At 41.0% G+C, this 113,483-nt stretch overlaps 2 protein-coding genes across 3 annotated transcripts in view; one reads left to right on the top strand and one right to left on the bottom strand.

Annotated features, from left to right (window-relative positions):
- Positions 1–3,023: 3,023 nt before the first annotated feature.
- Positions 3,024–70,179, bottom strand: znf236 (zinc finger protein 236; the record flags this gene model as incomplete). The annotated part of the gene is made up of 32 exons (XM_083917956.1): positions 3,024–4,074; positions 6,597–6,770; positions 10,559–10,688; positions 17,360–17,551; positions 17,947–18,066; positions 18,557–18,714; positions 24,002–24,160; positions 25,221–25,412; positions 25,503–25,734; positions 27,341–27,486; positions 30,304–30,741; positions 31,165–31,268; positions 33,256–33,559; positions 34,707–34,883; positions 36,872–37,023; positions 40,616–40,719; positions 41,436–41,578; positions 43,978–44,079; positions 44,389–44,621; positions 44,792–45,052; positions 46,390–46,522; positions 46,651–46,854; positions 47,757–48,029; positions 48,423–48,600; positions 49,193–49,366; positions 50,102–50,224; positions 61,891–62,063; positions 63,413–63,543; positions 65,430–65,608; positions 65,726–65,890; positions 68,432–68,571; positions 70,128–70,179. The coding sequence occupies 32 exons, from the start codon at positions 70,177–70,179 to the stop codon at positions 3,953–3,955; spliced, it is 5,568 nt and encodes a 1,855-aa protein (XP_083774082.1). The 3' UTR covers positions 3,024–3,952.
- A 29,479-nt stretch (positions 70,180–99,658) lies between these two features.
- Positions 99,659–113,483, top strand: part of LOC310950774 (zinc finger protein 516-like) — a 48,135-nt gene continuing 34,310 nt past the window's right edge. The window contains exon 1 of one of the 2 annotated variants that reach the window (XM_083918766.1): positions 99,659–99,685. The gene's annotated coding sequence lies outside the window, so the exon portion shown is untranslated. Of the gene's footprint in view, positions 99,686–103,160; positions 103,282–113,483 lie in introns of those variants that run through there. The other variant, XM_083918765.1, reaches the window with a different exon arrangement.

The following is a 113,483-nucleotide window of genomic DNA, read 5'->3' as shown; positions in this document are numbered from 1 at the left end:
GAAACCGGAGAACCCGGAGAAAACCCACACAGACACGGGGAGAACATGCAAACTCCACACAGAAGGGCCCCAGCCGGGATTCGAACCGACAGTGCTAACCACCACACCTCTTGCAAATGACAAAAAAAAATGATGAGGGGCGATGTTACTGGGTCAGATCTCAGCATCACTGCAGACAAAGGTACGACATAGTTTCTTTCATCATGACTCATGTATTCATCATTCATGTAGAGCTTTCCAAGCTGCTCATGACTGGAGCAGCTTGAGCACCATTCAGGCTCAAACACAATCACACAGAGTATGTTGCATGCGTAATGATGAAGGTCCAAGGGCTGGCTGTGAATCCAACACACACAAAGGGAGTTACTTTTGTTTTGTTCATTCCCTTTAAATAAACATGCTTTCCCACGTAACAATTTTCATACAGATTCATGAACCATGAATCACAGGGAATACTCTAAACTGACAATACGCCACTGTTAAATAAGCTTCTAAATATTGTTATTACATTAAATCAGATTTATGACCCTGGGAAGTTATCACAGCTGTAATTACTTTATCTTTGGCCACTGTCTTGCCTGTGTCCTCTGGTACCCCTTTTCGACCAACCCAGACCTGGTTCTAGTGCTGGACTGGTGCTGGTTCACTGTTGGTTCAACTCGGGAACCTTCTCAGAACCTGTTTGGTTTTCCACAGGCTAGAGAGCCCAGAGAACCACGTCATTACGTTACTGTATACGCCGGAGGTTTCCCCACAAATGCTAACGCCCACTTCAAGCACAACAACAACAACAACAACAACAACAATAACGGTGGACTACAACACACTTGTACTGCTTGTCTCGAATACTATGGATGGAGATTTTGTTTGAGAAGAAAGGTAAATATCAAACCCTTTTTGATTCTTGTTAACACTGAATGTAAGATGTTCATTCTACATTCATTTGATATTCAGAATAAAACACTATTATGCATTTAAACCATTTCATTGAATTATGTCAAACCACTTTTGCAACATAAAGACTAGTATTCCTCATGTATCACAAGGCTTATTTTTGAATAATATATTTTTTTTTTACAAAACTTAAATCTATTAAGCTTCCTTGTCCTTTGACCTGGAGATGTCCAACCACTCTGGCTTTAGCCAAAGTAGTAGGGTCCACAACTATATGTGTTGTTTGCTCAACATTTACGTTTTTTCATTTTTTCCTGTATTCACTTTTTCTTTTCTTTAAGTCACAGTGAAACCGGGGACAGGTCACTGAAAACGGGGACATCTGGTCACCCTATGATGTTAGCCATTGTTGGAAGCTAACATTAGCCAGCCTTACCTAGCACAGATTACCTGCAATTGATCACACTGCAGTTAAAATGAATGACCCATTTATGTCTTTACGACTTATGTCTGCAACATCAGACTCAAATGACTGAAGCTGGAGCTCTGTTCAATGAAAACTGCTGTTACACCAGACGTGTAATCATTGTGCATAACTGAATAAACATTTTTTTAAAACATAATTTAAACTGTGTTCTATATTAATTAAACATACTAAAGTAGATATGTCTCTTAGAAAAGTTGTTAATTTTGAAAAAAAAAAGTAACAATAAAAAATACACAAATTCTAAAATCACAAACATTTTTTAAAGCCTGCAAAAGGTGGTGCCGGTTCTAGACAAGCAAAGAGTTGGTGCCACTCTGGAACCATTTTTCCTGGCCGAGAGCCGGTTCTTTGGCTGTCGAAACAGGAAGAACCGGTTCAAGATTGTGAACCGGCTGAGAACCGGCCCTCACAATGTCTTGGTGGAAAAGGGGTAAGTGGGAGGTACAGTGCTGTAGTGGTTAATAGGGGTTCTGGTTTCGAACCCAGGCTGGGGCCCTTCTGTGTGGAGTTTGCATGTTCTTCGTGTGTCTGCATGGGTTCTCTCCTGGTTCTCTAGCTTCTTCCCACAGTCCACAGACATGCAGTTGTTAAGTTAATTGGGGACTTTAAATTGCCCGTTGGTGTAAATGTGAGCGTCTCTATAATCGTGTTTCCACTAGCCCTATAGTGTGGCCGCTCGGAAAGTTTCAGGGCACGCCCTCTCAAAAGGCCGTTCACTCGCCGTGTTTCCATTACAAAAAAAAGTCTCGAGAGGGATTTACGAGACTCCAGAGGTGACGTATCACTCTGAATGTGTTTCGTTCGCCGGTGATCCGCTGATCAGTGATACAGCGGTGTGTTCTTCCTCAAGAGAAATACAGAATAGTTTGATTTAAGGTGGCCCGTATGATTCACAATGTCAACTTATGTATAAATAACTTGAAAGAAAACACTCCACCTTAAAGATTGGAGCTCGCTTGCAGTACTAACATTACGATGTGTGTGTAAATGGAAAGAGAGAGGGAGCACGCAGCAAAGTGCCGTGCCAGTGCACGCCCAGATCATTTTCTGTGCTGTGTTCTTCTACACCACTGGATAAAAGTGTGGTGTCTGTACTACCACATGTCACATCCCGCTTAGCGTTATCCAGTCAGCAACCAGGTGAACCTCGGGGGACAGTACAGGCCCTGCTCTCGGACGGGGCCATTTACTACCCAGTCAAACGACCTCCTGAGCGACTTGCCTGCAAATTAGGGGTGTTTTTGGCGAGATAGACCCGCCTCATTCCGGGTTGTAGACCATAGTGGAAACGCACCTTTTGCGTAAGCTCTGTAACGGTCTGGTGTTTTGTCCAGGGAATACCCCGCCTCATGCCCAATGTCAGCCGGATTGGCTCCAGCCCCCCACAACCCCGACTGGGATGAGCGGTTGCAGATGGATGGATGGAGTCCTCTGTGCTGGCTGCTCATTGTTAACATCCATGTTTGCACAGACATGAGTTTTTTTTCAGTATCTATCGTCTCATCTACCTAAGTAAATAAGCCCATTTTCAAATATATGATACTATTCCTTTATTTGGGGGGACTTAAAGATACAATAAAAGAAAACGCAAGTTCAAATTAGTGGAAAAATTACTTTAATCTTCTTAATTTATTATGGACATTAGAAAATACAACTTCAAAAAACGAAAGAGGGAAAAAAGCTTATTGTCTGTACATTGGCTTTGCCTCATTACAAATGCAACATTATGTTCAAATGACATATTCCCAACCAATCCATGTTGTGGTGGTTCATCAGAAAATATATGCACTCTAGCTACACTATTTACAGAATGAACAACAGTGAAAGAAATATGCTGATGCTGCGAGTTTAGATGAAATAACAATAGGAAACACAACGTTCAGTCAAAAACCTCGTATAGCATCAAACCCAGGGAACAGGTGTGCTCTCAGCTCACTGCTGCTCTTCACTAGCACGTTTGGTACAACACTTTGGGCACTGTTTGCTAACTAAAACAAACACGTAACAAACTGCAAATGACATGTCACTTCAATATGAAATATATACAGTAAAGATGCATTAAAAAAAAAAAAGTGACCCATGAAAAAAGCTTTCCGTTATTGTTTCCTAAGCCATGACAACAGTACAGCTGATCGCAGCCATGTGAATGTCTCTGTGAGCGCAATAATGAAGAAACAAGACAGTAGTCTCTGGAGAGTTTCCTCTATTTCCAAACAGGTCAGCATGAGAGGGACCTGCATCTCTTGAATTCTCTGGGATGCCTGCGTTTATTGAGCCAAACCTCTCCGGAGGTTATCATATTGATGACAATCAGACAGTAGCAAAACAGATAAAAGTCATTAAGCGAATCACAGGGAACCAGACTCCCCTTACTTCACTGCTAATCTGGATAAACAGCAGAGGGCTGGCTGCTGGGGTAAAAGCCCTCGCTGCACAGTGGAGCAAATCTATGAAGTCTTAAATCTTTTTCTAACCAAATAAGCCTTTTGAGCAGATGAAAATGTTTGGCTTAATCAGTGCTCAGTACACTGTGCAGCGCTTTCTGACTCGGGGGACTCGTGTGGGTCGTGGTCAGGGGAAGACATTGTGCCAGTCTCCGGAGGATTCAGGAACCACTTCCAGGTCGAGTTCAGGTGTTACCTCAACCTGGGGGGCTGATTCATCTTGGCTCATGGACACGTCGTGGATCTGACCTGCAGGGAGAAAGGGGACGAAATGAAGAATGAGGAATGTGGTAAACACTCGCTCACACTGAGATAGATGATAGCAGAGCTTCGTGAAGCAGAAGGAAGGCCCATTAAAATGCATTTACAGAGCAGCTCCGATTCTGTATTCAATTTGCCAGTGGCTGTCATGCAAACGAGACCATTAGTCAAAAAGCAATAATCTTCCTCCTCCAACATTTATTTTAATATCTCACATCCTCTCTTGCGCCTCCAAAAACAGCATGTCTATTACACAGCCACTGTATAATAAGACTTGACGGATGTGGATATGCTTGTTGTGAGTTGTAAATATGATATGAGCCATGTGTCATAGTACATTCATCTTAAAATAACTTGAGCACAAAACAACACTACGTCACTTTGGCACAGGCTGAGAGGTTCAGACATGCTTTTTCTTCCGCCGGAGGCCATGCAATGAATTGACTCTTACAGTGGGAGTCATTTAATTATCTCCCTCTATGTTCACTCGCTATATCTGAAACACTTGAAGCACATGTTCCTTAGGTAGCAAGAGGATGAGTGTCTTGAATCCTCCAAAAGTTTAATAACTGTATGACAGAGTCTTCCAGATGTACAAATGTGGAAAGATGAAGCAAATGTCAAGCATTCATTTCAACACTTAAAAACTATTTCAACATGCTTATGACCCCATGCAAACATGGACGGAATATTTGGAATTCAGATCCTGATATTTCCTAGGAATTATTGTCAAAACATAGTTCCATTCCCCAAAGAAAAACACCTTCAGATTCTTGGATTTTAAGCATGTGTGTGCTTGGGTGCATTCATTCTTCAGAAGAATATTGAGTGTACTGAAAAACTAATACTACTACTACTTTCTTCCAATAATGCTTGGTACTAAAATTGATGCTTACAGTTCAGCTGTGTGGAAGAAGATTTTTTTAAGATTCAGTGAACGAAGAGTATAAAATCTGTGAACATAAACTGCAGACAGTTCAGTTGCTGCTGTTCCTCGAACCACCAAAACGACATGCCTAAATGGCTGCGATATCCTGCGACAGAACAGAGGCCAATGTCTCAGAAAATGACTACAGCTGTGATCACACCGCATGCGATAGATGCAATAGATGCAGGAAAAGCGAGAAATGCGCTGTTGGATCATAGTTGGACCATTGCGTCAATCGCAGGTTTGGAGCGTCATGGCAGTTATGTTGCGATCACAACGCACGCGATAGACACAACAGAAGCAATAGAAGCAGCGCGAATACATACAAAGTCAATCTACAGACGCAATTTGAACATGGGCGGCGCGGTAGCCACAACGGGATAGACGCAAACATCAATCGATATCCGCGTCCAACGTGTAAGTTGAAAATAATGAACTTTTCAGCTGAATCGTGTGATGCTGTGGCGCGTCAGCCAATCAGCATTGAGATTGCGGTAAGCGGAACATCTGGGGATTTCCACAGCCGCTATTGTTGCAGTTCTTGACTACATCAAGGAAACTGGACTGTTCCTGTGGATATAATATAATAGTCTGCCAGAAATCCAGAAGAAGACGAAAGCAGTCATTGCAGAGTGAAGCCTATCGCATGAGCGTATCCCGGTCTGATCTCACGGGATAGGCTTCACTCTGCAGTGACTAGCAGACTCTCTTTCTTTCTCTCTTTAGATGCCTGAAAGCACGTTGCCGCTATCCATTCCATTGGCTGACGAGCCACAGCCCCACGCGATTCAGCTGAAAAGTTCAATATTTTCAACTCGCAAGTCGGAGGTGTTGGACGTGAATATCCATCGATTTTTCGCGGGCAACAAACAAATCGCGTCTGTAGATTGACTTGTATGTAATCACGCTTCTTCTATTGCGTGCGATGTGATTGCAGCATAAGTGATCTGCCCCGTGTGTGAGTGGAAGATAGTGTGGAAGTGTTGAGTAAGTAGAACAGATTATATCAGCATTGTTCTCATCCTCAGGTTGGTCATCAATAGGTGCCTGCCAGGCTCCAAGGTGGGGTGCGTGTATGTGTGTGTGTGTGTGTGTGTGTGTGTGTAGGTTGCAAGTTTAACCAACAGGGAGCCACATCCTAAAACTTATCCAAGGCTGCCAGGGAGATAACTTAACACTCAGGACTTGAAGCTGCTGATATCAAAGAAGAATCAGTTCAGACAGCAGTATCACAGTGTGTGAGACGGGGATGTGTGTGTGAGACGGGGGTGTGTGTGTGCATGCACATTAGCGGTGAGTGTGTGGGTGACTCGTTGGCATGAGGCTCATTCTCAGCAGATATTGAAAATGATCAAGTGAAAAGCAACAGAAACAGAACTTGAGTGTGAGACGTGGTTAATGTTCCCACAGGGGTAGATCAACACCGCCTGTCAGCAGTCTGAAGTTCCCAGGGACACTCTTTAATGCGCTCATGGACTGCGTGTGATGGCCATGAGAGACATAAACGCGCGCGCACACACACGCGCACGCACGCACGCACGCACACACGCACGCACGCACGCACTGCACCGGTGTTGCTCACCGTAGCCGTGGGATCTCTTCATGTGGTGTTTCATGTTGCTCTTCTGGGTGAACCTGATGCTGCACACCTCACACTTGAAGGGCTTCTTTCCAGTGTGTTTGACCATGTGGACCTGCAGAGCGCTCTTCTGATTGAACGCCTTGTCGCACTGATTGCACTTGAAGGGGCGCTCGCCTGCAGGAAAAACACAGAGGCACATGTATTTTATAGTTCATTGTTGTCGTGTTTTCATGCATTATGATAGGGCCGTCACATCAATCCTAATATTCAGTGATGTATTTTGGTGTAATTAGTGCAAATGAATGAAACCATGGCTTGAGTTTAGGTCATTGGAATCTATAATATATACAATATAAAATGCAATGTGACAGAGAAAGAATTAACTCAAACAATTACACTATTTAACCCGTACATTCTATGAGCACCAAATAATGGGCCAATGAAACTATTTTGCTGTTATTTTTTTCAAATACACTTCAGTGGCCTCCCTCATATTCCCACATACACATGCACAAATATTCTATTATGTCTCAGTTTAGTTACAGTAGAGGGTACAAATTAGTTTTTGTAGCCAATTTTTTCTGTCTAGAAGAACCTTGAAGTAGATTATTATATTATCAATGACATCATGACAGAAAAGCAAGCAAAGATAACAAGCTTTACTGGTTTCTCCTCAAAATAGAGCTGCCACCAACAATTATGTTCATCAAAGGATAATTTGATGTTTGTTTTCTTCAATAATTGATGGATTGTTTTGTCAAAAAAGTGTCATAAAATAGTAATAACTGTCTATCACAACTTCTTAGAGTCCAGAGTGATGTCTTAAAAGGTTTGTTTTGTCAGACTCAAAGACGTTAAATATCCTTTCAAAGGAAAACCATTAAATATTGACATTCTTGAAGATGGAACCAGGTTAATTTTTGGCATTTCTGATTAAAAAATTATGTGTCTGTCTTAGATATATATGAAGTTGAGTGACTAATTGAAAATATAAAAATGTTTCAGCTTTACCTCAAATCTGTCTACCATTATTGTTACCGGTTTTTAAATATTATACTGCCAACCTAACTAATAAAAACTTAAGTTGTTGGATGTCATTGTAGTAATATTTTGCTCTTTTCTTTATAAAACTTATTTTAGTCCCAGAAGACAGAGGCACTCACACAGAGCAGAGATCTTTTCTAACTTCTAATGCAACCATTATCACTACTCTTTGCACTAAAATGCTTTAGATAAACAACCTAGGCAAGGGTACTTATTCAAAAAGGTACCTTTAGCTAATCTAAATAAATGTCAAGCAAAAGCTCAGAACAGAAGGGGATGTAAGGTTTTTGTCCTTGTAACTTTTTTAAGCTGCTTGCAAATCACTCTATCAGCCAAGGGCATGAAGCAACCGATGGTAGATCGGTACTGCACGGCCAAGCCACAGCTAGCTTTGGTTTTGTTAAGCTAACATACATAAGCAAGCTGATGGATTAATTAGCTGACATTATCCCCGAATAAGAATTTGCAGCGTCAGTTAGCCAGCAATTTGACCACATTAGCAAGAGTGCTAACATTACCCAACTAAAACCACAATATATTTAATTTGTCAGTGTTTCCTCTAGGATTTTTATCAGCACTGGGAGTATAGGGTTTTGTTGTACCACCACAACATGTTGGGCCTCAGCTACACACACTCTGCAGCAGTCGTCAGCACTGGGGGTCTGATCCCAGACCGAAAACTAGTTGCTGTCATTACAACACACACACACACACACACACACACACACACACACACACACACACACACACACACACACACACACACACACACACACACACACACACACACACACACACACACACACACACACACACACACACACACACACACACACACACACACACACACACACACACACACACACACACACACACACACACACACACACACACACACACACACACACACACACACACACACACACACACACACACACACACGTTCCTATCACACTTCTGTCCTTACTACAAGCATGACACAGTAGTTGGAAGTTCCTGATTTCCGACGACAAGTGAACGTAGCATAACCTTGAGTGACAATCTGGGCCAGCAGACCAACAACTGTCAGCAGCGTCACTAACATGGCGGCCTATATACATCTAGGGAAAATCCTCACAGACACATATATTGTAATACTCGACAAAAAAGTAGAAGTGCTTTCATTATTGGGTCATATGATTAATCACCATCGTTTTAACACACTCTTTGATAGATAGGAACTTAACAACAATTAAATAGATGAAAATCCTAAGGAGTACAACTTTAAGTTATTCAACAATACATTATGAAGAAATCTTTAAAACTCAACCGCATTATTTGGAAATGTTATTTCACCAATTTTCAAAATAAAATTTGAAAGTTTTATTGGAGATATTTTATTTTTTCTCAGTGGCACCTTTATTTTATGTCACATTTTATTTAAAAATGTCACTTGACAGTGCTGTCAGCAGTCACTGTCACTTGACAGCGCTGTCAGCAGTCACTGTCCCCTTACATTTCAGTTATTCATATAACCCCAGTCTCTCTTAAGCAAGGGAACCCAACACACTCCCATGGTAGGAAGTTAGCTCCTAGTAGCTAGAGCAACAATGCCAAAGTAATTCACAACCAAGCTAGCCGTTGCTGTAAATAAACAGTGCACAAACAAAGTAAACAACTTCACCTTTTGTTCAACTTAACTAGGCTACACATGCCATTCATCCAGCAGGCTATCGAGCTAGGCTGTCAGCTTGGACTATAACTCTGCATTTAAGAGCTATTGATAGCAGTGTTAGCTAGCTTCAATTGACTTTAGGGTTCACAAAAGACTCATTGCTCTTCATAGAGTTGTGCCATTTGATCTGATCTTTAAAATCAGAACACAGCTAAGTTAGCTCTCAAGTCAATCTGCTAGCTGCTGCTAACACTGGCCTAGTTATAATCCATGCTCACAATCCTACCTAGCTAGTTAGCCAGCTAGGTAGGTTGCATATGCAAGTTCAGCTCAAGAAAAGGATAGGTTAGTTGTTGTGTCTGTGGACTGTATTTGTTTACATGAGAAGTTGGTTGGTTGATTTGGAATTACTTTGGCCTTATAGTTGCCTTAGATTAACGGGAGCTAAATGGCTACATTTGGTTGACCTTACTTGCTGGCACCGTGAACAGTCTTGCAGAATAAGTATTTTCACATTATGTTAGGCACTAATGTGCATATTTTTGATGTCATAACTATTTACATAGATACAAGATTATGTATATACATTAAAACGTTTTGCTAAATTTGTCCCTATGTGTGTTTAGTGTGAAAAAAAATTTGCCAAATCTAGAAATAAATAGCTGGGGGCTGGTCAGATTGCTTGGCCTCGGTTATTGCTGCTTGCAGCTTTCTTGAGAACTGCTCATCCAAACAGCTTCAACACTGTGCTTTGAGTTTGCTACAATGTAACATCTCCAGCCCCTCAGGTCTCTCTTTCTTCATATATGATATGTTCTTGAATGCACCGTAGTGAGCAATGGAGAATGAGCTGTACCCAGCATGTCGTTTGGCAGTGTAACATGCAGGGAAGAAGAACTCCAGGAGCAGGATTGGACAGTGTGTCCATAACTCAATACTTAAAAATATTTCCTGTAGATCTAGAACTCAACACAGCACTCCATTTGGTTCTCAGCAATACACCCTTTAAGTGGGAAGTGGATCAGATGACCAGTTGCGGAGAAAATCAGAGGAAAGACATGCTGTACATATACATACAGCCAGACAGACAGAGACTGCTTTCATTTAAGTTACATAAAATAAAAATGTAAAATGAAACCAAAACTTTGGGGCTCCATAGATGTGTTAGATAATTAAAAAGATAAAATACATTTTAATATCCATGACAATGTTGTGATTTTAGCTATGACATGCACTGCGCAAACGTGCTTCATTATTCCCTTACCAGTGTGTGTTCGGTTGTGTCTCTCCAGCTGGCTGCGCTTGGCGAAGGCCTTCACACAGGAGGAGCAATTAAAGACTCTGGGTTTCTGGGAGCTGGGTGATGGGCCCGGCTGGTGCACTCGTTCATGTTCCTGTAGACAGATCCACAAATTAATTTTACCTTTTACTGTTTACTTGCACACAAAGTCCCTCTACTTTTTTAGATCTAAGGTAATTTAATGATGTGCTCTGTTGGAGAAATCTTATTAACCTTTATTTTACCTCGAAACCATCTGTGCTCGATGATGTTACATAACCTTCATTATTATGTACGTTCTTTTTGATGACAGATTCATACATTTTAGTGAGTTAACATATTTCATAGGTTAGAGGCAAAATATGGTAATTGCAAAATCTAGCCATTAATTTACCCATTATGCCTCCACATAATCTTTTAAGTGCACTGAATGGCTAAATAGCACATTTTATAAGGGTGCACAGGGCATGCAAACACAAAACCAACAACCCTGAGCCTTGGTAAGTGCTGCAATCATAAAAGTGAACACGGTGAAACAGCAGTAAAACTGAGAGTGAGTGGATTTACTTTTCAATCTGGGTAGTGAGAAACAGAGGTTGGTTGTTGGTTTTTGAAAGGAGACGACGACGACAACAGCGATGGGTTGCAGTTCTGCAGGTCCTGCAATTCTGTGTGTCCTGTTACACTGAGGAGGCCGTTTATTGTATCACAGAGTACGCTCGTAAAAGACTGTGTCAAGTACAAAGCAGTTTTTCAGCTGCAACAACACCTGTGTTTCAAGTGTTTTAACTTCCGTCATACTGTATGTTTGGTCCGGGAAAAATCCCTGGTAACCAATAAAAACACAGATAGAGAACAACAAGGGAGACTGGTTAACTGGTGTGTTTCATGGTTTTTGGTCTACTACTGCTTCCAGCCGTGGCACTGCATGAACGGCGTTGGGAAACATCGAATTCATCACCTTCATGACAGTTATATAATAAAAAACAACTTCTCATCTGTAAAATGTTATTCTATATTGTTTAGTTTTTGCAGAACATCTAAAAGCAGCTCACAAGTCTGTTTTTTACTTTGAGTCTTTACATAAAGTCTATGGTCAAGGGGGTCTTAACCCTGTCCCAAGATTCTGGTGGCTGAGATGCAGCTCACAAGCCTGGATACGGATTTTACATATATACATATTTGTGCATCAAATTGGGCCCCCTCCAATTTAAACTGTACACAGTCCTTTTTAAATAAACTAAAGGCAAGCTAGTATGCTCTTCCTTATTTTCTGTCATACATACAATGTTGAATTCTGTTCATAATAATTGTGGTCAAAGCTTGAAAAAAAAAACGAGTAATAAATGTAAAAGGAATCCCTGTGAACAAAATGCTCAGATTTTCAGACCATCCTGAACGCTCCGTTTCCAACAGTGTTTCTACTCTCATTACATTGCTACATGTAGCTACATGCTAACGTCAGGGAAATTTGTTGGAGATTTTTCACTGTAGATATACTAGATATACTATACTAGATATACTATACTTCATTACAGTCAGTACCCGGCTGACTGTACAGTGCAGAGACAGTGAGAGTGGAGCGGAGTCCTGGAAACACCAATCAGAACAGATTGGGTTTTGTCAGCAAGGGGCTTTAAAGAGACATGTGCACCAACAGAGCATCTCAGGTGCAGCGGCCATGGGCAATAAGAGAAAAGCTTATAATTGTGTTCTACTAGAAACACAAAATACAAGTACGAACCTGAAAATTAGAATTAGTCCCCTTAAAACAGTTTAAAAAGGGTAAAACTGCTATACTCTGTGGTACAGTTTCCTGAAATGGAAACGACATTTGATTAGCTGATCGACAGAAAATGAATATGGTACTATTTTAATCATTGTTTGTCATTTTTTCAAGCAAAAATGATGAATATTCTGAATACTCTGTATTATAGTTAACTCTGGTCTTTGGGCTGATTATTGAAAACTAGCTATTTCAAAACAACTTTCAAACATTTTCTGACATTTTGTGCCCCCTAAAAATATTAATTGAGAAAGTAATGAATAGATAAATCAATATTGAAATACCGGTTACAAACGTGCCTACCATGTATAGCTCCATCGATACTAGATTTTTGACACTGAGACACAGTAGATAGATATCAATATATTATTAGGTTCAAGCAGTCAGCTACCATTGGGGTGGCCTGTCTAAAGTAAAACAGGTTAAAGAGGGGAATCTCTAAACTATACGTTAGACGCTGGCTAGCATACTACTACTACTGGGCCTTTTTAATAAGAAAAGCATTCTGATACAATAAAACCTTGGTTCACAATGTTCAGGTTCAGGATCATGAAAGTAATGAAAGAGCAGTGACATCTACTCAGAATACTGCTGATAACTGCTGGCAACACAAAGCCGATTAGCACACAGCAAGGTCAATGGAAAAGTATGATAATAATTGTGAAAGGGAAAAGCACAAATTATTATGCTGTAACTGCATCAAGTTTATTATACTATTTATTAAGCCGATGATGAACAGCCTTAAGTAAGTTTGAGAGAACATTTGAACTTTTATAATGAATAAATTGATTAAAAACTTTCAAAAACAAAAACAGCTTCCGTTACCCAGTACCTCTGTGTTCCATTCACCATGCTCACAATAAAATATGTATGTGAGGGTACCCACTTTAACTTCTTAACGATCTGACATCGGGCCGGCAAACTTGTCTTTCAGAGACAAAGTATAAGCTGGAGATGATGCGATCCATCAAAGTGGTCCGATGGGTCCCTTTCATGTACAGTATCTGCCTGTCAAGCCCATGTAAGAAACAATATTCAGATTACCTCCTTTAGTGAGTCTACTTATTTCCCCAACCCATCTAGCATTGCAGAAATGCCTTTAATTACATAAACTTCATGATTTATATAGCCATGGTTTTTGGTAGTACAGCTATAATTAAATGGCAAAATTATTATCCACAGGCCAACAAAATGAAAAATGAAAAATTACATAATTACTGATTTATCTTTCTCACCACTGGGCCTTTTTAAAAATCTAAAATCAGCATCCGAGTTCTCGTTGCAATCTAATTAGTAGCCTGGGGACCTAGAGAGGGTGAAGCTCGGTCACTTTCACTGCGACACCCACCTAATCTCAGCGTCATGACTTTTCTGAAAGTCAATTACTGCTCAGCATGCTGTGGCCCATTAACTTCTTAATGTCCAGACAGCTTGACAACTGACCCGACGACTTTTTCTTCCTTTAAGGTGCTGTAGTGGGCTCAGTTATAAAGCCAGAGTGAAGATGTTGGAAACTAGAGAAAACTGGCAAGGCCGTTTTCAAAAGGGCCCTTGACGTCTCAACTCAAGATATCTGAATGAAAATGGGTTCTATGGGTACCCACAAGTGTCCTCTTTACCGACATGCCCACTTTACAGGGGCAGATCTACAGGGGGGCAAGGGGGTGCAGCTGCCCCCCCCCCTACTACAGAGCCTTGTTCACCTAGCTGCCTCCCTAACTTTTGGGTTATAAAAACTGTACTTTTAAAAACAAACAGCCACTATGTCCACAAGCCTTTCAAACCTATGAAACAAAAAATAAATTGGCCAAAAGTGAATAATTGTAAATATAATCTTTGCTGACCCACTCAGCTACGGCCCTGCATCAGAGGTGCAGCGTGGCATTCACAGTCTGGCTCACACAGTGAGTGTGCTGCAGTGGAAGTTAAAGTTACATTTATAATGAATGTCATGATTGCTAAAGGTGATTCAGCATCAGCAATAACAGTGTGTGCGTTATTTAGCCCAACGTGAAATCACTCGCTCGTGATTGTAAGAGCATATTGTCCTTTGATTAGTTTTGGTTTTAGTAAAGACAAGAACTGCTTCATACAAAATATTAAAACCTGTTTCAATCCATAACGTTTACAGAGGGCGGCTGTTTTGCGGACGTTACGTTAAGACACACTACATTGTGCTAGCTAGGAGATCAGTCATTTTGATTTGATAATAGTACTAGTACTAAAAAATAATCAGCTAATCAGTACTATTTAACCACTTACTGTCACATATCACAGCAATGACGCTGCACAAATGAAACCAGGTGTCACCCTTTACTGTCAAACCGGGAAAATAACTAATACAATAGCATTAATAAGTCTTAACATAACTGTTGTGTGCGTGTGATACATCTTTTCTGATCTTTTTATATTTGTTATACTTATTTGCTACAGTGTAACATTATATGAGGATAACCGCTACATCTTGACTATTGCAGGCGAGAGTAGCTGGAGAGAGCATAACAATGAAAAGGTTTTTTAGTACGAAAGGTGCACAGCAGGAAGAGAAGGAGGGAAATGAGGGAGAAGGTAGAAGGTCAACTGGAGAGACCAGGAGGGTCAGAGCAGGAGAAGGCCAGAAAATGGCTATTCTTACTGGAAGAAGGCCACTTCCAAAGACAGTGGGTTCAGTTTACACGCCAAATCAGACCCATATTTGAAAGTCGTGATGGCATGGAGTGAGTACAAAAGAATGGGCAAGCAAAATATATCTGTCTTGGGAATGATGGGAGATGAAAATAAAAAACAAGTAATCGAAAATCAAAAGTACAAAACAGCCTTAAGCTAACTTAATAGACCTATATTCAATTGAATACAATACCAAGACAAGGTATTTAATTTTCAAACAAGGATTGCAAAATTCTGTGAATTTTCAAAGTTAGAACCTTTCTATGTCGTATATGTAGGAAGAATGAGAAAGAAGCTTCTACAGTTAGCGTCCTCAGTTCCCAAACGCTTATTGAATGTTGTGAAAAGGCAAAGGTATGAACCACAGTGGTAAACATGCCCCTGTCCCAGCTTTTTTGGAATGTGTTGCAGGAATCAAATTCAAAATGAGTGATTATTTGCAAAAAACAATAAAGTTTATCAGTTTGAACATTAGATATCTTGTCTTTGTAGTGTATTCAACTGAATCTAGATTGAAAAGGATTTGGGAATCATTGTATGTATCTGTTTTTATTTACGTTTTACACAACACCCAAACTTCATTGGAATTGGGTCTGACTGGAAAAGCTAGTGGAGACAATTGTGGACTCATTCATGAAATGAACCAATTTCAACTTGGGGATCAAAAAAGTATTTATATTCTATTCAATTTCATGTGTTAGTCTCCATAGCAGCCATTTCATTGTAGTGAGATATTTTTCTTTACTTGAGCTCAGTGCAGAAACTGAGCTGTTGTGACCTCCAGAATAATCAGAGCCTCATGAAACATTACAACCACAAATAGAGAACTAGGACATCGAGAGCATGGATGGCTTTCCTATGTACACGGAAAATAAAGGGGTTTCTGAGCAGTTTCCAGAACAGAAGTGCTGTCCATGCAATAACAAAAAATAGCAATTCTTGTTTTTGATACGAAAGCACAGCCTGTATTTTATTTGATTGATTTTTTCGGCCATTATTTACCAATTCTTGTTGGATTTTTTTTTAATTTAGCACCAAATCTATGTTACAAATGGTATCAGCTCAAAAATTGCTGCAAGAACTTATGAGACATAATAGAGCATGAGAATGTGTATTATACACTACTATCACAATATTTTAAGCCCTTAAACACTTACAGTATATAAACTTTCAACATTTCAATACCTAACAAACATTTATTACAGATTTTTGACTAGAATAACTTGACCTTTTTATATAGCCCTGAACATCGCCTGTTCCTCAACCCCCACCCCTCTAAAAAAAGAGGCGGAATGTAAAGAGGTTAACAAAAGTAAACAACACACATTGTGGGGAAAGAACTTGTGTATAAAGCATAGATTGTATAAAAAATGGACGTAGCATCTCTGTAGAGGTCTGTTCTCTGAACTTGATCCAATCGTACTCGCCTACGGGGGTCGCCATCTTGTCAGACTTTGACTCCGCCCCATTTCCTCTTACCAAAAAAGGCCATTGATGTGATGTTGGGGGGAGGGATATAAGTCCATCGCACTGACATATACCTCCGAGGAGAAGTAAGGTTCAGCAGCTAGCCATCACTCAAGAGGCCACGCCCCTAATTATTAATAAACTTTAACCTCCAATAAAATAAAAACTACTCTGGTACAAAAGAATTCACCCCCTCACTGTAAACATAAAGACTAGAATGTTTTTTTGTACCAGGTCTTAAATAGATTTAACGATGCTGTGAAAAACAGCCTGTATAACATGGGAATAATTGAGAAATTGATCTATTATGAAACCTGCCCCTAGTGGACACTTGGAGAACTGCAATTTTAGGCACTTCCTTATTGGATCAAACAGGAAGTTGCTGTGGTGGGGGCTTGGTATAAAGCTGTATCTTCATTCTCCTCTTACCTCCTGATTTGAGAGCTCAGGTAATTATGGGCTTGAGTGTCGCATCCACATGAAGAGGATCGCTGGAAAAGAGAAGCACACATGCTCCACTTCCTAAGTCGGCTGCAAAGCACCACTCGGTTTAAGTGTTTTGTTTTGTTGTCGAGGGTGACAGTAAGAGTCTATCTGAAATGCTACTTGATGAATTACTCTTATTTTTGCTTCAAATAGTGAGATGGCATTCATTTTCCAGCCTGAGGTGGATTTGTAAGATTTGTGTTGAGTTGATTTGTTTTTATAAAGCCTGTAGCGATTGATTCATGCAATGCTACAACAAGTGGCCACTTTATTCATAGAGAGAAAGCATCAGCTGGATGGATCATCAAAGTATGTATCAGTCAGCCACTGAAATTAAAAGCACGATCATCTGAGTCTACTGGTCTTACGTGAGTTCTTACCTTCAGGTGTGTAGCTCTCTTAAAGGCCTTGTGACATAGACTGCAGACATGACAACGGTCCTTGCCGTGAGCTTGTCTGCAGTGCCGTCGCAGTGTGTTGGCATTTTGGCACAGCTGATTACAGTAGTAACACTGGTTCCGATTATCAACCTCCGTCTGGCCATCCTTCCCACCCTGGACATCGTCAGTAATCTGGATCCCACACAAAGATTAGTGAGTCACATATTTAAATATCTAATCAGATTTTCTAGTTTTTAAAATAGAGTATGTATGCTTATAATACACAATGGCAGTTTCATGCAGTTTCATGAGCCTGGTCTAGTCTCAAAAATGTTTTTTTTTAATTTGATGAATGTGTTTTACATCTTCCAGGCAGCCACTGATTCACATTCATCTAAATCATAAAAAAAAATCTGGTAGACAATTATTTGCTTTAGATAGGCAATCCATCACAGTGGATTACTGTGTTGCCATTTTAAGCGTTTGCTCAATCCATCAAAGTAAAACCTACTTCCACCTTTGCTTTGACAGTTCCTTCACTGGATATCTTAAAGAGCATACTACACATACAAGACAAACACACTCACATCGTATCCATTGCCAGACACTCCGTTTGTGGATTGGGAATGGTGGCTGACCAGTATGACCTGCTGGCCTGAGCTGGCTGGCTGCCCTGGGTCATTCAGCACTCCAGGGAATGTCTGGCCCTAAAGATCAAAAGATTCTCTGGTAAGGCAGCCGACAAACTACATACTATCAGGTTTTCATCCAACATGGATAATGACATTACAGATTTTTAAATGTTGTCTGAATGTCGGAAAGCGTTGAGAAATTCATTTTAATCAGTCATGATAATGTCAGTAGATTACAGTAGGGCTGCAACTAAGAATCATTTTCATTCGCTTCTTGATTAATAGAGTAGTTGTTAGGTGAATAAAATGACAGAAGATGGTGAAAAAATGTTGATCAGTAATTCCCAAAGCCCAAGATGACGTCTTTAAAGATTAAAACTTTACATTAACAGAGGAGTAAAGGAACCAAACAAATTCATATTAAAGAAACTACAATTGTGACTTTGATTACCAATATAGTTGTTGATAAATTTAATAGCTAACAACTAATCAATTGACTAATCTTTGCAGCTCTACAATAGATGTAATCGTGTCTTTCTGTGCAGTATTCATCTGTCTTTTTTACCTGCGTATTGAGGTTTAGGGTGACACCATCCAGCATACCCTGAGCATCTGCCAACGTCAGTGTAACACTGTCATCGCTGGCCACGCCTCCTGGTGACATCACTAGGCTCTGGGACACAGCAGTATGTGATAGGGTGGTGCTAGGTGGCAGGCTGGAGACTGACAGGTGAGAGACAGGCAGAAAGGTTAGATGACTTTTTAACACCCAATTCCACAACTAGTTTATGACACCACTTTCGACAACAGCTAGAACCATATCGCTTTTGTGGCAAATGTAGTAGCGTGTATTCAACCTGTATTTGAATGGGACCGTTATGTTCTTTACCACAACTGTAATACAGTTCAAATTGCCTAGCTATGCATTAGGGAGTCATAGCAAATGTGTACTGCTGCTGCTTCACATTCAAATCATTCAGCAGGTGAAACCTGGGGTGGCTGGTATTGTGAAGCAGCGCTGCATTTCTGACAGAATTAAATATTGCAGGGAGGACTGAACTGAAGGGAAAATGGAAATAAAGGAGCAGCCACAGTAAGGTCAGAAGTTGAGTGCAATTTCACATCATGGTGACTCATGGCACGATGGAAAAAAAAAACTGTATATTCACTGATTTCTTTCTTAAAACCATTTAAGAATGTTCAGCTTGACTGTAAACAGACATATGCCAGTTGCCCTTCTGCTGTATTTCTTGAAAAATAACTGATCATAAACCGATCAAATAACTGTCTTTGTTGCCCCCAGAATTTTGCCATGAAATATTTATTTGCTATTAAGCAAACACAGATTCAACCTAAATTTGTAATTCCTAATTTTATTTGCAGTTCAGTGTTTTAACCCTATGATTTTCTTCTTCTTCTACTTCTCAAAAACAGCAATAAGACCATTATTTGACACTTAAACTCTCCATTTGCAGCCTTTTTCAAATGAAACCAATTAAAAGCTTCTCAGAATGAAGTATAGGTTTTATTCTGATTCATACAAATTTGTTGAATTCAGTCCTGGAATGGTTTCTATGGTTACAGGCCTCAATGTGAGTTGAACAGTGGACCAGTGGTTGTAGGGACTGTTGTGGCAACCGCAAAATATGTACATACGTTTATTAAAGTGATTGTAACCAACCGGCTAACAAAGCCCTTTTGGTGCTTTGCTCTATGACTAAAAATAAAAATGACAATTAGTTTTGTTCAGGGAGGAACCTCCATTATATTAGCAGCGACTATCACCAGACAATAATTGATTTTATTAGAAATATGGGCCCCGTACGGTACAGTTTATCAGTCAAAGTGCAGGTTGGGCCTTATTAACATACAGAGTGACTGGAATGCTACAGTCTAATAAACTAAAGCAGAGATGCTCTCTGTGTCTCTGTGAAGCGGTGGGAATGTTTTCCACTTGAGTTGAGAGGGGAGGGTAATGAAGAGAGAGAGATGAGACTGAAAATTTGATTAGGCTTCTAGGTGACAAACAAGCCAGTAAACAGAACAATCAGGAAGCCATCTATGACAATAAAAAATTATATTTTATCACTTCACAGCACACAAACTGTTTACTTTCTTATCATGCATTTGGTCTGCTCAACTATTATTATTCAGATGGAGTTCTAAAAATCAAATGTACATCCTCTTGCATATATATACTGTATATATAGGCATGCAAAGTATATGTACGTTGGCTCTTCTGTAAAGATTAATTTTACAGCCAACACAGATCATTGGTCAGATTAGAACCAAGGACATGAAGGTTGGGTGTGTCACTTTGAGGCTTCTATGCCCACAAGATACTATTAATCGTTCTTCATGTGCTAAAACCGCTAATCCAAGCGCCTTGAGCCTGGCTTAACTTAGTCTGGTCCGTTACTCAGTACACAAGAAACAACCATGTGTGTGTGTGTGTGTGTGTGTGTGTGTGTGTGTGTGTGTGTGTGTGTGTGTGTGTGTGTGTGTGTGTGTGTGTGTGTGTGTGTGTGTGTGTGTGTGTGTATGTATGTGTGTGTGTGTGTGTCCAAAGGTAAAATTGAAACAGCAAAAGTTTTAGGAATCGATTAAAGGGATATTGTGGGTAATTTGAAGTGGGGTGGTTGCCATCAGACAGCACTTAGTTAATCGGTGAAAATATTCTAATTAAGGCGTACACTTACACTGATATAGATTATCAATGGTCGCTGGCTAGAAATGAGAGGCCTGCCTTTATTCGCTTTACTGTGATAAATAGAGTACATACTATAGTACAACAGTACTATATGACTTTTTTCATTTTTTCTGTGAGATGTGTGGACCATGACAGGCCTTAACCAGCTATGAAAGTATATCTGGAAGCTATTTTAGCTTTCCACACTTTGATGACTCCATGGTGGGGGGCCGTGCAGTTTCATGAAAAAGGGGCATTGGTCGAGAGACTGTTTGAACCTCTCCATTAATGCTTTAGTTTTATCCTGGTATAAGGAGACCAGATTTCTGAGACAAAGTCTAGGGACATTTTCGGTTCAGAGGCGTAAAAACCTCCAAAACATGTAGTGTTTTTATCTTTGAAAAACTAAAACGGGACACTGCCCTTACCATTCATAAAGTAGTTTTTCTCACCCCATTTCTCCTAAATTGCAAAGGAATTGATTAACAATGAGTTTTTTTGCTCTGATCAAAGAAGCTGAGATCAAGAACATCCATAGAATCAGCTGGAATAAACAGGTATCAGCCAGACACTTCACCCAGACTAAGGCCTCCTCTATGGAAGTAAACCTTTGTAATAAAAGCCATTGAATTGAATTTCTAGCACTGAATATTTATGCATTGAAAATATGTATCTGAATGTTTTGACTCTTTATTTTTCATAAAATTCAATTTGAAAAAATTCAACGTTACAGATACCAGATACAGATGAAAAATACAATGTATTCAATTCAATGATAATTAAAGAATTCAGCATTAAAAAAAAATCAACAGCCCAAATTCAGCTGCAAAATTCAGTGTGTAAAATTTAGTGTTGACATCCAGGGAACCAAGGAATAGAATCGATTCCAGATACTACTCACAGAGCTGTGACAAGAGTGGCTGCTAGTTGGCCAATTCCACCACAAACTATGGATATATAAACGTTATAATCTATTATTCATCATGCTTTTATGCTATACTGGTTAGTTTCTGTTTCAAAGTGAAATTTAAAGTCGGAGTCAGTCACACTGAAGTCGGTCTGGGGACCGGGGGAAGTGAGCCGGCAGAGGAAGAAACACACGTAGCCAGACGCTCACAGCTGCCCGGGTACTGTCATCAGTGGGAGCCGTTATACCCCTACTAACAGCAGAAGCTGAGCTCAGCCTCTCTCGTCAGATTCACAAACATCTTACAAATGATTTTTCAAGCAGCAACTCATATCTACTGTGGCGGATATGACTGTATAAGCGTGCATATAAAAAAAACCTGATGTGTCTGTGCAGGGCATTGAACAGCAGAGGATAGAAGATGCCCTACAGACGATACTACGATCCCTCTGCTTTGGCAGATCTTCAACATGTTCTAATCCTTCACGATCTAATATTGTCATATCACCCAACCCTAGTTCGTCACATTTATAGAGAGCTCAGTCCTTGTGCCAGTGTGATGCATTGTTTTGTTTTTTTGTTTAAACCAGCAAGAAGTGAGACTCGGTCTAGTGTCTCCTTCTTTAATGTGTTGGGAGCAAATGCAAGTGCAGTATGCACAAGGACCTCCCACTCGGTGTGCATGCTCATCCATCAAATGGTTGGCAATTTAATCAGTTCTGCTCAAGTGGGTTATTGTGGTGATATTTGTGCAACAGCCAGCTGGGTATCTCCTAGTTTTTTGCTGTGTTATTGGCTTAAAGTGGTGGCCTTGGGTCAAGTAGTATTATGAGTGGGTGGAGCAAGTCACTGATAATGGCGTGATGCAAGTCAAAGATGCTTTTTATGTTCATTTGTAAAACTCAGAGTCCAGCTGTGTGGAACAAAATTGACTAAAGCCCCTTTCACACATGGACTGCAAACCTGCAATTATCTGGACATTAACCCGCAGGGCTGTACATGTGAACGCAAATAACCAATTCAGTCGGACTGGACATCAAACAGATTTTACCCTGCCATTCCCATGTACAAAGGCCGGATAATCTCAGGGTGCGCTCGTGTGAACACAGCCGCTTATTCTCCGGTGTATCAACGGAGATGAATGGGATGACTTGATGACATTTATACCATGCGTCGGTTAACAGCTGAGCAAAACAAATCTCAACCAGTGAAGAAGAAGGGTGATTTACACAAAGACCGAAATGAAAATGTCTAACTGGAGAGTTGAAGAGATTCGGGAACTTCTGTCAGTAAGGACAGACTCTGGACCCCCTTACCCCGGACTCTGGACTATCTCCAGACCTTTTCGCCCGACATTGTCCGGGGCTTTAAAGAGAGAGGCTGGTTTCTTTATAACCAAGACTTTCTCGGATGCCTTTCAAAGCCATATTGTCTTATCACAAAACTAAATGAAATTCTAACTTTATTATGTACCCCTGTGGAGTAGCAGGGAACTCAGCCAGGTACATTTCATCCCCAAGTCATTTCAGTTAGTAAGGGAGTGAGATGTATTTCTTGCTATCACACAGATCCCATCTTGTTCACTTATCATAGAGTCCGATCTAATTCCAAGTGAGCCTGGCTCAACTTAGTTTGGTCCGTTACTCAGTACACAAGAAACAACCAGGTTTTTTGTTTTTTTTGTAGTATTTCCAAAGGTAACATCACAACAGCAAAAGTTTTAGGAATCGATTAAAGGGATATAAGTTTATCTTGAAGCTATTTTAGCTTCCCACACTTTGATGACTCTATACTGGTAGATAGGTAGACACCTCATCCAAACTAAGGCCTCCTCTATGGAAGCATGCACCTACACTGATATAGATTATCTTATATTTTTTTGCGGCTGCCCCCATATAAACCAGTACATTGTTTAGCTTCTATGCTGGGACTCCTGTCTGCTTTTCCAAACTGAGGGCTGTCTGTCATCTACTGGAGGTAATATACTGACTATTGATAAATACCTCACACAACAACCACTTCAAAATTCTCCTTTTAGTGTGCTTGGCGTCTCTAAATTAATATCGTCTAAATTTAACAGCATACGTTAGCATGCCTGGCTAACTAGCTTAAGACAGTACAGTAGTAATCTAGTGTTTCTTCCAAAGAAAAGAACATACGCTGACTTTTTCCCTGGTACTTGTAGCTTTACCCCCTGTCTTAAAGTATTTATATAATTTATGTAGCTAGCACATCTAGTATATATTTAAGACCCTATTACAGGGTTCCTAATAAAGAGGTTCAGCAGAAAACTTTAAGCTAACTACAGAGATGCAGGTTGTAAGTTAAGTCACAGAGACAGCGTTATAGGGAGTGAGATATATTTGCTTGCTATCACACATAGATGTAAATGACATATCTATTCCAATCCTAACCTGTCATTCCAGTGTTGGCGGGGCTCTGAGGTAGGAGGTGGTCATTGGTGATAGTCAGGGTTGCATTGGTGGGCTGGCCGTTGAGTGGTGATGCCAGCCTGATGCTGCCGTTCATCTCAGCACCATTAGGGTGGCTATGTTGGGGGAGCAGATCCTGACCTGCAAAAGTATGGAGAAAAGCAATTTTTAACTTCAATTGTTTTTTTATTGAGCCAAAGAAAATTATACATGTTATATCTTGTGTCAATGCTTTTACAATTATATTGAATAATTATGAAATTATATCAACACTGATTCGCGGATATAAGGCAGATGAGACAAAAGATATAGGGCTGTGCTTTGAGAATTAAGTGTCATAAATAAGCAAATAAAAAAAAACTTTAATAATGTAAAACAAATTGAAAAAAAGACAGTGTGTACATATGAAAACACTCTTTGAACATGATGTCTTGCGTATCCTCCTAAATCTCTTGTATTTCACTATCCCCAATCCTCCCCAAGTCATTCACACCGCAAATCTTATTTTTATATCAGGGTTGGAAAGATGGGCAAAATGTGGATTAAATGGCGACTGAACATGACTTCAGACATTTTAGCTTGGAACCTATGCACTGTGATCCATCTCCAATGCTTCTAGTTCAAGAGAAACAATAAATATTTGCAGAAAAAGTGATGCACTGAATGTCTCGGTGTAGCTTCAAGAGAAAGAAAAAGAAAAAAAATCCAATCTAATATCTAACAACAGAGTCCTATTGCCTTAGTCTAAGGGTAGGCTTGAGCAGTGACCAGAGGAAATACTTTGACTGCTCCAGTCATGCAGGAAAGGAATGATCTACCTTGACTCGAGGGGGCTCAGAAAAAGCAGCCACCACTCAACACTGTGACTACAATATATATTCCCAGCTGATATACAATGAGCTGGCTTTGTGTTGGAGATGATGTCTGAGAAGAAACTGGTTCATGGAGAGGGTGCATCATTCATAACTTCGAATACTGTGGTTTAATCTTGATTTGTGAAATGGACAATGTGAATCAACTCTTCTTTTTTTCCTGCCTGAAAATGCCCTACAGATCCTTGAGGCGTTCTTTATTTCATCTGTTGGTTTGTTATGAGTTTCTGCACATGTGCAAAGAAAAGGTCACTGTATAAAGTATGTAGCTATGTATCTGCTGTGGGGTTTTTTTGTTTGATGAACCAGCATTGTAAAGTTGTCCATACCTGATATGGTGAGGGTGATCTCCTGAGGGTTTCCTGCTGCATTGCCGGAACCAGAAGCTGAGGCCTGAGCCTGAACCTGGGCCAGGGCTTGAGTCAGGCTGGAATTGTTGATGGTCAGTGTGATCTCCTGACCGTTGGCGCCTCCGGTTACAAGCCCAGAGCTGCCTATAACATGGCTTAGGTCCTGAGAACCTGCAGAATCCCCAGGAAAGCATAGATGAGTTATTCAGCTTATAACAGAGCGTGCCATGTCTTTTTCTCCCCTCAGGCCAGTACACATACCTGTAGCATCCTGCTCAGAGAGGCTGGCCATTGTGACCTGAGCAGATGTGATGGTGGAGGGCTGCAGGGCCAGGCTGGTCAGTGGGTGGATGACGACATTTGCGGACACCGAGTGGTCAGTGGTGGACATGAGCTGGCCGCCAGAGTGGGACACAAGGCCAGTGTCAACACTCAGGGGTTGAGAGAGGAGGCCGCCCTGTTGTAAGGTCTGCTGGAGGAGGGTGTGGTCAATCTGAAAGAGAAAGCACTCAGATGAAAAAGGAAGGGGGATGTAGGGGAGATGTCTACAAGTGAGATTTGTTGGCCCACGTGCTTGTTTTTAAAAAAACGCTTTACATGTCATCGAGGAAAATTCTACCCGTTGATACTTTTACTGATTGACAACTAAAATCTGTTATTTAAAATACATTCCAAAAGATCAGAGGAAAATTTGTAATATATTAGTTGATATCATATTTTCTATGTCCTAATCTATATGCTAGCACTGTGTGATGTATAGAGTTTCATAAAAGCAAACTGATTTGAGTTTGGAGGGAGGATATTACAGTTAAAAGCAGCTCAATGATAGTTCCTCCTACACATTATTGCTGTACATTTAGTGAATACAAAAACCCCCCACCGTTTTGTCTTGATTACAATCCAATCTCCAAGTCCGTATTACTGATTGATTAGACAATGTTGACAGGGTGGTTTCACATTTTAGTTGTTGAATTTAAATGTACGAGCCCTTTATTAAAAACTACTCTAAAAACTACTCCAAAATAAAGCTGATGATAAATCAACACTTCTAAAAACCACAAACTAATCGAGTCAAAAGCAACTGGACTTGGTTGTTTGTCTTGGAAGACGTTTCACCTCTCATCCAAGAGGCTTCATCACCAGTCCCAGCCTGGTCAGATGCGTACATGAACTGATGAAGCCTCTTGCATGAGAGGTCAAACGTCTTCCTAGACAAATAACCAAGTCCAGTTGCTTTTGACTGAAATATCTTTGGGGATAACCATGACCTGGACAAATGAAAACATTCACAGGCTCACAAACTAATCGGTTTAAATAACTGTGAAATGTTTCGGACAAAATGATATGCACTCTAGTTAACTGCTTAAATTATCTTCTGCTCAATTAAATGATGAAAAGGCCTTAGAAAGGCCTGCAATTTAAGGAGATTTAGCACTCAAAGTTAAAGCAAATAAGTACATCCAAATATTTGATGAATTAAAGACAACAGTAACAATACTTTGGCAAGATGTATTCACATTATATTAATATACTCAAAAATATTGACTCATAAACTCTTTCATTATAAATTTTGTATAAGTATAAACCACTTTTCAACAATTTATTTTCATAAACAGAGTGCATGTACTTTGGAAATAAACAGGAACCTGTTTTATTTAACAGGTTAAGCATAATCATACATTATGTTTGATAATGTTAATATTATGGTTTTAAACAAAAAAAAACACATTATACACTGGAGTATGTGTCTCTGTAAATGAGGATCACTCTGTTGTCATGAGCCTGTGAACAGCATTGCAGTAAACTATAACGGTTCTAATTTCTAACATATCGATGCTAATTTTAGGTTGGTAGCGCTGTCATGGGTTTGTATGGGTTTCACTCTCATATGTGAAGGTTTGGGTGATCAGACTTGAGTCATTTGGGAAGTAAACTCATGCCAAGAGATTATTTATCCTAATTGCTCCTCCAAATTAGGCTTTAAAGATATTTGATTCCCCTCAATAAAAAAATACACTCAGTAGGCAAACCATTTTCACTAAGATTCAAGGTAATGACACGTGGATAATAAAACAAGGTTCAGTGGGTATTGGTGTAACCTGTAGAGTTATGTTGTTGATGTTGCTGGTATCAATGCCAGAGATCTGGACATTGGGGCAAACCAGGTTAGCAGGCGTCAACTGCAGGTGGATGCCATCCAGTGTGGTCAGGCCATCTGGAAGAGACACAGTCAGGTCTCCTGCAGCTGCAGCACACACACACACACATATACATGTTTAGATATTTCACATTAATACTCAACTCATTTTTGTATTAATGTTAGACCTTAATTAACCTTCCATGTAGCAGGGGGACATAAAGTAACAGCTTTTCCTGCATCCAAGTGTTTACATTTTATAAATAACCTACTGTGAGAAGAAGCATGTATTTCTTTTTCACAAAAGGCTGTGCCTGAAACTGTTTTTTTTTCTTCTGAGCTTCCAAAAGAACCCAAAGGTTTCTGCTGGAGCAAGAATATCACTGAAGTATGAGTAATGAATATCTCATGAATAAAACCACCAAAAGATTGAGAGAAAACAAAGGAAATCTTGCACTGTCTTTTCCCAGATGATGGGAGGATAGAAATGTTTGGGAGAGGTATGCCTGCATTTCTATCAAACATGCAGAAAACAGAGAGAGGGAGTGAGAATGTAAACATTTGGAGTGGTGAGCTTGAAGAAGAAAGTAATGGCTGAAGAACATGTTTGGCCACCTCCCCAACTGTTATGCTCCTTAAGGTGTGTGGGGAATCTAATTTCATGGCTGCCAATGATAGCCAGGCTACAGTAAACATGTTATTGTTATAAATTAAATGAACCGGAGCGTTTTGGAGGAAGGATTTGCAGTGTTGCATTCACAACACCTAACAATCATATTTTCTGAAACTGTTACTGTATTCTGACAGCGCTATGAGAAAGGTGATCTGTGGAAAAGTCATGTAACTCTGCTTCCATTTGCTCCTCCCTGCGTGCTCCTAATAGAGAGCTGCAGGAGTGAGTCCTAAAACCTGGAAGTGAGTTAGCATATTTGCACTCACAGCTCCCTAATCTCAAAGTCAATGGGATTTTTTTATTGTGTTTTTCGTTAAATGCATGAAATAAGGTCTGTGGTTAACACAGGCTTAAAGGATTTTAACATTTTTTTCTACAAGATAAAATATGGCAGTTAATCCCCCACTTGTGAAATTTGAAGCCTGTATGTGTCTTTAAAAAGGCGGTTGCTAACATGTGGCTAAGTGAGACTACAAACGTCACCATGCTTTACAAGTGACATCAGTTAGGAGCTAGTGGGTGATGTAGTTTGTTTATAGCCTAACGTTAGCTTTTTACTTCCGGTGATTGCATTTACGCGTCAAAAATCACAAAAGGGATGTTCATTTGTGAACATTACCATGCTGAACAAAACTAGTACGTATCATAAACTTTTGTTCGCCACCAGTGTTGGGCAGGAACGCGTTACTAGTAACTGTAATATTACTTTACCTAGTAACGAGTTCTGTAACACACACTAGTAACAAAGGGCTATATCTGAAACTGCTTTTATGGTACCAGAAGAGCAGGACTCTGGACGCAAATACATAATTATACATCTTATGTCAAAGGGCAGATGTAAAGGCATGACACACAGTCCATTATATGCACTACAAGGCTTCTGAGCTCCCAAGACAACCCAAAGGTTTCTACTGGAGCAAAAATATCCCTGAAGCATGGTTAATGCATATCTCATGAATAAAACCACCAAAAGATTGAGAGAAAACAAAGAAAAATCTTGCAGTGTATTCTGTCTTTTCCTAGATGATGAAAAGATAGAAGTTTTTGGGAGAGGTATGCCTGCAGCGTACTGGGCACTTCTAGTAACTGTAATAATATTACTTTTCCTCGTAACAAGTAGTTTAACGGGCTACTAATAAAAAAACAAATCAGTTATAATATTAAAAGACATCTGAGTCTGATCTTTCAGAGCCCTCCATCTTGTCACCTTCACAATCCCTTTGTGTGTTCACTTTTTGCTCACATTCACCTCTCTACTTCCAGTCGGTCCTCTATACGTTACCCTCTTAAATCCATACACACACACACATGTTCCTATTACACTTCTGTCCTTACTACAAGCCTGACTCAGAAGTTGAAGGATTCCCGATTTCCCATTACGCAGTGAACACAGCATATCCGTTGTGATCTGGCAGGCAGACCAACCACTGTCAGCAGAGTTACTAACATGGCGGCCTATTTACATCTAGCCCAGGAATGTCGCCACAGAGACACAGATTGGAATGCTGACAAAAGGTAAGTCAAAGCACTTTCATTAGTCAGTCATATGATCAATCACCATTGTTCAAACTAATTCTTTGATAGATAGTTATTTACCAGACAATTAAATAGATGAAAATCTTACGGAGTGCAACTTGAATCCGCCTCAAAAATGCAGTTGAGTAGACACATCATAAACATCCTCTCTGGATGAGTTTTGGTTACATGAAAGAGCTGATTTTTTGGAAAATGATTAAATAGTATATCCTGCGATTGAAAAAAGGGGGTGGTGAGAAATCACCTTCTTCCTCTAGCTTTGGCCATATCAAGCGTTGTAACATAATCCATCTTGTTCCAGGCAACTGCCAACTAATACCAACCGGGCCACTGGACACTAGAAAGGATGATCCCTGCATCATTTCAGTTACACCCACAAACTCCACTGCATTTATCAGCAGCCTGACATTACCATCAGAGTAAGTACCAAACATCAATAAAAACTGTTGTTGTTGGGTCATCCATAACGGCGCATACGTTAACACAGTGTGCCACACAAGTGAGTTTTTGGAATAATAGCTTTTAGTGCCTCCATTTTACTGTGTTGAGTGATTTCATCCTCTCAAAATGATGCCTGCTGACCATGTGCTGCTATATCTTCGAGTTATTTAAAGCTCTGTAACAAACTACTCTGCTCTAGACCAATTGCAGTAAAATAGACAAATGTTCTTATCCTCAACTGCCCTGCATGATTATTCACAGGCTATTATCCCTACCTGACATGGAGGCAGGTAGGATGGCTTGTCCCACGAGTCCTGGTTGCAGTAGGTTCTGGTCAAACTGCCCTGTCAGGACTTGGTTGGCTGGGAGGTAAATATTGGGGTCAGAGTTGGCTGTGTGTAGCAAACCCACAGGTTGAAGAGCCTCTGAAACTGCTGGCTGCGGTCCCTGGCCTGCAGCCTGCCCAGTCCCTGGGTCATGACCCTGACCGACCTGCCCAGTGGACGAGGCAGACCTCTTGGATTTGCGGCTTTCGAGGCTTGGCCTGAAGTGGCACTGTATGTGGGTTTTGCGGTGTCCTGAAGTTCTGAAGCGGAGTTCACAGAAGGGACATTTGAAGGGCTTGGAGCCGGTGTGGAGGCGCATGTGCACTTTTAAGCTACCCTTTGTAGAGAAGGAGGTGTTGCACATGTGACAGCTGAAGAGTTTCTGACCTGTAAAAACACACATTAAAGAGAGTGTCTATGACTTGTGGCTCTGTACACCAACTTGCTATCTCTTTGTGTAAAAACACTTTCAGAAGTTCTCTGTATTTTGGATCTTGTAAGAAAGCAGTGCTGTAACTGTGCAGTGTGTACATATTGAAGAGCTCTGAAATTAAGGCAAGGCAGCTTTATATAAATTCACATTTTCTCTCCCGGGCTAGAAAGCATTACAAAAAGCTATACACATGTAAATTATTGTAAACCACATTTTGATAAATTCCTGTATCTTAAAACAAGATTCCATCATATTGTCTGATTTTGGCCTATCCTTATTCAAATCCCCTGTCTCATTTCAAATACACTTCTCCAAATACCAAATTGTTTCAGAAATTTCACAACCAGTAGGAAGCCTTATGGTGATTAAACTCTAACCTGTATGTGTCTTCACATGGCAGTCCAGGGTAGATTTCACTGTGAAACTCTTCCCACAGTCATCACACTTGTAAGGTCTCTCTCCTGTATGGATCCGAATGTGCCTAGACATCGAAGCAAATCGACATAGGAAAATTCAAAAGAGCATAAGGACAGAGGAGAGATTTTAAAGTGATAAGGGGGCATGAGAGAAATAATGGAAGAAGATAGCCTTGCCAGTGTATAATGTCTGCTACTCAAGAGCACTCATTCATCTCATGCCTTTAGTTCCTTGTACTGTTGTTGTACAATGAGCTTGCAAGAAATTGCAAATGCACAAACTCTGAATATGAATACTTAAATAATAAATATGGCTCTCTGGTGACATCAGACATTTAGGAGAAGTAAACTCAAGCTCAGTTCAAAAGAAAAGTGGTTGGAACTTTACAGATCCTAAAGCATGGATGAGCTTCTAGGGAGATTGTCGAAAAAACATAAGAGGGAGTAGGAAACGTGTGCAGTTTTTCTGACTGTCATTTTTACACTTTTCATCTTTAATTAGGAAGTTTGGCACATAATTGCCTCTGTAAATTTGCATGGAGCATTTGGACAACCTTGTAACCATTGTTTTAATAGGTCCATATTTTATTTTATTTTTATTTATGAGTACAGTGTTATTGTTGCCATGTTGGTGTGGGGAAAAAAGTTATTCATACAGCAAAAAAGTTGGCTTCATCTCTCCTCAAACATGGTCTTTATGATGCCACTTGAGAAAACTGTCAACTTTTAGCATTAAGCAATGTACAGTATACTTAAAAGGGGAACTTCAATATTCTTCAACCTTGGTCTTTTTCTCATCTTTCATCTTCAACCGCTTATCCAGGGTCAGGCTGCGGGGGTATCAGCTCCAGCAGGGGACCCCAAACTTCTCTTTCCTGGGCCACCTTAACCATTTCTGACTGGGGGATACCGAGGCGTTCCCAGGTCAGTGTGGAGATATTGTCTCTCTACCTAGTCCTGGGTCTTCCCTGAGGCCTTCTACCTCTCAGGAGCAGCGCTCCTGAGAAAACTAATTTCAGCCGCTTGTACCTGCAATCTCGCTCTTTTGGTCATGACCCAGCTTTCATGACCATAGGTGAGAGTAGGAACGAAGACAGACCGATAGATAGAGAGCTTTGCCTTCTGGCTCAGCTCTCTTTTCATTACAACGGTGCAGTAAAGCAAACGCAATGTACCTGCTGCTCTGATTCTCCAACCAATCTCACTCTCCATCGTCTTCACTTGCGAACAAGACCCAGAGGTACTTGAACTCCTTCACCTAGGATATGGACACATTCCCTACCCGGAGTAAGCAATCCACCGGTTTCCTGCTGAGAGTCATGGCCTCAAATTGATCCTCATCCCAGCCGTTTCACACTCGGCTGCGAACAGATCCCGTGAGTGCTGAAGGTCACTGATCGACAATGCCATCAGGACCACATCATCTGAAAAAACCCAGCCCCAGCCCACCGAACTGCAGCCCCTCCCCAACATGAATAGGCCTCGATATACTGCCCATGAGTGTCACAAACACGATTGGTGACAAAGCACAGCTCTGGCGGGGGCGGATCCACACCGGGAACGAATGCGACTTACTACAGTGAACTTCTCCCGCACCCGCTGTTTTGATAACTTGGATCGGCTCAGCTCTCTAGTAGAGGTCAAACAATTTTTAAGGCTGAAATAATAATGATAGTTTGGAGCAGGAAAAAGCGAGACGATTAATTGGTCGATTCATTTCTGTTGTCTGAATTTAATCATTAAGCCTAATCATTAATCCTTAACCCTACAGATTCAATTTCAAGATGGGCGGCGCGTTACTCAATTTAACTGCGACACAATAGGCTTGAAAATCAATTGATATTTGCGTCCAACGCCTCCAACTTTGAGTTGACAATATTGAACTTTTCAGCCAAATAGCGTGAAGCTTTGGCACGTCAGCAAAAGAGTGCTGAGATGTTTTCCTTTACACATGCAGTATTTTCATTCATTGTATTCAATCTCTGCATCATAAAGACCACAGAAAGCTTACGCCTTTCTCCTAAAAATCTATAAAACAGGCATGATGTTTACCTGACGAGGTCGCTGGGCTTCTTGAAGCTCTTGGGACAGTAACTGCAGCAGTTGGCAAACTTGGGTTCTGTTTCTAGTTCCACCGCCTTGTCTTTGATCTCGCTGATTCGATCCCTCTCAGCCGCTGACTGGGCGAGGATCCGCTCTGACACCGAGGCCTCCTCACCGGGATCCTTCGCCAGCTCGGCCGCCTGCTCCTCAGTGAAAGTGATGATTTCCAAACCCCTCCTCTTTGACTTTTGCTCCCCATCCTCGTCCTCTTCTTCATCCTCTTCTTCAACTTCTTGACTTTCCAGACCTATAACTGTGAGAATATGGGTCTATTATATGTCTCTTGGGGTTACACTTCATGCTGAGTGGCTCAACCTGAGAATGGATGTGTGCAGATTGAACCTTAGAATCTCAGCTTTTCACAGTGGTGTAGAAACAGCTTTAAACCTTCTGCCCATTGATTCAAAGAAAACATTAATCTGAGAGACTGTATATTAACATCTTCCCTTTCCCTTTTTAAATCAAGGTTGTGTTTTCAAACAGCCTCCCTGACTATGGCGATGCAGTGGAGTTTGAATGGCCCTGTGTATAAAAAAAGTGTTATGTAATGAAAGGGGTGTAGCACTAAATTCTGGGCCCTATACATAAACAGACTATTAGCTACACTCAGCGGCCACTTTATAAGGCATACCTAGTGCTTAATAAAGTGTCAGTGTGGTCTTCTGCTGCTGTTCCCTATCTGCTAGAAAGTAGGTGGTGTTGTGTGTTCAGATTCTCTCCTGCATTCTTCTGTTGGAACCAGTGGATATTTGAGTTACTGTTGCCTTTCTATCAGCTCCAACCAGTCTGGCCATTCTCCTCTGAACTCTGGCATCAACAAGGCATTTGCGCCCATAGAACTGCCGCTTACTGGATATTTTCTTTTTTTGGGACCATTCTCTTTAAACCCTAGAGATGGTTGTGCATGAAAATCCCAGTAGATCAGCAGTTTCTGAAATACTCAGACCAGCCTGTCTGGCACCAACAACCATGCCACGTTCAAAGTCACTTAAATCCCCTTTCTTCCCCATTCTGACGCTCGCTTTGAACTGCAGAACATCCTCTTGACCATGTCTACATGCTTAAATGCATGTGGTTGCTGCCATGGGATTGGCTGAAATTTGTGTTAACGAGCAGCTGGACAGGTGTAACTAATAAAGCGGCTGGTGAGTGTATAAGTGCAATAATAAGTTATAGCTTATAAGTGTAATAAACACAACTAAGTGATACTTTCTCCTACGTCAGGATAATATATCCTATGTGTATAATAGTATATGTTTTTTTACATTGCCTTTTAGGGCTCCATAGAAAACATGACAAACAAAACACCCCAACTTTGGGACCTGGGTAGTCTGTCCCCTTCCCCCCCTTGGTAACGCCCGTGGCAATGAAACATCTGAATGTTGTCTCAGTGTCCTTACTTTGTTCCTCCACAGCATGCTCCTTCTTCATATGTTTTTTACACAGCAGGCTGGTCCTGAAGCTCTCGTCACACATGGAGCATTTGAAAGACTTGATGTGGATAATCATGTGGCGGTTCAGGCTGCCGTTGGTGGTGAATGAGGCGTCGCAAACATTACACTTAAAGGGCTTCACTCCTGTCAGCAAGAGATGAGAGAGGCAGGGTTTCACGTGCTGTCTGCAGGGTGCAGGGAGTTCTATTTAAAGTGTTTCAGGAGGTTTTACTAGAGAAATTTAACTAAAAAAAACAAAAAACAAATTATAAAACTGGATAACTTTCCATAACTCTATCTATCTGTCTAATTATACTCATATTACTAATTTACCTCAGGCCATTTGGTAAAACTCATTACATAAGAACCATGAGCATCTTTTTTTCTGTTTTTCACATATCTTGAATCAGTAACTACTGACTGTGGCATGCGATGGTGTAGCAGTGCCACCAATTTTCTTCTTTTAATTAAACTGCGATGTTAATGAAATGCATGACCTGACTTTGGGATATAAGATAATGACATGCTTAATCACAACTTGGATTAAATCCTTTGAATATTCCAAAATATGGTACAATTGAATATGATGCATTATAGTGATTAATAGTCATTATAGTGATTAATAGTCATTATCCCTAAGATACCTTGCTTCTAGCGGCCTCTTTTGCGGTAAGAAAACACACACACACACACACACACACACACACACACACACACACACACACACACACACACACACACACACACACACACACACACACACACACACACACACACACACACACACACACACACACACACACACACACACACACACACACACACACACACACACACACACACACACACACACACACACACACACACACATTGTTTTAACTCCCTTTTTGAGATATACTGTATTTTCGGATTATAAGTCACAGTTTTTTTCATTGTTTGGCCGGGGGTGCGACTTATACTCTGGAGCGACTTATGTGTGAAATTATTAACACATTACCGTAAAATATCAAATAATAGCCCGGGCTATTATTTATCTCAGTCACGTAAGAGACTAGGCGTATATCAGCAATCGTCACACACACACGTCAACCAGTCAAAATTCGGCGGGGGCGGGTCATGGCAGAAGTGCATTGTGAAAAAAAGATGCTACCTGCTACTTGGAGTTGGCGGAGTTGTTCAGAAGTGACACCGAGGAAGAAGAGTTCAGTGGATTTAGTGATAAGGAGTGACAGATTGTTTGGTAAACGTATAGTATGTTCTATATGTTATAGTTATTTGAATGACTCTTACCGTAATAAGTTATGTTAACATACCAGGCACGTTCTCAGTTCGTTGTTTATGCGTCATATAACGTACACTTATTCAGCCTGTTGTTCTCTATTCTATTTTTATTTTAAATTGCCTTTCAAGATGAAATGTCTATTCTTGGTGTTGGATTTTATCAAAAAAATTTCCCCCCAAAAATGCGACTTATACTCGAGTGCGACTTATATATGTTTTTTTCCTTCTTTATTATGCATTTTCGGCTGGTGAGACTTATACTCCGGAGCGACTTGTAACCTGAAAAATACGGTAATAACTTAAAAAACAGTGAAATAGATTAAAATCTTACGGACTATATCTCTAAAGCTGAAGTTTGAACTACGTATATCCTGACTGTTACAGATCATCTATCTCATTGTACTAAGTCACACAGCTCTCCCTCAAACTTCTGTTCTCTCAGAGCCCTCTCTGTGTGCTCCTAATGTCATCTGCTAGATTTCACCAAACCCGCATACTACACCACTCAAAGCTGAAAACTCACCGAGGCAGTGTCAAAAACTGCTCTAAACAAACTGTGAAACTAGGCAGTGCTTCATATTTGATCAGGGCTACCTAGTTTCACAGCATAATCGAAGTTCAGAGCAGTTATTGACACTATGTCAGGGACTCCTCATCGCTCTGGTTGATGGTCAGTCGCAGTAGAATCTAGCAGATGACATTAGCAGCAGACCAGGAGAGGGAGAGAGAGGGACAAACTGTTCAAGGATCGTCTGTCTTATTGTGCCGTCGGGATATAGTGACCGCTTTAACAAACTTTAGCATTAAAGGCTTTTCAGTTTGTAAAATTTAATTAATTCAGCACTTGGTACCTGTATGTGTGTTAAGGTGGGACTTCAACACTCCAGCTGATACAAAGGCTCTTCCACAGAGATGACATCTGTATGGTTTCTCCCCGGTGTGGGAGCGCACATGCTGTTTTAGATGACTTGACTTTTTGAAGCCCTTATTGCACCAGCTGCACCTGAAAAGGGGAAAAGCCTGATAATTGATGCTGTTACTTACAGTGCCCAGGGTTCAACGTTAATGTTCATTTTTACTTGCCCAGTCACCAGTGTGTGTGTGTGTGTGTGTGTGTGTGTGTGTGTGTGTGTGTGTGTGTGTGTGTGTGTGTGTGTGTGTGTGTGTGTGTGTGTGTGTGTGTGTGTGTGTGTGTGTGTGTGTGTGTGTGTGTGTGTGTGTGTGTGTGTGTAAAAACCTGCTGAACAAGATGCATCTGTCATGGAGAACATGAAGACTAACGTTAAGATGTAATGTCAGAATTTTGACTCCTCATTCTGTAGTTAGTTAGTTATGCAAACGTTGGCTGCTGCTGCTACGACACTAATGACCTGTCTGCCTCTTTGTTAATGCGAAGAAGAACACTGAATAACTCACAGGACAGCACTCATAACCACCACCACCTTTTGCTGACAGTCAGTGTCCATTGTCCCCAAAGCAGCTGGCAGATGAAAAAAAAGGTTTTGTTTGTTGTGTATTTGTTGCAGGTATGGCAAACTTTTAATTATGTTGTTTGACGTTGTGAAACCTTTTTAAATACACTGAGTTGCATCGTTGTCAAAGGAAGTTGGGGAGGGTAGCTGCAACTTTTGTATTGAGAAAGAAATACATAAAATATAGAAAAAACATGTTAAGAAATTGGGTCTAAAAGTATAATACTGACTTCATTATATCTTTTTCTTTTTGCTGAAGCTTTGGTTCACACATCTGATTCAGGACTGTCTCGTTCTATACACTGTTTTCTGAACTTGTTTGTGTCTATATGCCTGTCCTTTAATTACAGTTACTTCTCTAAAAAGTAATCAAATTACATTATCAAATATAAAAGTCATTAGTTACAGGGAAAGTAACTTTACTACTTGCGTGATTTAAAAAAATGCTTAAATTATCTTATTAAAGCACACTATATTATTTAAGTGCTGCTGTGGCACAGTGTGGGGCAAGTCTGCACTGATTAACCTGATAGATAAATCAATAATGAATATGTCAAATGTGAACTAGAACAGACATTTAAGCAGATAAGCATACACGCATTATTCCCAAAGAATGATCCAAATCATTTTTGATATACCTCTCTAAAGTTCCTTTTTGTTAGAGTGGTAATCCTGACTCGCAGGGAAACTATGGAGGATTCAGAGACGTTATCTATTTCCTTCTGGTCAAATCCCCTGAATTAATTCACACTCGGTTTTTCTTCTTTTCACAGAGTTGTTAAAAACTTTTTGCAAGTTCTGATATATAGAAAGAACAATGATTACAAGATATTGAGGAGATGCCTTAGATACCCTGGCAAACATGAATGTCTCTCTAGGGCATGTTGCTAAATCCTATTGCTTAGTCGGGGGGAACTGTTGTATGAAGGCACATAACGTTATTAAAAGCAGTCATCGTGAATGATGTAAACTATGGTTTCTATTTTCCTGGGGCTCAGTGTTTATGATTGTGCCTATAATAATAATAATGACTATAACAACACAAACACTGCGATAATGGAATCTAAACAGGAATACAATTGCTCTGTCCCGTGGTGCATCTCAGATAACACAATTTCTAAGGGTAGTAGCTGGTAAAAGATTGTCTAAACAATAAGAAGAACAGAAAGTTCTTAAAGTGCATACGTGTCTAAGTCTCAGTAAAGAGCACCTGTTCCGGTATGCTAAGACACTGCAATTAATCTTGAATTCATCTAGGGAAAGGGGTTGTTTGTTCAAGATAGGGACTCAGAGAAAAGAAAAAGAGGAGACTAGCAGAAGCTCAGTACCACAGATCATCATGTCAGAGTGCTGCGATAAAATCAAGCCAAAATGATGAATGTCGCTCCTGAGTTACCTGGAGTTTGCCAATCTGCTCTCAAAGTGCTCTGAGAGCACGTTGAAAAAGATGGTCTGGTTTGATGAGACAAAGTTGTACTCTTGAGTCTGAATATCAAGTGCTTTTGTGAAAACCAGGGACTTTCCATGGCATGGTTAACACCATGTCTGCTGTGAAATGTGGCTTTGGCAGCATTGAGTCATGAGGAGGCAATGAACACAGCATAAACAACGTCAGGACTGGCGAAAGATTCACTTTTCAATACAACTCACTCAGGCAAGACAACGGGAGCATTTGTGGGAAAGTCACTGAGTGTCCTTGAATGGCCCACTTAATGCTGGACTAAGACCTCAGGATCACGCTTCACTAATGTCATCTCACTATTCTGACAGTTTGAAAGGATCTGTATAAAAAAAGAAAGATCAAGATGACTTTGAAAAATGCAGGTGTGCAAAGATTGCAGAGGAAGAATCAGAAGACTTGAGGCTTTTTGCAACAGTTTGGACTTTAAAAGCTGACGAGGTAGGAGTATTTCCTCAAACCGCTAATGATGTTTTTCCACTGAATGGTACCAGCTCAACTAGACTCGTGGGCCCAGCCCAGCACGGCAGGGATACGCTTTTCCACTGCTGCAGCTACCCGCTTGTATGTGTGTTCAGTCAGTGGCATTTCAGGGCCACGGCTCCATGGTACCTCTGTGTATTTTGGCTGTTTTTATCATTTAAAACATCATAAAAGTATTTTTCATGTCACTGAAACCACTGAGAGGGAACCTTGTTTACTTTGCTCTTATCACCAGCTGTCTGGAGCTCCGTGTCGGCACAGAGGTCCGTCGTTAGACAACAACCTTATTTTGTTTGTACTGATAAACACATTTCTATTTCCTATACAATATTCATAATAAAAGTCTGTCCCGTTGTTTAGTTATTTAAAAACTTTTATTATGACGCAGGTAATCAGGACACATTGGACAAACGTAACACTTTTTATATTTTATATTTAACAGTTAGTTCTGACGAAGATATTTAATTGGACAAGAGACTTTCCATGGGTGCTTATATAGAACACTAGCCTCGTGAGCGAAGGTCCAATCCGCGTTAGTATTGAGGCGGTGTGGTGCAACGAGAAGCAACTGATCACTGTAAACAACAACAGACATCACTCTGCTGTACAGGTGTTCTAATAACTGTTAATTTACGTTATATCAGTTGTTAAATGTCCTAGATTGTGGCAAACTTTGCACAGCAAAGAATGGTCATATTTCCACAAACGACATTTGAGCTAAACTATGAATGTTCATCAGACTCAAAGGAGGACGAAGGGAAGGAAGTGTGTGCGGCCTTGTGCCTACAACTGAATTACACTTGTGCGGATATTCAGCACAACAGCCCTCCCTCGAGTGTGATATTGCCTAATTAAACACCTTTGTCTCTCGTCTCCTGCGCAGACGGGAGTTGAATCTCACAACACACGCTAAAGTCCACTTTAGTATCTGCTCAGCTGGCTTGGAACCTCGACTGAGATACTTAAAAAAAGTTACCCATTACTTCCACAGGGGTGTAGAAACAGCTTACAAAGACAAAACTCAATCTGTTGCATTCTGATAGACTATATATTTCCCCTTTCCCGTCGTTTCAAAACCAATTTCATATTGCTAGAAATTTTCTGTATGATTTCACACTTTTTAAACCCCGTTCCTAAGTATGGAGATGCAATGGGATTAGAAGAAATGACTCAGAACAAACCTGTAAGCTCTCTTGCTGTTGTTCACGCTGTCATCCTGGTAGTCGTGTGTTTCAGTAGTCAGCTGAAGCTCATCCTGACTGCTCTGCTGAAGAAGCCCATTTGTCTAAAGAGAAATCATTTGAGAGACAATGTCAAGAGGGATTTTGGGAATTGAGATTATGACGCCTAATCGAGGCAGCCCTAGTCACACGCATAATCATTTTAGAATCAGCACCTTTCTAAAACGGTTTAAACAGAAACTGAACATTATAACCTTCATAAAGGTAGGATTTACTGCAGGACTGTTGAATTAGAATACATTTGTTCCAGTTGGGTCTACCTAATAAATTGGCAAGTCTCACACTAAGAAAATAATACCATTTCATGGGATCTTTAATCATTAAGGTGCTAGACCTTTTCAAACAATGGAGAGGGCCAGGCTAGCAGTTTCTAACCTCCAGTTCTGTACTTAACACACAGACACAAGAGTGGTATCAATCTCCTCGTACCACTCTAGCAAGAAAAACGAGTTTAATCACCAAATTGTGAAATGTTAGATACCCTCCTGTGTTATTGGAGATGGTTGTTAGAATTAAGATCAAAATGAAAAGTAGAAAATAAGAAGGATTATGAAAATTAAATATAAAACACAACAAGATACCCAGTGTCCTGCATAATCAATGATAAAGTCAGGATGTTAATCCAGCAACTCTATGCAACAACTTGTGCCAAAATGTATCTTCATTGACAGTGAATATGTCAGCTTTCTAAAGAGACATCTGAGAATGTACAGGTGAGTGTAGGTAAAGGCTAAGCGTACATGTGGAGGCCCAGACTCACCACCTCATCACTGGGAACGTGGAGCAGATTCGGGGGGTGATAGCTAGAAGACAGGGCCTGAGACTCCAGGGTGCTGGAATCTTGCAGCTGCTGGACGGTGGAGAACTGGGACTGATTGTAGCTGGATTCAGAGATGGTGAAGCCTAAAGGGAGCCAGAGAACACATAATAATCAGTCACAAATTATTGGGCAGATTTAAAGGCACTAGCACCAGCTCATTGAAGATGACCATTTTTAGCCTATTAATTGTTCAACTGTTTGGGCTACAGAACCACAGAACCATAAATGCTATAATATACTATAATACTATAATGTAGTTCTGCAAGCTATGAAAGAATTTAGAATTAAAACACTAACTCTAAAAGAGGCAGAATGCCTGATGCCACAGCAGCAACAGCAACAACAGATCTGCAACTCAGCACAAAACAAAATGTTTGTCTTTGCAAAATAATAATGGCAAACTATGAACTCTAGAATCACATTTTCATGTATCCACCTTCTGCACAAGACAGCTAAAAAAACAAAAACAGGAAGAATCTCGGCCTGCCACAAGAAAGATGGCTTATTGATTTTAAATTACTGATCTGTGAGCACAATTCCATCAGTCATTGAAGCTGTTGCTTGCTGACACTGATCATTGAGCAGTGCATGGGTTACTACTATGTGTGCCTATTACGTTATATAATTATCTGCTCCTTCGCAAGTGTGTGACAATAATAATAATAATAATAAGCAATAGATGGGTTGTCACAGCTGTGAAATGCTTGAATAACATGTACTAAGTACTGTATATGTTGTATGTGTTTTACAGTATTTACCTTTGTTAATCTTAAATGTTTTAATGCATTCATACTCACTGTTTCTGTTTTGAGGTTCATCACTTATGGTCTCCTTTAGTTTATCAAGACATTCTATATTATTGTATCAATATACTTTTTTTTTTAAATGTTGTGGCTAGGTGGGCACCTGATCTTAGAGTATGCGTTGGTTTGTGTTATTTATTGTGGCAGTATAACGTTGATACTGTTGTCTGCTGACTTTGTTTATCTCTTCTAATTTGTTATTGCACGTGGGCGGGCAAACTAACATCGCCTTCATTTGGCGGACACTTCTTTCAACAGCAAATTACAAAAAATGCATTCAAGCTACATGCATTCAAATCAGTTCTATTTATCATATTTATCCTTCTATGCTTTGAGATTCTGTTTCAACATCCAGTTTAAAGCTAACTGAAAGGCCGTTTTCAGTACAGTGACAAAATTTGCATTCAACCATTCAAAAGTATGATTTAAATTTTCAAAGAATGTCAAAATATGCCATAATTTCCATCTAAATTTCACAACAAAAGTAACTACTGCAAAAGAAGAACAATACAAAGCTCTTTTTAATCCGTTTGGCAGGCTGGGTGAGCTTATTCATACATTATGTGGCAGTTTTAGAGCTCATAATTTTGCTGCAGACCCGGTATGTAAACCTCAATCGACGCACAGCACGGGCACCCTGAAAGTTGGAGCTCCAGTAATTTACCAAATACGACACTGAGGTATGTGAGATGACTGTTGAGCAAACACACTAAGTTACAAACATCAAAGCAATAGAGGGTTACCCACATGAAAACCCAGGGATCAATGTTATAGGCTATATCATGAGCAACATAATCATAGCAGTTGTATTCATGGAGTTCAAATATGATAAGCAGCTCAAGTGTCTCTTGCCCAGGCACATACGCTGTGTGTCCTCGAATATTTGATGGCACTTGAGGCTGGATGGCCTCCTTCCGAAAATGTTGAAATTCTGTTCTGGACAGTTAAAAAGGTTGTCATGCCTCCTAAGAGAATAGAAAAGGTATTGACAGACAGATGTTTGCTGTCAGTTTGCTACTATATGCTGCCCACAACACTGATTCCACAGATCCAGACTGCCATCAGCAGTCAGCTATGCCACCTGACTGGAACCCGTGGTGGGAACTTGGGTTTGTTGGCAGGAGTAAAATAGCAACCATATGCTTGAGTGTACTAGACTGGATTGAGAGTTATACAATGGAGAGTGAAGAAGGCATGGCGACAGTACATGAACCATCTGTGAAAATGCCTTGTATCTCTCTATGAGCAAATTAACTGTTTGAATTGTAGTGAGTCTGGCTTTTCTCCACAACCAACAGCTGCTTTCTCCTGTGAGAGACGAGTGCAACTGACACAGACTTTATTCCGTCATTAATGCTTGATTTGTTTTTAATGATAATCTAAAGTGAATTATTTCTTTACAGAGATGGTTTCGTGAGGCAAACATGTGTACACTGCACAATCAATTAACTCTTATAGCAGACAACTCTATAGGGTAATTACTGGAACGATAAGTGACTTGCTACAGCTCATTGTCTTTTCACTTCTCAATCAAAAAACATATGTTTTGCACAATAAGGTGACAGTTTACAAAGATTTTCTACTTCTTTGTCATACATAAACATGCACTCAATTGTTTGAAAACAGATTATGTGCAATAAACATAAACAGAATGGAAATGCCCACACGACGATTTGTACCTTGCGTTAGAGCTTGCTGGTCAAAGGCAGGCTGAGGAAGTGCTGGTGTCTCAAACTGGCTGATATTCTGAGGCAGAGCATGCTGGGTAGTCCCATACGAGTCTGTCGCCACAGAGAAAGAGATGCACAGCAAAACAACAGATTAGTCTGAGTCTCAAAGACAAAGGTGGATGGAGGACATCTTGGCTGTTCTGCAACTAGTAAAGGTCCCCAAATATTTTAGATACAAAAATTAGTTCTGAAGTTTCGATCCTAAATGTTCTTTAAAAAAGGTAAAAAAAAAAAAAAAAAGAAATGTTAACAATGATTTCACACTGCCCCTGTACCTGGTAGGGCACATGTCAGGCTGTTCAGTAATCCATCTATGATGTGCCACTCCTTGGCCACCCATCTGGGCCCGCTCCCGCTTACCTTCTCCTTGTACAAGGGGTTGCTCAGTCAGGGGTGCATCCAATGTCACTTGTTGACTTCCATTCACAACCTCTGTCTGGCCCAGTCCCAGCATACTTTGCTGCTCTTCTGAGGTAGCAGGTGGCTGCTGGAGGGAATCACCCTCTATTTCCACCTGCATATCATGAGCCACAGTGCCCCCTCCTAAGGGGTCATCTGTTGACTGGGGCTGCAGTTGCTGGGCCAGTTCATACCTGGTGTGGCAGAACAAGAATAATAGAGAACTGTAAATTTTAGTGTTATTCTACTTTTACTTGGATTGTATAGGACGTCCGTGTCACTGCATGTATGATGCTCCAAGGTACATGGCAAAATTGTACGTAACAAACACAACCACGAACAGACACGCAGACTTAGCCCAAACCTGTGTGTTTTCATGTGCTTCCTGCAGTTGGGTGATGATTTGAAGGTCTTCTGGCAGTAGGGGCACATGTAAGGTCGCAGGTCACTGTGTGTGGTCATGTGGCGCCGCAGGCTGCCGCTGGTTGTGAAAGTGGTGTCGCACATCAGGCACTTGTACGCCTTTAGGCCTGAGTGGGTCCTGATGTGAGCCTTGAGAACTCCTGAGGAGGCGAAACCCCGACTGCACTGCACACACTTGTAGGGCCTTTCTCCTGTATGAGACCTAGGATGACAAAAGGAAGGCTACGCTAGTTAGACATGAAATTGCAGTTTTAGTATTTAGTTTTTAGTGGGACACCAAGCACACAGCAGTAGCATGTTATTAAATATGCTGATTTTTCAATTGAAGTAATTTAGAAGGTGGTATTGTTATGTACAAAAAATCTACATTTAACTTCTAGGATAAACTAAATGAAAAGAAAAGATAATGAACTCTTCAGAATAAGGTGGAAAGTTTTTATGCAACTTCTGACAACCCTGGCAAATGGAGACGTGACAATCTGAAGTCACCGCAAGGATGAAGAGGATGCCATTATTTAGATTAACCTCTTAATATTTAAATTAAGTCAAATGCTGAAAGTCTGTCATAATACAAAAACTAGAAAGTTCAACAGAGATACAGAGGTCTGAGAAGTGGAGTTATTCACAGCTATAAATCATTCTCACTGCTGCTGTTTCAATATTACATTTCATGCATGACTGACAGACATTTTAAGGTAAGTTTTGAAAAAAAGGTTTTTGTACTGTTCATTTATGTCAGGTATTATAAGGAGCAAGCAATGTAAAGGTATATGTATTCAAAATGACCTCTAATAACAGTATTGGATTTGCAAAAATAGAATAAGAGCATATTAATAGGTTGATTTGACTATTATTGTGTAATGAGAAATTGGGGATGTGCTTGCCTGGCAAATGCTGAACACAACCCTGCTGCTTCTCCTCTTGTCACCTGCTAACTGCCCTTGGTGCTTTCGTAATACACCAAACTCATCACCTAAAGTTAACTACAGCTCAGCACTATTCTCTGTAGTTCTCTGACATGAATATCTAAGCCGAGGGTATACAAACCATTTGGAACAGATTCTCCATCAATCTCTGAATGGTTCAGGTTACTCTATTCTCTGTTAGACACCAACAGAGAGGGACATCCTAATGATACACTGTCGTTCTCTTGGCCAAGTGTTTCAAGTAGAAATTTAGGTCTGGGAGTGGTGGAAAGGCTCCTTTGACATGTTTAAGTCATATGTGTCAAACAGAGCCAGTGATGCCCCTCTTGTGTGGCCCCACTGATCTGTGGTGTTCCCCAAGGCTTCATCCTTGGGCTCCTTTTATTCTTTGTATAAATGCTTCCACTAATTAACACAATCCACTAACAACATGCAATTCCACTGTGTGGAAATAGACACCATCATCTATCACCTAGTACCTTGTCTCAGATGTAATAATTTAGAAAATCCAATAAAATGCAGAGTATATGAAGTAAATTTATCAACTACCAGCAGATTAATCAGACAATACGTGTATTGGCCCTCAAAAAGTCATGTTATGAAGAAGCTTTACCTGACATGCTGTTTCAGATGGCTTGATTTCTTGTAGGCCTTACTACAGAACTGGCACTTGTATGGTCGGTCACTGCCCACCACTTCAAGATATTGTTGGAAAGCCAGACGGGGGTTTTGAGATGGGATGAGGCCTGTTAAGCGGCACATGGAGAAGAGATCTCATTTTGTGCAGAACCAAAAATGTATATACAAATATGTATATGTTTTCAATCATGAACGCAGGTGCATCACCACCCCATGTGTATACACATGCTCTTACCAAAGTCAGTGATGAGGATGGGTTCCTGCAGGGGGATATCAGGCAGAGGTAGGTTACTCTTGGACACTTTGGCTTTGTTGGTTTTGCGGGGAAACTTATGCTTCTTCTGCTGCAAGTTTTTAAAGTGAGAAGCAATGTGTGTTTTCCTGTGGCCAGATGTACGAAATATCTTGTCACAGTGAGGGCAGGGGAAAGGACGTACACCTAAGAAAAGTGGGGAAAAACAGAACTTTTGGAGCATTAGCATTTAGAGAATTAGACGCTGAAATATGTACTTTTATACGAACATAAAAAGATATTTTAAAACAAGCAACAAATTACATAAAATATATCAGAAGTCACTATCCCTAAACCAATCTAAATAAATATGAAACTCACACATAAACCAAAACTGTAAGCAAGCTCATATAATTTTATTTATTTTGTGTCTACAAAAGGTTATACAAGGCCTTTCAGTTAGCAGGAGACAATATATATTTCTATGACACTAAATGACATCAGATGGAAAAGTGACAAAGATATGAAACTCTATAAGCACAAAGCCTTCGTGAGAATTTCAGCTGAGAACATATCTATCAAAAGCCTTAGCTAAGAGCTAACACATAACCAAAGCCAAAGTAAACAACTGACATAGACAGTGCCATTACATAGCAAATAGAGAGACAAAAATGAATGCACAAATGCATATAATAATTTAACTGTTACAGTTTGGTTAATTCACACTAATGCTGACATTTCATGTCTAGGGGGTAATTCTTTGAGACGTTTGTCTCTAAGAATAAGCAAATACAGAATGATTGCAAATACACAAGTGCAAATGAGGGCTCTAGCAGCAACGGCACCACTATATTTACACAGGTCCAGCTTTTGTCATTTGCTGCATAATTTATCATAACATAGAGCTGAATACTAAATGATAGAGGCTGGCTGCCAGAAAACCTTATGTTGAAAGCTTGTATATTCCTCCTTTATACTTATGTGCATATTTATTATGGTGGCATATAAGGTAAGAGGAGTAAGCCAATAGAGTGAAAAAAGTATGTTCAAATGTTAAATTCAGTTTAGCTTTAAATGTAACCCTTTCATAAAGCGGACCTGCTTCTCACCTGTATGCAGACGCATGTGTACCTTCATGCTACCAGAAGTGGAGAAGCACTTGAGGCAGCACTGACACTCAAAGGCCTTGATACCGGTGTGCGTTTTCATATGTGCTGTGAGGGTACTCTTGACGGCAAAAGCTCTGAAGCACTGTTTGCACTTGAAAGGCTTCTCGTGAGTGTGGATGCGGATGTGGCGAACAAGGTCACTGGGTTTCTTGAACTCCTTAGAGCAATATGGGCAGCCATGCCAGCGAACGCCATTCTCCTCCCTGATGGAGCCTGGAAAGGAAGGAAGAGTGAAGCAGCTGTCCACTGGTTCTGTCTGTTGATAGCTGGGTTATTCATTATGAATTAATCTATCATCTTTGTAAAGCCATAATCGCCCAGTTTATATAAACAAATTGAAAAATGAAATTACTGTTTTTCTTCTTTACTTTGAACAGCAGCCAGTAACCAGAGACGTCATTTTAATTATATGATTGCAGATAAGCCGGGCAAAAATGTTTCTCAAACTGCAAATGTTTCATTTATTTACGTAAATAACTAAACTGATGAATCAGTTTGAAATATCCAGAAGATAGAAGTGTATCAATAATTTTGCTGAAAGGCAAAACCAAACTTACTGAGCTTCAGCTCACTTACTGAGTGAATGGTCTGTAATATTTCCCCTACCTGGCATTTGTATGGGTTTCTTAAAAATGCTCCTTTTCTTCTCCCTGGCTGGTTTGTCCGGCCGTTGTACTTTTTTGCTTTCTCCAGCAGTGCCCTCGCCGGTCTGGTTCTGTGACTCTCTGGATGTGGCATCGCTCTGCGGCTGGACCACACTCAGCCCGCTGTTCTCCAGAGCTTGCTACAGAAACAGGAGAGGAATCTGAATCAGATTTGAACAAACTACAGTGCCACTCAAATATTACAATTGAATGTTTTCCTCAATTCTTAAAAAAAACACTTTACCCAATCATGTAGATTATTATTATTATAATAAATTCAAGAATCCGAGGTATGGCTTCATCTCCTTCTCTGTGTCCAAATATATTCTCCATCCAAATCATTTCCACCTAAATGGTCAGAACTGACAGCTACTGTGTGTGTGTGTGTGTGTGTGTGTGTGTGTGTGTGTGTGTGTGTGTGTGTGTGTGTGTGTGTGTGTGTGTGTGTGTGTGTGTGTGCGTGCGTGCGTGTGTGCGTGCGTGCGTGTGTTAGTGAAAAACTAGAAGAACTTTACAAATTAGGACATTTTGTCCCTCCCCATTTCTTCAAGAGTGCAGGTCACATTAAGGTACTTGAGCTTCGGTGGTGCACTCGTTAAAATGTTGCTTTTTATGAATAATATTTGAGTCATATGCTGTAGCTCAGTCAGTCTATGGAGCCCTGAATTCTACTGAATGTTAGATGTACTGATCATCTGGTTTATTTAGAGAGGGTGAAAGCCCCTGGCTCACCTGCAGGATGTCCTGGTTGATGGCAGTTTCCATGGAAATAGCAGGCTCTGGAGGTTCGGGTTGGACTGTCTCCCCGCTGACCTGTTCAGACAGCTCTAGAAGTTGCTGGATGACATCTGTCACCCCCTCGCCGCCCTCTGACCCCCCATGAGCCTGACCTGTCATCTCTGTCTCCTAAGGGAGAAGAAGAGGGGGAATGGAGCCAGAAAGAGGGATAAAAGAAAAAAAGGACCAGTTTGAGGGTCATACACAAGATCAGGACAGGCCACCTCATGCAGATAGAGCCCTTTTTTATTTTTTTACACCCCTGCCTCTCACACAGAGTCCATCACTGCATTTTAACCCCTTGACTTGCACTGGTCTCTTCCTGTGTTTGGGAGGCTGCAGCAGGCTCTAGATTAGAAACTATAAGATCTAAGAAATTCATTGCTACCAACCAGTGAGCTAAATCATGCACCAAAGGCTAAATTCTGACGAGGGAAAACTGGCATGGCCATTTTCAAAGGGGTCCCTCAAGATATCTTAACCAAAATGAGTTGCTGTAAAGTCTCCCCTTTACAGACATACCCACTTTATGATAATCCCAAACAGTCTGAGGCAACATAAGCTTTAAGAGATATGGGTAAAGGGAAATGACGGAAGTTCTGAAAATAATCATCATTATGAGCATCAGGATCTACCAGTGAGGAGAAAAATAAAACATCTTTGGAAAAACAAGCAAAAGGAAATTCAATGAGCTACTGACAAAAACAATTGAAATTTTTCAATTCTGAATAAAATATATCTCCATATTTAACTAGATTCCCTAAGTTTATCTGCTGTTAGGCTAAAGTATACCTGTGTCTGTTTCTGTGTATTACTGTAATAGTATAACCTGATTCACCAGGGTCAAAAGAATTAACATGTTACCGGAGTGCTGGAGGGCACCTCAATCACAGAGATGTGCATCTTGCTGATGTGGGCATTCAGACTGCCTAATTTCTTGAACACACAGCTGCAGTCCATGCACGGGAACAGCGGTACACCTTTAGTCTATGAGAGAACATAAAACACATACAAAACATTATCCCTGGCTGCTATGTATTTGGTGACTCATTCTAGTCAATAAAAATATTTAAAAATCTTGTACTGAGAGAGAAATATATAATGATATTATCTTCATCTATCAAAGTCCTCAGCAAATTGAAGCTGTGTTGTGTTGGTTGTGTAGTAGTGATGCACGGTAAACCGATACTACTAGAAAGGTATCGCGGTACTCTGCCGTTGAAAACAAAACAATTTCACATGTTATTAGTATCGCTACTTGGTATGAACTTTGTGTGATAGCTGGGCAGTGTGTCTGTGTGCAGCTTCTCTCTGCTTGCAGCCAGAGTGGGCATGGTTACATAGTAAACAGACAGACACAGAGCGAGACAGACATGGCTGAAAGTGGCATGAGTGCTTCTGTCGACCGCTCTAGGCTTGGTTATTGATAGACATTACTGAAGTCCAGTGGAGGGACATTTTAAAACTGGTCCACTCATCCTTGATTTGTGCCAGACAGAGCCTATTACAGTGGAGGTGCTTAACCAACTCTAAATTGGCTAAGATATACCCTAGTCATAGTGATGCTTGCAACCGTTGTAAGCAGTCCCCAGCCGACCAAGCACACATGTTCTGGACGTGCCTGAAGCTTGCTGAATTTTGGTCCGATATATTTTAAACCCTCAAACAGGCTCTTAACACAAATTTGGAACCAAATCCCCTGACTGCTCTTTTTGGGCTACCTCCGTCGAAAAATCTGCCCATTACTATGCAATGTGTCGTGGCCTTTACCACCTTGCTCGCCAGACGTAACATTCTGAAATTTTACAATGTCTACGGTTAGAGAATCTTTGACAGCATTCCACAAAACTTGGGACCCACTGCTTTTATTAGTAATAGTTTTACTGTTATTCCTAATGATGCTGAGGATACTTCCTAATACTTGGATACTTCCTAATACTTGGAAGGATAGACAAGTGAGCTTTTTTCACAATCAGAGTTGCACGAGGCAGTCAGTGGTAAAGCTAACTGTATAACTGTCCGATGTGGTTCACACATCTCTGTATGCAAACAGTCCACACTGGGGACATTAACTTTACCATAACATGCACTGGTGTTCATAAGTATGCTGATCAACAGCACCACTTATAAATAATGTATTTAGGTCAACCAGTGCTGTGTATATGTATGTACATTTGTGTCAGTCATTTATAGTATCGATTGTAATTGTAGATTAGTAGAAAATGGTCTGATTAGAGTATAGACCTCCACCACGTCTGGGTCACTTATGTTGTACTTCAGTGCACTACCAGTGTTTCCCCTACCATTATATTAGGGGGGCACCCCCCCCCCCCGTAACCCCCCCCCCCCAACGGCACCCCTGCCCCCCTTGAAAGTCAAGTTAATTTTATTTAATTGTATTTTCTGAATAGCGTCAGATCCCAAAAGGAGTCATTTAAGGATCCCTTTCCTATAGAACAGCTCTACACCTTGTCTTTTTAGTAAACAAACTAAACAGCCTTATGTTATTGATCTTATTTGCCCGACAGCATGTAAATTCTGTCTCTACATGTTCACATGTTCACAATTCTCAGAAAACTCAGACAGCGTTTGAGATTCACTTCAAAGATCGTTTTGAAAATCGTTGGGAAAAGGCTCCACTCCTAACTGGGGGGGAAATGAAAACGAAACTGAAACTTGACAGAGATCCTTTATTATTTAGTTTGAGAGGAGGGTTCACTCCTACAACAAAACAACTACCGTATTTTTCGGATTATAAGTCGCAGTTTTTTTCATAGTTTGGCTGGGGGTGCGACTTATACTCTGGAGCGACTTATGTGTGAAATTCTTAACACATTACCGTAAAATATCAAATAATAGCCCGGGCTATTATTTATCTCAGTCACGTAAGGACTAGGCGTTTATCAGCAATCGTCACACACACACATCAACCAGTCAAAATTCGGCGGGGGCGGGTCATGGCAGAAGTGCATTGTGAAAAAAAAGATGCTACCTGCTACTTCCGTACCTATGAGTTGGCGGAGTTGTTCAGAAGTGACAGCGAGGAAGAAGAGTTCATTGGATTTAGTGATTAGGAGTGACAGATTGTTTGGTAAACGTATAGTATGTTCTATATGTTATAGTTATTTGAATGACTCTTACCGTAATATGTTACGTTAACATACCAGGCACGTTCTTAGTTGTTTATGTGTCATATAACGTACACTTATTCAGCCCGTTGTTCTCTATTCTATTTTTATTTTAAATTGCCTTTCAAGATGAAATGTCTATTCTTGGTGTTGGATTTTATCAAATAAATATCCCCAAAAAATGCGACTTATACTCGAGTGCGACTTATATATGTTTTTTTCCTTCTTTATTATGCATTTTCGGCGGGTGAGACTTATACTCCGGAGCGACTTTTAATCTGAAAAATACGGAAAACAGAATTAAACAAACTGAAATTCTTTCTTTATTTTGTTGATTTTTGATTTAACTTGGACTGTTTCTGTTGGAGAACATTATTTGGACCTTTTGGACAATTATTTAAAAGACATTTTCTCATGCCGAGTGTAGCTTATTGTGCAATACACTGATTTAAACTGAGTTTGCATTGTGGCTCTGATTATTGCTTGTATAATTGTGATCTTTCTGTCTTGTAAATGACAGAAAGGTTTACAGCCTTGGGGGCTGTAAACCTAGAAGAAACACTGACTACTGTTTGCAGAGACAAATAAAGCATTATCTTATTTTATGAACTGAACATGTTAAGTAGTTTTAAAGCTCAGCAGCTTTTACAAAAATATATTTTTATTTTGACTTGATAAGTGTTTTAATTAATAAAAAAAAAGAAATAATTTGAAGTTCCACGTTCTGTCATCTTGTCATTTGTTGAATATTTTATTCCATTACTTTTGATGTTTGAGTTTCCTGCCGTGGTATCGTTTCAGTATCTGTATCGAGATATTTTAGGCAGGTAGCTGCCAAACACACAACCAAAGTCAGAATTTTTCTATCTTGACAACACTACTCAGTGGATATCCCTGCTTCAACCCAAAATAAACTAGTTATTTGCAAGACCTGGGAGAGTATAGATTGAGTACTACCAATCAGAGCCAAGACAGACAGCAAGCCAGATTCTGGAACTCCATTTCACACAGTGACTGGTTGAGATTATCATGCCTGTATGACCTTTAATATCACCATAAATAAATGTAAGAATATATTTTTCATTGAAGTCTGTGAGTTTATTTTGCTTATGTATTAGTGTGTGTGTGTGTGTGTGTGTGGGGGGGGGGGTCTTCTTGAGCTATAATTTAAATTTAAGCTCTCAAGTACAGTATAATGTTTCTAATCGGCATAATAAGTGTCAGTAAAGTTCGGTAGAATGCTTTGAAAACTGAAAATGCTACTTCACAAACTAATTCGGAGTGTAGGGGAAGAAATCCATAAGTGTGATTGTTGAGTGTGCCACAAAAAAATGCTTACCGTGAGGGACAATCCACCAGTGGGGTGAAGGATCATTGTCAGTGGACAAAGTTGTTGTTGTTTTTTTTGTACTGGAAATGGAGAAAGGTGGCTGAACTATGAAAGGATATATTTGAAGTATGTTTGACAGAGTATGAGGATGATGGAGCTCCAGTAAGGTGTTATTATCATCATGATGATTATGGGTATGTAGCAGCTGGGATAAGGATGAGTATGTACCTGTGAAGGACATATGGGGAAGATGGTTGAACATAGGAGGTCATTTCTCACGGGGCTAAGATGTGTGTTTTCTCTGTAGTGTTAATCATTAAGTGGGAGCGAAGGACTGCAAAGAGGGGACAGAGGTGGAATAGAAGTCATATGAGAAGCCAGCGAAGAGAGTGAAGGTAGAGATGGCAACGATGACGAAAGGATCAGGACAGAAATCAGGTCTACAGAGAAAGGAGAGGGGGAAGGTGACAGGAATCATAAACATAGATAGGTAAAAGGTTTTTGGAAATCGTTTTCTGATGTCATTTATCGTGCAAGCCAAGTTGAAAAGTATTTGGTGGTGTCAGCAAGAGAGATTTGGCAGAATGTTTAGTCAGGTCATACAGGTGGTTGAGATGCGGGAAAAACTTTTTTTAACTTTAGAAACTTAGATTTTAAAGGTAAACACATTCAGTGTCGGTAGTGCTAATGTGGTATTTGATTGTTAACCCCCATAAAAAAAAAAAAAGAAAATCGAAGTGTCCTTGCTTACGCTGAAAATTACAACGTTTTGTGCAAAAACGGCTTACTATATCTTAAAATGTTAATGGTTTGGATGTAAGATACATAGGAGTTAGAGCCGATTAAATCAGCTGAAATTTATGTAGATTTATTTTCTGCAGCTTATTATTGGCATTTGTTTCCAAAAAAGTTGGGACAGTATGTAAATTAAAAAGAACGTGATGATTTCCTAAACATTGAAACCCCATATTTAATTGAAAATAGCGCAAAGACAACATTTCAAATGTTGAAACAGAGAAAATTCTTACGATTATATGCCCACTTTGAATTTGATCTAGCATGTTAGTAAGATGATCGGGTATAAACGAGCATCCCAGAAAGGCTGAGCCTTTCTATGTCAAGATGTGGAGTGGTTCACCACTCTGAAAGACTGCATTGGCAAATATTGCAACTATTTAAGAATTATGTTTCTCAACATCAGATACAAAAGAATTTGTGGATTTCATATATATTCATAGTGAAGGCACCATTAATGCCGAATGATGTATACAGGTTTTGCTGCCAAGTATACACCTTCTTTTTCAGGGAAGGCCTTGCTTATTTCATCAAGACAAAGCCGAACCACATTCTGCACGTATAACAACAGAATGGCTCTGTAGTAAAAGAGTCCAGGTGCTAAACTAGCCTCCCTGCAGTCCAGACTGGTCACCCATTGGAAATGTTTGACACATTATGAAATGTAAAATACGACAAAGGAGACCTCACACTGTTGGGCAGCTGAAATCCTACATCAAACAAGAACGGGAAAACATTCCACTTTCAAAATGACAGTAATTGGTCTCCTCAGTTCCCAAACGCTTACAGGGCGCTGTTAAAAGAAGATGATGCAACAGAAAGGGTAAACATGACCATGTCCCAACTGTTTTAAAACGTGAATTTACAAAAAAAAAAATTCTGTTAACATTTGAAATGTTGTCTTTGTGCTATTTCCAATTACACATTGGGCTTCACTGATATGCAAATCATTGCATTCTGTTTTTATTTATATTCTACACAGCGTCTGAACTATTTTGCAGATGGGTTATACTTTTATGAATGAGCACAGTGTTACTGTCTCAACATGCCTACACCCTACACAACCAAAAACACTTCATTGGATTTGACCGTGATGATTTTAGCCCCTTGACTCTTGAGTATGCATCTGCTCATGAAAAGCTATTGTGAATAAGTCTGACCATAATGTATTCATAAAGTCTGTCAACTAAGGCCAAACTCTATCTAGAGCAGGAAATCTGAAGGACGCTTGTAAAAATTAGATGCATTATTCAAATGGTCCTGCTGTTTGGCTTTCCAGAAGTAATTTAATCAACTGGTCCCACCATGGGCTTTTAGCACGGAATATACAATCATGCTTCAATTAGTTCTAATCTATTTCGTTAAAAAGAGAAAGAGAAAGTATAAGCTCTGAGGAAAATGATAATGTAGCATTTAAATGGCACAAACAAACCCTTTTTTTCCAGTGGACTGGAACACAATGGATGGAGTAAAATCAGTCATCAAATATGTACTTGTGAGCATTAAAGCAATCTGACTGCTTATCACGCTGAATTGAGTGTGACGCTTTCTATTCACACTTAATTATTTCTAAAATAAACAAAATTAAAACACCCCCACCGTAGATAACGGGGGGCGGATGTGTTTGTACGTCGCATCCATTTCCTGCGTCTTTTCATTTATCACTTATGCCCAGATATTTATAAAGTAACTGTAAATTCAGATATTAACCCATGACATTAAACCTGCTACTATCTTTTACGGTCTATGATTAAAGGTAAAGCTTGACAGGACATTACCAAGTGAAAATGACACTTTATTCCTCTGAATGGAATCTCAACTACAGATTTTGCACTTTGTTGCATTTTGTATATAGTCTCTGTTTAGGTCCACACTCAAAATATAATGTACAGTATGTAAACTCTATTTTTGATGTATATTTAATTCCCAGTACCTGTGATGACTCGGGATGTATGTGGTTCACATTTCACTGATGATATAGCTTAGTACATCATCGGTCCTGATTGTCTTTTGTTTTGTTAATAATAGCCATTCTATCAGATGTGAAGAGGTCTCTCTTTATACCAGAGCCTCTATCAATATGAAATTTATATGCAAATTTATTAGAGAAATCACTTGGGATAGGTTCATACAATAGCCTGACTGTGACAGAGTATTTCCAACTGAGGCCTGTGCTCAAAAAATCCGCTTTATACTGCGACATTGTTCTTGCTGATACGTGTGTCGCTGCACATGCTACTGTTTCGATACAGCAGTAAATACTGTGATGGCAGTTTTGAAAAAGAAACAGAGTCACACACACACACACACACACACACACACACACACACACACACACACACACACACACACACACACACACACACACACACACACACACACACACACACACACACACACACACACACACACACACACACACACACACACACACACACACACACACACACACACACACACACACACACACACACACACACACACGAGAATTATTTTTAATCAATCAAGAATTATACGAGTGGCAAAATCTCAGTTATTCCACCTCATTTCAGGTATTTCTAGAAATTCGCAGAACAAATGAAACTGCATTCATGACAAAATGAATTTGTTTTTGAAACATTATCCTAAATGAATGCAGCTTTTGACAGATGATAAAAGCTAGAATAATTAAAAGATCTGACACAGAACATCAGCTCTGTGGTTTTGCACTGAAAACAAATCAAGTAATTTATAACTGTTGAGGATTTGGGGAGGATTCATTTAGTGATTGATGTGTCAAACCTATCTTTCTATTTCAGACAGTGATGAAAATTAAAAACCCTGCTATAAAGTTTGTTGTTTTGTAGACTTCCTTGTTGCTGTAATACACTGCTGGAGGACACATATTGACACTGTGACAACAAAAGGCCAGACAGTACTTGTATCACCTACGAGAGCTGAGAGAAATTCAAGGTCTCTCAGAAAGCCTTCAATCCCTCTGCTCTGCTGCAGTGCGGAGAATCCTGACGATAAGCTTAACTACCCGGTGTGGCAACAGGTCCTCTCACGACAAGGTGGCCCTGCAGAGAGGATTGTGCGACTAGTTAAGTGCACTACGGGGACCTCGCTCCCCTCCCTGCAGAGCCTATACAATAAGCAGAGCTAGGAGGATAATAAAAGATCCCTTGCCTGATCTCATACACTGAGAGAATGTTTTTTTTCACGGGCCATCAGAGCCTTAATCAATGAACAGTACATTCTTAAAGGCCAAAATACCCAAAGACATGCCTATGTATATATTATTTAATACCTGCACTACTGTCATTTATATTGTGCTCTCACTTTATTTACACTGTTTACTTTTGACCGTGTTTGCTGTTTCATAAATATTGCCCATTTGTGTATATTTTTATCTGGTTTTGTTTTTATAATTTCTTGTCTCGTGCAACGCCTGGGAGTTTGACGCAACAAAATTTCACTATGTTACGACCCCGAGGTCGTGTGAATATTTTTCTATATACCCTTGTTGATGCTTAACCTCTTCTGTGCGTGCATGGTGGTCCTGTTCCATTGTGTCTGGCCTGATACGAGATGGTTTGCGGTCCAAGTTGTCGGTATTGGGGCTTGACTTCATTCTCTGTGAGGATCTGGCAGGATTGAAAGTGTTCCTATCCCCTGAATTTGTTTATATCCCCACCTTGGATGTGTGTGGTACGCCCTCTGTCCTCCCTGCATGCGCCATTACACATGCCAGAGCTTGTAAACTAGGCGCTGGGGTGCAGATAATGCCCGGCAATAATGTTGAGGTGTTTAGTAGATTATCGAGCCTCTCTTAAAAAAGAACGACTTAGAAACTTCACAAATGTACAATTATAGACGGATATGGATTTTTTTAGGGCCATTGCTGACAACTTTTTTTCATCAGCCTTAGCCAATGACCGATATAGACTGCCAATTTTCTTGAGCCGATATTTATAGGCCAATACTACTTTTGCTTCCTCAATTTACATCATACAAATTAAACAATGATGATATTACGAGTTGTTACGAGCAGGGGTGAAAGTAAGCCGGTACTGGCCGGTAGGGCGTACCACTAAAACATTTGGAGGGTTACGCCGTACTGTAAAGAAAAATATACTGTCTCTAAAATAAATTGCACTAACACACCTGCTAATGTCAAATTACCAGAAGCAACACGTTTTCCACAATACACATTGCATGTAAGTTGCTCTGAACTGTCTCTGAATTGTGTCTGAACCTTCAGTGCAGCGTTTCGCTCACAGCGCACGTACTGCTTGACTATCCTGCTCCAACATGCGCAGCTGGTTTCCAAAGTGTTTTAGCAGACAGACGTTTGTTGCAAAGTCTCCCAAATAAAAACAACATATACAGAAAAATATGTTGATGTTTTAATGTTCGTTTTTATGTGTGCAGTGTTTCCCTGGACAGACATTGCGAGCAGTGCATGCACGGCTTAACCAGATCTTGTGCCAACATTCGCAGCTGGTAATCAAAGTGTTTTAGCAGACAGACGTTTATTGCAAAGTCTGAGACTTTCACAGTAGCAGTGTGATTAAAAAGTACTTAAGTGATAAGACGTTCTAGTGAATGCTTGATAAGTAGACCATTATAAATAAGACAGTGTATTTTTCAGTGTGCGCGCGCCTGGTGCGTGGTTAGACCTGGGCATTCGGGGCTGTAGCCCTGGACCTCTGTGCCATCTAAAAAAAAAAAAACATAGTCCACGCTGACAAGTGATTAAGTGATTACTTCAGAATCAAACTTAAAGCAGACTGACTTGATAACTTCAGAATCAAACTTAAAGCAGACTGACTTGATAACTTCAGAATCAAACTTAAAGCAGACTGACTTGATAACTTCAGAATCAAACTTAAAGCAGACTGACTTGATAACTTCAGAATCAAACTTAAAGCAGACTGACTTGATAACTTCAGAATCAAACTTAAAGCAGACTGACTTAAGTATGTTTTTAAGAGAGATAGCTGTTCATAGACTGTATAAAAAGGAGATACTCTGAGATCTGTTTTACTACATGAGGGAGACAGCTAGCGGCTGGTGGCGCACCACAATCACTGGACTTTCATTTATTTTCTATATTTTCCAACGCATGACAATGAATTGACAATGAAAGTGGTTAATAAAATTCTACGATCACGTGTTTACACAAGCAGGTTGCAAAGACAAATGAATAATTGAGAAAACTAATTTGAATTAGAAATTATTAGGAGGAACTCGCTCCTCATGTTTACTGTAACATCAAACAAAACTATTAAGACTGATCAGGTAGGTGACATTATGTTTAACACTGTCATGAAAAATTAAACATAGAGGTTTTTCCCCCAAGTCAGCTACTATTCTATTCCTGTTATTAACATCTACCAGCACTATGGCAACCGCAGACTCTTTCAGGTGATAGTGTCCAGTTAACGGGTCACTCGTTAAACCCAAACACCTGTCGGAAGAGAAAACGTCCATCTGAACAGTGATGGCGTCTAGTTTGCAGTTTCAGGAAACCTGCAGTGGATTTAGCTCGGTCCACTTGACATCAGGTCGGTGCATGACAGTGTTTCTGAGGCTGTAGGCTGTTCTTATGTCTCATTCTGGCTGCTGGTGTCTGTGCTGACCTTTCCTATCTTTAACATAAACATATACCTCCTCAGTAGGCCTGCCCCGTTCTTTCCTTCTCAAACTACATCACAATTGCATTTTCATCTGCGCCATTTAAAAAAAAACCTGAACCCCCATCTGGGAAGGACTGACATCTGGGCTACAGCCCTGGGTGTTTTCATTAGCTAGCGACGCGCACATTATGCGCACTATTGGTCAATATGATAGCACCGGCAAGAAATAAAAACTACTTTCACCCCTGGTTATGAGTCTCAATTTTTTTTTAAAAAAGGGAACATTTATTGAACTTAAAAAGGCGTCTCAAGCAACACAGAGCTGCCTGTGGACGCCTGTCTGTAAATAATGCTGGGAAACAACTATACAGCAGCCCGCAAGGGCCAATACCGATACACCTAAAAAACTCAAATATAGGCCAGCTGCTGTATCGGTCAATCACTAATTATATAGCAATATCAAACCTGTCATATCTGAGGAAAATCTTTGAAAATGTTAATTTTAAGCAGATGAACGACTTCATACAACTGCTTTGGTGTCCTCCAGTCAGAATTTATACCACACCATAACACTGATATGGCTCTTGTAAAGGTCTTCAATGACATCCACTTAAACACAAACAATGGCAGAATTTTTGTCTTAGTATTACTGGATCTCATTGCTGCATTCGATACAGTCGATCACAACATATGATTATACTAGACTCTCTGGAACAGTATTAAACTGGTATTAATCCTACCTGAAGAGAAGGGACTACTTTGTGTCAATAGGTAATTACATATCTGAGCGGGCAACAATTACATATGGAGTTCTTCTACAGTACATGCTTCCACTGGCTCAGATCATGAAAAACAACAAAATATTTTACCATAAATATGTAGACGACATATAAATTTACACAACACTAGCACCAGGCCACTATATTCCAATACAAGTACTGAGTAGATGCACTGACCAAATCAACAATTGGATGGACCAATTAAACAAAGAAAAAAACAAAATAATCGATTCTGGAGCCAAGGAAGAACGATTAAAAGTTAGCACCCAGCTTCAACGGTAATGTTAAAAACCACAAACCAAGCCAGAAACTTAGGTGTAGTCATGGACTCAGACCTGAACTTCTACAGCCACACAATAACAGAGTCAACCTACTATCACCTAAAGAATATATCATGGAATAAAAGGATTTACAGTGGACATCAAGAACGAAGATTAGAGAACAATACTTTATTTATTCTGAAATATTGTTATTTTTTATTGTTCAGAATTTGACAGAATATCCACTGGGGCTATACCACTGCTGTATTAGCATATTTCTTTTTAATAACCAAGGCACTTCAACAAAAACCTTAATTTTGTGAAAAAAAGCAGCGAGCAAAATTAAGATCCCTCCCAGTTATTGGTGTTTATCTGGCATCTGGTGACAATTTACTTAATTGTTGGACACAGCCTACTTATCCTGTGGGCGCAGATGTGCTGAAGTCATTCAAAGCAAGAGCCTCTACACTTCCGAATAGTGTAGCCCTGTTTCTTTCACAAAATAAAGTTTTTTGTTGAAGTGCCTAGATTTTTTTTTTTATTAAAAAAAAAACCCAGAGGATTTTCTATCAAATTCTGAACAATAAAAAAAAAAGTATTTCAGAATAAATCAAGAATTAATACTTAAGGTTGATTCTCTAATTTCGATCTCCACTGTATGTAGAGTATATACATGTATATTTCTTGCAGTATTTCAGGTGTGAGCTTTTACTTTCAAACTTGTAGCACTGTGCTCTTACCTCAGAATGAACTCTTTGAACGTGGGAGTGGAGGTTTCCTTTCTGGGAGAAGGAAGCAGGGCAGAACATGCAGAGGTGAGGTTTCTCTCCAGTGTGTCTCACCATGTGAGTCTGCAGCACCACCTTCTGGTTAAAAGCCTTGCCGCAGTGTGTGCACTTATAGGGCCTCTCACCTGAATGGAAGGGAAGGGAAAGGTCACATCAAACACAGGTCAAATTGCCAGAAACACTGGTATCAGCTGTTCTGTGCATCGGAGAGCGTGGGGGAATGAGGCATATTGTGTGTGTGTGTGTGTGTGTGTGTGTGTGTGTGTGTGTGTGTGTGTGTGTGTGTGTGTGTGTGTGTGTGTGTGTGTGTGTGTGTGTGTGTGCGTGTGCGTGTGCGTGTGCGTGTGCGTGTGCGTGTCTAGTCTCCCAGAGTGATTGTTAACCTCTTCAGCATAAGGGCAGTTTGAAATTCACAGCACAGAGGAATAAACTCCATCCAGCATTAGTCATCCAGCCAGGCAACCAAACAAATTAACATATGAATGATATCTAAACAACATGTGGGTGGAAGCTACTGGCTACATGACCTGAACCCTGATGGCTGATCAAGCTCAAATCCATGAGGGAATATCTGTCATACCAATATTGGAATTTTACCCATAAAACATCTCTGTATGACAGCTGAGTGATGAACTGAGATGAGGTGTACAGTCAATCAGAAAAGCAATGCAAACACAGCAAACTGCTCAGGAGTTGGTGGCGATATGTCATGGAGTCAGTTAATCATGGGCCGATATATCTTCTTGATTTCCTGGCCAAAATAATTGTGATTCACGATAAAACTGGCACTTAAACACACTGGAATCCCTTAACTTTACATTTTGTTAAATGTAATTGGGTCACAGATAGGACACACACCTTTTTGAGTAAACAAACATAGTCTTAAATAAGGTAATCATAAATCATAAGGTCTCCCTGATTATAGAGATTGCAGTGCAACTGACTTGCAGTGGTCACAGAGAGCCTATAATTTATAAATAATCAAACATATATCTGTTGCTGTTGTGGTCAGTAAAAACATGCAGAGCGATGTTTATTGTACATGCAACACTTCAACTTTCTACTTCTTTAACAGGCTACATCAAATGATGGATTTTCTGTAAAACAAAATAAATTCTACTTGATTTGAACCGTAAGTCATGGGATGTCACCAAATTAAATTTTTTGTCAGAGGAAAAGCTGGGCATTAAAACACTCAAATCAGGAACCAGAACAGCCAGCTCTCTAGTACCTCCTGCTGCATCCACAACCTCTGGCGTTGGGACAGCGGGCTACAGAGCCCACAGTTACGACCTGGTGCCTGTGACCATCCACACCTAACAAAACATCTACTTCAGGTTTTGCGTAACCTGCAGGTCAACACAGTCCACACAGAGCTTCTACAATAATTCCTCTGAGCATGAATCATTAGATGGACATCAGATCTACTGTATGTAAACCAAACGCGTTGTATTTTCTGTGCTTTTTTACTTACCCGTGTGTATTCGTATGTGCCTAACAAGCTGGCTGGGCTTTTTGAAAGCCTTTCCGCAATGATGGCAGTTGTTTTGGAACCCGCTGCGGTCAATGTTTTTTTTGTAGTTTCTGGAACTAGAGTTAAGTGGCCTGCAGAAGTAATAAACAAAAACAAATCATTCAATTAGAATAATGCAGATCTTTATCTTTCTTTTGCTTTGTTGCACTTAACCCTTGTTGGATTAAATATGCTTTTCTTATTGAAAACATGTGTGTGCTGTAGGGAAAGAAACACTCAAATCATTTTTGTGTTTTGTAGCAACATTTTTTCTTAATAAAAAGTTCAAAGAAGCATTCTTACATCTTCTTAGACATAACACAGTGCTTTCAAAATGTACCACTCTTGAGCTTTTTATACTTTCTTGTGTGTTTGAACTGAGGCCTTCACCTAAAATTACTTTATAATACAATCCATTTTCAGTTTCACAATGGACAAACAAGAATTTCTGTACCACATAATTTTGTGCCATGCTTATTTGTCCAGTGTCGATCTATGGCACTTGATATGTCAGCTGTTCAGGTCTGATTTCCTTGCATGTTCTTAATACATTTTGGCTTCTAGTTTTAGATCAAACCACATCTTTCATTTCCACACATACAATTTTGAGTTGATAAAGCATCAATTGTACAAGAGGTATCCTCAAGAGCTGTTGTTATTGTAACTGTTATGCCTGCAAGGCTCTTTTTGGACCTTGGTCCTACTGTTTAGCTTCAACTAATATAGTTTAGAAATAGGCTATAAAGGGTTCACACGCAGCACTGAGGACCGTTGCTCTTGTACAATATAGGCTGCAAAACTGCCTGTTATAGGAATAAATAAGAATGCCATAGCAGATTGTGCATGTCCTCATGCAGCCAATTTAACCTTTTTTATTTAAGCTTTACTGATAAATATTCATAAAATTAAATGCAAAACATTGTCTGTGGCAGCTACAAGTCCTAATCTGGCTGTTAAGTCTGACGTAACACCCTTTAAAAATACGATGTCTGGGTCCAAATGCTCCGTTAAAACAAAACAGACAACGGCCGAACGTGAAATTACGATCACCTCTTTCGTCAATAAGAGAGAGGTAAAATGAAAAAAATGCATAAACAAATACAGTGTATTTAAATTCAAATGGCACTTATGGACGAAATAAAAGGATTTCATGGCATGTATACTGTTATAAAGATATATCTAAAAGACAATTAACTACTTATTAAATCACACATGCTTATATATCAAAAATTGAGACACACACACGCATGTACGCACGCATGCACGCACGCACGCACGCACGCACACGTATCTTTTAGCATCTGTCCTGACTGACAGGTTGACATTTGGCCACGCTAAGTCAGCGGATGAAGTGCTTTATCATCTACCTTACTATTTACATCCAACACTTAATTAGGCCATGATTTTCAAAATGAACATCGTGTTGTATTGAAGTAACTTGAAACTAACGAGACCATAAACTCTTAGGTACCTGTTTACTGAGGTCATAAATAAACTGAGCAGGCTCATTTTTCCATTGACTTCTATACAATCAGACTTCTCTTTGGAGCCAGTGGAGCCGCCCCCTGCTGGATATTAGAGAGAATGCAGGTTTAAGGCACTTCACCATTGGCTTCACTTTTTCAGGCCTGGAAGCTACGTCCATTACAGTCTATGTTACAGCTCCTTTACGGAACAGTTTGTAGAAGTTTACTCAGAATCAGACTTTATTATCTAAAAAAAACTCAGATCTGTTCAAACAACAGGGAACACGGCACTGCTGCGTTGTAGAAATAAGAGGCTTGGAGTGCGTTGGACCCGGAAATCATATTTTGAAAGGGTGTTACATCACGTCTTAACAGCCCGATAGCATTATCAAAGTGGTGGTAGACTTTTTAGACTGTAAATTTCCAAGAACATAGTTTCCCTTTTTAACTTCAACACATTTTGCACCTGACTTTGTTAAATGAAAAAAATCACGTCTGCAGCCCTGCCTGACCTCATCTTGACGTGACTCTTCATGTGCTCCTTGAGGTGTGCAGATGTCTTGAACTCCTTGTCGCAGGACTTGCAGGTGTAGACCTTGACGCCCGACAGCTCCTTGCGGTGCTCCTCCAAGTGCAGAGAGAGCTGGCTCTGAAGAATGAACTCATCTCCACACTCTGCGCAGATCAAATTCTGCAGGGTAGGTAGCATTGTTGGCAGAGGAGACAAAACAGAGAGATGCATTTCTTCCTAACGGGTATTGGATGCAAATCAGTCATGCTTTCATGTTCCATTGGTTGGCTTACAAACCTCCTCCTTTTCGTGCAGCATGACATGAGATTTGAGGCTGGCGATGCGAGAGAACCTTTTTTTGCAAACGGGGCAGGTGAATTCAGAGGTCGTGTGTGTGGACTTGTGGAGTGTGAGGTTGAACTCCACATTAAATGTCTGTGGGCACTGATCACATCGATGAGGCTGCAAGGAAGAGAGGAGAAGTTAGAGAAAGCAGTGATGAAGAGTTTAAGATCTCAAGACGTCTCCCTCTGCACTCATGTCCTTGCTGGAGACAGGAGTTACTGTAGCACCTAAAACAATGCGCTACCTTAACTGATGTTAGAAAATGCATTTGCTGTGGACCTGGAAAGCTCCCCATGATCTCCCCCTGTCGTACTTAAGTGTCTTCTAGAATCTTGGACATTTGCAAAACAGGTGTGTTAAAACACAACATTTCATCATTAAATAATAAATAATGTTTCATAAGTGGGTAATCTTTGTTTGAGGTGTCTCAGCTTGGGAGAGATAGGAAGAGACAGAAAGAGAGAAAACCCACTGTGATATACAAGTACAGAAAAATACCAGACAACATAAATAATTATTTACCATGAGGCTAAAATGGCCTTGATATCAAATTCCATTTCTATTAGAGGAGCTGACTGACTTAATTTCAAAGTACTTTCTGACTGCAAAGAAGGCTGAGAGCAACGCTGACACCGGCGAGTCTTATTCAGACTGGCAGACCCAGAGGCTGCTGCTCTTCAGCCTGGACAGAGTGCCAATGTGTGTGAACTTAAGGTGCATTTCCACTATGGTCGACTAACTGGAATGAAGCGGGTCTATCTCGACAAAAACGCACCTAATTTGCATGTGAGTCGCTAAGGAGGCCGTTTTGAGTGTTTTCTTCCATGTTACTTGTACATAAGTTGACGTTGTGAATAATACGGGCCACCTTAAATCAAACTACAACTATTCTGTATTTCTCTTGAGAAAGAACACACCACTGTATCACTGACCAGCTGCTCACCGGCGAACGAAACCCATTCAGAGTGATAAGTCACCTCTGGGGTCTCGAAAATCCCTCTCAAGATTTTTTTTGTAATGGAAACACGGCGAGTGAACAGCCTTTTGTAAGGGCGTGCCCTGAAACTTTATGAGCGGCCACACTATAGGGCTAGTGGAAACACGACTATAGTGGCCTTGAAATTAAAATGGCTCACAACTACAGGTGCAGCTGCAACTGAAGGAGGAGGAGACCAAATGACAGTAGTTTTCCTTACTCTAACATTCTTGTTAATAGCATGGAGGGATGAACCAAGCCCCTGAACATGCGCTTATGTGTGTGTGATGCGTGTGTGCATGTAAGAGTGAGAGATGATTTTTTTGGGGCTGCACGTGGATGGTCCGCCCGTACCTTGCTCCATGTAAAATTCATATCCACACAAACCAATCGCCCCAAGAGTAGCCACCAGAAAGTGTAAACACATCAGGGGCAGGAACATCCTTCACACAGTAACATTACACATACATGGATGGGAGGAGGGAATGGAAATTCAAACAAATAGCCACTCAAATTAATTTACTGACCATTACCAGCCAGTGAATACTGCAGCAGAGGAAATTGCAACTGTGATTCCACATCTATGAGAAGGAGGTGTAACATTTGCTGTGCTATTTGGGACTGTTATTGGGCACCAGAGAGACCTCAGTCAGGGGGATGGTGGTTGGACAAAACAACTTTGGTCCTTCTTAGCAAAAATGTTGTTATAGTTCTGCTTTAAATGCACTAAACCACCAAAATACAAAAAAGACCAGCAATGCAATACTGGCACATAGCAAATCCACTGTATTATGTCAGAAGCCTTTCACACCTACTGCACCTATGTACTTACCTCCCGCATTGGTTTTTCATTCATCTAGGAGTCAGACTGTGCCTTTGCAGCTTGACAATAGTTCCCACTGTACACATCAAGTCGTATTTAGCAGCAGTTTATCAATTCACCTGAGGCTGTGCTCCTTTAACTGAAAACACATGGTGGTACAGAATATTGTGACTCTGATGAAATGTTGCATAAGGATAAGTAAATGACCCCAGATGTGTTCAGTATAAACAAAATATGGAAGTGTGCGCACCACACGCTGCTGGTAACAGCACATTGCAGAAGCTTTGGAAACAGCTCAGCTGGTTCCAAATATTGTGACTGGCACATTAGGTTCAGATCCGTGCTGAAACTTTCAAATAAACAATGACATATATGGCAGCTTCATTTTTCGCTTTGTGAAAAATTATCTGAGATAAAAATCCACACCTCCAGCCACTAGATTGGCTCAAATCCAACCTGGAGCTGGGACACAGTTCTCCTCTTCACCTGCACTAAACTTACACAGAGATGTCAGGTAGAGTGTTGGGATTTTGTTGTGCTTTGTGAAGGTATTCCACAACAGGTCAACAACCTCACAGATGAAGCTTTCTGCTCCCGTAAGGGCTGGAACGCTGTCACCTCATACTGCTCTGGTATATCCTGTGGTGCCTGGCTTAGCACTGTGCAGAACTACCCAGAAGGTGGCTTTTTACAAGGCATTTGAATTTCAACTGCCGGTTGAGACGAGGCTTATATTAGTATTGTGATTCTACTGAAGTGGATGCGATTATACTTTGAACTGAATTGAAATTGAATTAAATATAGGTCAGATTCAAGAACTGAATGTGTGGAATTGCGGACACTTTTATGCTGTACTTACCTTATCGTTGCTTTCGTGTTCACGTAGATGCTTCTGCAGCTGGCTCTCAGTGGTAAAGATTTGAGAGCATATTGTGCACTTCTTGTCCTTGAGCTCTCCATCACTGAAACTTTCCGCCTTACTGTCGCTGGGATCCACATCTGATCGAGCACAAGAGACAACACTTGACTAATTTGGTTCAAGGGGCTTTCTAAAGTACCCAATTCTGTGCATTTTCTACTATATGTGTTTTAAAAAAACTGTGAATCAGTTTCTCTAAGTGGGAGTAGGTTTCAGAATTAAGTGGAATAGTCTAATTTTACTAAAAAAGGAATAATCCTAAATAATGTATTACAATGTTTTTCTTTTTATGTTGTTTTGTTTTATTATTTCAATAGGAGTCCCTCTTCCTGGGGTCCATATAATGTAGGCCTATTAGTAAAATTGTCCAGTACAATACTGAACAGAAGGGCTTGATCTATTATTGGAGGCTGACAATTATCAAACAATCTAACAATCACAGCAATAGTTCCGAATTGAGCGCAGTGCCATTTGTCTTGTATTTAGTAATAAGTTTGACTGCTAAAAATATAATGTAGTGTTATCCCTTAAATTTATGGTTTGAAATAATGAACTTTAGAGCAGTGGTTTTCCAACTGTGCCACGCCACCAGCTGCCTGGAAATGAGTCCTACTCATTATGATTTACTCTAGGTGTGCCTTGAAATACTGGTCTTAATGTATGGTGCCTTGTGAATAAAAACATGTGGTCAACGACACTTCTAAAAGGCAGGTATGTGTGCATAATGGAGGTTCACTTGCAAAAATAAAGTTTTTAATTAACCGTTTTTGCCTTCCAAAGAAAAAAATGTGGTTTCTCTCTTAGCTCGCGCACAAACAAATGCATGTGCAGTCTCATGTAAATGCAGTTTCTATCAAATGCTGTTTTGGTGAACCTGCTGGCGTGTGATATTCAACAGTTTGGCTTCTCACGCCCATCTAAGCCATAACGGTCACAGGAACTATGTGAGAGACTTAACGTTATAGGAAAGTACTGTTGTTTTTTATTCCCAACTATCGTTACCTTCCATCCGTGAGCGGAATCGTGTGGTTAGCGTAACATTATCATTCAATAATAATAACTATGCTAATCATCACATTCCGATGATGACAGCAGTGCTAGCACATTAAATGCATTCCGACAACAGATCACAACACACAGGGTCATGTCAATACGTGAACGCGACAACGTGTTCTGGTCACACACCACTGCTCCATCAACACTGCCTCGCTACAGCCTCGCAGGATCAAAATAACAATGGACAACATTTTGGCGTGTTAGCCTCTAGGCTAGCGGTAGCAAAGCGAGCTAGTTAGCAACAACAAGCTAACGACATTATACTAATAAACAAAGATAAAATGTCAAAAACCGTACATTGACTAACACTACACTAGCCCTAGGTTCTTCCTCTCGTGGACACCAATTTAGACTGGAAGCCAATAAGAAGAGCCACCGAAACGTTATTAATATCATTCCGCCTCAATCACTCCTTCGCCGCACAAAGCAAAGCCCACCCGCAATACTATATCCGGGGACTATATACACTACATTGAAGTGTTATTATATAAGATACAGAGGTGTTTGCCCAAACAATAGCGGGTTATTTGGATAGCACTTAATATGTATTTTTTATTCGTTGCATTTTGGTACTTGTTACCTGTTTCGTCGTTGCTTTTAACTCTCAGTTTGCGAGGCCGGCCCCGCGGCATAGTTCCAGTACTCAGGACGGGTGTGCTGTGAACGATTTGCTTTTCAAAATGGCGACTCGGTCATCTGTAGACAGCATCGTACCGTGCCCATGAAAACACACATCTGCACGGAGTAGGGAGACATCTACCGTTTGGTTTATTGTACATGCATCTTCAGGTACAACAGAAAAATTACTTTTTGGTTTGACTGACAAGTGAGCTACTTCATTATTATTGTTAATAATATACAGCCTATTTATAGAGATATTATTTTATATATTTAGTCCATGTATAGTGCCGGTTTAATTCTGTCATTCTGTACTGTGGACTCTCAAGGGCCAAGAACGACCCACTTTCTGTTTGTTGGTTTGAGGTAATATGACTTAAAGTGAATAGTGTGGCAATATGCACCACTGAAGCACATATAAATGACTTAAATTATAAGGCCCTACTTGCTCTGTCTACCATATGCCAAAATTAGGCCCCCAGTGCATATTTCTTAATAATTTTTTGTTTGCTTAACCAGGGATTTCATAGGGGCCCATTGCTCATTACTCCATGATTCCCCAACAGGTTTATCCAGCCATGTAGACCAGGGGTGTAAAACTCCAATTCACAGTGGGCCAAATTTAAAAACTCGGACAAAGTTGCGGAACAAGCTCAATATTTATGACAAAAAAAAAGACTGCAAATGTGCATGTTTTCCCTTCTCTCCAGATGTGTAATGTTGAACCTTCAGTGAGGGTCCTTGTGCTTGGCGTGGTGTTTCTTATGTTTTATTCTTTCGTTACCGCCATGGTGGCTCTGCAGACAAGACAAACCGGTCTTTACATTCATAAACTGATAATCTGCCTCCCACCTGTGTTGAAAGCTCCTGTTTTCCAACTTTCTTTTGCCCATTTTTGGGGAGGGGTGGATTAAGTTTGTCTGCAGAGACTGGTAGCATGGATGCTCATGTTTGTTAACAGAAAAGTAGATGCGTATGTGCTATATACTCGCAGACCAGCTCTCATAGACCTTGATATGATCTTGCGGGCCGAATATAATTATGCCGCGGGCCAGATTTAGCCCACGGGCCTGAGTTTGACACCCCTGATGTAGACTATTAACACCTCCTATCAGAAGTAGGCATTTGAAAGTGAACATGAAAAAATGCCACACAAAAAGGATAGCACAAGCGAAAAAAAGCAATGAGGCATGATGTTCTCAAATGTAAACATTTTAGATGTTGATGAAGCATAGTTTGATCCTCTTGATCCCCCCCCCCCCACACACACACACACACACACACAATCACACAATAAAATAGATAAAAAAGACATTGTCATTCTATTAACTCTATTATGTTTATTAAGCTAGAGAGAAAGTAACCTAGTGTTACAAACACTGTTATTTAATTCCCAAGGGAAACGCTATTTGAAACTTCTTGATTTAGCCTACTATAGAAGAAACACCACACAGTATATAAAAAAATATTGATTGCCTTGATTCATAATGTATGAGATATAACTGCCATAGGAAATAGGGATGACATAAAGTGCTGTGTGAAAAACTGAAGATAAACTCACCCATGACATAGTTTAAGTCCCATAGGTATATCAGACATAAAAATATCAAATGTGATATGTTAGCTTTGCACTCACAACTGAGTGCCATAGACAATATATTGATTTTTCACGAAGGTATGAGGCACATTGTCAAATGACTTTATTGTGCGTTAACACCAGCAGAGGGAGGCAATGAGTTACGAATGGCTTTGGTCATTTATGGGCCAATAATCCTGGAGATACCAACAAGCTGACTGTGCTGGTGTTCCTGTTTAGGACTGTGCTGCTGATTTCAGCTGCTTGAAACACTGTGTTTCAATCAGATCTCCTCAGGACTGAATGAGTTAATGACTCCCAGCAATTGGTATGTGGTGAATATCCTACCTAACACTTGAAAGTGATCTGACATTCCAACCGAAAGACACCCACACATAAATGCACACATGATGACTTGTTTTGGGCTAGATCCATGTCTCATTTTAAATGTTTTTTTCCTTGGACGTTTATACATCTTTTTTTATACATTCACAGCAACAGGAAGTGAAAAGAATGTATGCTTTCAGTTCACACAAATAGGTGCTCTAATGGAATACGGACCATTAGGTAACAGAGCTGTGTGTTAAAATAAAGGAAGATTTGTGTTAATGATTGTGTTATTATACGATCTTATTTCATCCTGACCCCTTATTAAAAGTAGGCTGCTGTTTGTTTTTTTCCCAGTGTAGTAAATAAAATTAAAAAAAACTAAAATACCTGGGGAGTTTGCATGTTCTCCTCGTGGCTGCGTGGGTTTCCTCCGGGTACTCCGGTTTCCTCCCACAGTTCAAAGACATGCACGTGTTAGGTTAATTGATGACTCTAAAATTGCCCGTAGGTGTGAATGGTTGTCTGTCTCTGTTCGTCTCTATGTGCCCTGTGATAGACTGGCGTGCTGTCCAGGGTGTACCCCGCCTCACGCCCGATGTCAGCTGGGATCGGCTCCAGCACCCCCGCGACCCCGACCCCGGGATAAGCGGTTGAAGATGAAGATGAATAAAATACCTGGGGCGCCTAGGCCAGCCTGTGCATTAATCCGCTTCTGTCTGCACGTGTGATTGAGTGTAGTCGTATCATTATAAATTCAATCTTTGCTAATTACCCTAAAATAACACTGGTTAAAAACCTGTATGTTCCTACTATTATCAATGTACACACAGTTGCATTGGAAAAAGCAATACCCATTTCACATTAGTCTACTACTAAAACTGCTGGGACAATTGTTGAGCTGGATGACTGACCTCCAATATTCCATTCAGAACATGATGGCCAGAACTGGATACTACACACTAAACATACTGTATCTCATGTGCCATATACTGTAGTTGCATTCTGCGTAGTGTATAAGCTATTGTATGTAGTGTAATGCTGAAAGGAGAACAAATCCTCCCGTATACAGTTTATGTCCAGTTTGAAATTAAAAAAAAAGAAATAAATGGGAGTAATACACGCTTTGCCTGAGCAGGGAAATTAAAGCCACCCAGTCCGAACATTTAAAACAAGAAAAACAAGTCTGACTTCTCAAATATGAACAATTCCACATACATACAAACACAAACCAGGATTGTGTAAAACTCTAGCATACTATCATGCCCGTAAATAGAGGTCCATCTGTGTGGATGTATCTTTAGCAGGACGTAAATAAATCATACTATATATGAACCTGATTGCCTCAGCAACATTTCCCTGATAAAGGCCTACAGGTGGAAAGCTGTGACTCTTTGCTGTGTTTCTAAAAAAAGGGGAAGTGAGCCCCTTGACTTTAATTGAATAAGCAACCAACCAAATGCATGTTCATAGTATAAGAAGAACATCTGTTCCTGCCATGCCGCCAGTTACTCTGCCTGTCCCCTCGCGGCTGCACAGGCCACTGATCTCACCACTGAAAACAAAAGACTGGACATTACTCTGACCTTGTGGGATTCTCCACGCCCCTCTTTCCTCCCTCTCCTTTTCTTTTTGCTCTGCGGGCTGCTCCCTTTCCTCTCACCGCAGTCAAGAGGAGAGTGATCAATCATTAAAATTGTCATGGACTCTTGGAATGGGCTTGTCAGGAAGCCCACCTCTGTAGGATTCATGCTAAACTCATGTTGTGGAAAACATGCTGAGAGCGAGGGAGAGTGAGGGAGCTGCTGTTGTTGAGTCACATCTCTAGCCTTGTCATTCATCCTAACAAGCCTCACCAACAGCACTGACATCAATGATACTGGCTGCGCCTTTCCACAGACAAGGCTAGACATGAGTCAGACTTGAAAATGTGGTGCTTGTTTGCAGCACTTTGCAGATGAGGTATCTAGTGAAAAGCTACTTTGCAATCAGAAGCTTCTATTGCAAATGAATGACACCAAACTGTTCACAGTTAGAACAGTAACAACCATTGCCTGGAGGGTGTCCTTGCTTGATTTTGACTTGTACATTCCCCTTTTCAAACCAGGGCATTGTTGTCTCCAGATTCAACACCACCTCACCAGAGGCAGACAAAGCCTAAGTCAGACTCCCATCTCAAACAAAGAATAAATTCAGACACAATGTTCTCCATACTATGTAGCACGAGGCCGGGCTGTATATTCCATGATGACGCAGGGAGACGAGTGACAGGCCTCACAATGACCCTTGGAATGACCTTGTTCTGTAACATTTCACATCCTGCCAGTGTTTCTTCTCCCAGGTGTGGTAGTCTCCCCCTGCGCTGTCGGAAAGCACTGTCCGGATCCATGAAACCAATCATTCTTCGGCATCATGGAAACAGCATCTGACAGCCGTGGTCACCACGGGTGCCCTCCCCTGTGACCATTCTCATCAGGGGACTGAGGAGGTAAGGCCATGGTCAGCAACACCCTCTGGTCTTCCGGGTTGATGCTTTAGTGAAGAAACTTTTGACCATGCAAACGATTTTCAGGATTTATTGTGAATATTCAAGACGCAATAAAGATAAAATACAAAAACCTTCAATGATTGGTAACAATTAAATGGAGCCCAGAAAAAAAGCAGTACAAATAAGCTAGAAACTAAATATGTAACATCTTGCAGTCAGTAATTGACACTAGAGTTATTAAGAGTTATAATGAGATATTGTTAACAGCATGTAGGTTGTGCAAAATAAGCAGAGCGATTAGAGAACAATGCGTATGGTTTTAGAATATCTGAAAATATAAAATGTTCATATGCATTTATGTGCAGTATGCACTGTAGAAGCATTCTAATGTTTTTTATGTTATTTATCCAAAGTGTCTTGGTATGCAGGTGTGTATTTTAATAACTGCTGAGCCACAAAGCTCAAAATGAAAATAAAGTCAAATAAAAACTGGTAGGTGTGACAGAGTTGGTGTGATAGTAACTATTAGGTTGTATTTCCACCTCCCATTGTTCTACACTGGGCTGTCCCTGCCTACCTTTGTCTTTTGTCCTGTGCAATTTTCTGTCAGCATACTGTGGAGTGGGATGTGGAGATAAGGGAGTTGTTTCTGCATATCTACCGTTAAGCTTCCCACTGGGTGTAATTGGGAAAAGAGGTGTGTGTGTGTGTGTGTGTGTGGGGGGGGGGGGGGGGGGGGCATTACACAAACAAAACCGTGCAGCCACTCAAAAAAGGTACACACATTAATGCAAAGTAAATGTGAAAAAAAATCAAGCCAGATTCACGGTAACCTGTGCTGGAGAGATGAAATAGCATTGCTGGAGTGTTTTGTAATCAATAATGCATGGCTGTCCATCTTCGGAAAAGAGAAAGCCCCTCCAAACACACCAGAGGCATCAGACACTTTTCATTTCATGCTGAAGGTCAGCAGAGCAGCATGGAGGTCCCTACAGTGCACAACACGAGGAAGTAAACATGTACAGAATTTTTTTTTTTTTTTGCATTCGCTCCTTCCATACTCAGATTCCTGTTTGTATGCTGTCATGGAGGGACACTTGTAATAGACACAAATTTTCTGATTAAGTGCTTATAATGTAATTAGGGTTGTCCCAAGCTAGTCGTGTAATCTTGTCAAGTGAAGTACAGCAAACAACACTTACATGTAGAGAGGTAAGTACTTTGTTAGTTATCCAGCATTATAAGGCACAAACAGGGTACCAGTAGACTTATCAAATAGACCATTTTACTCTTAAATGAACATTCTAAATGTGCATTTCCTGTTGCGTTGTATGTGAATAGCATCTGCTGACAGGAAGTAAACAAGGACCCAGGCCGCTGCAAGGCAATGGAATTTCATTTCACAAAGCTGCGCTCCATTCCACAGTGTACACAAATTGTGCTCCCTGCCCCCGGTGACGACTCCCCCTCCAGTGAAGTGATGAGTTCTTCCCAGTTCACTTTGAACTGAGCGTTGTTTGCTCCCCGTGGTTTGGAATCTTACCTAACATGGCAGAATACCCTGTGCAGCCCACTTCACAGGGAGCTACTAGGGGAATGGAAGCACATCCTAAGTCATGAAGCGAATAGAACAGAATAGAATAGAAGTACTGTACCTGATACTTTAACTTGTTTTTATAAAAAGTAAAGATTTACAATCTTATTTTGTTGAACAGGTACTCAGTAATTTAAATCATGTTTACAGTGTAATTTATTTCCCTAAGTCCTGCTTGAACAAAAAGTTTTACCTCCTTATTCCCTTACCTTTTCTCTTCTTCTCTTACACTTATCCAACCACAATTCACATGAAGTAAATGAAAACAGAATACAATGATTTGCCTTTATTCAGTTGACACTATTACACTACAAAGACAAGATAATTAATGTTCAAACTGCAAATATTCACTCATTTTGAATTTGATGCCTGCAAGTTCCAAAAAAGTTGGGACAGGGGACACAAAAGACAGGGAAAGTTGAGGAATGCTCCAAAAAACACCTGTTTGGAACATTTCACAGGTGAACAGGTTCATTGGAAACAGGTGTGTGTCATGATTGGGTATAAAAGGAGCATCCCTCAGTCGTTCACGAGCAAGGATGGGGCGAGGTTCACCACTTTGTGAACAACCGTCTGAGCAAATAGTGCAACAGTTTAAGAACAATGTTTCTCATAAGAACATTATTCCCCCCATCGTTCTGTAGAGGATATTACCACGTGGGCTCAGGAACGCTTAGTGAAACCATTGTGAGGTAACACAGTTTGTCGCTACATCTACAAGTACAGGTTAAAACTCAGGTTACCATGCAAAGTGAAATCCATACATCAACAACACCTAGAAACGCTGCAAGCTTCTCTGGGCCCGAGCTCATCTGAGATGGACTGAAGCAAAGTAGAAAAGTGTGCTGTGGTCTGAAGAGTCCACATTGACAAATGTTTTTGGACTCATGGACGTCGTGTCCTCTGGGCCAAAGAGGAAAAGGACCAGTGCAAAGTTCAAAAGCCAGCATCTCTGATGGTATGGGGGTGTGTTAGTGCCCATAGTATCATGGGTAACTTGAACATCTGTGAAGACACCATTGATGCTGAAAGGTACATACAGGTTTTTTTTCAGGGACATCTGTGCTTATTGCGGCAATACAATGCCAAGCCACATTCTACATGTGTCACAACAGTGTTGCTTCACAGTAAAAGAGTGCGGCTACTAGACTAGCCTGCCTGCAGTCCAGACCTGTGTGCCATTGAAAATGTGTGGTGCATTATGAAGCACAAAATACAACAACGGAGACCCCTGACTGTTGAGCAACTGCAGTCGTACGCCAAGAAAGAACGGGAAATAATTCCACCTACAAAGCTTCAACAGTTGGTGTCCTCAGTTCCCTAGCACTTACTGAGTGTTGTTAAAAGGAAAGGTGATGTAACACAGTGGTAAACATGCCCATGCTTCTTTGGAATGTGTTGCAGACATCAAGTTCAAAACAAGTGGATATTTGAAAAAAAAAAACAATAAAGTTTATCAGTTTGAACATTAAACACCTTGTTTTTGTAGTGTATTCAGTTAAATATATAGGGGTTTTTTTTATTTGTATTTATACAATGTCCAAACATGTAAATTGGGGTTGTACATAAATACCAAATAAGGGGGGTAATGGGGGGCACATGTTTGTTTTTTGTTTTTTTTAATTGAAATATGTTGGAAAATATACATGAACATGAATCCAACATGTGATGTAGGCTTACTGTACTGTATATGTAGGTATCAATCCACAGATACAGTGAAGCTTAAGAATTGACCATGCCTTCTACACACGCAGTTGTATGTTTAACATTATATTACATGGTGCACCTCTGTGCATTATTATTGTAAGAGGTTAGTTCTGTATGCACCATAAAAAGGCCTCTGTATGGGTATGCCGTACACATTATTGTTGACCCAACTTAACATGCAACTCATTTTTGATAATATACTGTATGTAGTAGGGGATCGCTGCTCTGTCTCTCTTTCAGCTAAGGGGACCCTAAAATTGTTGAAGACCCCCTACAGTTAATAATTACACAGTCATTTTATAGGCTCTAACCTAAACACTGGTTATTATTTCAACTTTTTGAAATTACTATATTAATATTTGCCGTGGTTACTTGGCCTTGATATAAATTCATCCACACAACGTTTTTATGAACCTCCATCTGTTCAGTCCAGATTACTGTTAAATATTAATCCCTCTGAATTCTCGCTGCATTATGACAGCATGCTCATCACCTTCTCGGGAGTCGTCCTCGGTATCGATTTCCCTCAATCTTACACACATCTGGATGTTAAATTATTCTGGCCGCAGCAGAGCCTCCCCTCACCCACTTTTACGAACGTGCATACATACTTGAAAAAAGTCTGTCACATATATATATATATATATATATATATATATATAGACAGACACAAGCACAAACAGGATCTCAACCCCCACCATTTAATTACATAGAAGCAGAGTATATCAGATTTGTAGTTACACACATTGCACATAATCGCAGGCACATGCACACTTGTATGCACACACAAGCATGCGCCCGCCTTATCTGTAAACTGTAAAAGCCAAAGCGCTGAGCTAATGCCCATGCACTGAGGATGACACATAAGGATAATCAGCTTCCTACCACATGAAGCCATGGCCCCATGACAGCTCAGATCAATTAGACACCATTAAAGGCTGGTCTCAGAACAGCCACGGAGACTTCCTAATGTCTTCTTTTCCCTCTGCAGGGTGCTTACAAAATCCATCTTCTCCCTCGCCCCAAACCTAATTACAGGTAGAGATGCACTGTGTGAGATGAAAAGCTGGGAGACGCTTTGATGGATGGTGGGCTTCTGCAAAACAGAGCAAACAGGTAATTAACATGACAATGGGGATGAGGCAGGGGTCTCATACAAAGACACAAGGGTGGTGGTGGTGATGTGGGGGTGTGGGAGCAGAGGTGTGCATATGTGTATTATGAGTGAGCATTTTTAGGGACAAAGACAGCAAAGGCTTGAAACTTTGATGTGAAATCCTCTCTCAGTGTGTGTTGTGGGAAAGTAGAATATAACAGTCCTGCAGGGAGTGACCAGACGCTTAATGGAGGTGTTGAAACCTTGTGCAGGGATAAATAATTTATCCTCCGACAAAGTATACCTCATACATTTTTCATTACAACATATTTATGGGTGAATCATGAAGATGCAATAGCTGTGTCAATTTCTATTGTCAGGTGTATGGTGTCAGACGTACTGCTCCTCTTCAAACAGCCTATAGTTCAGAGAAAATAATCTCTCAGTCTCTTGTTTCCCTGAGAAGCTGAGCTCAAGGAGAGTGTGACTCATTTTACACGTAAAGCATAAGCATTGAGTGTTTAGATGTCTCATTAAAGCAGAGATAACACAAATAAGGGGAAGTGAAAGCAATAGTACAGACTTCCTTACTGTGTTTTATGGCTCATGATGAGAATAAAAAGCACGGCCCACGGTCCTCGGGGAGTTCCACAGTAGTGAACGGCTGTGCAACCTGAGTCCTCCACGGGCCAAGTGTTTTTGACTTTTGTCAGGGTTTCTATGTGAGGATAGCAACAATTGCTTGGCAGCCAGTTTGTTAGATAACCAGTACTTTTTGTTGATATTTCACATGGTTGTAAATCCCTTCATATAAAACAAACTATGAGAGACAGAATTTGCAGTATCCGCATGGTCACAGGTGACCTGACAGAGAAATATTCAAATGGATTAGCAAACCCACAGTGATGAACTGTAAGCTGAAGCTGTGACTGTATTGTTTATAGACTAGTAGCCTCTATTATGGCAGATGTAATTGAATATTAATTTTAACATCGTGCATCATTTCACAAATAGGTTTTCCTCGTTGGTTCTTGGCAACATCAAGTAGTAAAAACCACAGGAATCCTTTCAGTATCCCAGAAACGACTTGCAACAGCATGTTTGACAGTAAACCATTGCTTCCTGTGACAGCAGAAACTTGAAAAACCTTTGACAGTGTACAATAGATAGACATTGAAGGCTTAAACACACATGCCGTATAAGAAAGACATAGAGATCATGGACCACCTGTGACTGAAACCATAAAGAGTCCAGCTTTTCAGAAGTTTGTCCCATCGGTCAGTTACTCAGTGTACTGTTTGGAGGACTGTCACCAAAGTCTCATCTTAGGTCTGTAATAACTGTCTAGTCTGTAAGGATGTAGGGACATATATATCCAGACATTTATCCATTCTTTGCTGACAGCTAGCATTGTTCTGAAAGTGGATGGTTTTATTTTTAACCATGTAATTAAATGTGTTGAGCCTGTCAGCCAGCCGCTGGTAAAACACTTAAAATGTCTGAAGGGTCCTCTGATAATTCAGGGGATATAGGTAAGAAAAAAACCCAATTATACAGTACTATATAAATTAGCATTTCTTTTCAGACATCTCTCTAATCTTTATAGCCTTTTTTGCCATCAATAAATGTTGGCATCATACGTTTCTGCAAATCCCAGAAACGTTGATATGAAATGTATTCAGCAACCATTAGCATCTGCATTCAACAGAGTGTAAAAATGTAACACTATCCATGTCAATTACAACTACACACAGAGCAAGTGCTCCATAAGTCAGGTGAGGTAATATAGCAAGCCCCGAACTCTGCTTAGAGAGGAGGTTGGGCTGGGTCATACACACACCTGACTCCCACACAGGAGACCACAATCAGTGCGCTGTTCAGTGTGACAGTGATACTTAAGTACATAACAGACTTACTTAACCCTAACCATGATCTTTTCCTAAACCAAGTAGTTTTGTTATCCTAACCTAGGTAATAGTTTTTGCATGAATTCACATTAACCACATGTTTACAACTGCAACCGTGGAGCTCAAAAAGTGATGCCAAGGGGTCTATATGTGCTGAGTAGGGAATGAGAATGGGTTGGAGCCACGTTGAGATCTGTTTGCAGAAATGCCAACATTTTATTATGGCCACTGTGTAGAAAACATCAGATACTTTCCTTTATCAGGGCATTCAACATTTTTTAAATGAAATCATCTGAGAAGTTTGAAAAAGTCCCATAGGTGGAGCGACAAACATCTCATAAAGAATCGGAAACTTGACATGACACTTTGCATGTGAAATCTGATTTAGTAACTATAGTTGACAAATAAATGTAATGGAGTAAAAAACACAGCATTGTCCTGTGAAATGTAGGAGAGTAGAATCAAGCTGAAATATACAGACTGAAACTAAGTAGCAGTTGACTAGATGTACTTAGTCCCAACGCTGGGTTAGGAAGTGAAAACGTTATATTGTGGCTTACTGCTGAATGCTGAATATACATTGTAGCATGTTAACATTTTCTCTGTACATACTTTAGAACCTCTCTTCCAGAACACTTCCACGACTTGATATTTAATTTTTTTTATTGTGGCGCAGCTGTGACTAATGTGAATAACCTTTATAAGTGTTATGACCTTTCTTTTTTTTTCATTGTAAACTTGCAATTGTAAATCTAACTATGTATGTATTTTTATTTTAATGAACACTTACTTTGTTTGATACAGGAGAGACTGCAATGATCCCTTAGTGACCCTTTCAAAATATTACTTCTGATGGGTCATGACTAATTCATGCAGCTTAATGCTGTAAATTTACTACCCCTCCTTTTCCTTTCCCCACATTTAATCTGTAAATATAAGAAATATAATACATATCATATACCATCTACCCATAAGATGCTCAGTTTAGACTATTCAGACCACAAACACCCAAGAAAATTCTGTAACCCCCTGCTTGATGGTCCATCACATGATTGGAATACACAGTAATTCCCAGTCTATGGCAGAAATGTTCCTGTGGGATTAGTGTTGTGGACAAGACTCCTTTGTTTTGGATTTCAGTCTAACATTCTCTCTACTCTCCAATCATTTCACAACCACAAAACTCCTTTCTGCTCAGCTACAAGAAACACTGAATGCAATCACCCGAATCATACTCACTTGCCACCGTCCTGATGGCAATTAAGTGACCATAACCGTGCATCTAACGCCAAGCTATATGCCTGGTAAGCACAATAAGGTTGTGTAACGGAGAAAGGGTGCGAATGAGAGACTAGAAAATGCTTTCAAGAGGGACGCTCTGAAACTTCCAATGCACATTTGTCATGCTTTTAAGTGATTTACAAATGAGAGGCATGCAGGCTTTGTGAGGGAGATGGAGAGAGAGAGAGAGAGAGAGAGAGAGAGAGAGAGAGAGAGAGAGAGAGAGAGAGAGAGTTTTCAGTGAAAGGCTTTGTGTGTCCCTGCCTACCCGCAGCATATAGATGGAGTAGGAAATTGTGTTTGTGCGTCATCAGTGGTCATTAAACTAGGAGATATACCAGAGCCACTTGTAGTTAAGTGATGACGGACAGAAGGAATATAGAGACGGTTGAAACAGTTAATATTTTCCAGAGTCTTTATTCATTTCAGAATGGAATAAAAAACTGTAAGAATGACGAGGTATTGTTACAGAACAATACAAGCTTTAAATCAATATTCTAAATATGTTCTGTCATTTATTCATGTTCACTTTACTGCAACTCCTCTGAGACCACACCCAATCGTTCCCACACACACACATTTACATTTTCATTTACATTAACTCTCACACACACACAAACTCTCAAGCACATACACACCACCATCATCACAGAATAATACTATACAATATCTCAAGTAAAAACACCAGTGCCACCACTTTTGACTCATTTATTCTGACTTTCATTCAGTGTGCAGGGTCGGCTTGTTTTAGTCAGGCAGCCCTTGAACAAAGATGAGAGGGAAGAGAAAAAAAAGACAGAGGAAGAGGGAGGAGGGACAATCTAAAAGCTGCCCATCCCCCTCTCTGCTAAAAGAAGTGCGAGCCGTGCCATGATTTCCTCCCTCACCTTCCTATATGAGGCCTGTGTTTTTTTTCAACTCATACTTCCCCATTTTAGTCCCTCTGAGAATGTGAAACACTCTCATTCATCCGGATTCATGCGACTTTATTGACTCTCGCAATGATTTAAGAACATTTGTTGGCAATTTTACTGCTTGAGGCAACAGGTTTTTGTGTGCAACTTTGATATGCTAATAGACTTTGATAAATGTTGTTTTAGTGTTGTTCCATGCAAACATACACTCCAGTCGTCCTCAGTTCTTATGGAATGAGGTCATACACTAACACTTTTCTATGTCAGCTGTTTTGAACATGGCTTCTGTGTTGGAGCTATTGTTACTGGTTAGAGCTGTGTGTTTGTGTGTGTGTGTGTGTGTGTGTGTGTGTGTGTGTGTGTGTGTGTGTGTGTGTGTGTGTGTGTGTGTGTGTTTGTGTGTGTGTGTGTGTGTTTGTGTGTATGATTCAGGCTCTGCTTTGCAGAAGGGATTGGGGGTGGGTAGGGTGTTGTGAGTGGTGGTGGAGGTGGAGGTGGGGAGGGCTATGACCCCCCCCCCCTCCCCCTCTGTAAAGTAAAACTTAGATAGGGCTAATTACATAGTCGGTTTGAGCACTTGGGGCAATACAAACAACAGCTGTCTGTGGCACAAGTAGGAAAGTCAAACACACAGTTGCGTAAGCAGGCACACACCAACACACACACGACTTGGATATAATTAGCAAGATCAAGATAAGTGTAGGGCAACTCAAGATGTCTGGGTGTGTGTGCTGTGTGCTGCAAAACAGCTTTTTGTTAGGTTTCACAATTGCAGATAAAAGTACGCCAACTTTGAGGTGAATGTACTTCAAAGATGGTAAATGTAAACTCAGGGTGCACTCACACTGTCCTTCCGCACCGGGCCAAAACAGGTTTTTCGGGTCAAGCCTAGTGCGTTTGAGCAGTGTGAGTGCACCCGCTCCCGCGCATAGCTGCGGCCAGCTGCCCGTCCACGGCCCGTCTGAGAGAGGTGGGCTTTTGTAGAGCGCGTTTGCACATGTACGAGCACGAGCGTGCGCACGTGTACGAGCACAAGGCCTACGGCGGTTCTGATGTCATTTATGTGCGCCTGTTCGGACATAGAAAATAGAAGGAGGGACCATGAGCGGACATTTAACAACAACAACAATGGCGGCGAGAGGTTCACGTTGGTGTGATGCGGAGGTGGAGTGTTAACTGCAGATTTGGTCGGACGAAAATATTCAAAAACAGACGACAAGACGCACAAAAACTCTGAGGTCTGTGGAAAGATTTGTAAACAAAACGACGCATCGCGATGACGTCAATCAATGCGTGTGAAGTGTTACGGCATAATGACGTATGGACAGCAAGAAGCATTTGCTCGAGGCCCAAACGGGTACAAACGGGCCTGGGGCGCGGGGGGAGAGGGAGGGGGGGACAAGTACCCTAAAGCCCAGGGTGCGGTGCGGAAGGACAGTGTGAGTGCGCCCTAAGTGTATTTGAGTCACTTATTCTCGCCTGATGATAAATGTAGGATAGAGTGTGGGTAAAGCAAGGCAGCCAAGCCCCGTTGATCCAATAAGGAAGTGCCAAAAACTGAAGGTCACTGAGTGGCCACTAGGGGCAGTTTTCATAATAGAGCAATTTCTCATTGACCCCCATATTAAACAGGTCATTTTCACAGCATCATTTAAGGCCTGGTACAAAAAAAAATTCTAGTCTATATGTTTAGGTCATATCTCCATGACAACACTGAGGGGGTGAATTCTTTTGTACCAGGCTAGTTTTTATTTTATTAGAGGTTAAAGTTTATGAATAATTAGTTACAGCTAGCCGCTGGCCGTCACTTCTCCTCGGAGTCTAGTTTTCAGGATTAGCATGCTAACTCTGTCATCTAGACCTGGACTGTGGTCAGTTGTGTGGTGGTTTTAACATAAGTGACAAGATGGTTTGGTCCTCAATCAACTGTACCAACACATGGTTTAGGAAAATCAATGTGTTAGCTCTGTTATGCTAATTAAATATCCGCACTTGCACCATGACTTGAATATAGCTTACTATCGATGGCACATACACTAGATGCGCTCTTGGTCTGGACCTCCCAAAATCAACGACCAGCTCCTTCGTCTTGGAGGTGCTGAGCTGTAGCTGGTTAGTGTGGCATAAGAGAGCAAAGTCCCCCACCAGACTCTGATACTCCTCCTCTCTGTCACTCCTGATACATCCCACGATGGCTGTGTCATCGGCGTACTTCTGTATGTGACACAGCTCTGAGTTGTAGCAGAAGTCCGAGGTGTACAGGGTGAAGAGAAGAGGGGCCAGCACTGTGCCCTGAGGGGCACACAAGTACCCACTGTAGGATTTTAGCCCGGATTTTGTGGAGTGTGGCCAGTGGAGCAGCAATGCAAAGCTCAGCTCTTGGTTAGTGGAGAAGCTGCTGCTCCTGGGTGTGTTGCCACAGCCTGGTGCGTTTGCCACACAAGGCAACCTTGAGCTTTGGTTTTAACTGTAAACCCACAAAATATTAGACATCAGAGCAAGTGCTCCAGTTTTGTTAGAATTCACACAATATCAATGTGCTCCCCTTTTAAAACAGCCACCTTAGGGGAGCTGGGAGGAGAACGGGATGCAGCTAGGAGGGTGTGACACTGGACAAATTCTGCGTTGGCCCGTACTGACAGAAGTACCCGAATCTTGTCGTCTTTCCAGTCAGACATTTTGGCTGCCGTCTGTGTCTGTGACCATTGTTCTTCACCCTCGGATGTTTATTTTCTACAGGTTTCAAGTGAGTGTGATACAGAAAACCTATGTACATTAGACTACAATAAATGTCAATTCTCTGTATGTAAAAATATATGTTATAAATAGGTATTATAAATGAAAAGAAAAACATGCACATTATACTACTACATATATGTATCCAATAGTATACATATAATGAAAAATGAAAATGAATTGTGGGGTATAAGTAAATGCAGTGTTGATATAATTAAACCAGAGTATATTGGAAGTAGACTGGGTTGTTGAATTATTATTGCTTAGCACTGAGTATTGCACTCAGTATTGCACACATTGGTCAATATTGCACAGTTGAAGATATAAATATTGAGTAAATAATTATGGGTCAAAGCAGCTGACAGAGGTGAAATAAGTCCAGGGGTCTATTGACTCAGAGTGTCTTGACACTTTGAGGGAGGAGTTTGATGGCAACAGGCAGGAATGACTTCCCGTGGCGCTCCTGCAGTGCATCTTGGTAGGATTCATTTAGCACCAAATGTGCTCCTGTGTTTGACCAGTGTGTCATGGAGTGGGTGGGAGACATTGTCCAAGATGCCATGTAAGAGAGAGTCCAGCTCCACCCCCATAATGTCCCTGGCCGGTCGGATCAGTTTGTTGAGTCTCTTGGTGCTCGCTATACCCTCAACCTGATGCCACAGCACACAAAGGCTCATAAAACATCCTCAGCACTGTCCAGCAGATGTTGCAGGACCTCTGCCTCTTCAGAAAATAAAGGCGGTTCTGACCCTTCTTGTAGAGGGCTTCAGTGTTTCTTAGTCCAGTCCTGTAGAGGGTGAAGTAGAAGGGAGACAGGACGGCTCCCTGAAGGATCATCATAGAAATGTCCTCATAGGGCTGGGCGATAATTCAGTATATTCATCTTGCGGGCTGAGCGTTGTCATTTGGCCCTGACGGCTCAGAGGTTCAACACATCTGTCCTCCCATTCTGTCTCCTTGCCTTTCACACAGACGGCGGGGCATAAGAACGAAGCAACATTCTGCAATGAACAGGCTGTTTAAAAGGTGTTATACACTTTGTACTAGGGTGCTGGCAGCGTAAAGTCTGTCTAATGTTCGACAGACATCATTCAGACATTTGCATTCAGACTCTAGATCATTTCAGGTTTGCAGGGGCTATAGCTAATACGATGCCAATGTGAAAACAATAATAATGTTTTCTGTTGCTCTAGTGAAGCTTTAACAAGTCTGAGAAAATAACCGTGATGTCCCAGTGATGTAGTCAAGGTTACCTCAGTTTGTACTTAGACACTAGAATTTTGTATAGTGTTTATCAGGCATTTGTAGCTTATCTTGCAAGCCCGACCCAGGTTTACCATAGTGCAACACTGACCCCTTTAATGATGCTAGTCCTGACAGTGTGATGTATGTATACATTGTTTAGTTATAGTATTTTTTAGTATCAGTATGTATATTATACCCATACCACATATCCCATATATATCATATATTATAGCACATATTGCATATACATATACATATATTTATACATGTGCAAATACACTATTACTATTGGTGTTATTATTATTATTATTATTATTATTGATATATATTGCTATTGTTATACTATTGCTACCTTTAGCAGTACTATATACGAGTATTATACATTATTACACACTGTTATCATCTGTATTATTGTTAGTATTATTATTATTATACAATGCCTACTTCAAATGTCGACCTGACTATTACTACTATATACTATATATATATATATATATATATATATATATATATATATATTTATATATATATACAGCATATTAACATATATATTTATTACACCCACATTACCATCAAACCATCAGTATTTTATTTGCACCTTACTATTTATTTATCTTGCTTTATCTCACGCTTATGTCTAAGTGCCCATGTTCCATTGTGTGTTTTTACTTATTTCTCATACCCAAATATTTTAATTTTTATTTTATCTTATTTTTATTCTATTGTATTGTATCATATTCAGTTGTACCAGTTGCTGCAACTAAATAATTTCCCTTTGGGGATGAATGAAGTAATTATCTATCTATCTATCTATCTATCTATCTATCTATCTATCTATCTATCTATCTATCTATTTATCTATCTATCTATCTATCTATCTATCTATCTATCTATCTATCTATCTATCTATCTATCTATCTATCTATCTATCTATCTATCTATCTATCTATCTATCTATTTATCTATCTATCTATCTATCTATCTATCTATCTATCTATCTATCTATCTATCTATCTATCTATCTATCTATCTATCTATCTATCTATCTATCTATCTATCTATCTATCTATCTATCTAACCTCAACAACTACTCCTGCGGCTAGTTTCAACTGTAGTAATAACAGAAACGGTGGTAGTAGTAGTAGTACTATAAGCTGTAGTGGCAATATCAATTTCAAGTTTTTCCCACTGACAGGGGAGAGAGTGATTGTGGGGGTGGGTATGACGGGTGAGTGACAGTGTTCAAGGCGAGGGTTAGGTGAGTGGGTGTGTAAGCAGGTTTTACATATAGTACTAGTGACTGTCAAGCAGGTAAAATGAAGTCTATAGCTCCTCAAGCTGAAATGAGGTTTCATGGATAGTCAAAAGTGCTGGGCAAACTGAAAAAAATATAACCTGGGAGTCCCCTAAATGTACACATGACTCAATACTTTTCCCAGGGACTTTTGAAATATCAACAAAAAAATTACAGCCTGCCACAATCTGTCACATGGACATCTTTGTTCTTCACAAATGGCAACCATGTGCCGTACAACAACAGGAGCACAAATGCTAATGCTTCATCAGAGTATTGAATGCAGTGTTATATTTGTTGTGGAGCTTTAACTGTAAATTGAAAAACAAATTATTTTAAAATCAAATGATTTTGGCTTGTCTAAATACCAAGACACGTTGTAAACAAAGCATTACTGCATAACGTCACGATACAGAAAAAAATTACATCTGTAAGATTTTCATCTAGTTAATTGTCTGGTAAGTTACTATCTGTCAAAGCGTGAGTTAAAACATTGCTGGTTGAGCATATGACCTTCTAATGAAAGTGCTTGTACTTGCAGAGAAATACCATCTGTGTGTCTGTGGCGACATACCCTCGCTATATTCAAATGCGAGTGATACTTTGTAAGTCAGTCAGCAGCAATTGGTCTGCCCAGGTGGAGCTGGTCACTGCTGATTATGCTGCATTTCACTGTACTCAGAAGTCCGGAACTTCCAGCTTCTGACAAGTAAAAATGCAATGAAACTGAACTTTCAAGTCTAAATCTACTGACGTCTTACTGTCGACATTATTCAGTTTCCAAAGGAACTGGGAGAGGCACGCCTGAAGTTATAGCTCACCGCCAAAGCCGGCGCTAGAAACAATTCTTACGGACTACAACTTTAACCAGCCAATACACTCGAATATGAAAAAATTAGGTTTCAAACCCGTTTTTTTTTAACGGAGGATCTAAAACCACGCCCACACCTCTCTAAGATGTCAGTTGTAATCTGAAAAATGGATGCTTCATTCAGAAACTATGGTTCTGTAAGTGACATTAAAGCATTTTGGTGTTGCGATCACAATGCTAATTTCCATTAGCATGTTAAAGCATCATTAAAGCATTAGCATTGAGCCAAAAGTTTTTAAATGACATTTGCTATAGTAAATTAATACACTGCATTGATACAAATGAACAGTAACATCTAATGGACTAAGCACTAATTATTCGCCCCATGGTTGTAGCAGTTATGCTAGCTATAGGAGTTAATTTTCTTGTTAGGACGATATTCTGTTCACAAAGCTAATTCGTTAGTTCAAATTTTGTGTTAACTTGTATTAACGTTGTTCCTGGTTCTTTACCCTCCTGTAGTACCTCCCACCACACAGCAGCTTTTGGGCATTTTTCTGCCTTTTGCTAGCAGACAGAGGTGACATGGAGGCACCCTCACACAATATGCAGTTAATCATCCCATCCGGTGTGGGCTCCTAAACCCAGAAAATGTGAAAAACTGCTGTTCTCATTCCATAATTCGGTTTTAAATGAATTACGGTCTTTTCACATGTAGGCGTCAATCATTTTCATTTGTATAATGCCTTTTGAAACTAAACTCTGAATTTACTTTACAAGTATTTTTTTCAGGCTCAGTATCCAGAATCTTTCTTTTAAGAAAAGATTATTCACTTTTTAAGTTGCTTTCTGCAGTTTTTAGTTGTGGTAAAATTCTTGAAATTAAATTAAGAATAAATGTTGAAACCCTGTGTATGCGCTAAAAAGTAAAATTGCACCACATACAATACAGTTGGTGTGACCTCGGTCACCAGCACACAGTAGACCTATCTCACAGAATGTGGGTCGCCTGAAAGAGACAGAAAACCACTTGCCTAAGCAACGTTTCCGTCTCACTCTCATCACCTCAAATTCACACACGCACACGCACACACGCACACACACACACACACACACACACACACACACACACTCACACACACACACACACACACACACACACACACACACACACACACACACACACACACACACAATCCCAAGATCTGAGGTTCTCTGCACATTCAACTCAACCAATTAACATGATTTCTCCTAAAAAGTTTGTGTAACTAAAACCTGTGAGTGAAATGCGCAGCTGCCTCGTTATGAGATCTCATGGACACATTTCGACAGCAGTGTATTTACCGCTGGTCGAGAGCTCTCACTAAATTGGAGTAATAGAGCCTCATGCCAGACAATAATGTGAGTTAAAGTCCTTTAGGGCAAGGAGCTGCAGAGATAGCCAAACAAAAGATAATCAATATCATATGTGTGTCGCCTGGAGTCTAGACCCGCCTCTCGCCGACATAATCATCACATGCCTCTGAGCTGTTGTCTACTGCCAGATTCAATGTCAGACACAATGTCAAACAGGCATCGTGTCCAGGCCAACGTGTTAATTACAGCATCATCACACAAATAAACATGGTGGTAATATGACAGCTTTCAAGGCAAGGAATCATTGTGGATGTTTCAAATGCAATACGCCTCTAGTGATGTTCAAAAAGCAACTTGGTTGGATTGAAAAAAAATAAGAGATTACATAAATGCATGGCTGTAGTTATAGACCATACACAACATTTAATAAAATTGAATTCATACATTTTGAGGAGCTTTTATTAACCTCACATGTGATTTACATGTTACTAAATCCCAACACACACCTTATAGAAAAGGACAACCCCATGCATCCTTTGCGAAGTAATAGTAATAATAATTCACAGAAATAATGGCAGGCTTTTATTTTTTTTACCTGATTAGAAAAGTGGAAGTGATACAAGAGAAGTCACTAAAAGGGAGTGTTTTTGTGACGGCGGCATTGGATACTGTGGTACAAGCAGCAGCAGTTACAAAGCTAATGGGTGGCAATGTAAAGCTAAATAGTGGCTGCTTCAAATTGCAGTGCGTGCCAGTGTATAGAACGAGGCTGATACACATGTAGGCAAACGCACACAGCATAGCCCCCCCCCCCCCCCCCCACACACACACACACACACACACACACACACACACTCCTCTTTTGAACCTGAGGACAGCCTACAGAGCCGGCTCTGTGTTTGAATTAAAGAGCTACGACAGGAGTGGATACTTCCCTTCCTCTGTGACAAGCTGTGTGTAACAGGGGCCGCTGTCACTTGTAAAATTAACCATTCGTGCACGCGTGGCAAGGTACAACAGCTCCCTTTCTGACCTCCTGCCTGCCTTAAGTAAGTCAGACGGAATCCTTATGTGGGCTCTGCACACACTAACATGAGATCTGATGATGAAATCCCATGCTGTGACACGTGTGATATTCTCGGTGTATCCCTGATGGCTGTTTTTTTGTCTTGTTGGTTGCTCTCGCAGCACCTTGTCTCTAAACATGCATGGCTGGTTTTGAATGAGCCATGGAGTAGCCTGTGCACTGTTCTGTGAGAGAGAGAGAGAGAGAGAGAGAGAGAGAGAGAGAGAGAGAGAGAGAGAGAGAGAGAGAGAGGGGTGGGGGGGGGTGCATGTGTGTACTTTTGGACACCAGTTCTCCTGTAATCAGCTCAAGCACTTTTTCAGTGTGTGTTATGCAGAGGATGTGTGTTATGCTTGCATGTGGCTGCACTTGCTCCTGTGTTCAGGGTTAGTGCATGTGTGTGTGTGTGTGTGTTTTAGAGTGATAATTCTGCCGAGAGGCAGGCAGACAGTAGGGGAGGAGGAAGAGGAGGAAGACTGAAGACAATGTGAGCGCTGCAGTATGATCCTGTATCCATCAGGCTGCCTCCTGCAGTCACCGCTGCTTAAAATGCACTGCCACAGATTCTCTCTCTCTCTATCTCTCTCTTTCTCTCTCTCTCTCTCTCTCACACACACACACACACACACACACATACACACACACACACACACACACACACACACACACACACACACACACACACACACACAAACACACACATAAACACACAGACACACACACACACACACACACACACACACACACACACACACACACAAACACACACACACTAACACACACACACACACACACACACACACACACACAGGAAATGGCCTCAATCACTGTAGCACACAGTCCACAGTTTCTCATTCCAGATGGGATTATGATGTTATTACTGCACGATTACACCACATAACTATATTAGCAACTGAACACAACCTGGGACTTCTCAATCAGTCACCTTCCCATAATACCGAAAGGACTTTTCAACCACCCCTCCCCGCCTTACACACAGATACACACAGTACACACCCTGAACTGACAACAGCAGGAGTAACCTTCATCCTTATTCTCCCTGCTGCCACTTCTGATGAATTAGCTATTATAAGCCTAATTTAATGATGTTTGTGCGTTTGTATGTTGATCCAGTGAAGATTTGTGTTGCATTGGGAGCTTTCTGCAGGTGGATGTTGCAGCCCAGCTGAGAACAACACTGCTAAAATAGCATGAATGATTACCCATGTGGGTGGATCCACCCTCACTTACCCTCCCCACCCTATGGAATTTGATAAGATGGAAAGGAAAGGTGGTCAGAAGAGGAGTAGACAGGGGGGCAAAATGAGTGAGATGTGAAAAATGTTAAAGAGGAGAAAGGGGAAGACTGTAACCAGGAAATAGATGAGATCCAAAAGCTGTTTCAGATTGAGTCAACAAGATAGAGAGCGAGAGAGTGAGAGTGAGGCAGCCGCACTTCCTCCTATAACGATGAAGAGTTAAAAGAACCCAGTCCAACCACGCGCATTCATTCGGGAAATCTTTGTCCCTATTGAAACATCACCTGAAAGTGAAAGAATTCTGAACGCAACTCGTGCACAAACCTGCCACCATTTCACACAATTCACAGTGACAAAGAAGAGCATGTGGATTCATATTTGCTCCATACTTACAAAGCACACTGGACTTGAGCTGAATTATTTCTCTGTTCAACTGAATTGAGAGAGGTGCGGCATCAGAGTCCAAAGAGGGGGTCATTTGTCTTATTCAGAAGGGTAATGTGATATCCCATAAATATTTCACATTGTATGGCAAGTCAAGATATGGGCTTCCTCCTGCTGCTCATAGATACTGTATTTGCACATGGGCTGGATAAGCAACAAAGCACGCCACCGCCCCCCACCCACCCTCCCTTCCTACCACCCCCCTCTCCCTCCCTGAGGTATCTCCTTGAGGGTTCGACTTGCACTCCTTTGCCATCTGATAATTAGCATGCAGTCGCTAATGCAGTACGAGCTAATTGAGCACAAGGGGGCTGAGGGTGTCAGTCACCGGAGAGGGCTCATGAAAGCTACGTTACACTTTTAGGATGAGGGGGGGGAAGTCAAAAAGATGGCGTAAACCCCTTCAAAAGTACGTTATATATTCATATTTTATTGGACAATGTGAGGAATAAATAATGGATTAGCTTATGGCTGTGACTCCCAATAACTTTTTTTCCTCATCTCATCTTCATCCGCTTATCCGGGGTGGGGTCGCGGGGGCAGCAGCTTTAGCAGGGGACCCCAAACTTCCCTTTCCCAGGCCACATTAACCAGCTCTATCTGGAGGATCCCAAGGCGTTCCCAGGCCAGTGTGGAGATATAATCTCTCCACCTGGTCCTGGGTCTTCCCCGAGGCCTCCTCCCAGCTGAACGTGCCTGGAACACCTCCCTAGGGAGGCGCCCAGGGGGCATCCTTACTAGATGCCCGAACCACCTCAACTGGCTCCTTTCAACGCAAAGGAGCAGCGGCTCTACTTCGAGTTCCTCATGGATGGCTGAACTTCTCACCCTATCTCTAAGGGAGACTCCAGCCACCCTCCTGAGAAAACCCATTTCGGCCGCTTGTACCCGCGACCTCGTTCTTTCGGTTATGACCCAGCTTTCATGACCATAGGTGAGGGTAGGAACGAAGATTGACCGGTAGAACGAGAGCTTTGCCTTCCGGCTCAGCTCTCTTTTCGTGACAACGGTGCGGTAGAGCGACTGCAACACCGCCCCCGCTGCTCCAATTCTCCGGCCAAACTCACGCTCCATCGTCCCCTCACGCGTGAACATGATCCCGAGGTACTTGAACTCCTTCACTTGGGGTAAGGACTCATTCCCTACCTGGAGTAAGCAATCCACCGATTTCCTGCTGAGAGCCATGGCCTCAGATTTAGAGGTGCTGATCCTCATCCCAGCCGTTTCACACTCGGCTGCGAACTGATCCAGTGAGTGCTGAAGGTCACTGACCGACGATGCCATCAGGACCACATCATCTGCGAAAAGCAGAGACGAGATCCTCAGCCCACCGAACTGCAACCCCTCCCCACCACGACTACACCTCGATATCCTGTCCATGAAAATCACGAACAGGATTGGTGACAAAGCGCACCCCTGGCGTAGGCCAACCCCCACCGGGAACGAATCCGACTTACTGCCGAGGATCCGGACACAGCTCTCGCTTTGGGTGTACAGAGATTGGATGGCCCACAGAAGTGACCCCCTCACCCCATACTCCCGCAGCCTCTCCCACAGTATCTCCCAAGGGACCCGTTCATATGCCTTCTCCAGATCCACAAAACACATGTAGACTGGATGAGCATACTCCCAGGCCCCCTCCAGGACCCTTGCGAGAATGAAGAGCTGGTCCGTTGTTCCACGTCCAGGACGGAATTCGCATTGTTCCTCTTCAATCTGAGGTTCGACTATAGGACAAACCCTCCTTTCCAGCACCTTGGAGTAGACTTTACTAGGGAGGCTGAGTAGTGTGATACGCCTGCAATTGGCACACACCCTCTGGTCCCGCCTTTTAAAAAGAGGAACCACCACCCCGGTCCACCACTCCCTTGGCAGACTTCCACGCAATGTTGAAGAGGCGTGTCAAGCCAAGACAGCCCCTCCAAACCTAAAGCTTTCAGCATTTCTGGACGAATCTCATCAACCCCTGGGGCTTTGCAACTGTGGCTTCCGACAGGGATATTGACAATGATTCCCCATCAGCCTCCAGCTCTGCCTCTACAAAAGAGGACGTGTTGGTCGGATTAAGGAGTTCCTCAAAGTGCTCCTTCCACCGCCCGATCGGCTGAGGTCACCAGCGTCCTGTCCTTATTGTAAACAGCTTGGACGGTTCCCCGTTTCCCCCTCCTGAGATGTCGAATGGTTTTCCAGAAGCACCTTGGTGCTGCCCGAAAGTTCTTCTCCATGACTTCTCCGAACTCCTCCCACACCCACTGCTTTGCCTCTGACACAGCAGAGGCTGCAGCCCTTCTGGCCTGTCGGTACCTTGCAACCGGAGTCTTCTGGGATAGCATATCTTCCCTGACCACCGGTGTCCACCACGGTGTTTGAGGGTTACCGCCCCTTGAGGCACCTAAGACCTTGAGGCCACAGCTCACCGCTGCAGCTTCAGCAATGGAAGCTTTGAACATTGCCCACTCCGGTTCAATGCCCCCAACCTGCCAGAAAAGCTCCGACGGAGGTGTGAGTTGAAGATCTCTCGGACAGGGGCCTCCTCCAGACGTTCCCAGTTCACCCGCACTACTCGTTTGGGTTTACCTGGTCTGTCCAGAATCTTTCCCCATCCTCTGATCCAACTCATCACCAGATGGTGATCAGTTGACAGCTCTACCCCTCTCTTCACTCGAGTGTCCAAAACATACGGCCTCAGATCAGATGATACGATCACAAAATCGATCATCGACCTTTGGCCTAGGGTGCTCTCGAACCACGTACACTTATGAGCAACCTTATGTTCGAACATGGTGTTAGTTATAGATAATTCGTGACTAGCACAGAAGTCTAATAACTTTTTTCCTTATTTTATTTAATGTGATTCAATCTGTAATCTAATAATACAAACATGCACAGACAATGTAATGTAAATCAATGCAGCGGGGGGAAAAAAAGCCCATCATTGCGTTGGATATCACGGGTAGCTATTATAATAGTTGCCCTGAGGTGTGTGTGTTTGTGTTTGTACGCATGCAGTACAAATGCATTCATGCATTGTTGTGTGCATTTGCACCGCTGGTACAAAAACAGAATATTTTCAAACCACCCTTTTTAAAGGTGAAGGTTCACTGAGGTATGTTTTAAAATGCTGAGTGGGTGACCTGCAGGCTGAAGGGCGTTCGCCGAATGACAGAGATTCCCTGCCGGATGGCTCAGAGAGGACAGAGAGAGAGGACACCTTGGTGTGTGTTCGACTTGACATTCTCTCTGACTAGGAAAGCTGGAATGGAGAAGAGAGAGAGAAAGAAGCGAGGTTGTTTTAAAAACTGCTTTCTTACAACAGGAAGTATCTGAAGAGTGACTCACACACTACAGGGAGAGACAGAGCAGGGAGGCTCTGTTCATTGTGTTGTAACTACGTGTGTATGTATGTTTGTTATTAAATGAATGGGTGTGAAGAGATTTGTTTTTTCCATGCATTAAATAATTAACGTCACTAGTGCATGGTAGTGTCACATTTTTCAAAGTATGGAATGGTGTAATTTAGTAGCCATGTTGCATGTTAAACATTTACCTTAATGTGTGTGTGTGTGTGTGTGTGTGTGTGTGTGTGTGTGTGTGTGTGTGTGTGTGTGTGTGTGTGTGGGAAGGAAGGCCACGTAAGGCCATGCAGTTGTATGGGTTTGGGTGCATGAGTGTGTGAGTAGATCATATTTCAAGAATGCAGCGCTGCATTTTAGTAGATATTTGTGCATGTGCTGAGGGGCTCTCAGTGCGTTTTCATGTGTGTGTTTCTTATGTGTACAGCTGAGTAGATCATATGTCGTCAAGGATATAATGACTCACTTGGACAGTCTTGTATAAGTTCGCCCTTACGTTCATGTATACATGTCCTTATATTCAAGGAAGCAGCTATGCATGTAGCGCTGGTCATACTCATCGGTCAGTGTCCGTGCGTGTATTTCTGTATGTGTGAAATGTTAAAGGAGCTCCCGCGAAGCTCCGGGTGCTGCATGTTTAAAGCACTGACGTTACAATTCAAGGGCTCCCGGCTGATAAGATGTCTGCGCGTCTTAACTCACTGGTGCATCACCAGTCAACAGCATGGCTCCTTCTCACTACACGCACGCCAAGCAAACAAGCCTGACCTCTGCACGACAACACCCACAACAACACCGTTGAGTGACAGTTATTACACACAACTTTTAGGTACAATAAGCCGGAGTACATTTCAACAGCATCTGTGTCGTCTCACGCTCCTAATCCCTGGAGACACATGTATACATTTTGGGGATAGTGACAAATCACAAGTTTCACAAAAGACACCGTTCCACAATTAGATGGAATGCAAAATCAGATTCATCGGCTAAATATCCACAGTAGTCCTAACATTTCTGCGCCATTGTTTTCACATTTATTTGTATACTTTTCTAGATTTTCCAGTCCAGCAAGGGAGTTAACTTTAACCCTTTTTGGTCTGGCGTTTACTCAGCTTGTGTACCTGCCTTGGACCTAATTAATCAACTAATTCCACTTTTTCTAGGCTATTCATTTTACAAAAGTGGAGCACAACACACACATCAAGGACTGTAACACACACACACACACACACACCCTCAGAGATTGCTACCACAGACACAAAGTATGCACTTTATTTAACATATTAATATTTATAACATATAAATTTGTAACTATGTATTTTTAACTTTCTGTGTATTTGAAAGTGGCACACACACACCTTTCATAACTTTATGCTGCTATTGTTACTGTTTGTATTTGTTTTATTTTAACTACATAGAGAGAAGCCTTTGCCAAACGTCACTGTACCAGAGTAAAACGACAATATTTCATAACAAGTGAGGTAATATTACAGCTTCAACTAGCAGGAACGTGTGCTTCAACGACTAACAGCTATTACCCGTGGTGATAGTTACTGTGTAATAACCTTCACCAGGTTGATCTGGGGTTGTTGCTGTGTTGTTTTGGAAGTCATTTTTTCAAGAGTGCGTGTGTGGAGCAGGATTGAGAACCTGCTTGACTGAAAATAAAGTAGTTAGGCTATTCTTGCATTCCAGCAGTATCAAAAACAGAGTGCCACTAAAAACTCTGCCAGGAAAAACGCATGTACATTGTTCAAAAACAGTTTAATTTCTTTCAGGGTTTTACACATGAATCAAAAGTGTCTTGAATATACAGGCATCATAATAATAATAATAATAATAATAATAACAATAAATTGTGTGTAACAGTTGTGAAAAAGGGATTGGGTTTCCCACTTTTAACCAGTTAATCAAGTCATTTAAGCCTCATATTCCAAAAACTGAAACGGAAACTGGGTTGCTAATTTAGAAAGAAGTTTTGCTTTAAATCTGAGACCAAAAAGAGACGTGTTGCTGCCGCCTTTATGTCTGCCCAGGACTATGATGATGTCGTATACGTACATCAACACAATCCCTATGATTTATACTGTGTACCATGAAGCACTGAGGTATCAAATCTCAAAGCTTGTACTCACCATTGTTCTCTGTATGAGCTGTTCTCTGTATGCCTGAATCAGTGGCATGTTCTGGTTTATAAGGCTGTTCTTGGTCTGTTTCCATCTATCTGTGGACCGTCACCCTTCAAAAAGTACAGGAGCTTTTTGTCTTCACTCCCAGGACTGATTCCTTTACCTGTCCCTAAAGTCCCTACTGCACTGTGAAAAGGGCTGTTTAAGTATGCTGCTTATTTGTTTCCATTTCATTGTCATATGTTTGTTTTTCATCTAATTTGTTTTGTTTTACTCCTGGTTAAATTAAGGTTAAATAAACATAAAAAAGACTTCCATTCAGACATGTTTCTTGTATTCCTGGTCATTATAATGAGATATGGTTACACTGCATTTCCCACAGGGGTGTTGATGTTGATGAGGATGACTCTTATAATGACTCCTATAATCACTAAAGAGTTCAATTACATCGATGATACACACGAGGTGATCCATTTGCTTTGCCTCGACATCATTTAAAACAAGAATTAGTCGACACGATGGACATTCTCACACTCTTTACGCACTTTTTTGGAGTCCCCGGCCACATCAACAACTTTTCGCTGATGAGACAATAGCAGATAGTTCCATTTAATGCGGGAGGAACCATTGAGCCGCAGAAAGGGGCTGTCAGGAAATGAACAAGACGTGCACATGGGCACCGGGCGAACACTTTTATGGCAGCTGTTGCTTTTGTTAAAATCAAATATATGACTTTATATGTTCGATTCCAACACGAGACTAATCGACCATATGCAAATAAAGAGGAATTAAGAATCCCAGTCCACCCCCGCAGGACAGAATGGTCTCTACCTACTCAATCATGCACTTCAGCATACACTGCAAAGAGCATGCTTTCACCTTTAGGACTGTCTGCGCTTCTTGGACTCACCCTGGATTATTCTTTTGGATAAAGCAGGTACGCACATCTCTGATTTCCTCTCTCTCTCTCTCACACACACACACACACACACACATAGAGACTGTAGGAGCGGACCACCTCGTGTGCTCTGAATGGGCTGTAGGTCGGATCTTGATTTATAAATAGGTTACATGCAGGCAGGGGTGTAGTGGTTGATTAAAGAGAAAAAAAGAGAGATTGCGATGATATTCTCAAAGCGCCAGAGCAAGAAGTGTGTCAAAAAGTCTTTTGCGTGTGCACTTTCCATAGACGCTATAACTTGCTGCAGTTTAACGGTACTAGAGATGTAATGTGGCTTTAAACAGAGGCTGAAGTCAGTTATTTAAATCCAAATGTGGGAATAAATATCCGGACTCGTATTCTCCCCGGGGTTAGGCAAACTTTCCACCAGCTCACCATACACACTCATCTCTTCCTTTAGTATTTTTTTTTCTTTGGACAACACTCTATCACCGCAGCATCGGAGAGGCAGATTTGTGGTTACAATAAAAATGCGAGTCGAAACAAAAAGACAGCTCAGTAAACATCCAGGAGACGGATGAACAATTTGTTTTTCTTCTTCTTTTTTTTTTAAATTCTTCCTGAAAAGATTGTTTTATTCACGCGGAGGCAGGCTGGAGGTGGACGTAAAGGAGGGGTAAGGGGTATAACCATATTAGGAAGACGTGTCCTACATAATAGACATGGGCAAGGCACAACTGCCACTGAGCAAGGCACAGGTGCCTTCAGCCGGAACTGCTCTTTTAACATGATTATGAGGATGTGAAACAGCTGGAAGATCTCTACTGTGGCGCATTTCTTCTTGTTTCAGCGTCGGCTCCGATTCGAGCCCCTTACAACTCATCTGCATGCGATGTGTGTGTGCGTTTGTGTGTGTTTGGTGGTGGGGAGGAAACATGTGGCGAGGGAGGAGTGTGTGTGTGTGTGTGTGTGTGTGTGTGGGGGGGGGCTGTCGTGTTTGTGATGGGGGGTCTGTGCATGTAACTTTTCAACCCCCCAAATGATGATGCACCTACAGGATGTGAGCCTGCTGTCATGGTAGTAAAGGAACACAATAGGACTAAGTGTGTATGTATGTGTGTTCGTGTGTGTGTGTGCGTGTGGGAGGGGAGGGGGGCAATCTTTATGACGTATTCTGATTTTAACTCCATTATTGGACGTGTACGCACAGGTGACTGTAACAGGATGAGGGTGTGTGCGCGTGTGCGTGTGTCAAAAGAAAGTATGCAACTCCATCACAGTGATATCTGCCCGTGGCACCAATGTGTCTTTTTACGCACGAACGCGGTTGTGCGTGTACGGTGGTGGTAGTGCCGGTGAGCTGGGGACAAGTGTCAGCGTCGCCTCTTCTCTGCTCCGGACACTTGGTTCAACAACGCACACACATGAACACGGCAGCTGACAGGAAGCGATGGAGACACACATAACACAAAGACAGAGTGAAATGTGTGACCTGTGTGTGTGTGCGTATGTGTGTGTGGACTGAGGTTTAGTGACAAGGACTACTCCGCCGTGACAAACTTTTCTGCTTCTCCTTTTTTTCCGCCCTCGATCACACAAACACACACGCGCGCACACACACACATACGCGCGCACACGCATACACACGCACACACAGACACACACACGCACACACACACACACACAAGGCTTCTTTTCCATTCGCGGTGCGTTCAGGTGCGCCCATTAGCTCCGCCATTTCAACGACTGAATCGCACGAGTTTGGTCAGAAGTACCACCATGATGTTAGACCGGGGAAATGAAGCTGCACTCTCGGCTGCGACCTGGGGGAGGATCACATGGGTTTTATCACCAGACCATCAGATAGATGAGTGAATGAGTGTTCATACATCCCAGTCAATGTCCTTGTAGAAATGAGATTTCACGAACAAAACGTGCCGTATATGAAAAACTAAATGTTAGAGGCCATTTTCATCTGAATAAATGTGTAATTATTAATCCGTCTCAAGTGGTCAGAACATTTCCCGATTTCAAAAAAAGGTTGGAAGCAGGAAGCAGCAAATGTGAGCGATGCACCAGTCCAACTTTTCACTCCTAATACCGATACTGTCCCTGGACTTTTGCCGGCCGACACCGAGTACCTTTTCTGGCTCAGCAGATGTAAAGCACTGGGATACAAACTGACAACCAGCGCGCTCTCATGCACCAGATGTCACGCCCATTCAGCTATCTTTGCTACCTATTTTGTAAAGGCATGGGCATCCCCAAGTGGGATTGGTTTAAAGGCACAAAAACAAACCAGAACGTTCTTTCCCCTATCCCAGAATAATAAGGCGGTGTAGTCAGACCATATTCCACCGTCACCAGTACTGATCCCATACTAGTGTTACATTAATAAGATGTACAGTACGTCTCACTGTGTGGAAGTGACTCGTTATTATTTTTTGACTATAAGGATTAACTGAAACATTAATTCAATTCAATTCAATTTTATTTATAGTGCCAAATCATAACAAAAAGTTATCTCAGGACACTTTACAGAGTAGGTATAGACCACACTTTCCTAACTTTCTAAGACAAAATTCAATAAATAAATATGAATTTAATGAATTGTTATGTATTGACCAAATAAATAATAATAATGAATTGAATTAACTAGATTGGCCCCATTGTCGCCAACACACGATCGAGCTATCTGAGTCAGTATGGGCCCGACGTCGGTATCGGTGCATCCCTATTATTAATTAAACAATCATCAAAATGTAGTTGCTGATTAGTTTTCTTTTAAACGCCCAGTCAGATTATTGACTAATTGTTTCCACTCTAATGTCCCTTCCTTATAATAGCCTAGCATAATATTGACACACCCAATATCCCAAAATACAATGCCTCCATCTTGGACCCATCATTCAAACCACTACATCAGAATCAGAAATACTTTAATAATCCCAGGGGGACATTATTTTTGTTACAAAACTCCAGATATACAAACAACAAATATTACACAGGCTAAACATATATTAGATTATAAATTAGACTTACTTTCTATACATACTGCATCAATGAGGCAACTATTTACCACTGTGCTGAATTGACCACGGATTCTTTTTTATTTTTTATCTCTGAGTCACAACATTTCCAACAACCCCTGAAGGCAACGCCACTGAAACGGCAAGAGAGAGAGAGACAGGGAAACAGCGAGAGAGAGAGAGAGAGAGAGAGAGAGAGACAGGGAAACAGCGAGAGAGAGAGAGAGAGAGAGAGAGAGAGAGAGAGAGAGACAGGGAAACAGCGAGAGAGAGAGAGAGGGAGAGAGACATAGAGACAGAGAGAGAGAGACAGGGAAATAGCGAGAGAGAGAGAGAGAGAGAGAGAGAGAGAGAGAGAGAGAGAGAGAGAGAGAGAGAGAGAGAGAGAGAGAGAGAGAGAGAGACCTGCACTGTTCTCTAACATAAGGAGATAGGAATTCGCCAGAGATAATAATAATTCCACCCAATTTTTTCAGAGTTGAACCGCGGGTCGCTGTTGTCAGTCGCTGCACTGGAACATACACTGTGCCTGCTCTTATCTCTGCCGGATCTGGACTCTTTATATGTGCCTTTTGGAGAGCTGCACCGGTCCTCTTTTTGGGGGTGAGTGTGTGAGCCCAGCGGTGTTTTAACTGCTAAGGAAGTGACTGTATATCATTATCATTGTTTGTTATTTTGAGGGTGCGCTCGTCGGGCTGCTGCGAATGCAATACTCTGCTATTACAGACTCTTAACGTACTCATTTCCTTTAAGAGTGGAGAGATGGTCGGTTAAGAAACGGGCAGCCAAAAGTGCCTGTGCTACAGTGGAGATAAGGGTCATTTAGAGGAATGTTGGACTGATAACACAGTGGAACCTTGCAAACATGAGCCACAGCAGGAGTAATCATATGATACATTTAGGAAGGGGGCTACAGACAACAGGCTCAGTCAACTTCTCAGGGCACATTAGAGTGATGCTTGCTGGCTATATAACAATGTTATAAAGTAGCACAGGCGTGCTTTAAACTTACTAACCAGCAGAAGGGCTCCCCCTTAGTGAAAATGATAGCTACGCTGTAGGTGATAATAGGAGCAGAAATCCATAAAGGTCACAATAAAAGACATTAAATGCAAGCATATATTATGGGAACATTAGAGGATTGTCATAGTGATTCCCCCTTAAGGGCAGGCTGGAGTATCAGAGGAGATAGTTATGTAAAAGCAGTTTGCAGTAGAGAGGGAGAGGGAGAGAGAGAGAGAGGAAGAGAGAGAGAGAGAGGGAGAAAGAGAGAGAGAGGGAGGGAGGGAGGGAGAGAGACGGAGAGAGAGGGAGGGAGAGAGAGAGAGAGAGAGAGGGAGGGGGGAGAGAGAGGGAGGGAGGGAGAGGGGTGAGCCAAAACATGCTCATTCCCATGTTGTTGATGGTTAAAGTTAAAATGGTTAATAATAATAATAATAATGATAATAATAATAATAATACTATAAAGGGTGTCTTATCTGGTGCTGTAGTTGTACACTACACACACACACACACACACACACACACACACACACACACACACACACACACACACACACACGCACTACACACACACACACACACACACACACACACACACACACACACACACACACACACACACACACACACAGTACTACTCCAATATGGTGTTTTTTAACTTTTAATGTATTTCGGTGTTAGTGCTTGGTGGTGTGAGCGGTGCGTTCTACTCCTTCAGTGTTCCAGCGTTTATCATTTCCAAACTCACAGTGTGTGTGTGTATGGGGTCATCAACTGTGAGCTCTCTGTACTTGACAGCATTTACGTCCTCTCCTTTGGTATTGCCTTTCTGTGGTGTACTGTTTTTCTCTCTCGTCGTGTAAAGATAGTGTTTTCTTCTGTGTACTGTAAGGTCACATACAGAGAGAGAGAGAGAGGGAGGGAGGGAGGGAGCGTTGTTTTGCAGACAGGATTACATTGTCTCCCTGTTGTCAGCTCTCAGACGTTATGTTAAACATTTCTTGTACAGCCCGCAGTCCTCACTCTGTGGATGTAGCCTACTAGTGAACACAATGCAGCGCAACAATAAATGACCTTACTTCCCCAAATTGACTCTTAGATAATGGATAGACCCTAAGAGCACCACCTGTTCTCCAACCCATGAATAGAACTGGGAATAGATTTGAAGGTAAACACGTTTAGGCTGTGACGCTTTAGGGAACATGTAAATTAATGGCTTCCTGAACATTTAATTGATTTCTATGTAATGGCAGTACTGGCAGTCATACCTGTTTTTAACATGCCTGTTCCAGGGAAAGCCACGGTGCTGGGTTCGTTTTCTTACTTAGACAGTTATTATTATACAAGTGTCATAACACTGTCATGTCTGAGGTTACTTGTTTAGCATTGTTAAGCAAGGCAAAAGAGGAACATGACCTATGTTTAAATGTGACATGCTGCGGCTATCAGTTGACTGATACCAATGTGAGTCATGTTGAATGGAGCTTTGACCACAAAAAGGGATTTTTTTTAAGGGAGCCTGGCTGTCACAGACGCCTCATACTCACAAACGGATCCCTTGAGAGCTCACACATGACTCGAGTGGAGCTTTTGTATTTTGCTTGCTTTCCACCCTTGCGTCTCTTCTCGTACGCTGAATAAATGCTGCATACATTCGGCTTTTGTCAATAGGACTGTTTGTCTTTTGTAAGCAGCTTGTGTGCTTACTTTTCCATCCCTGTGCTTATCGCGATCAAACTTTCAACTCTACCGTGACTGTTTATCTCCTCCAAAGACCTCACTTTCAAGTTCACCACCCCTCCCCACCACACGCTGCCATTCTCCCCCTGCATCCGTAGGAGTAAAATTAGCAACTTAATTTTTTTATCTTCTCCCTTCAGAATGTAGAAGTGTTTTAGTGGTGTGGTGAGAAACAATGAGGACAAGGCAGGGCTTTGTGGTGGCAGAAATGCATTTTTAACTCATGTGAATGAATGGCGCCTCACATTCCACAGCAGCAGGCCCTTTACTGAATGGCAGCACTAACTCTGCTGTTTTCATTACTCATTACTGCCTTGTGCCTTTTCACCATGGGCATAGTCATTTACCTTCACCAACTGAGAGGGGGGTCAACACTAGGAAGACTGTCGTAGGAGATTTTTTTTAAGGTAATATTAGGCAAACCGAAAGTCTCTGGGTCTGCTGAATTTGGCCTTACTTAGCAGTTCATTTCAAAGCCGCTATGATCAAAAAGTACGGTGTATTGGCTCAAATGGCTGTGTAAATTGAAAAGTGACGAACACAGTGGGTTATCATCCAATTTTTGCAGTTCCTCTCAGCTGTACATGATTTTTTCCCCTTCTGATTCACTCTCAATGCTCTCATAGACTTACCTCTCCAGTAAAAAGCTTTCAAGTCTGTGCTACCTTCTCAGAAAAGAACAGTTAGAAACTAGCTAAAATAGTGCATTATTTAGCAGTTAAAGAACCAGATATTTCCCTCAGGCCACGACAGAGCTGAAAGGAGAGTGAATATTGCACAGGTGGCTAAATGAATGATAATGCTTCTCCATATCTATTGAATTTGTAAATGAGCCACATGTACTAACAGGTTTTTCATAGGAACTTAATACTATGACACTGTTGTGTTTACAGATTGTTTCTGCTGCCCCTAAGTGGCCAAAACATCACTTAATGCCGGTTTAAGTATAGCATGCTGGGTTTATGATCTCGGTTTGGCAAAAACATCTTTCTGCTTGCCTTAATGTGTGGTGTTTTTACAACCAGGTTTGCCTGTTCCCTTTTTATCAGTTACCATTAAGTATCCCTGTGCTGCGTGTGTAGATGTCCTGTTTTTGAATGTATAATACTGATAAGTGTTAGCATGGAATAAGGTCTCTGTGGGTGGTTTCCTGCACCTTGTGGAATTCACGTTTGGAAGAGTTCCAGAGTTGGTTTGTGCATACTTGTGTCTTCGATTGAATCCATTTTGTCCTTTTCAGAGTGTAATTGCTACCCTGCGTTGACTCTGCTTCTTCATCTCTGTCCAAACTGCACATGTTAATGTTGTGTGGCTTTGAACTAAAATGGGTATGAAAAAAGATAGACTCAGTTAGGCTGAAGTCCTGCTCTTTGTTCTCTGAACTCTCTCCTTGTGGTTCTTTTTACATGAAAGCAAAGATGTATGTGCCTTCACAGGTTAGCATAACTTTCTGTTGCACGTTGAGGTTGGATTAAGGAGAGATGCTGTAAACAACAAGTGCAAAACCATTTTGCACAGCTGTTCCTTTTTTTTTGTGGGGGGGGGGGGGGGTATGAAACAAAAAATGAAAATACTACGAGGTCTAGTGTGTGTTCTGAGGTGACAGCATTGACTCCCTACTGCATGGTGGGGTTTCCACTGTGAAAGGGCAATCTCTCTGTGTTAGCCTAGAAACACCAAGCTCCTGGATTAAATTATAAATGAGCCCTTCATGGGAAGCATATTGCTTACTGCCTGGGATATTTAGAAGGAGTTTGCATTTCGTGCCACTGTCATCCTACATGTTTCAGGCATATCATTTTTGTGACATTGCTAAGAGGTTGGCAGTTAAATTCTTTATTTGGGTCACACCTGAATCCTCCCCACCCTTAAGGATCAATGGAGTTACTGCCAAGCCAAGCCAATAGTGAACTGTGAGGCTGTCTGAATTAGACCCAAAGAAAATGATGTAGTATACAGAGGATTAAGATAGGAGAGGTGTCAGAGTTGGTGGGGGTAGGAGAGGTGCGGTCAGGGGGGGATTTAGGAACAGGGCCTTTTTAGCCATTGCCCATGGTGGTGTGGCGGGGGGTGAGGAACGTGGTACTGGTGTTTTGCGTAGGGTTCAACTGTTGCGCAAGCTGCCAGTAGTTGATAATTCATGTGGAGATTGTTATCATCAAACTTCACCGTTGCAACAAAGATTCTGTTTTCTCACCAGAAGTGGTGGAAAACCCCACTGAGACAGCACGCATCATGGGACTCAAGAACTCCCCAGTAAAAGCCGATAGAAGACCTGCAACAAAGTGGAACTTTTATTAAATACAAACAGATTTAGATACTGTATATAAGGTCAAGGTTCCGCAGTCACCAAATCTAACAGGAACATCGGATGTGCAGGACGTCTAAAACAGACCAAATGCTTTTATTGAGACATCAAGTCAGTAAGAAAAACTTCACAAATGTGCTTACTGTAATTATTTTATATATTTTTATATTGATGTTTCAGGGTTACTAATGACAATGTGTCAGTGCTATCCTGTCATTACCCAAAGTAACAGCAGCCGAATGTAGGTGTGGAAACAACCCACGCTAATTAGCTTCAGCCATTTTTTTCATTTTTGTTTTGCAAATGGCTACATAAAAATTAAAACCACATTTGTACACACCCAGAATTGTATAACATTGGCAGCTCAATGCAAAACAATTAATAGCAACACACATTATAATCAGTATAAAAAAAGTCTACAATGATGTTTGAAGTCAGAACAAAGGGTACACCTGCTTTTTAATGACAACACTTAACATGACAGTGTTCATGGCAAACATTTGAAGCCATTAAGTGCTGAGATCACTCCCAGTGATGAGCACAATGCCTGAATATTTTAGTGATGAGAGAACATGATTACAGTTGCTGTAAATTAATTGGAAGGTAGTCAGTGTAAACATATACTCCTCTGATTTAAATATCTGAACTGTAACTTAACTATAAAACATTTTAATTACTTCTAACTGATACCAAAACATTGCTGTAAAGCTATGTAAATTATTAAATAATGTGAGAGCAGCACTAGTATGTAATGACTTTTTGGTTGTGTATATACTGTAGATATCAACTTCCACATCTCAAACATGCAGGTGTGTGTGTGTGTGTGTGTGTGTGTGTGTGAGTGTGTGTGTTAATGTTACCAGGGTTTCAGTATGCGTCCGGTTTGGAGACCGCTTCTTTGAAATTGGTCTCGTTCCTTGTTGTCTTGGGCTCGACTAGTGAGAACTGGTCAAGTAGTTCTTGACTGCTGATGCTGGATCAGTTGTATAAAGCATTGCCTAAATTCTATACATTGATTAGTCTGATGCTAGAAGGTAAATTAATCTTGTTTATAGATCCATCCTAACTCCTTAGTCACTATGTCAGCATAAGAAAGACACCGTTGCCTATTATGGTCTTGAACGGGACTTGACTGCTCTGGACGTGGTCTTGATTGGGTCTCAACTGCATTTAGACCGGGTCCGATTTGACTTTGACTCGATTTAGTTGGTGCAAAGGCTGGAACCACGATTTAAATCAGCGGTGGACCACACTGAGTGGCTGATAATCTGATAATCAGGTTTTTATATCGACCCCATTTATCAGCGCAGCTCTGTTTGCATTAACTGAGGACACTTGCAGCAGCCCAGCCCGTAGAGAAGCAAGCAGCAGTCTTGGAGCTCCTTGTCAGTGCATAGATTCCATCAGTTGAATCCAATAGGATGTGTTGGGTTTTTACAGAAAGAAGAATCTCACTTCAGTTCAAATGGAAGCCCATTTACTACATTACAAGCTGCGTTATCCATCACTGGCACTCATGTTGATTTTCCATCTTACACATTATTGATGATCCAATGAAATAACAATCACGAGCACACAGCGCTGAGCCCAATGTGCTGGATTCATTAGCAGTGCTTATCATGTTTTGAGCTGACATGCTGATCATAGTTAATAGATTTCTGCTTGCGTCTATGAGTCGACGCTTGGCATTGTTGCTGTGATTGCAGCAGGATTAAAGAAATGAGCTTAGCTGGGAGAAATAGCCCGGAGAACCACGTGGCTGTGATCAGGGATTGAGAGGGAGAGAGAGAAGGGGAGCGCTGCCGGGGGAAGGAACAGCACTCTTTGTCCTGCCCAGATGTCACCGTAGTAGACTACCATTATTGATCCACAGCTCTACAAACACACACACACACACACACACACACACACGCACACACAAACACACACTAACACATATGCATTCATACCTTAATTAGATAGCACTGAAATGTGAATTAGCATATATATATATATATATATATATATATATATATATATATATATATACTGCTGTTACATACAGAAACGCCTTTGAGCATTTATTCACCCTTTATTATATAAAAATGGATGTCTTAATATATTTCATTCTTTTAACTAGGATCATACAAAGCACTCTGATTAATGAACCATGAGATGTACATGTAATATAGATCAGTAAAAGCATATCTGTGATAGATTTTACACAATGCATCTCATCTAGCAGTCCCCTTATTATTTGTAAAACCAGCCTTTCTTGCCTCTGCATTCTTTCTACCTTGTGTTTCTTGTCTATTTATCTCTCCGCGAGACTGTGGCCTTCTTTTGATGGGCCACTCGATAACACACAAAGTCCGTATGTATATTTTGCACGGGTGACGGCCAGGCTCGGTAAGGAGGGGACATGGCACCCAAACTTAATCCAAACTCACAGCAGCCCAGAGGGCATTAAGGGTGGATGGGGGTTGGGTGAACAGTTTCCTAAGCAGAGAGGCTCCTTTTTAGCATTCACTGTTCCATTCCAGTTTACAAACACTCTAAATGGGAATGAAAGTCTACCAAAAGTGAAATAGGTCTTAATTTACACAAATTTAGGTTATCTTTCATGGTTCTTCCCGAAGAAAAAAACATCCGATGCACAGGGAGTCATTCTTTATCTGCAGCTGAATAAAGAGAAGAAGTAGCTCAAACTTCAGAGAGGGAAAAATGCAAAAATAATTTCTGGGAAGGGAGCTGAAATACAAAAGCAATGAACATTAAGAGCTTCAGCTGGAAACCAAATAAGGAAAAACAGCAATTTATGCATTACCACGTGATAGATATTTACAACCTATCATTCTCACTTTAGTTTCACTTTGATGCAAATTTGTAACTGCTACCTACTCCACCCCTATAGACACACACTAATCTCCCTGGAGGAACTGCCGTTGTTGCTCCATTTGAGTATGAAAACACTTTCAAGTACAACAAATGTAAATGCAATTATGACTGTATCCACCTCAAGTGCTCCACATTCACTACATTGTGCGCATCATCTATTAGTCCCTAAAAGTATCTTCTCTTTTTGGAGAGAGAACGGAGAGTGGATGTAGTTAGTACAGCTTGAAGGCCAGTGATGTTGCATGTCTGACCAATTTAGGGAAACAAGCTGGAAAAGTCTGCAGGCTACTGCAGCTAATCATTCAGCCCACAGAGAAACTGATCGTTATTCACTGATGTCAGCCTAACCTTGCCACAATGCGTTAGTGTGTGTGTGTGTGTGTGTGTTTGTGTATGTGCATGCGTGCACGTGCAGGGGGGTACAAATGGATAGAAGGTTGGACTTAATCTTGTCAAAAACGCTGTTCTGATCATTAAAGAGGAGAAAGCCATGATTCCTTTTCTCTGTTACGTGATTACAACATAAGGATGTAACAATTATTATAACAAATCCATACTCCCGTAGAACAATGATAAAGTGATTGCAGTGCTTCTTTAATGAGCAAGACTTTTGTACAATGCTGTTATTGACGTGGGGGCAGGGGCCGTTTGACTTCTTTGCTGCCAGAAATGGTCTGTTTTGTTGCCAGAAACTGGCCGTCTCAAAATGAGTCAAAAGAATGAATACTAGTAAAAGTGACCATATTTGTACAATGTAAAGCTTTATTATGGAGGAACTTAAAAATCCAAATTTGGGCAATACATGTGATACTATGTCAGTACTCCCTGTTTTTATACTTAATAAAGCTGATTTGCAGGGGTGGGATCGAACAGGTGTTAGGAAAGGGTGTAGGGAGTGGTAGTGGAGCTCTTGCAGGGTCGAGCAGGCTTAAGGGTCACTGAGGACAGAGGTGAGGAGGAGGAGGAGGAGGAGGAGGTTCGCCAAGGGGCTAATGAGCTCACCCCCAATCCACATGTGGATCAGAGATACAGTTCAGCTCCACAGTGCAAGCACAGGTTGTAGGCCATGTGCCTCTATCATCTTCTATTCTAGGGTTTCTATTCAGCGAGGAAAAATACTGTAAGTACAAGGCTACTCTTCCTATCATCTCCTTTCATAGCTATGCAAATAGTTTGTACAGAGAATGCCGGTTACAGACAAAAATAGCCCAAATGATGTCTTCTTAATCACTTACTTATGTGGAGTTATTTCTGTGAGTGATAGGCATTACATTATGCTTGTTGTTGCGCTATTTTTGTTCAGATCAGACACTAGAAATGATTTTGGCTTTTCACATAGATGGATTTCTGATTGACATGATTGATGTGTTTGATCATATTTTAAGGGAAAGTGCACCAATCAAAGTGTGTTAACTCCGCGGGGAATATTAGTGAGATTGTGCATGGAATTTTACTGTGCACCAAGAGACCTGTAGAAAGCACCGGCACTACTGCTAATTGCAGAAGTTACACAGCTTATTGTCCCATAATGGGCAAGTGTAAATTAGAGCAAAAGTATCCTAGTCGTATCACTAGGATTTATTTTTACATACTACTGTGAAGCACTGAAAACATGACTCCCTACTGGTTTTCCAGCAGGCTTAGCTGGCGTGATCTTGAAACAGCTATTAAATTAGATTTAATGTGATGTTTAAAATGCCTGAAAAATTCTTAAATTAAATTTTGCAAATCCTGCAGGAAACCCTGAGTGTGGGTCATGTGGGTGTTCCTTTGATTCTTTTGTTTTCACATCAAAAGTGGAGCTTTATAATGTTATATCTGGTGTGTTTAGCAGCTGTTAAGAACAGAAACAGATTTATTTATTTTTTTACCTTGTGTCGATTTATGCTCCCACATTGTGTTTTCCGGGCTGCTGTTTGCTGTTTGCTGCCTACCTCAGCCAGTTCCCAGCTGCCTCTCTATCTGTCTATTGCTTGGGGCCTTGCAGTCAACTACACAGGGAAGAAGAGACCAAAGACAGGGAGCTTTTTAGAATTCCCCCCTCCCCACCTTCCCTCCACCACCACAACACACACAGCCCCACATCCACCACCACCAGCAGCACCACCACCACCTTTTTCCATTGGCTCTTGATGTTTTGTAAAGAATCCCCCAGCACACTCACCCTCCCTTCAGCTGTCCCCCTGGCCTCAGTGCCCTGTTCCCACATTGTATCCAGATGTGAGGAGGATAGTTGAGGGGAAGGAGGTTGGGGCCCATGGTAATGCCCCCCTCTCCACCCCCTGCCCCAAAGACACGATCTCAGCTAAACACATCCCAAGACTGGAGGTTTTCCAATATGATCAGCTCAGAACTTGAAACAAGAGTGAGACCTGCATATCCCACTTTACATCTACATACAGCATCCCAGCCTACTGTATCATCCCGCTCCTAAAAGTCTTGCTCAGCCGACTGGCTGTGATCATCTAATCCCTGGCCATAGAACTCTATTTAAAGAGCACAGTCGCTAATCCCATTAGATTATACCTGAACAACTCCACAAAATCACCCAATTAATAGTCTTAAAAATGTTCACAAAAGCCCATCTTCCCATAAAAAACAAAACCCCAGTAAATCACATAGCAAAATCTGACCCAGTTATGGAGTCTTGAAGTACAGTAATGCTTAGTCTAAAACAGAGAGGAGGGTGGGGTACAGCCCAAACATGGCCGTGTCTCCTCATCTAGAAAAATAACTTACAAGGGGAACTTAAAAAAGAACATATCTGCATGTTTAGGCCAGTAACTGTGTCATCTTTGCACTCAACCATAATAACACCACCCTAGTCTGAAATGTATATTATCTGCAAACTGCAATCACTCTAAATGGTTATTCAGTA

Source organism: Echiichthys vipera (assembly GCF_963691815.1).
Source record: "Echiichthys vipera genome assembly, chromosome: 8".
Taxonomy (NCBI): domain Eukaryota; kingdom Metazoa; phylum Chordata; class Actinopteri; order Perciformes; family Trachinidae; genus Echiichthys; species Echiichthys vipera.
This window is presented reverse-complemented; position numbering and strand designations above follow the sequence as displayed.